Below are 144179 nucleotides of genomic sequence, written 5' to 3'. Positions count from 1 at the left end.
GATGGTCACTATGATGAGAAAATCATCGTCACAAAAAATCAGCTTAATATGAAACTTCTAAATCCATCAAAAGTGATTTACAAATTATTGAAAAAAATTGATAAAAAATCGACGATCCACATTCTAAATCACTTTTAATGGGGTTAGAAGTTTTAGATTGGACTGATTTTTTTTTCCAGATGATCTTCCCATCATAAGATCATCCTCACAAAAAATAAGTTTAATCCGAAACTTCTAGGCCAAATTTTGAAAATTTATTAATGTTACATTGTTTTTTCATATGTCCCTTAATCCGTTCCCTATACAAACACCTTTGATTTGTTAGACACACACCATGTGCATCAAAGATATATATCCATGTGAGAATTGTAATTCTTTGTGAAGTAATAATAAATTCAGATCAACTAAACCAATAACAAGAAAATTATCAAAATCACATGTATATTCGTGCACATGGCCGAAAAGGGTCTAAACTCACATCCATTGTTAACTTCTCTTGTCCCATAGGTGACTCTAATAGGTAGAGTTCTATTATAACATTCCCTATAACTCTACCAATAACCAAAGGATCCCTGATCTCCTTATGCATTGAGGACTAATGAAGGAAATCAAATTAATGAGTATTGTTGGGGTGGTTGAAGAAGATGAACCAGAAATTCACAATGAGTACGTATTTTCTCTTTCCCTATAAAGTTAAATGAGCCTTAATGCTTGTATTCCAATGGACTGGTTTATTAAGTGATCAATTGGGAGGAATTTCATTACTTTGGTTATTAAAATATATATACCTGCTCTATGATTCCTAAGATTCGAAATCAATTATGATTTGGAAGTATAATAATTCTTTTTGATATCTTTATGACATGGTGCAAGGCCATTCAACAAGTCACATTCTTATAAAAATGTTCAGGGAAAATTCATTGAATTTGTGAAAAAAATAAGTTGTGACATACAATTGTTCAATTGTTCAATCTTACAAGTTTAATTCACTAAGATAATTAAAGAAACATAATTCACAAGGGGTAAGGGCGCATACAACTGATATAGTTATTTACGACATAGATTTGAGAAACCATCGGCTTTCAGAAATGAGAAATTATATACTCTGCCAACAGAGGACCTCCGTATCTCAAAAAATTCTACTTTTCATTTTTCTTGATGAACCAAAACATAGACAACCTTATTTTTATCGAAAATTTTCTAATAATTATTATAATTATTCCAATAGAGAAAGAAAGAGAGAGAGAGACCTGTATTTTTGGAGATAGAGATCGGCCAAAGCTTCAGACAATGATTTGTCAAAAGTCACTGTTAAGATTTTTTGAAGCTGTCGACTGAACAAGAGAGAGATCGATGTCGATCGATCGAGAGACGGATCGAGAGAGTTCGAGTTCTTAGAACCTGTCAATCGAGTCTTTGAAACCTTTGTTTTGTTTTTACGATTTCCTGTTGAAGGGTTCCAATCGGCGAAGGGTTCGAAGGAAACGAAGAGAGTTGGATTTATGTCGATCGAGAGAGACAATGGATTGGGTTTTCAATCGAGAAGAGAGATGGGATTTCTGTCGAGAGAAAAATGAAGAAGAGAGGTTTTGTTTTGTTTTTAGGATTTCCTGTTTAAGGGTTCCAATCGGCGAAGGTTCGAAGGAAACGAAGAGAGTTGGATTTACTGTCGATTGAGAGGTTTCGATGGATTGGGTTTTCAATCGAGAGTAGAGAAGGTTTCGATGGGTTTGTATGTTTTTTAAACGAGAGAAAAACGAAGAAGAAGAAGAGACGGATTTTCTGTTCTGTCGAGTTTCAACAAAACAGAGAGGAGAGGAGATGTTTTGTTTAAAAAAAAGAGAGGTTTCGATGGATTGGATTTTCAATCGAGAGTAGAGAAGGTTTCGATGGGTTTGTATGGGTTTCAAACGAGATAAAAATGAAGAAGAAGAAGAGAGGGATTTTCGGTTCTGTCGAGTTTCAATGAAACAGAGATTTCACTTCTGTCGAGTTTAAACGAAGCAGATGGGACAAAGAGAAACGAGGGAAAAGTTGAGGGAGTGTGTTGAAAAATAACGAAACCCCATTTCCTTCGTTGAAGTGATGTCTTTCTCCATCTGAAGCGTCCGTTAAACTTCATCTAACGGCTCCAAAACATGGGTTTCTTAGACGTTTTCCAAAACGTCCGTCGAACCGCTCCCTATATATATATAGGGAAATGTTCAGCACCCTAAGTTTTACCACACACTTTAACAAACGTTTTTTGTCTTACATGGGTTAGAAGTTTTGGAATGGGCTGATTTTTGGTGAGGATGATCTCTATTATTAGAAGATCATCCTCCCCAAAAATCAGCTCATTCTGAAACTTCTAACCCATGTAAGACAAAACGCGTTTGTTAAAGTGTGTGGTAAAACTTAGGGTGCCGAACGGGACCCATATATATATATATATATATATGGGGGACTGTTCATGGGACATAAGTAAAAACAATGGTTTTGTAAAATATGGGTTAGAAGTTTCGGATTAAACTGATTTTTTGTGAGAATTATCTCTATGATGAGAAGATCATCCTCACAAAAAATCAGCCCAAACTAAACCTTCTAAATCCATCAAAAGTGATTTAGAATGTAGACCATCGATCTTTTACCAATAATTAGTTACCACTTTTGATGGATTTCGAAGTTTTAGATTATGTTGAGGATGATCTCTATATCCTTCTAACCCATATTTTGAAAAATGATTGTTTTTACATATGATTTTACGTATTTCCCATGAACCCTCCGATATATATATATATATACAAATTCATATCCGATAAGGATTTGAATGAATTTTATACAAATTCAAATACTAAGATCATTGATTTTAGCAAATTTGTACAACCACTGAAGAGAATGGGTAAGAGGACGAAATGAGATTCCCTATTGGAGGGCCTACTCGCTGTCCTCAAAAGATATGGCTAAAAGGATGTTAAGGTGATATTCTTGTGTATTATTCTCCTACTGAATATTCAGTGTGTCGATAACTTAATTTTCCAATGGAGGAAACTACCAAAACCATCCTACAAAGTACAAAATGAGGCCACTATCATTGGTCCAACACATGTTTGAAAAATATTTAGAAAAAATTACTTAAAGGACCCTACTAGGGGGATTTATTTCTAACTAATCCTTAAGTTTTGGGTGATAGTTTAATAAGACATTTATTAAACTTTCATTCTTAATGGTCCGTCATTATTGGTGAACTCACTACTTTTTTATTTATTGTCGAGTTCACAAGTTTTATTATCAAACCCACCATTATTTATTTTCGAGTTCATCACATTTTACTTATTGTCGAACTCATCACTTTTTTTGTTTATTGTCGAATTCACCACTTTTTATTGTCAAACTCACCATTTTTTATTTATTGTATAACTTGATAATAAATTAAAAAAATGGCGAACATGCCATTGGTCAAATCCAATCGTTTTCGATTTTTGAGTTTTTTCCGACTAAAATACATGGAAAGATAAATTAAAAAACTTGAGATAACAACTTGTTTAGATGATTTCAAACAAAAAGAATAATTCTTGATTGATTTTCATAAATAAAATAAAATAAAAACTAAGAAACTAAGTGAAAAAAAATTCTTAATTTTTTACATACATCTTCAAAATATTTGAAAAAAATCTTTGAAAATAACTTCTTTTTTTCCTTCTTAAATCCTTTCGAAGGAATGAAATCTCTGAAACTTGATTGAGATGCCGAATATCCAATTCTTTTAGATGAAAATGATGAGTTTGAATGGTTAAGGCATTCAATCATGAGAAATGTGGGAGACAAGGTTCATGGATAGTTATGAAAAAAAAAAGTTTACTAAATGGACTATTAAGAGACCACCCAAATCTGAAGGATTAGTTAGAAAACAAATTCCTCCACCAAGATCCTTTAGGTAATTTTCCCAAATATTTATCAAAAGAGTGTTTATTTTTTTATCTTTACCAAAATGGATACCTACTCTACCATCACATTTGTCATTTTACTCTTTCAAACCGTCTTGCCTAAGTACCAAAACAAGGCCAAAATTATTGGCCTAACTCATGTTTTTAAAATATTTATTAAAAGACAATTTATTTATTTTTGCTAAAATAGATATTTTGTTTTTTAAGGATAGAGGTGTCGGACCCTTAGGCTCGACTAAAAGGACAAGGCAACTGGCATCTTAGAGCATCATATCTCGTGCCAAATCCTCGGTATTTGTAATAACCCGAAAATCACACATACCAGGCAAGATGGGATAAATCCCTGTGGGTGGTTAATGAGGGGGGTTTGAACTCAAGTTATCAAAATAGATACCCATTTTACCATCACATTTGATATTTTACCTTGTCAACCCGTCTTAGAAATACTAAAACAAGGTCAAAGAAAAATAAAATTACTATTCAAATGGGTATCTAATGCACCTTAACGTGTGTCCTTAGTGCACATTTTAACAAAACCCTTGAAGGTAAAATGGTTCATCCACCCTCTTTTCAAGATATTTGTATATGCTTTAGATGTGTTTTTCTTTAATTTCCAAGTTGAATGAGAGGTATTGTAGGATTTCTCTTCCAAAGCCTTTTGTCGGTTGCCTCACTAATAGGTTTAAGGTGTTGACCCACCAATTACATGCTTCTCTTAAAGTTATAACCCGTGATGAGACCGTGCAAGTGGAAAAGAATTTGGAAGGACAATGAAGAAAGTACCATGTGTATTTATTTTTCTTAAAAGGACATGTGTCCCATGGGCTAAGCTGAATTGGATTTCAGGCTTTGCAATCTCTTTTATAAAAAATGGGCATTACTCAAAGCTTTTTATTTGTTGGGGCTTGCACCATTTGGAGTGTCTATAACACGAGCATGAATTTGTAAACATTCTTCATTCGCAGATAATGCATATACACTAATTACTATAGTGACAAGTGTAACTTCATTGAGCACGATTCGAAAGTCCATTCTCACAAAATACCTGAAAGCCTCATTTGTTGGACCATTTTGCTCATAACACGTAATTAAATTATTCCACGAAATTATGTTTCTTCCAATCAACCCATCAAGGACTCTACAAACACTGACACCATATAAACATTTGATGAATATGGGACCTTTGAAATCGAATCATGGATATGGTTACCCAATTTTAAATCCATTATCCCTGCACAAGCACTGAGAGCACTGGAGTATGAGTACTCAATTGATTAAGGAAACTAGATATTGTGATTGTGACTGCACTTGTTATATAATTAATCCATGTGAAACTGTTCTTATAGAGAATTTTAAATGAACAACTTCTAAGCATGAGGTGACCATGAACTCCAACAACCATCTTGAGGGGATTTGGATTTAAGGCATCATTGCTAAGTCATAAGAGTAGGGTTGAATGAGTCATGTTTATCCGTTATTAATTGAGAGTTTTTAGGTTCTGGTGAAGTCAATTGGGTTGTTAAGTAGAACAAGAGGAGTACGTGATGTCATGGAGTTGGTACTTTTTTATTGTAAACTTCTTTTGAATTAACTTAATGGAGTCTTGAGAGCCAGAGTCTAACAGTATTGGTCAACAAAGAGGTACTGTAAATCAAGCCACGCCTTCACGCCGATTGAGCTTGGCGCTGAGCTCATTGGAGGGTTTGAAGGGGGCCAACCTTGGGAATTTTTGGTGAAATGGAGTAATATGTAACTGCGAATTTTCTCTTCATAGTGGAATTGGTGTGATCCGTAGACGTATGTCAATCTTAAGAGAACCATGCAAAATCTTTATGTTCCTTTGTGTGATTGTTGTTATTTTCGTTTGTACTGATTTCTTATGGAAAGAGAGAGAAGAAGTTTGAAATAATTCATGATTTTCAAGTTGAATATAATAAAAAAAATATTAACCAAAATTAATGGTTGAAGCATGCACAAAACACTGTCCTAAACGAAATTTGCCACTGCTACGGTACCATAGTTTGTAGGTGTTCGAACTTGACGATGACCTCTAACTACTATTTTATAGAACTTCTATCGCCACACCAACTTTTGCTAACACCACCCCAAGATGTGTGCTAATTCTTTGGTAATTTACACATAATTGGAGTGGCATTAGCAAATGTTGGTGTGGCAAAGAATCTCTCTTCTTTTGCACCAACCTTGAAAACACACACACAACATAAGAAGAAAAGTGACAAAACATGACGTATACCAAATAAAGTTAATAACTTATTATTAATCAATCCAATACAAAATCACTAGAACATTACAAAATTCCATAAAAATATCTCCTAAGATATAAATGTAAAAGGAAACACCTAATGCTTTTATGCCCTCCTCAACTTCCTATGGTTTATCAGTATGTGAACCCTGTAATGGCAAAAGAAATAGAAACCAACCCAAATACTGGGATGAGATCAAAATCCAGATTATAAAATTTAATCCGCTGAATCTTCCCCAGCCGCTACAATTATCTCTCTCTCTTCGTTACCCGTATACCCAAATTCTAATAGCAGTGCTACAACTTATCAGCAATTCTTCCGAGAGTATCTGCAAGCTTGCTAAGAACAACAACTAAATTGTTGGTGTAATCCTTCCGTTGGTCCCTATCCAATTCACAATTGATGTTCTGAGCTTCAAGTTGGGCTGTAAGCATTCTACTATTCCTCTCGAGTACTTTAATCAAATGGTCCTGCAGAGTGGCGTCTACACCTACACCTTCACCTTCATCTGACAACAACCTCCTCCGCTTCTGTCCCTCCCGTGACGTGGATCCTTTCTCGGGATTTGAAGTTTGCTTCTTTTGGCTGGCCATGCCTGCAAAAGTAAAACCTATCAGAGCATGATAGACTCCCTTCCAAGTGTCTCAAACCATCCACATTAATGGAAATAAAGAGTTTTGAGCCTGTGTCACCATGATGGCCAATCGTATTTTTTAAGCACGATACACACCTTATCCGAATGAGGCATAAAAGAAAGATGCAAAACAACCAAGCAAGAAAAAAGTAAATAAAATATGAGAGCTGATATTGGCACCCGAACTTTTACTTATTACACCCCAAAGAAATATTTTTAGAAAGCTGCTATTGGTACCCCAACTTTTACTTATTACACGCCAATTAAAGATTAAAACACACTCTTCAAACGTTACAAAGGTTTGGCACAAGTAATAATCTCAACATTAGAAAACATTATAACACTTGTTCAAACAATTTCAGTAGTTGTTTACAATTATGATTAGGCTCATATGAAATCTTAAACCCAAAAAATAGAAATCTAGCCAAAACAAAAAAAAAACCAACAGAGCTTCTATTAGCACCTTAACTTTTACTTATTCTTAACAAGTCAACTATTTTCTTTGTTTTTAATTGGGGTATAATAAGTAAAAGCTGGGTTGCCAATATCAGCATTCTAAAATACTGCTTTGTAATAGAAGCAAGGACATCTTGTGTACTACTTGGTTTCAAGCATTTTTGTCTACCCGATCTAAATCTGGTTTGCAAGAGAAAATTGGCTCTAGTCTTGGCTGAGTCAAGTACAGGATGCAAAGTTTCATAACTTGTATGTATAGAAGACGGCCTTGATTTTCTTCTTTAACATGTAAATATTTAAAGTAAGGTAGGAGTCAATAGTTGATGTTTCTGTTCTACTCATTCTAATCCTAAATTGTCAGTATTTTATTTAAAATTCAATTAAACTAAAAAGAGAATGTTTCCCTCATGGAATGAGAACACAGTAAACTGAGACAAAATTTAAAATGATACCCCAGCAAATGGAGCGAAATCTTTGTTTTATACAAGAAATGACCTAATCTATGATCCAATAGTTAGATGGATCATGGATTAGGTTAAGAAAATCGACTGAATCAAATGTGAGCGATAATAAAACCTATAAATGTTGAGAAAAATCAAAAGTTCCAACACAAAATGTGATTCTTGCACAACCCTACATTACATGACTTGGTATAATTAAATTTTTTTAACTATTAAAATAGACAGAGAAGCTCTAAGTATTAAAGAAATAAAGAATCAATTATTATGATTCAGCTAGATATCTACAATCTACATTACCTTGATCTAAATACCCTTCGGAAATTGGTTGGTACTGCTTCTCTGCATCCAAAAGAAAAACCAAAAAAATCAATAACAAGATCCACAATAAATTCATATAATACTAACTAGTATTTCTAAACTACACCAATAATCCCCATAAACCAATCAAAGAGAACAAAAACTCCACAAACTCATAAAACTCGCACCCAACAATCATAATATGCAACCGACATGGCAAAAGAACCTTTATAAACCTTATGAAAAAACAAATACTAGATTCAGGGGTGGAGCCAGGATATTGATGATGTGGGGGCAAAAAGTGAAAATTTTCTTGTGGGCAGGGGCGGAACTAGTAAGGAGCTTGTGGCGGCTATTGCCCCCGTTAGAACTTTGAGACAGTCCTGTATTTTCAACTAAATACATGCCTCATTTGCCCCCACTCTCACTCCTCTCCCTCCTTATTTTCCCCCACCCCAGTCCTGTTACAGATTTTGAAGATGACATTGTCTCTTGATTGGGCCTTCTCTCATGGACTAATTGGAAAAGACCTAAATAGCATTTTCTTCAACTTCTAACGAAAAATCTTTGAATTTCTCCCCAAAACTATTCATATTCAAGCTTTTCAACAGTACCATTAATTATAGTTTGCCCCCACTACAATAAAATCCTGGCTCTGCCTCTGCTTGTGGGGGTAATAGCTCATAAATTCTCATAGACTTTGAAGATTCTTGTGGGGGCTAGTACCCCCATTGCCCCCAATGTAAATCCACTCGACTAAATTAAGTAGGTACAGTAGGAGACATGACCAGGGTACAAAATTGACACAAATAAACACTTGAAAATGATGCGTTTGACATGAATAAATTCCTATTTCAAGGTGTTGATGAACATAACAGAGACCTCATTAACCTCAAAATCCATTTCTTACAGGTACTAGTGTCAGAATCCCAAAAATGGGTATCATGTATGACAAGCACAAAAGAATAGGATTTATGTACTTGGCAGTATGCTTTAAATAATTTGAAATAAAATAACAATTATGGTATAATAATTATAAAATTGGGATTATATAATACAATATCTCACGAAACATCCCCATAACATTGGGATAAAGTGACTATAATATCTTAAGATACATATGGTATAGATGACAATTTCTTATCATGTTAGCTACAAAGAACATTTTAATTAAAAATGTTAGAACTCATAATCTAGAGTAATTGGTAACTGATAATCCAACAATTTTTTTTTTTTTCTTTTTTTCAAAATGTTTCACAAGATTCAATGGGTCATGGCCAAGAATTCAAAACTCAATTCTGCAAACCCAAATAAAAATTCAACCCAATTCAAAGACCTTCAAGATAATAATTTATTATTAAAAATTGAAAAAAAAAAAACCAAAATTTTCAAAAAACAAATAAAAGCCCAATTACCTGAAACTGGTAAAGGAGACGGCTCTGTCATTGTAGGACTCCCTCTCTCCACTCTCTCCTGCCCTGATTGCTCGAAATCAGAAAACAACCCATCGTCCGCTGCAGCGGACCGACCGCTATCGAACACTGCTTCCTCCTCCTCTCCCTCCTCTTCGTCTTCCATCTCCTCCTTCACTGAAATAACTCCACCTCTGTTATCCTTCGCGTCTGCAGTTACCGTCACCGTCATCCCCGCCGTTACCATCGCAATTGCTTCTCCTCTCTCCAAGATATCAAAGACTTCTCTATCAAAAAAACCAGGTAATTTCCTTTCTCTCCTCAAATCGTTCCTCATGACCCAGAACGACTCGGCCGATCCGCTTATACGCGATTCCCACTCTTTGATTTTCCTGAAATCCCCAGCAAGATTGCTCCATCGTTTCCGACACTGAACCGGTCCTCGGTTCACTCCGTGCCGTTTACAATAAGAAGACACCGAATTCCATTTGGGTTCAAGCTGGTTCGACCCAAAAGCCGAACCGACGATTCTACTCCTTCGAACCCGGTTCTCTGCAACTTTCTTCCCTTGTATAAGAACAAGTATCTCCTGTCTTGTCCAACGAGGGAGTCTTGGTGCTTTATTTCCATCATCGGCAACGTCAACAGAAGTTTGATCGTCGTTACAGGGAGTAACGGCGTCAGATTCTCCGTCGACGGCCATAAACGGAAGAGTGGGTTTTTGGAGGACGTAAGTTAACGCAGTAAAGTAACGGCGTTTAAGAGTGAGAGGTCCGTTTAGTTGGAAGGGTTGGTGCCCCCACAACAGAGAGAGAGAGAGAGAGAGACTAATCTCTAAATCTCTAATGGGTTTGTTTTTTAATGGCTAATTTGGATCTTATATTCTACGCTTTGCATTCAATTCTCACTATATAAAAGGTTAAAGGACATCACTTTCTTTCTTTGGATTGACAGGGCACTACCACCCTCCCTCAAATGGGTCATTAAATGGGTTGGATCCAGTTTGGGTCAGATTTTATCTAATATCTAACATGTTTTAATCATGTATCCAATAGTCCTAACACCCTAGATTTGGTTTGGACTTTTGATCGTATCGGATTTCAGATCAAACAAAAATCAATTTCCTATAAGGATTTATTTCATGATTTTATCGAACTTCACAATGATCCTCTCAATGTATCTAAGATTGTCAATGAATCGGATCACCTTAAACAATAACCATTTTGATCAAATAACTTAAGAGTATGTATCAAAGATTTGAATTTTGATAAAACACGATATGATAATTTATTGGATGGGTTTTGGGTTAATTATGTCCCAATCCACTAATAAATGAAAAAAATATGTAAATTATATTAAAATATATGACTCGACTCGAGAGAGAGAGAGAGAGAGAGAGAGAGAGTAGAACGAGGGATAGATTTGGCTCAGAGACACCAACTCTTGGTGACTATAATGGATTTAATCCAATCGAGACCCAGTCAAAATAAATCGATGAATCAAATCCGGGTCCTATTTAACTCTACCATTGATATCAACTCAACCCGAACCAATCCAAATTGGATTCATTGACTCCGTCAGGTCCATCACAGATTCACAACCTAGGGTATTAAGGTTGGAATATATTATATATGGTATTAATTAGATAGACAAAATCTAGTAGGGGCAAATTTGTAATTCTACAGGAATATGTAATACCTCTTTGTTGGAATGTGTCCTGATATGGTAAATTACATCCAGAACAGGGTGGCCCTTCATATAAAGATAGGAGTACTTAATTGCAGAATTTAATTAAGGGTAATTTCGACATTTATAGTAATTTATGCAGCCTCTTATGATGGCCTGCCTTACCTAATGTGGTCAATGACCTATAATTAATCACATTTTAGGGTGATTAGACATATCTCTACAGATTTTGGTGAATATTTAAGATAGAGAGATTTATTTAAAAAAACTCCCTTTAAATTCTGACAATTCTAAGGAAACCTTACTTTTATGAAATGAAATTTGTTACCCACCCAAAGCTAACCCCAACTTGCTTGGTGCAGATCAAAACTGATGTTTTGGAAATGATGATAGCTGTGACTGTATGCCCAACACTATTTTGTTTGTACAGTTGGCCTCTTATGACACGTGGATTCGATTGAGACCCACTTTTCTGGATTTGGAAAGATTCGTACACGAGGGGGTTACTATTTCAAGAAGCACAATTGAATAGAAAAACGAATTAAATGGAGTCGTGCTGGGGTGACACAGGATTTATTGTGATTATCACAAATCTGACGTGGACATGCATATATAACCGTAGATGGTTTTTACTCGTATCACGATGAAACACATCTATGATTATGTGCACATCCCACATCAGATTTGTGAGAATCGCAGTAAATACTTTTTTTTTTTGTTTGTCATTTCAGCATTTTCCAATTAAATGGCGTTTTAAAAATTATTTAATAATTATAACATTTATTTGAGGGAATTGTATAAATGGTTTTTAATGTTTTGATTTTGTAAAATATTATAATTGATTTTTCTCAAGTAAATGTGTTTGTAATTAGTAAGTCCCATTAAGGCACTCCAGCTTTTGCTAATGTCACCCTAATTTATATGGTAAATCACAAAAGAATTAGGGTGAATCTCCGTTTCCAACGCTCAATATGAAATTTTGAGTTCTGTATACTATTAATTTTAATTCCCAAAATATGCATTCATCATTTTTATAACCTAAAAACTCGTGAGAGTTTGTCACTTTTAATATCTAAGAATTCGTAGATATACCAACGAATTCATTGATTATAAAAGTGATGAATTCACTCGAAATGCATGTTTTGAGAATTAAAATGAACAATGTATTGAAAATAGGAATTTGGGCATAAGTCGCACACATGTTGGAAAAAATCCCAAAGAATTAACACATATCTTTGGGTGGTGTTAACAAAATTTGATGGTGCAATAGAAACTTGCATAATTTATCTACTATTTTAATATGTAGGAACGTATTTCATGTATTGACTATAGGGCTGTCAATGGATCAGATCATGTACGAAACCTAATATGTTTCGATAACTATGTGTTGGATTTGAGTTGATATGGGGATCCGATCTTAGGTCCTGATTTGATAACTCATCTAGGATCTAGGTTCTCATGGGTCAGGTTATGGTGACTTGGGGAAAAAAGCATGATCTCAATTATATAAACACGAAATCCAGCTGTTGGAATTTATCTCAAGATAAGTATCTTGGGATATGTATAATCTTGACCATTGGATTTTGTGTTAGACATGCCGCCCTATGTTTTGAAAATGATGACATACCTCAGTCTTCTATATAGATTAAGGGGGAAAGACTCGAACACCCTCATCTTCAACCTCTAGTCAAAAAATTAATTATGCAGCTTCAACCTCTTTGGATAAAAAATTTAACTCTCATCAACTATCTTAAGATTTTATTTACTTCAAGTTTTCAAATCTCAAGGTAAGATAAAATTTTTATTTTATTGAAAGGTAAAAATAATAATATAATAAAATTTTGGGTTGAAAAATTTAGGATTTTTTACAAAGAAAGAAGGGTAGAAAATGATGGATTAAACTAAGGTTAAATAAATTAAAGTCACCCTAGTGGTTGAAGAGCTTGAAGATGATTCATTTTGGGAAGAAAAAGCACATAAGATTTAAAAAAAAAATTGAAACTAATGAGATTTTGGGTAGAAAATCTAGGATTTTATGTAAATGGTTAGTTATACATAGAAAATGATGAATTGAAGATTAAGTTGAGTAGATATACCATGAAAGTTGGAGAACTTAAATCTGACTAGTTATAAGAAGGGACATGTCTAAACCACCCAAAAAAGATTGGATGCCAAATGGATGTAGAACATAAAATTTTATGAACTCTCAAAATGCAAAATTGAAAAAAAAAAAAAAAAAAATTCATTATTAGATTTAAATTTTAAAACCACGAATTTAGTGACTATCCATTTTCAAATTTCTAGCCGAAGTCCTAGACAAATTTTTTTTCTTATATGGACTAAAAATTTCATAATGGGTTGATTTTTTGTGAGGATAATCTTAATAGTAAAAATTAATAGTCAAAACTAACGATTTACGATTCTTCAACATATATATATATATATGGGTGGTGTATGGAGGCCCTAAAGAGAGTCAAACATATTTTCAATTTATGGGTTAGAGGTTTTGAAATGGGCTGATTTTTTTGTGAGAGTGATCTCCATGATGAGATCATCCTCACCAAAAATCAGCCCATTTCAATACTTTTAACCCCATCAAAAGTTATTTATAAAAATCGGACGGTCCACGATTCTTCAACTTGTAAACTATGTTTATAAGTTTCATAATAGGCTGAATTTTTGTGATTATGATCTCTATGGTCCCTACTTTGAAAAAAGTTTGGCTTTCTTTAGGGCCTCCGAACTCGTCCCAATATATATATTTTCTAGATTTTTTACTTTCAAATCCAATATTTAGAGGAATGAGGGTGTCATTTGTATTGACACCAAATGTGGACCTCGGTCTGGGCACTACATGGTCCTTCGGTCCATTCAACCTTTCTCATCGAAGTTAGATGTTTGTGCATAGATCCACCAAAGGCCCATTTCAACTGCACGATATTTGAGAAGTTTTATTGGCACATCAACTTTTAGTTACAACACACCAATGCTTATGAAATTAAATGGTTATCTACACATAGATTGCTGTGTTATAAGAAAGATTTCGCGTGTTAATAGAAGCTCTCTAATTTTAAGGGGAAGGATATCAAACTGTCTGTCGAAAGACAACCCAAAATTCAAACCTCTTTATTTGACATTTTAGGTCACCCATCACAGTCATTACGTAGTTTCAGTAATTTTTATTTTTAAAGAGTTTTGAAATTAACTAAAGGTCAAGGAGGTGCTTAGATTGGACTGATGTGTATTCTTTGAGTCTTCAATGTACCCAGATAGATTATTGGTTTAAGAGTCGTGCTGGAGTGACCTCAAGATTGACCTCATTTTGCACTTTTTTGACAAGGAGGTACACAGAACTATGAATGCTTCACTTGTATCTCGATGAAAAACATCTATGGCTTGCATACATCTCCAAGTAAGGAAAGTGCCAAATAAGATCACTTCAGAATTATTATTATTATTTTGGAAAATCCTAGATGGACTTTGTTTTTCATTGTGTTTCCTCAAGATGCAAGTGAAAAGCAATGGTTACGTCCACATCTCCTCATCGACAAAGTGTGAAATGCAATGAAAAACGAAATCCCTCCCAATATGACTATTAGTTTTGGAGTATTTTAGTAAGACCCCCTGCACTTTTGTTGACTGTTACCTAGGAGTGTCAATGGGTCAATTCTGGTTCGGTTCCTAAGGAACTTAGAATCATAATCATTGTATTAGTTCGGTTCCAGTTCTTGTTGGTTTTGGGTCCAGTTCCAAAATAAATAGAATCGAAATTTGAACTACAAAAAATCACGGGTACCCATCGATTCCGATTCTCAAGAATCGAATGAGAAAAAAAAAATATTTCTAATCATTATAAAAAAAAAATTTCCTTTCAAAAAATTAACATACTATCAACAAAATTGTTAACTTGTTTATAATTACTTAAGATACAAATTAATTATTTTTTCCATAAATAAAACTTTATGTTTTTTAAAAGTAAATTTTTTTTAGTAGAGTGACTCATTTTAAGTTTCAATTGATAATTTATATGAAAATTGAAGAATTTTGTATAACATGCATTTATTTTTGAAATAAAAATTTAAGAGTCGTGCAGGAGTGACCTCAAGATTGACCTCATTTTGCACTTTTTTGACAGGGAGGTACACAAAACTATGAATGCTTCACTTGTATCTCGATGAAAAACATCTATGGCTCGTATACACCTCCAAGTAAGGAAAGTGCCAAATGAGCTCACTTCAGCATTATTATTACTATTATTTTGAAAAATCCTAGATGGACTTTGTTTTTCATTGTGTTTCCTCAAGATGCGAGTGAAAAGCATCTATGATTATGTCCACATCTCCTCGTCAGCGAAGTGTGAAATGCAATGAAAAATGAAGACCCCCCCAATATGACTATTATTTTAAGGTATTTTAGTAAGACCCCTTAGACTTTCATTGACTGTTACTTAGGAGTGTCAATGGGTCAGTTCTAGTTCAGTTCCTAAGGAACTTAGAACCATAACCATTATATTAGTTCAATTCCAGTTCTTGTTGGTTTTGGGTCCTGTTCCAAAATAAATAGAATCGAAATTTGAGTTGCCAAAAATCACGGGTACCCATCCATTCCGATTCTCAAGAATCGAATGAGAAAAAAAAAATATTTCCAATCATTATAAAAAAAAATTTCCTTTCAAAAAATTAACATAATATCAACAAAATTGTTAACTTGTTTATAATTTGTTATACTTAAGATACAAATTAATTATTTTTTCCATAAATAAAATTTTATGTTTTTTAAAAGTAAATTTTTTTAGTAGAGTGACTCATTTTAAGTTTCAATTGATAATTTATATGAAAATTGAAGGATTTTGTATAACATGCATTTATTTTTAAAATAAAAATTTAAGAGTCGTGTAAGAGTGACCTCATTTTGCACTTTTTTGACGGGGAGGTACACAAAACTATGAATGCTTCACTTGTATCTCGATGAAAAACATCTATGGCTCGTATACACCTCCAAGTAAGGTAAGTGCCAAATGAGCTCACTTCAGCATTATTATTATTATTATTATTTTGAAAAATCCTAGATGGACTTTGTTTTTCATTGTGTTTCCTCAAGATGCGAGTGAAAAGCTTCTATGATTATGTCCACATCTCCTCGCCCCCCCCCCCCCAATATGACTATTATTTTAAGGTATTTTAATAAGACCCCTTAGACTTTCATTGACTATTACTTAGGAGTGTCAATGGGTCAGTTCTAGTTCAGTTCCTAAGGAACTTAGAACCATAACCATTATATTAGTTCGGTTCTTGTCGGTTCTGGGCCCGGTTCCAAAATAAATGGAATCGGAATTTGAACTGTCAAAAAATCACGGGTACCCATCGGTAGGGGTGCACATTGGATCGGGTAAATCCGAGAATCGAACCAATCCGAAGTTTTTGGATTGGATTGGTTCGGATTGAACACACTCACGGTTCGGGTATGGATCATAAATAAACAAATCCGGTTAATTTGGTTCGGTTCCGGATTAGAGATATATAGAACCGAACCAATCCGAAAACCTAACCAAGTATATATATATATTGAATTATTTAAAAATAAAATTTTGTTTTATTTCTCATTTTCTCTCTTCTTCTTCCTGTTAGAAGAACTGAAAATAGAAAACCTAGTCGTTTTTCTCATTCGTCTCCCTCACTCACCTCGCCTCGTCGCCTCGCCACCTCGGCAATTCATCGGAAAACGAAGAGGTATTCTTGTTTGGATGGAGTGACGTCATTGATCTTCGTTCTCCAATCGCAAAGGTACTAAATCCATCTCTCTCTCTCTCTCTCTCTCTCTCTCTCTCTCTCTCTTCTCTCTTTAAATCTTTTGATTTTCTAGGATTTCAAATCTCCTACAATTAAGGTTTTTCTTTCTTTCTTTCTTATTATCTTACTGATATTAGGGTTACAGTTGCATCTGAATTCTTGCTCTTCTTTTGTCCCTCAATTATAAAAATTAACAATTTTAACGAAAATCTTGCACAATTTTAGGTCTAGTAAAGTAATTAACGAAGATCTTCCTTCTCGAATTCTATTGTAGACTTTGAAAAGGATGGATCTTGAATATTCTTGTTTGTTCTTTTTTCATAATTTATATTCGATAGGATTAGCCGATTAGGTTCCCTCTTTTACGAATTTTTTTATTTTTTATAATCCTATTGTAATTTCTCATCTAGAAAATCATGTTGATTGATAGTTATTTGGCCCATTTTTAACATAAATATATCTAAATAATTTCCTTTTATTGTTAACATTTTTCATTGAATTTTATTTTTAGGAAAAAGATATTAGGTGAGAAGGTTGTGAGCATTGAAATTAAGAATTAACGAACTCATGATTTTTTTATGATTTTTATTACTATTAGATTAGTTCATTATTTTTTCATGATTTTTATTACTATTGAAAATAATAAGTATGAGAATCGAGAACCGATCCGAACCAAGATCGGATTGGATTGGTTCGGTTCCATAGGATAATTGGATTGGATCGGTTCCAAATTTGTAAAACCGATCATGTTTGGTTCGATTCCAATTTTACCAAAATCCGAACCATGTGCACCCCTACCCATCGGTACTAATTCTTAAGAATTGAATGAGAAAAAAAATATTTCTAATCATTATAAAAAAAAAAATTCTTTCAAAAAATAACATATTATCAACAAAATTGTTAACTTGTTTATAATTTGTTATACTTAAGATACAAATTAATTATTTTTTCCATAAATAAAATTTTATGTTTTTTAAAAGTAAATTTTTTTTAGTAGAGTGACTCATTTTAAGTTTTAATTGATAATTTATATGAAAATTGAAGAATTTTGTATAACATGCATTTATTTTTGAAATAAAAAATACCTTAAATTGTCTACAGTATGGAAAGAAATGACAAAATAAATCGGTTCCGGGTACCCACAGGTACCTATTGAATAGAACCTAACGATTTGGTTTCTATCGGTTCAATTCCATTCAGACCCGACTCTAATTGATTCCAATAAAAAGGGATTCAGAACCGAGGTATTCGGTTCTGGTTCGGTTAAATGGGTACCCATTGACACTTTTAATTCTGGATGACATCATCATATATTAATACCAAAAATACTCCTCTCCTTATTTTTTTTACGAAAAAATGTCATTTATTTCAGTTTCCCTTTGTAAACAATTTAAATTAGCTCAACCATTGGATCAAATTCTAAAGAAATCAATATCAAATTTTAAGTTCATCTTCTTTAAGAGGATGAAGACAAACGACGAGTTAGCCAATGCTTACGAAGAGTTAGGGTTTCATATCTTTTAGAAGCTCCATCACTAACAATTGTTTGAAGTGTTTTTGGTATTTCATCTCGATCGTAAAGCTCCACCATTAACGATCTCATTTTTTAGTGATCATGTTTTAGTCGTGGAATACAAGTAATGGGTGGAGGTGAGAATAATAAGGTGAGTTATTTCGGCATTTTAGAGCTTATTAGCTATCATTTTGCGAGAAACTAAAAGAAATAACATATTTGTTTTGCACGTGTGGGTGGGGGGGAGGGGGTTGCTAATTATAATTTCGTCTAACTTATGGCTTCATAAGTTATTAAGCTCTTATTTCAAACAATGGTCACTCTTAACTTTTTGTGATACTGGAGGTTCAATGTTTTGCATGTGGAGATTCAAGGCATTAGGTCAAAGAATGCCCATGGAATAAGCTACCTTGTACGGTTTTGGGTTGCACAAATATACAAAAACTTTTGAAATCCAAGCTACCACATAGCTTTGGGTCAAAAAAATTTTGAAATGTAAAAAATATGGTGATTTCCAATGACTTAATAATGTTGTGAAAGAACCTAATAGAGATGAGGGTTCAACATCTTCGAAGGTGAATGCGAGTAGTTTTTCTAATTGTACCTGTCGAGGAAAATTAAGAGTGGCCATTGATGTTGATTTAGATGATATTTGTTTTGAATTTGTAGACAAAGAAAATATGAAAAATGCAATGTAATGAATTTATATTTTGAATAAAATAGTGGATGTTTGTGAAATTCGACGCTCCCTTATTATCACATTGCAATATATTGGTTAAGTTCAACATAATATCAATGAATTTTTTTAAAAAAGCAATCTATTGGAGTACATGACTCAATCAAGTTACAATAAATAAAGTTACAAGCCATCTTGATGCTTCATGCTACTTTGGACTCCACTTGATGCTTCAATGCTTCAATGTTATACGAGTTTCAATGCTTCAATACTTCAATACTTGATGATTCGATGCTTCAATTCAAGATGTAAATTGGTTAACTGAGGGTGGTTTGACTGTTCAAAACTAGAAGATGCGCAGCTTGATGAATCAACCCATGCTTCCAATCTGTTAGCAAATAGATGCAATTTTAAAATAATCTGTTAAGCAACATCAGTAGTCCATGAAATTCATCAACAATGGAACACAGGATATACAATCTATTAGCTTACTTATCCACATCTGTTAAGCAATGAAAGGTAGTTATCTGTTAACAAAGAGATGCAATTCATAACAATAGTGGACTGAACAGTCCATGAAACCCATCATCAATGGAACACATAATATAGAACCCGTTAGTTTACCCACGTCTGTTTAGATATAAAAAGTAACAATATGTTAACAAAGAGATATAATTCATAACAATAGTGGACTGAACATTCCGTGAAGTCCATCATCAATTGAAAACATAATATAGAACCTATTAGCTTACTTACCCTCATCTGTTAAACAATATCAACAATCAATGGAACACATAATATAAACCTATTAGCTTACTTACCCACATTTATTAAGCAATACCAACAATCCATGATATCCATACTGCATTAGCTTACCCACATATATTAAGGATCCTTACCTGCATTAACCACATCTATTAAGCAACATCAGCAGTCCATGATGTTCTGGAATAAAAGTGCAACATCAACATTAATACACAAACATATAGAATCCATACACAAACATCTAACCTATATTAGCCGTATGATACTTCAAACATGATTAATTAACTACCCAAAACATAAAGTCCACAACCATTACTAAAGTAATCACTAAACAAAAACATAAAACTAGTAGTCCCCCAAAAAAATAAAAAAATAAGGACACCATTCAAATCATAGTTCTATTACCACAAACAAAAACTCCAGCCCCATAGTTCTACCACCCACATGATACCATAGTCCAACATGCTTTCATACACCACTTACATGATCCACCCACACACACTACCCACCATAGTCCACAACCATGCTCCACTATGCTTTCATACACCACCCACATGATCCACCCACACACACCACCCACATACACCACGCACCATGCTTCCATACACCACCCACATACATTACCCACCATGATTTCATACCATCCACAATGCTACAATTACTTACGACCAACATTATTTGGATCAAGACCCTTACATGTCTAAGTGTTGTGCCCAAATAATCCGTATTTACTAGACTTGTATTGGAGGCTTTGGGATGCCTGATCTTCATCTTCTTCACGTTTCCTATTCACTTGAAGACATCCTGCATGCCTCTTAAGAGGTGGTGGTTGCACTATTATCGTTCCCTACCAAAGTTTATAGTAAAGAATTAGTATGCCTTTTAATTTAATTCAACTATTTATGAAAATAGAACTATATCCTTTACTATTCAGATCGATCAGAAATAGGATGGATGAAATCAACGTATGTAACTTGATATTATTGTACCGTGTAGTACTTGCTACAAAACCTGTGACATGTTTTAAAATAAATTAAAATGTGATAATATTAAAGTGCATAAAATAACATTTTAACAAAGTAGGGTAAATTCTTATTGCACCCATGGTAGCCTTTCATTTTTAATGATACGCATTGTATGCACATATGACAATTCACAAATTTGCCATTCTAGACAAGAGTAAGTATTCACTTCTAAGTTAATATACCAACTTCGACCAGGGCCACTATCCACACAAAATATATGAGGTTCAGGAACCCCACACTATGTAATTATGAATAAACTTTTCATAAGCTTGCAATATTGTATGTGAACACGGAAGCAATCCATTGAATCCAAAATCAAGATCATTCAACTTCGTCCTACGCTTGTGTATAAGATTCATCAACATGAATGGTATCTCTCTATTAGCAATGTCATTGGAAGATCTCAAATTTGTAGAATCCAATTGTTGACTGATTCTGATGCATTATTATGGCTCTATTCACACTTGGAGATAGTGTCAGAATATGCCCTACACCAGTATTCTGCCTTGGTACTATCTATCTAGTCAAATGCAAACTCTGGTGTGTCATTTAAGGCATATCTATACTTTCCATAATATGTTACTTTCCAAGCCTTAGCAACCTCATATCCTAAATTATTCAATCTTTGCCTTCAACACTTTTTAAAGTTCTTGTATATATGATGCATACAAAATCTACATTTTTGTCCTCTAAAACCTTTTTCAATTGTATTGATTAATCCCTTTTGTCGATCAGAAATGATTGTAATGAGTTGGTCTTGATACAATACAGGGGCCAAGGTCTCAAGGAAATTTGTCCAACTTTTCTCATTTTCAGACTTTGTGATGTACATACCTATGAGAAAAAAATCATTATTCCATCAAGTGAAGTTCCAAATAGTAGTATGTCCCCATATTTTCCCTTCAAAAAATATTCATCAATAAAAATGTTGGGCTAATAATATAACCTGAAACCTTGCAAAGAAGCCCGAAATGTCAAACACAGAGACTTAAATCTTCTATCATTAATGTTAACTTCATACCTGGCTAAGCTACTATGGTTACTAAACAATACATGAGAACATAACTTTAGAATAAGTTTATAGGACTCATCATAATTTTCATAAATCAACTCCAAAGCAAATGATTTAGCCTTCCATGTTGTTCAATAATTGATCTGAATCCCAAAATTTTGCATCACCTTTGCCATGATGTCTTTTGTCTTATATGACTTTAAATGAGCTTGAAGGGTTCGATGTATGTTTTGAGCAATCCACTTAACTCTTGCATTCTTATGGTATTGAGTTATATTACTCTCACAAGTGTGGATGTGACACATTGTACGAACCTTAAACGTGTGTCCATCAATCAATCAAGACGCATGACATTTCCAATCACATACCGATGATTGTAGGCAGACTCCCATGACTCTATATAACACTCATTCTTCAACTTATACTAAAAATGACTTTGAATCAGGAACACTCTTAGATGATCACTATAGGTTTATGCATCCATAAATTCCATATTCAACTCAAGACCTTCTAAAGCACCTCGATAATTGAATGAAAACCAATATCCTCATCAACAATGTAATCTATAGAATCCACAACATCATCATCACCATCGAAAAATATCTCAACAGAATTATCACTCTCTTCAATTATAGAAAACTCATAATCTTCATCCACCCTTCCCTTTCATCTTCAAGGTCTTTTCTCTTGCAGGTGAAGGTGGAATTAATGTTATCTATTGTCTTTGCATCTTCCTCTATGTAATCATGACTAAGATCAACAGATGGTCTTCGAAATATGCTTCCTCGAGTCTCAAGTGATGCATGTATAGAAAAACTATGACCACGTATCCTACGAGAAGAAGATAAAGCTGGTAGAGTAGGAAACTCATTAAGATCATACGTTGAAGATGTAGTCGAGATACATGGTTGCCAAAGGGGTGCAAGCTTCAAGTGATACATAAATATCCCCCAACTTCTATTGAAAATAGTCTCATATCTTCATTAAATCCTTATCACCTTCAATGTTGCATAATACACATCTTTTATTCATACACTAGATGTAGATAATACAACCATTAGGAAAGTTCCATATATCTTGGACATCTTTAAGTTGATCAATGTAGCAACATCTATATATATCGAGTTTGAAAAATATATCTCTCTTCTACCAATATAATCATTATTATTATACTTCTTAAAATATTTTCTTAAGGAAATCTATCCTGATAATGCACGATAATATCAATAATAGTGTACGACATGACTATTTTAAACAATAGTAGCATTTATAAAATAATTTCAGACAATTAAGCCAAATATAAAAGAAATAAATAATCAATTGAAAACAATTATAAACAATTAACAACAAACAAACCCAATTGAGATGCATTATAGCTTCACAAACAAAATCCAAATTAATTGAAAGGATTTTTATAGACACCCCACTTTATATTTGCTCAATCCGTCACCCGATTCTGTGGATTCATAATGATTAGTGTAAAATATTCGAAAAAGTTGGAAGCTTGTGAAAGGCCCTCTTGATTTCTTCCAATCCTTTCCACAAATTCTTGTGATTTCATTATTCTCTTACTTGACATACATGATATAAAAATTACACACGTTTAGGATTGCTACACTCTATACTTGATTTAGCAAGTATGATCTCTTATGTTAGTCACACATTTTGATAATCTAGAGACCTCACAACGTTAAAAAAATATATGACCTCGAGACTTAGAAAAATCACATTGAAATTGAAAGAAGTCGCTCGTCAAAATACAAAAAAATTGATAAAATAATGAAAATACCCTTTGTGGATCTCATACCTCCAAAATGTCTCGAAAGTACTAATATTATACTCAGAATGTTATTTCAAGTCTAATAAGACTAAAATCGATGAAAATATATAAGTTTATAAAGAATTACAAAAACAATCAAAATACCCCTTGATATTCGACTTTTACTTAGAAACGTCGATTCCTAGGAAACGTGATTAAAAAACTTTCGACAATATTCGCGTACATCGAGAAAATTTAAAAACTCCCACGCTTAGAAAAATTGGAAATTTTCACATTAAAATGTTGAATTTTAACATAAAATAACGAGACTTATCATATGAAATGACGATTTTCATTACATAGAATGACATTAATCAATCGTAATGAGACAATAAAGTTGGAATTTTAATTTTAATCAAGAAATCGAATATTAGACCATTACCGATAAAATTTTAAAATTTACTTAGTACACCCCAATTTGAAAGGTCAAATTAATCGAAGGTGAGGTGTCAATAGTAATTGCTAAGACTCATTATTCACAAACCAAGAAATTTCAAAATCGAATAATCTTGATATTGATCAACTCATAATCAACAGATCAATCATCAATTTAAACCTTTGACTGATCAAAAAATTAAAGCTTCTACCAATTAATTAAAAAATTAACAAATCAATCTCATTAATTCCATGTAACCATGAAATTTTAACTAATTGATCTCCAATTAATCAAGACAATCAAACCAATAAAAAATAATGAATAATCAAAAGTACAATCAATCGATCGCGAATTTTAATTAAATCATTGATCTTGACCAATCATAATCAAATTCTAAAAATTCAATAATCCAATCAATTGTAAAATTGATCAACCGCAAAGAACATCCGTTAAACCGATCATCAATTAAACTGCCAACCGATCCATTGGTTAAGTCTTGAACAATAATGTAACAAACCAAATTCAACTTTCAACGAAAGTTTAAACATAATCCACCAATTGACCAATCACATTGTGAAGAAAACAACAATTTTAAAATAAAAAATAATTAAACGGAGCAACGAAGTGCTAAGCATACGAGATGCATGCGATGGCCCCTTCCCCTCTTTCTATACACAATCCACGTGACCAAAGAAAAAGGAAGAGAAAATGAAGGAGTCCTTTAAGATTCGACCAAAAAAAAAATTAAAAAGAAAATAAAAAGAAAAAAGGAAATAAAAAACCTATAAAAAAGGTTCTCCTCAACTTTCATTGGGGTCGAGAGATCTCTCTTTTCATTCTCTCCTTGGACAATACAATAGCAAAGGAGAAGAAGAAAGGAAGAAAAGAAAAAGAAGAAGAGAGAGAAGGAAGTACTTGGTTCCTTTTTCTCCAGCACAACTGCGTCATCTTCCCAAATTGAAATCAACAATTCATCTCCTCCCTTCTCAACATCTTCTTTTTAGTTAAGTTACACCCACAAACTTCACTAGTTCAGTTGAACCTTACCATCTTCATTAACACCCCTACAATACCTTCAAACGAACTAGACTTAACTTTCGTTTATCTCTTTTTCAGACCTTAAGAATAAGCCCATCTTAGCTTCTATTCTTCACATTTTTTAGACCTTCATAACAGTCACATCCATAACCCTCCATCATCATTAACAGTCCAAAACCTTACCTTTGGCTATTCCTTTTGACAACACTTTCGCCATCATCGAAGATTTATTAAAATAAAAATAACAACCTCATCAAAACGTCATTAAAATAGTCTCAAAATTGAGTCGAAGTAACCCCACTTCTATTCGTGTGTTTGTAAACAGTCCGACGTATTTTAATCAAACTCAAATAACTTTCTCTAGAAAAATAGAATTCACGAGATTTTTTTTGAGTTAAAAACTAGACACGAAAGATTTTTCAACGATATATCACAAGGTTTTCAACTCTTCTTAAATTGATACATATTTATCCATGAAGTTGGGGCAAAATTCAAGATGAAATATGAGACAGTCTAACACCTTTCAGTCAAACGTGTATATCTTCTACAAAATTTCGATTCACAAACCACCTTTTGCATTAGAAGTTAGACACATAGAGCTTTTCAATAACATATTGCACACCCATTAAGTCCTTCCCAATCATTATATATTTTTCTATGAAGTTGAAGCAAAATCTAAGATTTGACCTCGATTTTCATCCTCATTCAAACCTGACTCATTTGGTAAATTTTTTGAAGGAATAAAGACAATCAAACTTTCAAGGTAAGTTTTATTTATTTATTTTTAAATAAATTTTTTTTTTTTAAAAATTCAATTGAGTCAACTCAATGCACTATAAATTTAAAATAAAAATAAAAATAGAAAGATGTTTTTTAATACAAGTTAATTTTTTGTCAAAAATCAAAGATGTTAAGTCAATTTGCAGAATTTGATGATTTTTCATAAAATTCTCAGATCGAGCATTTTTTCGAACTACGTGTAGTCTGATCCCGAGAATCTTGGGTATGTAAGTAATTTGAAAAACTATATCAAGCCCAACCACAACAAAAATAAATGTTTTTCTTTTTTTCTTTCTATTCTTTTTCTAAATTTTTTGAGTTGACTCCGTGTTCTTTTTTTTTTTTCAATTTAATTCTTTTTTAAATTGACCATTGACTTTGATCGTAGTGTTTAAGTGGATTTTAAGTTTGACCTTAGTTTGATTTTAGTCTTCCCCAATTGACTTTAGGTTTAGCTTTAGTTTGATTGTAGCCTCCTATTAGCTTTATTTTTAAAGTTTGGTCGTAGTTTGATATTAGTCTCCCCCTGTTGAGATAGTCTTGGACCACAGTAGAAACCAATCATCTTAATCAGGCGGGCTCGGTACCTAGCACCTTTCGATGCTCGTTATCGATTGTCTCTATCATAGACCAATCCGAATTTCATTCAGGATTATTTTTGTAGTTCCTAGACCTATACTAGGTGGCGACTCCTTTTTTCCTAAAAATCCCACAATTTCACACTTTTATTATAAAAAGTATCGAAGAGCTTTTAGTGACAACTCCATTGGGGACTTTAGGGTCAAACTTGACCCAATCCAAGACTATCCTTACGTTGACCCTCACTTGAGTAGCATTGGTTGACTCTAGAAGACTTTTAGTCTATGCTAGATATTATCATTTCTTTTATGGGTGTGTGATTATAGATGATTAATGTTCATGTGAATACTTGTGTGATTAGACTATGTGTGTGGATACTAAAGATGATATGATTTATCATTCTCAAAAAAATACCTCATGTACCCCCCCCCACTATATTTGCACGTACTATTAGTACATTTACTTTATGATGCATTACACGTTTACATGTCCAACATAGTTGACGTGGGACTAATACGTACCCAATCTCCTCATGGGATGCAACGTCCTTTGTGAAAATTACAATTCCAGTAGTACCTATACAATCTATAAAATTGGGGCATCAGTACTGTTTAATCAGGTTGAAAGGTATATCGATGCACCTACGCTAAAATGACTTGAGCCTTTGTCTTATTGTAAGTCACAAAATTCACACATGTCTTGAATGCCAATATAATACTAGTACGTGGTCGATCTCCTTGTGGGACATTAAACCATTTGCAAAAGGTACAACTCTAGCCTCGTATTTATATGGTATATTAAATCAAATCACTATGAGCCATTTGATTGGATACACCCGAGAGGTATATAAGTATACTTGGACTAGAGTGGGCAGAGAAATTGCATTGCACGTAGTAAACCTAAAGTCTTAAAACTTTTCTATAGGTCACGATCCGAATCAACTATGGGTATTCTCGGGTTACTCTAGTCAATCCAATGAGCATGGAAGTGGTGGACTAGTCCACAACGCTCAATTGAGCCCGCAATGCCAGTCTAATCCGATAAATTTAATTGGTGAAATATACTGATCAATATAAACCAATTAAACCAGTTGACCTAATTGATAAATGGATGCAATCATTCAACACATAATCGATTGGACCAATTGGTATTGGGCTCAAAGATTCAAATCAGTTCACATCAAAATGATTCGATCCTTTGGTTTAATCAGTCCATTTGACTAAGGGTTCAACCCAATCAAGGTCAGATTCGCAACCAACCTTCATCACCCTTGTGGTCACTATAAACTTATAGTGCATTTGGACTCAATGGTTGCCACCAAACTTAGGATAAATTATATCAAATTTTAATCATTTGGTTAAAAGTCAGTCTTTCAGCATCAATAGTTAATCTATTTTCATTTCGATTAGGTAATAATTGTTCTTAGACATACTAAACCACCGTTTGTGCCACTTCGATCAATGGTTGTCAAGTTTGAGTAACCAACCCATTTCACAAGAAAGAATAACTACCATGGATGAACCAACATTACATCAAATTTTATAATCCTATCAAGCACAAATCATTGCTTTTATTCAAAAACAAATTGAAGTTTTAAAAATTGAAGAAAAGAAAAATAAAGCTATAGAACCTTAGGGTGTGTTTGACCTCACTAAATTTCAAGTAGAGGATAATACCCATCGATCTTATCTTAACCCATCAAATAACTCAAGTCGAAACTACTTTGAAGAATATGATGGACTCGGATGATCTCATCCTTGGGTTAGGTATAATGATGTTATCTCCCATAATTTGTCTACTAGTTTAATTCACAATGCCAAACATGGATAAGTTTGACAAGACTAGATGCCCTAGGTCTCATTTAAAATTTTATATCGGAATCATATAATCTTAAAGACTAAGCAAGGAGTAGATGACTCAACCTTTTTAGAGAACTCTCATAGGGCCTGCCCTGTGTTGACTTATGTCATTAGACTCATCTCGTATAAGAATATGGCATGAATTGATGAAAAAATTTATTGGTCGATATCCGTTTAACACGAACATCGGACTCACAAGAAGGGGTTTGAAAACAACCAAGCAGAAGCCTGGGGAAACCTTCATTAAATTCATCATGAAGAGTTAAAACTGCTGATCAATACTTCTTTTGTAGATTGTAAAAATGTAAGATTGAACAAATAAAGAAAATAAAACTTGGGTAAGTAGGATTCGTTCCACAAGGACAATCGTGATTTAAATATTCATTCGAATTGAAAATCAAAATAGAATTTGAAAACAGATTCTGCAAAATAGAATAGAAAATTGAAACTAAAAATAAACTGAAATTTAAACAAGAAATTAAAGATTAAAAACTATGTAAAAGAACTTAGAGAGTTCAAATCAACCCTTGTAAGTCATCTTTATTGCTAAATAATTCCAATTTTAACTTGATCCACGTAATAAATCATTGCTCTTGGATCGAAAGATAAATCGATTAAAAATTGATTGTAACTAAAGAATATCCACGTGAATCCTGAACTTAGAAGAGATTACCCGACTTATATCTCAATTCATCATAAAGCATGATTATTCTTGAACTTATCTAAGAAATAATTATCAAAGTTTGAATAAGAGGTATAAGTTGGATAACCTCATCATAAAAGGCTTCACTAGATCACAGTTTAAAACAAAGATAATAGAATTAGAATAACAATGTTAAGATGAATTGGCTCCGGTATCAATTCGATATCATTGATCTCTCTAAGGAGAGTCTAGCCGATCATCATAAGGAGTAAGTTACAACAATAGTAAACAAGTAAAATGTGGTTGAGAAGAAGATGAAGAAAACTATGTTGCACTTTTGATTCATCTTTGATGATCTTACAGTAGAACTACAAATATAACTAAAGAAGAGAAATTGAAAGAAATTTTCTTGATGCTCTCATTACAATCAAGAATTCTCTCTTTAAAAATCAAAAGAATTACAGAAAGAAGAAGAGACCGAGAGGGACCCCTTCCTTTGGGACAACCCCTCAATTTATAACTTTCTTAATCGGGTTGTAAAGTCGAGTTTTAACTTGATTTGTTTCGAGAAGAGCCTTTAGTTACAATGGTAAAAGCATCCAAAATTTGTAACTCTAATCTTGAGGCATAATTCCTCGAGATTATCAAGGTGCACTAGGGTGATACCGCAATATGATGATGTGGTAACTATTGTTGTTCAGTATTAGTTGGTTGCTCCATTTTTGCTCGCATATTGTAACAAAGATTGTTACATATATTGTTAGCTTCCAAATGTGTTCTTTTCACCTGCAAATAATAAGGAATTTCTATTAGCTTCATTAATTCGGTAGTTTAATATAATTTATATTATTTTAAGAGAACTAACACTTATACTTTGATAATCTTTGTGGAATTACGGTCCCAAAACTAGTTTATTGGGACCTTATCACACCCCCAAACCTAGATTTTACTAATCCTGAGCAAAAATTAATATTTAAGAGGTTCCTGACTGCATTTAGCATATATAGTAAGTCCTTAAACCCTTAGATTACCCCTAGTAGACGAGTTTAACTCATGATGGTTTGTAATGAATATACCCACAAAATGTAAAGTATTTTTAAGACATCAACTTCAAAATCATTGTATATAATGCTATCACACCAATTTTTAAAATCTTGTCAAAAGTCCATTTGAGTAAAAGTTCTTTTTATTCCTTACTTTTAGAAATATCTTAAGTGTGTGCATAAATCTTTTTTGATTGTAAAATAAATTTTATGGAACAAGATTTCATTTCTTAACTACTGAGATGGTTGGGTCTACCTAAATTTTAACTCGAAACTGAGCCTCCTGTCTAGGATTGTGAGAAGTATGGATGCTGACTTTAATACCTCTAAGGAGCTTTATCTGTGATATTCCAGTGTACTCAAGTTTTTATCATTGACGACTTTCACCCTACTGCACTATTTGATCTCATTGGACTTTTTTTCATTTTTGTAGTTCTAACCATCTTTGACATATTTCTTACATTTTTTTTTTCTTTTTTCACTTTTCACATTTCACCATTTTCTAATGTTCCTTTTCAGAAAGCAGGTAGCCCTTTTCTAGATACCTAGTCTAATCATATGGTTGATATCCAAGTCGTGTTATCTATAGTTCTATTTTTCTTCTAACCAGTCAATCAAAAAACAAGGAGGTCAAAGTTCAATAATTTTAAGCTTTCCCTATCATTCTAGACAGCGAAGAAGACAATTCTTGTTCCAAAATAAAATTTTCACTTACAATTAGAGGTGACGTGAATAAGCAAATAACACAGATCGAGTACTTTAAAGAGTGCGATCATTCAAAAGAAAGCAAGCGTAGGGAATAGAGAACGCAAGGCTAGAAAATGGCAAAGCCACCATAATCGATTCGTCAAGCTAACCGAGCTAAAAAGGAACGAATAAGGATAAATCAATCGTTCGATAGAAAGCGAGTGTAGTCACTTTTTAATAGAAACTTGTTACAAAGATTCTCTTTGTAATTGAATTCAGTTTTATGTGAATCAAATTGAGATCTAATGAATGGGAAAAACAAAACAATTTAGAAAATTCCAAAAAAATAAGGAATAACTATTAATGCTCAAAAACCATAAAAAGAAGAAAAAAGAAAATGAAAGAAAACAAAAAACCTTTCAAAACAAAGATAAGTTAGCATGCTAAACAGGAAGATAGAAATTGAAAATAGCAAAACATGTATGAAAAAGAGAGAAAAAAAAGAAAATGGAAAGAAATCCAAAGGAAATAAGAACAAAAACGACATAAAAAGAGTGCTAAATTGAAAGTAAACAAGAAAAACTCAAAAATTACAAGGGGATCAATAAAAGCATTATTTTGTTTTCCCTCATTTAGATCCAGGGTTAGGAGTCCATTGGAGGTGTGGCGCATTATTTTCCTTCTCTTCGAAATTATCTAGGCAACAAATCAAAGGACATTTGAGAGGGAGACAATGGTTGAGTTTTTTACCCCTTGTTCTCATCATAAGGATAATGAACCAAGGATCCAATCTCACAAGTAATGATGTAGTTCTTGAGTTTTGTTTTGTAACATTTTAAAGAAAAACTCCTATTCTAAATTCTAATGGATTTAACTCCATTAACTTGTTGGAAATAAAATTAAAGAAATAAAATAAATAAAAACTTAACAAAGAAATGTAAGGATTAGAAGGAAAAAAAGAGGTTCCAATAATTCCTTAAGCTTTGAGAAGTAAATTTGACAATTTTCCCTTTTAAAGTCTTCTCTTCTTTTTCTTTTTTCTAATCCTCTCCTATTTATAAGCTCTTACCAGGGGGGGGGGGTCTAAATGTATGAAATTATAAAAAAAAAGCACGAAAAAAAACATTCAGATCGCTCTGTTGATCAGAGTGATCATTCTGTTGTTCAAAATAATCACTCTATCCTTAGAGTGATCAAAACATACTTTTGACTTTGTTGCTTCTTTAATGTCTTCCAACTTCTTCAACTATCTCTACTGCTTGCTAGGACATCCATTAGTGGCAAAAAATGTGTCTTATTTTAGACACCAATAGTAGTAGGCCAAATGAATTGTACAACAATAGGAGATAATAATTCGATGTTAATGGTAAAAATACCTATCTTTGACCATCAAATTCTCATGTGCGTAATCAACTACATGAGAAATTGTTGCCCTCTCCTCATCAACTCATACTCAGGGCTCAAATTCCACCCCCATCAAGTCCTTCATCTCATCCTTCGTCACCTCAAAGGAATAATCTTCCCTCCAATCTTAATCCTATTCAAAGCAACAAAATCAAATGGATGAATCCCTAGCTCAACCTCTAATAGATGTAAAGTATGTGTATAATAAAAGTATCTCCATTATCATTTCGATCAGTTCATGATCTGCTCTAAGATGTGGAGACCAAAAATTGCTTGAAGCTTGCTAAGTGAAACATGCCCCATAGGTCCTCGGACATCCGTCGGATCACCTTCCAAAAGGAAGCCAACTCCCTCTGAAATGATTGGTCGGGAAGGTGACATCGATATTGGTTAGGATTTCGTTGAAATGTTATCCCTCCCCTTCAACAAGACTGTACCCCAGATCCTCTCCTTCAACTCATTAGGGATAACCAATCAAGGATCTCTAGTACAACCAGAATCTTTCTCATCTCTTTCCTCTACCACAAATTAGCAAGCAACAATCCCTTCATTTCTCTCCTCCTCGGTTACAATGACATCAACAAAAACGTCTATAAGGATCTCTTCATAAAATTCCTCTTTAGGACTTCTAATTCTCTTCTACTTAATGGCTCTAACAATTTTTCTTGCTCTTACTACCTCACCAGTAACACCCTTGTCAACAGGCCGACTCTATCTTCTCCAAAGAGCCATGCAACAACTATGACTAAAAGCTCTGGCCACTGTTGCTCCTCACCTTACTAATCTCTAGTAACTAAGCCACTAGCCTCGACTTCTCATAAAGCAACCTTGATCATTCTCACAATATGCCAACATCTAGAAGACTAGGCTCATGAAAACTCACCGTCCTCTTGAACAACTTCCTTCCCCGGGATCTAAAGAAGGTTATGAGAAAAAGAGGACAAATTTTAGGTAATACCTAAACCCTAAATCAATTCAAAACTTGATCATAAATTCACCCTATTTAACTTAGACTTAGCCCTTAGGATTACACATGTTGACCAAACCATCCATGCTTAAACCCTAACCCAATCAAAACTACTAAAAGCACAGAGCGAAGTCACCTTACCTATATGACTAAGTACCCTTACTCAATTAATGGTTTTGCAAACAAAACCTAAAACCTTTGACTCTCACATCACATACAGACATCTGAGCAACAACATAACTCAAGCCCACATCTTCTTAATCAACCCAGTCTATTAAAGAGAACCTTGAATCGATACCTCAAGACACGAAAGACTAATGTTGACCACCAAGACAAACTTGAACCACCCAACCTCAACCCGTCATATTTTTATTTAACCCACAACTTAACTCGACACAACCAAGTCTCAAAATCGACAACAAAGTCCTCAATATCTAAGGTACGCTTTTTCACCTTCATCCATAAAATTTTGAGGAAAAATCAGGGGCAAGAGGTTGAAGATGAAGAGATGAAGAGAAACTTGAAATGATTAAATAACTTAAAAAGAAACTTACCATAGAGGTTGAAGACACTGAGAAAAAAGAAAATCAAAGATTTTGCCATGATTTTGGAGATGAGAGTATTTTTGTCATTTACATTGGCATCTCATGCAAGACAAAGTTATGTATAGAGGCAATTAAGCTTTTCTTGGAATGGTTTGTAATTATATGAGAGTGGTAATGTAACAACTCTTAATTTACAAAGGGAACTGTTATAGGCACCCCACAAGGACGCCCATTTTACAAAGGTACCCAACATTTTTAAACCTGAATTTTGGTATCCCACGTGATTTGACTCCCCATCATTCTCATGTCTTCTTCTTCATCTTCTTCAACGCCACCACCAGTGCAGCATGCAACCACCATTCTTGACCTCTCTCCTTCTTCTTCTTCTACCACCACCCTTTGCCTCTCTCTTTTTTTCTTCCTCGTCCTCTTTTTTTTCCGAAAATCCTTTTCACTCCCACCCACTACACATGTTTCTTTTCTTCTTTTTCTTCTTCTCCAGCTACCACCACCATCACTCCCCATCAAACCTTCCCCTCACCCCTCCTCTTCCTCTTAATTTTCTTCTTCTTCTTGTCCTTTATTTTTACTTTCTAGGTGGGAGGCGACTACGATCATTGGAGAAGGGATGAGGAAAGGAGAGAAGAGTTGGCACGCTCTAATTTAATAAAAACTTAACTGAAAAATGTAGTTTTTTTAAAAAATACGTAAGCATCCTTATCAATTTGCTGGTTGCTTATAAACGTAGCATTTTCTCAATTTGCATGTACGATCATATTTTTAATGTTATTTTATTGAAGTGACCCACAAAACGTACTAATGGATATAATATTTAACTTGAGTCGTGTTATGTGACACAAATGGGGACACAAACGTGTTAAAATGATGTGGTTTCACGCACATTACCATAGATTCTGTTTCGTGAGATACGAATAAAAAGCATCTATGATTATGTGCATGCCACATCGTCATTTTTTTTTTTTTTTCACCTTCATGTCATTCCAGCATTTTTCCTATTTAACTTTGAAAGATGGCTACGTTTGGTAAATCTTCTGGAAAGTACTTCTAAAACAATTAAGTTCAAAAAAGTGAAAATTTATAAAAACACACGTTTGCTTAAAATATTTAAAAAGTATTAAAAAGAAGTCAAATTAGAGTGACTTCTCCTTTTTTTTTTTTTTTTCCTTAAGCAGGAAATAACTTCCCCACCTAATTACCATGTAAGCGATCATGGGTTCAAAACCCATGCTCTCTCCAAACTATACTTTCTTTTAGGTTTTGGAAGGAGTCGCTCTATTCTAACTAACTTAATAAGACTTTTTACCATACTAAGAGTTGTGAATTCACATGTTGGCATACAAAAGACATGATCCAATGCCCCAAGTTTGTAAAGGAGGGAATCTAAGAATTTTGCTAAAAAGATTTTTTTTTTTTTTTTTTTTGCATGATTGAATTTAATGTTAAGTCTTGGAAATTCAATAGCCATCCATTTTTAAACAACAACTTGAATCAAGCTAAAAGAAATAAATATTTTGCTTGAATCTTTGATTTTACGTTAAATCTAAAAAGTTGTTGCACGGATTGCGAAGGGATTTTTAGTTCCTAACTTTCACAAGTTAGAGCTTCAACCCCACTTTAACCCTTATTTTATGCCACAACAACAAATATTTTAACAAAATGGCAAAAGTGCCCTTACTGATAACAAGATTAATTATTACTTTTACTTTTTATCTACCTTGGCATGTCAACCTTGACTTTTTCTACTCACCTTCAACGTAGCTTAAGTTAAGCATATTTTTACCAAAACCCCACTACAGTCATCGAAAATATTTCAGTTTTCATTGCCGGAGCCAAAATTAATTGTCTAACATAGTCTTCCTCATCTTTTGGTGGTCTAGATCTTTACGAAATCAAATAATCCTAGTGATTTCGATTAAAAATAAAGTATAAAATGTAAATTTAGATTATTTTAACACCACTTTTGTAAAAGAAATTAATATAGATCATTACAATAGTTTAATTTGTTTTGTATCCATTTCTATACCGCATACCAACAATATTAATTTAGATTATTTTAACATCATTTTTAGTGTTCATGTGCATGCTTTTAAAAGTTTGGTTCTTTAACAATTATGGTTTTTTAGGTCTCTACAACAAAATTGTATAGACTTGAAAGAAAATTCATTTTTCAGCAAAAGTTCTTAAACTTGGAAACAATTAGCAACCCGGATCAACATTAAGGATGGCATTACCTTTTTTCATCCTTTGCCAATTCTCCTTTAATTTATATATTTATAATCTGAAAAATTACTTTTATAACAGGTATTATTACCAAAGGAATTTATTTAAGTAAAAAGCACTTGTCCTGCAATATTTCTCTTGTATTCTTGAAAAAGGGATACTCTAAAAAAGGGATTCCCCAAATCTGCATCTTATTTTTGGATAACTTTGTGGTGTGAGGAGGATTTTGGATGAGTTCAATTCAATTTTTGGGCTCCCAAGTTAACAATGCAAAAAGCCCATGTGTTTTTTAGTGCTTCTTGTTCCTATAAAAACAGAATTCTAGATGCATTGCTACTTAAGATGGTGATGTTCTGCTTTTCTCTTCTAAACTTTCTGCTTCTTTATGTCAACCTCTTATTGAATAGGTTATCAAGAAGGTGGAAGGGTGGAAAGCAAATTTATCATCTTTTGTCTAGCTTCCAAGTGTTTTTTTTTTTTTTATCTTCTTGCATTGCACTTCCTCAGTAATTTCCTTTGAACTGGAAAATTTCAACCCATTAGTTGGACTACTTATAAAGAAGGCGGGCTTTGGATTCAAAGAATTAGGGATTGGAATTTGATTGGCCTAATGAAGTTGCTCTAGAAAGCTGTGAAAAACGATTCCATTTGGAGCAATTGGATGAGAGCTAGATGTGTGGCCTTGTAAATGTTCTTCTGACACTTCTTCAGCACGAAGAGGGATAATTTTTGCTAGAGCACCAAAAGCCAAGTATATTACATTCACTGTAGGTAATAATGGGGAACCAATAAATTTTTGGACGGACCCTTTGATTGATAATGGTTAGTTGATTGATCAGTTTGAAAGGAGAATCATTCACGTTATGGGTAGCCATTTAAAAGCCAATATTGCTCAGTTTAGTCGCAGTTGGTTGTGGAATCTTCATGACTTTCATGATGATAGAGCTCATGCTATTTGCTCTAAATAGTTGATGAAGGACAAGTGCCTCATAGGCCAGGTGAAGCAGATAAAGTCATTTGGACTCTACCTCTAACAGGATCGTCTGCATGGGTGTTGTCAATTAGACGCGTGGGCAGAAACATCAATTGATCAAAAGATTATTTGGGGGAAAAGATGTATCCCTAGACAGTCTTTTTTCTCTTGTGGATGGCAATCCAAAGAAGGCTTTTAACTTCGGAAAATCTGAGGAAGAGATACTTTTTTAGTCTGCCAGTGTATTCTTTGTTGTAGCATATATAGGAAGAGACTAAAGACCATGTGTTTTTTCAATGCCCCTTATCTTTGGGAATTTGGAAAGAAACCCTTGCTAGAAGTAATATAAATTCAGCAATTTCAGAAGCTGAGTATATTATATGTTGTTCTTTAGTCGGGATTTCTAACGATTTGCCTAGTGTAACTTTTTTGCTCAGCAATCTACCATTTTTGGAGAGAAAGAAATAGGGAATCCTGAAGCAGGTTAAGCAAAGGAATTTTCAATGGGGTTCCACGTTCTAATATGCCAATGCTAACAAAGTCATGTAAGGGTTGGTTGAACTGTTAGGGCTATAGAGGTCAATGGAAGAGTGTCTCTTTTAAAACAATTTGATGGGTCTTTAAATCATAATGCCCAAGGGTATGGCTTTATTGGTAGGGCCTCTAGAGGGGAATAGTTGTTATCTGGTAGTGGCTCTTCCTCCTTTTATTTCTGATATTGCTTCAATCGATCTTCAAGCCATTATTGATTGTTAAAAAATGGCAGAAAACAAAGGGCGATTAAGAGGATAATTGTCACATCAGACTCATTATATGTGATTAATTGTATCAACAAGAAGGCTGAACCATCTTGTAGGCATTTGAGCTTTGATTCGGTCTATAGAGGAGCTAAAGAGGAAGCAAAAATATTGTATTAAATTGTCATATTTTCATCAAAATATCTACTGAAAATTTTCAATTTACACAATTATATAAATTTACTCAGAAGATTAAAACAAAATCATTAATAATCAAAAGCATTGTCACCACAAAAAAGAATAGAATGGTGGTAAGACATGTACTGAAGAAGCCTATACATATCTTTTGATACACAATATCTATGCATCAACCAAGTGCAATCTTTTTTTCTTTCTAATTTATATTTTTCAATTAGTACTTATGCTGAGTAAGAAAATAAAAGAAAATCATGCCTTCACACTTGCAACTATAGAATAAAGAAGTTAATTGCTCCTATATAAATCTGAATCCGAATCTTGGATACCTGTATTAGGATCTAAACAATGGCTTTGATCATTCTTTTCTTACAACAAATGATTTTCTTTAGTAAGAGTTTTGAGTTGATACATGCTTTAACTTTCTTCAGTTATTAATTCTTGTCCTAATTTTTTCCACAATGACACAGTTTTCAGAAAAAACAGCTATTTATGGAAATATTTTCATTTCCAAGCTGGCTGAAATATAAACCAGAAACGAAATTTAAAACCTAGGTGGAAATGAATCACCTAATACAAACGCTTCCGACAATCTGCTGCACCGCAATAGCATGGCATCATTTTAATCTTGCCATCTGGACCCATTACACTATCAAGTGCATAGCCATAGTCGTATGTAAGCTCCTGTGCATAACATAGGACAACAGTTATTACTCGAAAATCACATCCAACCAAAACTAACCCATATTAGGGTAAAATGAATATTGGCCATCGTTGCACTTAAAATCCAAGGAAAGAGATTGACAACATCAGAGGATCATTAAGGATCAAAGCATTTCGTTGCACAAGAAAGCAACATAAGATGTTAAAAACTCAATACAAATGTCCACAACTTAGATGGCAACCCTCGGGACTGAAAAATAGTGTCATCTAGATCTGCCATGGAAGCTCATCGCCCAATGTGAGTTGAATCACTTAGGTGTGTTCAGTGTAGGGCAGATCCAAGGACGGCATCTTTCATGTAATCTAAAGATGCACTTTCGATCAGCTCAGACTAAATTTGAGATTATATTCAAAGCAAAATGATAAACCTATGCAGTCAAAACAAGGAATTAAAACAGCCAAAAGTTTCTCCTAAGCAACACATTGAACGATCGAATTAATAAGTTACATGTCGGATTTGATTCGACATTTTGTTTTACAACTTAGAACATGCATTTAATTCTTACATGTGTTGTTTCAAACTTACAATTTGAATATTGTTTCACCAGGAACTGATTGCTATCATTTAACATTGATTGCATACCAATTCGAACCAATGTAGTCTGCCTAATTAGTCGATTGAGAATCTGACAGATGTACTTGAATCTTTTTTAGATATACGATAGTTATGTCACTGCTTTTATTATGATCGTGGTGTTGTGGGTCCCCAAATTGAGTTTGGCTGTAATGGCAATGAAATGATACAGAGAATACAAAAGGCTTTGTTATTTTATTCAAGGCACAAATTAATAATCCATGGTTGATTACACTTCCAATGAATGTGTTCTTTGTTCAAACCCAAATTATGTCCCACTGTTATGGGAAAATGATATGGTGCTACCCAGCACTACTGATAGCGAGGAAAAAGCATAAGATAATCACCAAAAGTGCTCTTTAGATTTGGTCAGCTTATCGGTATGCTCTTCTTGTTTTAGATCTTTTTCAATTGTGATTGTCTTCTATTATTAGTTTGCATAAAAAAACCAAACTGTATATAACACACTCTGTTATATTTCTAAATAAGTACTTGATGAAATAATGGGATAATCACTAGGGGTGCAACCGATAGCTTTGAATTGGTTCGGTTCAGTTTAGAAAAAGTTGAGGTTCAGTTCTGGGTTAAGAAAATGGAGAACCGATCAATTCTGTTTGGTTCTCAGTTCAAGGCTTGTATAGAACCAAACGACCTCCAAACCAAACCACTGTATAATAAAGAAATATATATTATTTTTTTATGAATTATTTTAGGAGTTAAGACATAGATTAATGAATTTTGTATGGACAAATTAATAACATTTCTCTATAGATACATTAATGACTATCCATTAATCTAGTTAGGACATAAATTTCATGGTTATTATGTACTTATTTTTCATTTAAAATATGTTGATTCCAAGCATGTTGGCAACCCGTAGAACTCAACTGAAGCAAACCGACCTTAGTTCGGTTTGGATTGGTTTGGTTCTATAGGTAGTTCAGTTCAGTTTGGTTCTGTTTCTTATTTAGTGGAACCGACCTATGTCGATTCAGTTCAAATTTGACCCCAATCCGAACCAAGCCGAGCCAAGTTGCACTCCTAATAATCACACCAAGAAAATATGTTCATCTTCCATTACATAACATTCACCAATTGCTTAATAAAAGAAAAAAAAAATCAGGAGAACCAAAGTTACAGCTAAAAATTCAGAAACATCTGGAGAAATCAATTAGGCTTAAAAGATAAAAAGAAGGAAAGAGGACCAGAGGATAACCTGCAGTGGAGGTATGTTGTCAGCAGCAAATAGCATGATTCGAGCCAGTTTGAAGTCATGGTGGGAACTCAAAACGCACTGAACAAAAAGATTAGGCTCACAACTATGATTGATGAATCTTGCAACATTACCAACTGTGCCTGCATCTATACAGAACTCGGGCACATTTTCCGATTTCTTGTCATCAGTTTTATCCAAATGAGTACTCAGAGGTATCAATACATCTCCTGGTCGTCTCTGTCAGACATGAGTCATATTACATTGGAATTCCGTATGAAACATAGGCATTACTGATATATAAAATGCTCAGGAATGAATAAACTGAGGTTATGAATGTATGTGATGCAAGACTGAAAACTTACCTAATATAATGAATATGAGATCAAGTAAAAAAACCATGATTAAAACTATAACAAAATAAAGCTCAGTCAACCACAAGTTGATTAGAACTTCTAAAAGGTAATTAAAGACCATTCAAGGCCAAATTCAAATCCTCAAATGACTAATGCTAAGCCTTAGGTTTTGAAAGAAGTTCCCAGTGGAAGACAGTGCTTCCACTAGCTTAGGGTCCAAATCCAAGACAATCAGATTCTTCTTGATCCCAGGATTTTAAGAGAATGGATAGGCTCTCAGGGGGATATCTAGAAGAGATAAAAGCGATATTAACCTTTGGGCACGCATTTTTTTTTTCTAATCCAATAGGGTGTTCCCACCCTCTTACAAGTGGGATTAATCCCTGCAGATACACCGTCACCACAAACAGGCATATCGGGTAAAGTTGCAGCTGTGGAGACTCAATCTCACGACCCTAGGGAACACACCCAGGACATTGAACCATTGCTCCACCTCTCAGTCAGCTAAGGCATGCCTTAACAGTGCCAAACAATTTTCAATTAGATAAATAAAAAAGGGAATGAAAAAGAATAAAAATCACTCCTAAGGAGGATATAAGGTTAGTAGTGATCAGCTAAGGAATATGGAGGGTTGAAATAGGGTTCAGCTTGGTTGAACACAGACAGGGTATGGTGCTACTTTTGGCGAGCTTACTCTCTGAGAACAAAAAATATCAGTAAATTACTGTGAAATATTTTAGAAAAACTATACCAAATTCAATAAATACTAAGAATAATAAAATAATGCATGACCTCAAAAAATACACATGAACAAGTGATAAAGATGTTCAGACAAGATTATACAACCACCTTTAATGGCAAACTCCGGTCAAGAACAAATAAAAATGTAACTAAAAACATCTAAATATAGAGCTCACCAAGTAGTAAAAAAAGATATAGCAGTTTAAGGTCTAACAAATATACAAAAAATCCAACAAAAAATGCCACACAATAAACCAAGGAGTTAACTATCTGATGCAATCAGATCTCAATATTTAGACTAATTTGAGTGAAAACTTCAAGAGCAGTTGAGAAATAAAGTTGGAAGAAAAACTCTCTTGAATCAATTTCAGTCAACTAAAAATGATTGACAACTACATTCGATGGCCCATATGGCGTAACAGAAAAATAACAGCCCAAGTGAAATACCTACATTACCCTTTCATGAAAACTTAAAGTAACAAAAGAAAACCAAAGAGAAACTACCAATACTAACTAACTTCAACAACTAACTCACTGACTCCAACAAACAACTAAATATTTCACATTGTTACTAACCAAAGCAACAAACAAACAAACTAGCTTGGACTAGATCTCTATCCACAAAAATTAAATTAAATAAGTAAAAAATATAAAAACAAGCTAAAATAAATTCTTTAGTGGCAGTAACATTACCTCCCTTCCATCAAGCCCCTTCATAGTCTGCAAGCAATCAATCTCAAAAATGAAGTTATTCTCCAAAACATTGTCTAACTCACTGGTCCTCATAAGTTTTCCAGTGTATTCGCATACAGGCGCCCCAGAGGGAATGAAATCCCAAGACCTTACAGCCCATCCTTTATTAGGTGTACGAAAGACCTGTTAAAAGACATTGATAATGTAATGAAGCATATGCAACAGTACAGAAACTATCATTTACAAACAAGGCATGGTGTAGCAAATAGGACATAGTTATGCAACCTCAAGCCGATACTTCAATCCACGCTGAGATGTTCGGTTGACACAAGAAGGTCCACACCCACAGTTTGGCCCGCATTCAAAAACAACAGCTTTAGCTTCAATCAATCTGAAAAAAGAAATGTATGTAAGAGAATTTACGAAAAGTTGTAGCTACAGCTCATAGCAAGCACCAAATAGAAAGTTGTAGCTATTAAAAATAGAGTAAATGATCAATAAGGCACACAAATCAACTTTCCAAATTTCATTATCCAGGCTGACACCAAGTAATGAACTAGAAAGCTGTTTAACGTTTTAGAAGAAGAAAGAAAGACAAGAGGGAAAATAGAGGTATAGGGATAGTGAGTAATGATTCACGCATATCATCTATTTCTTGCACATTAAAACATGTACAAATGCCCTTACAATAAGAACTAGAGATACGAGGACATTCACGATATATGAGAGTTGAATAGTAAAAGAAATAGATGAGTGGTGTAAGAATAAGAGGGTGGGAATGAGGAATTAATAGGAGACGATAGATTAAGAAAAAATTAATGCTCTAGTGGTAAAAAAAAAAAAAAGAATACCATGGATTGCTAATAGGAAAAAAATAGATTTAAGGAACCAAGCAGATCCATTGGTGATAGATATCGAACTAGCAACTATTGGAAAAAGTCCAACCACCAAACTGGGATACGAAATAATGGAGAACTTAGAAAACGAAAACAAAACAAAACAAAACAAAAAAAAACTACCATAACTATCATACATACTCCTAACGAATTAGAATTAGCAACATGCTAACATAAAAGTACGATTTCCCCTTCGACTGACAAAATATGTGGATTGATTAAGAATATTTCTTTGTTGAACAGTACCATCAGGCTCCACAAACCACAACTTCTTCAACAGCAGCAGGGCAATCATGAGTTGTATCCAAGTATTATAATTAAGAAATGAGGAAGATGTAGCAGCAACAAAGAGTGTAACATGGATTACTGAAAGCTAATATGACAATCATGGTTCAGAAGCATTAAGAGGAAAAGTTTATGTGCGCAACCAGAACAAATAATTTTAGCTACACGAGCCCTCAAAATAAACTCATAGAATTTGATGAGACAGATGAGTATCAAATTGAGAATCAGTGGCAATAGTACTAACAGTATGAAGTATGAACAGTAGGACGAGCCAGAGAATCTAAATTCAGAGCTACTCAAACACGGGTCAAAGTCTACCAAAGACGTCATAAATTAAGAATTAAAAAAGAGAGAAACTTGATATTTGATTAATTAGCCCTAATTAGGCTTTAAAGGTTACATAAACTAAAATAGATGAAAAGACCAAAAAGGACACTACTACTTATTTTAACACTCCCCCTCAAGTTGGTGCGTGGATATCAACGACGCCCAACTTGGACAAGATACCTTCAAAGGTGATTTTACTAACACCTTTAGTAAGCACATCAGCAAGTTGTTGAGAGGTAGGAACAAAGGGAGTACAAATTTGTCCAGAAACAATCTTTTCTCTAATGAAATGACGATCAACTTCGATATGCTTAGTTCTGTCATGCTGAACCGGATTTGCCGCTATATTAATAACTGATTTATTATCACAATATAGTAAAAAAGGGACTGGTACAGGAAGACACAGGTCATCTAATAAGATCTTGAGCCACAACAACTCACACACTCCAAGTGCCATAGCCCTGTATTCTGACTCAGCACTCGACCGAGAAACCACATCCTGCTTCTTACTGCGCCAAGTTACCAAGTTACCACCTACTTTGGTACAGTACCCAGAAGTAGAACGTCTATCAGTCATTGAACCAGCATAATCTGCATCTGTCCATGCCTCAACACGAAAATGACCATGATTACTGAATAAAATACCTCGACCAGGACATCTCTTAAGATATCTAAGGATACGATAGACTGCAGTAAGATGAGATGTCCGAGGCGAGTGCATAAACTGACTTACAACGCTAACAGCATACGCAATGTCTGGGCGAGTCATAGACAAATAGATCAATTTGCCCACAAGTCGTTGATACTGCCCAATATCCGACACACACTCCCCCTCAGAATCAGCCAACCTGTGATTCTGCTCAATAGGAGTATCAACGGGACGAGAACCAAGCTGCCCCGAGGCACTGAGTAAATCAAGGACATATTTTCGCTGAGAGATAAATATACCGGACTGAGACCGCGCAACCTCAATACCCAGAAAATAACGAAGATACCCAAGGTCCTTAATCTCAAATTGACGGCTTAAGTAAGTTTTTACCTCAGAAATGCCATGATCATCATCTCCAGTAATAACAATATCATCAACATAAACAATCAGAGCGACAGTTTTACCCTGAGAGTGACGTAAGAAAAGGGTGTGATCAGCAGAACTCTGATGGAAACCAAATTGATGCATTGCCTTAGTAAAGCGTTCAGACCATGCACGGGGAGACTGCTTCAATCCATAAAGAGAACGACGAAGACGACAAACATGTGTAGGAGAAGCAGAGGTAAGAAATCCAGGAGGTTGGACCATATAAACCTCTTCCTGAAGATCACCATTGAGAAACGCATTCTTGACATCTAACTGATAGAGAGGCCAGCCTCGTATAGCGGCAATAGAAAGAAGAACGCGAATGGTGGTCATTTTGGCAACCGGAGCAAAGGTCTCTTGATAATCAATCCCATAAGTTTGAGCATAACCTTTGGCCACCAAACGGGCCTTATACCGAGCAATAGTACCATCCGGATTATGCTTAAGGGTGAAAACCCAGCGACATCCTACAGCCTTCCTTCCAGGCGGGAGAGGAACAAGTTCCCAAGTCTGAGTCTTTTCAAGAGCATTCAACTCATCAATCATAGCAAATCGCCACTCAGGATGGGCAATAGCATCTGCAACAGTTGTAGGAAGAGAAACAGCGGAAACAGAAGCAAGAAAACTCCGATAGGAGGGTGAGAGTGCAGAATCAGATATAAAATGAGAAATAGGATAAGTACAAGTACGCTTACCCTTACGAGTGGCAATAGGACGATCATCACCGGAAAGAGAAGGAAGCGGATCTGAAGGCAAGGAGGCGAGCTGGTCTGACATAGAAGTGATGGTAGTATCACGTGGACGCCGAGAGTAAACCTGCAGAGGAGGGGCTGACAAAAGGACAAGAGGTGAAGATGGAGGAACTGGTAAAGGAAGAGGAAAGGAACCAGGGAGGGGATCATCCGGGGAGTCTAAGGGAAACCACTCAGAGTGAGTGCTAACGGACCCATTATAATATGAGGTATGCTCAAAGAAGGAAACATCGCGAGAAATGAAACGCCGTCGAGAGGGAGGATGGTAATACCGGTAGCCTTTCTGGGTAGAGGAATAACCCAAAAAAATACATTTTACAGCCTTAGGGTCAAGTTTAGTACGAGATTGGTCAAGAATTTGAACAAAACATACGCACCCAAACACACGCGGAGAAAGAGGAAACAGGGGACGATCTTGACAAAGCTGAGAAAGGGGCGTAGCAAACTGAAGAACCCGAGAGGGGGTTCGATTAATAAGATAAACAGCAGTAAGAACTGCATCGGCCCAATAAGACTGTGGCACGTTCATACCCATAGAGATGGCACGAGCTAACTCTAGAATATGACGATTTTTTCTCTCTGAACGACCATTCTGTTGAGGGGTCTTAACATTGGACATTTGATGCTCAATGCCAGAATCTAAGCAAAGTTTTAAGACTTCACTATAGGTGTACTCAGTACCATGATCAAAACGAAAGGTCTTGATGGTACGACCAAACTGGGTACGAACCATAGCAAGAAACTGTTTAAAAATCCCAAAAACCTCACTCTTGTGTTTCATAAGATAGACCCAAGTGGTACGACTATGGTCATCAATGAATAAGACAAAATAACGAAAACCTAGAGTGGATGGGACTGGGGAAGGACCCCACACATCAGAATGAATTAGGTCAAATATAGCAGGTGCAGTAGTATTCATACTAACAGGATAAGAAGAACGCACATGTTTAGCTAATTGACAAGTTTCACAAGAAAAATCAAGTAAATGGGTATTATTAAATAAAGTAGGGAACATGTGTTTCAAATATCCAAACGAAATGTGGCCTAAGCGTAAGTGCCAACGCATTACAAGAGCCTTATTAGATTGACTACTACTACTAATCTGGGAAACAGAATGAGTGCTAGGTAACTCGGGTACGTCCAACAAATATAGTCCATTCACTTCACGTCCAGTGCCAATCGTCCTGCTCGACCCCAGATCCTGAAAGACACAATGAGAGGGATAAAAAATTACACTGCAATTCAAATTTTTTGTAATGCTACTAACAGATATAAGGTTAGTAGTGAGTTGAGGAACATGCAGTGTATTAGTCAAGGATAAAGAAGATGTAATAGGAACATGACCTTGACCAGCTATAGAAGACAATGAACCATCAGCAAGGCGAACCTTGCGATGACCAGAACAAATACTATAAGTATTAAATAGAGAGGACGTACCGGTCATGTTATCGGAGGCACCAGAATCAATGATCCATGGTGAGGAAATGGTGGAAACACTGTGTGCGGATGCAAAGTTACCTGAGTGAGCGAATGTAGAGACCGGCTGAGATGAGGTCTCCATCTGATTGAAGAATTTCCTGAACTTGTCAAGCTCAGCCTGGGAAAGAGATACCAAGTCTGATGAGGATGTACTAGCTGAGGGAGGTGCTGAATCAGTAGTCGACTGAGAAACTGCATGAGCTGAAGGTCGTTGAGACTGTTGACGTTGCTGATTTGGACGACCATGAAGTGCATAACATCGAGCCTTCACATGACCCAACTTACCACAATGATCACACTTATGTCGCTGACGGGTAGGCATAGACCCACTAGAGGATTGCGGTGAAGATAAACGAGTAAGCATAGCAGAGTGATCTCCCGCAGAATGAGGTAAGACAGCAGCGCGACGACTCTCATCAGCCAAGACATACGAATATGCGGTCTGTAGGGATGGAAATGGGTCCATACCCAATAAATGAACTCTCGCATACTCAAACTCATCCCGGAGACCAGCTAGAAACTGAAAAAACCCGATTCTTATCTAGAATCGACGAATATAATGTCTCATCAAGAGGGTCCTTCCAGGCATAGGACGAGGAATAGAAAGTCAACTCTTCCCACCGAGCACGTAGCTGTGATATATAGGTGGTAACTGAAGAGTCTCCTTGTGAAAGACGAGAAATCTCACGCTCCAAGTTGAAAATTCTGATGTTGTTCTGACGTTGCGAGTAAATGCTCTTTGCGGAATCCCATATCTGTTTTGCTGTCGAGGAAAACATAAAACCAGCCGCAATGTGTGGTTGCATAGAAGTGACTAGCCAAGAACGGACCATAGAATCATTAGCAAACCAATGTGAGTAAGAACTATCTGTCTGTGCAGGTTGTTTGTCCGCTCCTGTAAGGTAGCCAATCTTCCCTTTTCCACCAATGAACATTTCAACTGACCGTGCCCAAAGAAGATAATTCGGACCATCTAATTTAACTGTAGTAATTTGTATACCGGGAAAGTCGGTCAGATGAGAAGGAGGACCACTCGATCCATTACTATTACCAGTGATCGAGGAAGAAGATATCTCAGAGGCCATCAAAGAATCCGAGTACTGTGGTTGGATGAGAGTTCAAGTAAGATAATGACGCGACTCCCTAGAATAAAGTGATCGCAGCACCCTAAAGGTGACAATACACGATCGAAAAATAAGTGGAAGCTGATTAAACACTACTGTAGGTTATCCGAATAGTCATTCTCGCAAGTGTAGAAACTAAAGGAGTAATATTGCTGTTAGAACAGCCCCAAAATAACACTGTGTTGTACTCACAGACCTCCGTAGGTCTTTAAAAACAGCTGCTGCTGCCCTTATAAAACTCTTACTGTGATCGAAAACATAAATAACAGCCACCTGCTCTGGTCTCAAGGCTCATAACAGAGGTTATAGTTTCGTACCCAACAAAACACACACTTACTGGTAAAAAACAGTAGCCTGCTGTGATCGCAGGGTTTAACACACACTTACCAGCGTCGTACAAGAGTCGCCTGCTCAAAGGGTATCACCTACTGTGATCACAAGACCTGAACGAAGCTATCTTGGGTGTCGCAAGACTCACAAACATCTACTGTGGGTGTCGTAAGATCTGAACGAAACTGTGTTGGGTGTCGCAAGACTCACAGACATCTACTGTGAGTGTCGTAAGGCCTAAACGAGGTTGTTTTGTGTGTCGCAAGACTCATATACATCTACTGCTGTGAGTACAGCATCACTGCTGTGAAAAAATCCAAATCGCAGGCTGTAAACAGTCTTAACTCCCTATCGCATGATGCGATTAGGGTGTGTATACACAGAGGACCCCCGTAGGGGTGATAAGAATTGAAAAACGAGAGAGAGAGTGCTGATTATAGGGATGAGTTTGTTGTCGGAGTTTGTCGCAGAAGTGGAAGAAGTGGAAGATCGATGGAGGCTCTGATACCAAATTAAAAAAGAGAGAAACTTGATATTTGATTAATTAGCCCTAATTAGGCTTTAAAGGTTACATAATCTAAAATAGATGAAAAGACCAAAAAGGACACTACTACTTATTTTAACAGTCTCTCCATACGACCTGCAATAACATCGACTCTGTCTACGATTTATGAGTCAATTGACACATAAGTGCATTACTATGAATAAGACCAAAAGTTGATGCAAGAGCTTCCTAAAGCTCATTAACAGTATCCTAAAATAATATAGCCATCAACTCCCCATTTTTCAACATAAGAAAACCCAAAACAGAGTGAACAGGGGAATCAAAGAATGTAGTAGGAGTAAAATTATTAGAATCCATACGAAAGAATATGTGGGGTAATTTGGTTCACATTCTAGAATCTGATTCTTTCTCATGATCGGATTCTAGAAGTCAAGTCACTTGGTTAGGATTATCCACCTGATTTTTTACATAATAAAAAACCAAAAACATTGAGAATTTGAGTTTTAAGAAAACTTTTGAAAATGAGTTTTTTCATAATCATTTTCAAAAAAAAAATTACAAAAAACTGAGTTTTAATGTTTGAAAATGGTTTATGCTTTCGAGAGATGATTTTATTTATAAAATGAAGAATTTCAGTTTGACCAAATGAGAAAATGATTAATCCCTGCAGTTTAAACTGAGAACGTGCTTATCCATTGAGTGTGTGTATGTAGAGTGAACACCTAGGAGATGTGAGATAAATTTTGACCTATGGTCATGCAAGTCACGAACAAGCGAAAATGATTTATTTTATGAAAATACTTCCGTGGTGTCATGTAAGACACTAAATAAGAATAAAATGAATGGGTGTAGCAAAATGAATGGATGTAAATTGTGATGTCTGATCTCCCATGTAGCATGGGATGGATAAGAGCAACACATCACTTCTGAAATCCAGGAGATTCCAAGTATCTTTAATAGAGAACAAGATTTATTGATAGTTATATAAATTATAGAGATGTACTGAGGATCACATGCACGCTTGATTGGCATAGTTGAAGTTGGCTTAGCTAGTGATCGTTAATAGCTTGTAGTAGTCAGGAAAAATTACCAACTTAAATGGCCCTTTTCGTTAGGCCTTGGTTAATGGCAACTTTACCGAGAAACCAATCACCCAAATATGCCAGAGGCTAACGATATTAACAAATAGTAATGGTGGGCTTCCGCACCTGTGAAATATTAGATCAATCACATCTTGAATGTGATTTTCACATCAGTTGTGATCCTCAAACCTCTACCTACCAAAGTACTTTATCATTGTGGGTTAGGTTATGAATCAATGACGCAGCCAAATCCTGACCAAAAAGACTCACCGACTTGCAAGGATTGTTCGTATTAATAAGCTCTCAACGAAATAATCAAAATGTGATGGAGGCATGTGCAGCACCGAAAAGAAAGAAGCTCAGCAGATAGCATCACATCAACACATTTTCCATAATGAAGATGTTTATATCGCCATAAGTCAGTCATCCCATTATTACTACTATATGTCAAAGATTCACAATATGTCATTTAATACAACAGCTCATGTGTCCTTTCCAAATAATAAAAAAAAGGTTTTGCATAAGACAATTGACACTGACGTGCATGATTCATTTTTTCTTGCGGACCCACCAATAAATTGTCTTAGTTGATCCAAGCTCCACTAGTATGGCCCATCAGATTAATGATACATGTATAGGACAATGGGTGGGATGCAGGAATGAGTACAAACATTACATATGTCAAACTTGAAGGGAACGTCAAATTTGGATCATTTGGGGGGGAAAAAAATAAAATAGACTGATTTGGGTACAAAGGGATCCTACAGAAGCACATAGAGACCGTTGACCACAATTGGCACCTGATATTAGAGCATAAAAATGCACCCCATGATGCTTTTTGGGATGACAATAAAATGCCCCCACGAAATAACCCACCAATTGAGCATGGACATGGCACGTTAGTGGATCACCCGGGCTAACCCCCTCCAATCTGATCACCTAAACATACGTCCATACCAAACGATACCTCAATCCCAGGCCCCAACAATGATCCAAGGCCCAAAATGGTACATTTATTTATCTGCATGCCAGACTTTGAGAACGATTTGATCACCTGATCTTCCTGCCCTGAGAGAGGGTCGGAGAGGTTTGTTGACAGATCAAAGTCATGTGAGTGGAGGGCAACATGGGTGAAATGATAAACGAAAGAGAGCCGGACTGGAACTTCTTATAACTTCAATATAGAGAACAAGTACAAACTAAGACTACTAGAAAGAATAGAAATTCTCTTATGGGATTTATTGAATTTCTGTAATGATTAATGACCCATTGAATGGACTGAAAGTAGGCTGGACTACAGGCTTAAAAAACCGGATTCCATATGGATTATGAACCTAAAACTTGTGTCGACTAGGCCAAAAGAATTTTTTTGGGCCCACTTGTAAACTAATCAACTAAACGAGACCTGAATTTCAGTCACAATCTTCCATTTACAACTGCAACATTGAGAATGCAGGAAATCACACTACAGCCATCTATTTGTATAATGGAATGAATAGGGTAGTCATGGTACAAACCAAGCTTGAGAACGTACGAGCATAAATAGTAAGAGGAATTTTATCATGAACAACCATTTTTCCCAGGCAAAAACCCCTTTCGGCATGCCATTGGCCTAAGGTGACCATGGCTCGGTCCATGCCGTCAATAACTGCTATGATTCTTAAGCTAATACCAACATTTTGCCAATATTACACCTAAGTTCCAACATACATGCATACATACCAAAAAAAAAAAAAAATACGGATTTAAAAAAAGGAAAGGAAAAGAACTTATTGATACATAGCAAATTACCAAGAGGAATGTAAGTTGGCAGTGATTTGCAGTCCTTAATACTAACATTTTCTAGAAATTCTCTTATAAAATTGATTAGAAGTTCAAGTCAATCCATACCTGCCACCATCTCTACGAACATATGGAAAGTCAGATCCATTAAGTTTTGCACAAGCACAAGTCCGGGAATCGATACAATTTCCTTTGCAATTGCACCCACCAGTAGTCATTGGGAGGCTCACACTTTCTGAGACTTGGATAGAAGGGCAATATGAATAACCTATATTTTTACAGGGATATTTAGGTCAGTGAAAATGAAAGGAAGAAAGTTAGTGCACAACCTTAGAAAAATTATTTGCACTTCATTCATGAGAAGAAAATACTAGAGCTTGAAAGGGAAACAAGAGGGGATAGAAAGGCAGATCAAATGTGACCTTTGATTACTACACACAAACGAGTGTCGCACAACAAACTCTAATTTAATGCAATCAGATCTGAAAATTTAGACTAATTTGTGTGAAAACTTCAAGAGAAGTTGAGAAGTTAAGTTGAAAGAGAAAACTCTCTCTCTCTTGAATCTATTTCATTCAAGTAAAACTGATTTACAACTACATTGGATAGCCTAGTTATAGGCAAAACAGAAACATAACAGCCCAAGTGAAATGACTGCATTACCCTTGCATGAACACTTAAAGCAACAAAAGAAAACTGAAGAGAAATTAGCAATACTAACTCCAACACCTAACTATTTCAGCTTGTTACTAACATAAATAACGAACAACTAACTCACTCCAACAACACACAAAACTAAGTGTAGAAGATAGCAAACTTACACCTGCATCATAAAGACCAATGGTACCTACACACGCGAACATCCAGTCTCCTTACTCCTAATTTTGATATAGCCGCAACACAGAAAAACAGTCCAGCACAACCACTTGTTTTGGAAGAGTTATGTCTTAATGAAGAGTTGATCAATGAAGCTGAAACTTCAGAACTTAAAAGTCCATAAATGGACGAACTAAACCCTCAAAGGGCTTCGGAAAAGAACAAAAAGAAGTTCAGTCAAAGACTGAGATGGGAAGCTATGTTAAAAAGGTTTTGTTTTTTGATGATTAAAAAATCTGATTCATCCTAGGGATGCTCCAGTGCGATGTGGTTAATAGTAGAAGTGATTTATTGGCTTTGAAGAGGGCGATAGGTCACAGCTTCACCATGCAACCAAAAATTTCTCCATTTTTAAATGTTCTAGAAAAACTAGAAACTTCTAGAAACAGCCGGAAAACTCTAGAAACGCATGGAATACTCTGGAAGAATCTAGAAGTTTCTAGTAGTGTTCCATGTTATACATAGTAGATAGTTCTAAAGTATATTTAGATATTTCTTTGGAGAGTACTAGATTTAGGAAGTGTAGATATTTTAGAAAGGTTCAAGAATTTGGGAATTATGTTAAGTTTTCTAGATAATTCTTGCAACCTCTTTCTAACTCTATAAATAGGGAAGTAATCCTCATTTGTAATTAAGCTTCCAAGTTATACACAAGTGTATGAAGAATTCTCATGAGAGAGAGAGAGAGAGTGTGTGTGTGTGTGTATGTGTGCGCCCAAGAGAGTTGGGGTAACTCCTAGAACATGTGAGAAAGGCCGACTTGAGCTAGATCGTGGCGATTAGCTTGAGTGCCGCATGGGCGCTAGATAACAAGGGGCTAGGTCCATGAAAGTTGGTATCAAAGTGAAGCTTCACTCCAAGGGGGCTTGATAAAGTACGGTTCGTGGTGAACCAAATTGAGTAAGTTCAAGTGTGGTTAGTGTGATTCCATGTCGTCAAAGGTCGACAGCGCACTACTAATGGCTGAACTAAAGGGGGGAGATGTAATCCTCAAAGGAAGGCACGGCAAATCTCATGATGGGAGGCAAGACACATCAAGCGAGCCAAGAAGGGATGGTACCTAGGAGGCTCGATTGGAGGTCATGGATGCATACCATGTGTTCCATTCCATGAAAGAACGAAGCACATCAAGAGAGACTGTCATTTTATTAGAGATGCAGCTGTTAAATGGTGCAATTTGATCACCTTATGTAAAGACAAAAAAATCAATTGGCATGTGTACACAAAATCACTTAGTGGTGGTCGTATGAATCTTATTATGTTTCAAGCTACAGTTGGCTGATATTTATTCTTCAACTTGAGGGGAAGAGTTGTGCTGTAACATGGGGGTATTACAGTCATTGACCAGCACCTACCTATTAATAATAATAGTGGGCCCAGGAAAGGCAAATATAATTTTCTGCACCCCCCAGGCTTAGACCCATAGCTCAGTTGGTCTGACACATTGCAAAACAACTTTGAGGTCGTGGGTTCAAGTCCAGCTTACCCATCCAAAATAAAAATAAAAAATTTCTGCACCCCTAATCTTTTATCTCCCAATCTCTTTTCTTCTCTCATACTTTCTTCTCTGAATGTTTCTTACAATAACATTATGAAAATAAAAAAGACCAGATTAGAGGCATATTTGAGTCTTAATGTCAACATCCATATAGCTGGTGTTAGTAGGCAAAGAGCGAGAGGGGCAACTACCAGAGTTCAGAGTAGGGCCAATAAGTATTCATTCCAAATTTCTGAACATTTCTATACTGGTTTTGAAAACTTTCAATTCTGGATCAGGATGTGATCAATCCTATAGTATATATACCTGCCCCTCCCTCCCTCGTTAATGCTGTTTTGGGATGTAAAACCTTTGCTTAACCAAGAGAATTGACTCTAGGGAATGTTTTGTTAAAACACTCCATTGGGTGTGTACCTACACAATTAATGTGCGTGGTTGCAGAAATAGCTGCTTGGTTGTGTTTTACGTTAGACAATTTCGAAGCCATTTTATTCAAGTATATGTCCAAAAATATTCTCAAAACAAAATAAGAATAAGTAACTAGAATTAAGGTAGTCGATCAGAAAGTTGAACTTGCCCATTGGTGGAACTGGTGGATCATCAAATAAATTGGTCGCTGGAATAGGAATATTTTCTAGACCTCCACTAATGTCCTTGCATACCAACCTTTGGCAACAGGAAAAAGGAAACAAGGCAATTAAGAAATTAGATTAAATTAATTCATTGCATCCAATTGAGAAGATATTGATTTGCTTGTCTATTCATTTCATACCCCGGTAATTCTGAAAAAGATTTAGATGCATGCGCTCGAATAAAATGAACCTATAATAAGAAGACAGCAAAAGAAAATGAGATATCACCACCATAATAAAGATAATTCATTACCTTAATAAATAAATGATTGCAAAAGACAACCAAAATCAACAAGGAGTGAAACAAGATTTCAGAGTAAGTTACAAAAATGGATGCAAATAAAAAATTAAAAAATAGGAAATAGGAAATCCATTAAAAGAAAAAGAAAATAAAATGGCACAAACAACTACCTACCAAAGGTAACCATACCAAAGCACAAATAATATAGGTCCATCAAAAAGTTAACATAACACAAGCATACAATAGAAATTTACAATTTAATATCCTCCGACTAGGGATTAGATTGTATGGTATAAAACTAGAAAACAATTTCACAATCCAAATGACAAGGATTTGATGATGATGGTATTAAATTAGGGAGAATTAATCGAAAGAGATTATTAGATTTAACACAGTTTTGGTCAATGACGCAATAAATATCCATTAACTCATCAATGAACATATTTAATTGGTCTTCATACAGATGATAAGATGAAGTTAAAGAGCCAAGGAATACTTAAAGAAAGAGAAATAAAAAAATAAGAACGAGCAAACATATAGTAGATTACAAAACTCATAAAGACACGTCTACACCTAAGTTTCTGGCATTTTATCTCTTCTCTTCATAACCAAAAAATCACAATTACACCAATTGACTCCAACCCAAGTTGCACAATCTATTGTATATCATAACCAAATAACAAAAGAAAAAAACAAGCATACTACCCCTACTAAACACAAATAAAATAATTATGATGTATTGATAAGCATAGCTATCAAATCCTCTTGATGGCCACACAACGAGTGTTTCAATCATCTCCACAACAAGACATTTGTCAGGAAGGAATAAACAAAGGATAAAATCAACTTCTGGTGTTCCTCAAATTGGAATCTAATTAGACACATAGAATCAAAAAAATCTAAGCATGTGGGAGGCAAATCCAATAATGATGCAACACCATGGCGCTCAACCATTTTGAAACCCTAATGCCGATTTTCAACTTGATGCCTCTATTTACTATCCGTGTACCATGTGTGAGCACAAGCAACATAATAAGGACGTGTTTTGCCATTTCATTAAATTAGGGACGTATAAAGTTCTATTTTCCAATGACAAGAAAATGTATCATTCTTTAATAGTTATATTAGAATGATGCATATTGTATACAAATCCAGTATTTGAATGTTATATGTGAGGAAAAAATATTTACAAGACTAATATTGTGGTTGTATTTAAATTAAAAAAAACATTCAACAAAATTAAAAAAGGAATACACTAGCAGAAGATCGAAACAAAGGATATTTTGTACCCCAAAAAAGATTTGGTCACCTCTCCAGTTTTGTTCATCCTACTTGTTTTGGTGGATTTGTGTAGTCTCCCTCTCTCTCTCTCTCTCACACACACACACACACATACATTCAACAGATTTTACCTCATTCTATCTTTATTTCATAGTTGCCAACACAACTTTTAAATCCTATCTTACAAGACTCATTTTCCATATTTTGGAGATTATGTAAGGAAAGAAACAACCGAATTTTTGGGGAAAGGAGCGCTCCTACAAAGAGGTCTTTATCAACACCCAAAAGCTTATTTACTAAGGTGTAAATCGTAAGATAACTTTAAGGGAGTTTTTCAGGGATTTTAATTTCAAGTGACGCCCTCTATGTAAAGAATATTATAAGACAATAAGTTGCATTTGTGTTGGTTATTTTTCAAGAAACTATGGACTTTTTTTTGTGGGGAAGTCTTACCCTTTCCAAAACATTATTATTTTATTAGTACCATCGGCCTTATTCCTTACAGTGCCACATGACTTTTAGGGTGTCTATTTCGAGAGATTTCTTTCTCGGTAGGACCTTCAATGTAAAGAGATATTATAAAACAATAAAATGCATTTTTTTTTTTTTAATTTAGATCTCCTTGCCACTGTTTTTTAAGAATTTGGTCCACCCACCCACCCACCCACACACACACAAAGTACAAGTTGAGGCTTACCCCTTGACAAAAATTATTGTTACTAACTGGCGAAGAAACAACAAAAAAATGTATGCAAAATGTCCAAAATACCATTCCAAGCCTAAAATTGCTCGAATACCATGAGATATTTAGATTTTAGAGGAAGAAAAGAAAATTATTAAAATGGATTTCTTTGAGGGAATTCTTCAATGATCGGACGATGTAGATTCACCCAATTTTAACTTCTTTTTTTCGTTTTACAAAAGTAATTACAATGGTATTTTATTAATTTAAGTCTTGAAAAAGCATTTGAAATTTTAAATAAAATTCCAAATTCTTTATTATCTCCCTGCCAATCAGCAACGATGATGACTTTAGGTCAACGGGGGTGAGCTTCATAGGCTTGCTAATGGATAATCGAAGTTCAGAATATGATTAGAATAGGTATTCGAAATTTTGGATAGAATCCGAAATTTAAATTTGGATATTATTGTAATATTAAAATATATTTTGGCTGAGGGTTTGGATGTTGATACAGTATAATTACGTTTATTATACATAATAAAGGTAAAGAAAGAATGTTCTGAAAAAAATTCTGATTTATTTTTTCTGTAATTATATCTTGACCTAGGGCTTGCACGTCACCTTCGTCTCAGGCATACAACATCTCTGATGACCTTCCACGTAACTCTCTCTCTCTCTCTCTCTCTCTCTCTCTCTCTCTCTCATCTGGAACCATAAAACCCTGGATTTTCTCATAGAAACCTGTCATATTCAGGTTCCTAATCCTTTTCCTTTGACATGTTCAACGTATAACATTTTCAACATCACCTTGACACATTGGAAGAAAATCACTAAAACCCTATTTTAACCTATTCAACCTCCTTCATTTTCACCGTCAACTCTCGTAAAAAAACACATCTCAGACCTTTTAACTTACTCAAGTTTCACTATTTTCAACCTCGATCGTGACCCTTGAACAAAAGTCCTTTTCAGCCCATTGGGAAAAAAAAATACTAATATCCATATTTTGAGTTTTGAAGGTTGAAGATGATTGATTCTGATTATAAAAAAAAAAAATCAGGTTGACGATGAGGGCATTTAGATGCGATAATGGTTCAAGAGAGATCTTGAAATTTTTGGGTAAGATTACATAAAGATTAATTTAGGGTATGTTTGATTGCACATGGAAATAAGGTGGAAAATCAATTTCCATGGAAAATGACATTTTTCATGTGTTTGATTGCATTTTACAATTGAAAGTCATTTTCCACCCACATTCAAAAGTCCACCAAAAGCTGGATTTCACTTTCCCACCCATATGGGTGGGAAAGTGAAATCTAGCTTTTAAAGGACTTTTAAATGTAGGTGGGAAACTGAAATTCATCTCTATTTTTCATCCCCAAATTAAATCCACAAAAAACTTATCTCTTCTTCTTCTCCACCACTACCACCATTGCCACCATCACACTCAACCCCACCATTGCCACCGTTGTCTCCGTCGACCACCTTCTTTTTCTCTCTCTCTTCTTTTCCTCTTCTTCCCTCAACTCCGCAACCACCGCCACCACATACTCCCCTCTTCTTCCTAATCTTCTTCTTCCTACCTCACCACCGTCTCCACCACCACAACCACATCCTCTCCTCTTCCTCCTCATCTGTTCTTCTTCCTCCTCTTCTTCTCTTTTTTTTCCCTCTTATTTTTCCAAAATAACATCAAACAATGGATTCATATTTTCCATCTTAGTAATTTTTCATTACCATTTTTCCATTGATTTTGATTTTTCATGCAATTAGTATTGAATCCAATTTTTCTATCAAGCAAATAAATTTTAAATTTGGGAGTTGTTTCAAAATAACCCTCAGATTTTGGATTCAAATTTAGATATAGAATTTTTTTTTTCAAACCCGGATGTGCCTATATTAGCATGTACACGGGCACAAAGGAGGTTGTTAATTTCACCAATCTCATAGGAGAATAAACCTAAAATTCCCCTTCTTATTACTTGACAAAAAAACATTCCCTTGTTTTACAATTAATAAATTTTACATCTATAAAAGTATGTGCATATACATAGATACAGAAAGGAACACTAACAACTAAATAAAGTAGCATACGAAGGACAACATTTGTCATGTTTTAGTAACCATTTTTTATAAATATTCCAAAGGGTGACACTACCATGTGCTAGGTTACATCCTGAAAAGTGAATGCATGGTAAAAAAGAACAAGAAAGCACCACATCATTGCAATACGACTGACAGCAAAAATATTTGACATCCTTGAAATTAATAAGTCTCAGAGAAACGTATGAAACCTGATTGGTGGTCAATGTGGGTTGTCCTTCAAGACGCCTCAGCTTAAATTTAAAAACTGTAAATCCAGAAGCACCTTTCTCAGCCCAATGATCAACAACCTGAGAATATGTGAATGCAAATAGCAATTTGTATCATAATTAATAAGAATTGCACATGGAACAAAGATTCATTGATAATAGAAGGTAAATCAAAGAAAAACTAATAGCATATAACAAAACATTTTCCGCCCAGAATCCCACTCAAAAGAAATGAAAGAATAATAAAAGGAGTTGTTGCAACGAGATTTCAAAAACATCAGAAGTATAATCTCATATGACATTACGAAACTATACAACCAAACACTCAAATTCTCTGGGATGTTTTAAGTTGAATAATCTAAAAAAAGAGCACAATAACAAACGCAAATGTTTCAAGTACCAGAGAACACTCAATTAGTGTATAACAAGCTTTTCAAGCACATAAATAAAACCACACATTAAAAGGAGTCAATATCAGTCTTTACACAAAAGAACTATTAAAAAAACTACAAATGTTGGAATATGGATGACTTTGATGAACCATTGGAAAAAGGAAGTTTTTTGGTGTAGTGATCACCTAAAGACTATACTGCATTACCACCCAAAAAGAAATCTGGGGAAGTGTACTAAGTTAAACAGTTCAACCTTGATATTGTTGGCAAAAAAAAAAAAAAAAAAACTTATTTCCCAAGTGAAGCCAATATAGTGGAATCAATGGCAAACACAAGTAACAACAATAATGCAAAAGCCATAAAGCAGGGTTCCCTTGGAGTTGTCACATATAGGTCTGTCAGGTAAATCTCATATATAGGTATTAAATCTTTCTCTCTCTCTCTCTCTCTCTCTCTCTCTCTCTCTCTCTCTCTCTCTCTCTCTCTCTCTTAATTAGCAAAGGAGTTTAAGATAAATCAAAGAAGGGTCTTTTCATCTCGCAACGGAAATAAGTTAGGGATCTCCTTCTGGAGACATAAATGATGGGTTGCAAGCCTTGTGATACTCCCATTAAGACAAAACAGGGCTTCGTGAGTCTCATGGGAGCCCTACAAAGGTGTGAAGAGATATCAGAGACTTGTGGCTCGGCTCATCTAACTCACACTACCCTGTCCAGATATTTCTTATGCAGTTAGTGTGATAAGCCATTTTATGCAGGCACTGAATGCAACTCATTTAGATGTTGCTTATAGAATCCTAAGATACTTAAAAGCAGATGTTGATTGGGCAGGTTTGTGTTAGATCGTCGTTCCACCACTGTGTATTGCGCATTTGTGAGAGGTAATCTTATTTTTTGGAGAAGTAAGAAACAGACAATGGTTGCAAGATCCCCTACAAAAGTTGAGTTTAGGTCTCTAGCTCATGGGGTGTGCGAGCTTCCATGGCTTCAAATCCTCTTAACCGAATTGAACCTTCAAACTCATGGGCCGATGAGTTTGTCTTGTGACAATAAGACAGCCATTAGTATTGATCATATCCCAGTTCAACATGATAGAACCAAACACATTGAGGTAGATAGAAACTTATGTTATTAATATATATATATATAGGTGGCGTTTAGAGGCCCTAAAGAGAACCAAACATTTTTTCAATATAAGGGTTAGAAATCATCCTCACAAAAAATCAGCCCGTTTTGAAACTTCTAACCCCATCAAAAGTGGTTTACAAAAAACGGATGGTCCACGATTCGAAATGAACTGATTTTTCATGAGGATGATCCCTTCACCATAGAGATCAACTTCACAAAAAATCAGCCAATTCTGAAACTTGCAACCCCTATTTTGAAAAATGTTTCACACAATGTTTGGCTCTCTTTAGGGCCTCCAAACGCTTCCCTATATATACATATACGAGTGAGAGAGAATAATAAAATCACTCTTTTCATCTCTTTCTTCCTTTCTCCACTAAAACCTTGACCCTAAAATACCTAAATCTATTGATAACAGCACACTTCAACACTTAAATCAGACTATTGAGTTAAGAGATTAATAGTAAATCCTGGGATATCAAGGATAGATGACAAAGTTAGTTATGGGGATACATGAACATAGCTTTCCTCGGAGACAAAGGAAAAAAGCCCCATTAGTATCCAAACCTTATCAGGACCAGAACATATACCATAACTAGAGGGCATAACAATCAATTGATCACACGCCCCAGAGATACAGAAAACGTTTCATCATCTATCATAGCCCAGTCACACCATAACTGGAGGACATACCAATCAAAACGAATGTGGGGATGACGATCCTGACTATGCCTTGGAAATAAGGATAAATAACATTCTTGAAGCTAGGAATGGGCCTAGAAAAAAAATTCTGGACTGCTTGGTATTTTAGGAGTATTTTAGCATTCCTAAGTTTGGGTGTTCTCAAGGATTATTTCCGTAGGTGTATTTAGGGTTGCCTATGGGAGCGGACTCTAAAAATAAATAAGTGTGGGAGCCTATAGTGGAGAATGTAGGAAAGAGAATGAATTCATGGAAAGCTAGGTATCTTTCAAAAGGGGGTAAATTAACTTTAATAAAAAGTACTTTATACACAATACCGGTATACAAATTATCCTTAATTCTTACTTTCTAAGAGTGTGGAGGTTCGATTGGAGAGGTTGATTTGGGATTTTTTGTGGAATGACTTGGATGGAAAAAAGAAAGTTTTACTTGGTGAGATGGAAGACGATATGTTCGTCGAAAAAGAAGGGGGGTTTAGGGATATAAGGTTCGAAAATAACAAATGTGGCATTACTAGGTAAATGGCTTTAGAGATTTGAAGAGGAAAGGTTGAGCTTGTGGAGGAAGGTTATTATAGGAAAAAAAAGGAGAAATTGCATGTGTGGGATAGTAAGGAAGTGAAACCTCCTTCAGGGTGTAGTTTATGGAGGGGTATTATGAGTGTGTATCCAAAATTCAAAGAATTGGTGGCCTTTAGATGGGGAAATAGAGAGAAAATTCGTTTATGGGATGATAGTTGTTGTGGAAACTCACCTGTCTAGACTCAATTGCCAATGCTTTATACGTTGTCTTTAAAAAAGGAAAAAAGCGATTGCCAAATATCTAAGCAATTCTACTAACGAACGTCTTTGGGATTTGAGTTTTAGAAAGAATTTTAATGATTGGCAAATTCAAGAGTTATCATAGTTGATCGGAGCATGATAAAAGGGTTTGGAATTGTACGAAGGATAGAACGTTTTCGGTACGTACATTTCGCAAGTCAATTTCACACCAAGGAGTTCATTTCTTCAGGTCCCATTTGAGGTCACAAATGGTTGGCGTCTTCAAGTAAAATTATATCTTTTTTATAATCTTATGATTAGGGGATTTGAGGATCCAAATGTTTGTTTCATGTGTTTAAAAAATAAGGAATCGATTTTCATATTGTTATTGTTTAGAAGAGAAAGAGAGATTTAGAGGAGAAATCTTGAGAGAGAGTCAATAGAAAAACATATTATTTGAGCTTCCTCTCTTATATTTATATAAGAGAATTTGGACTACATTAAGTGGGACATGTGGAACTAAAAAAGACCACTTTGCCCCCAAACATCCTATACATACCAATACCATTCCCCTTCAAGTTGGAAAGTCCACTTGGAACAAAAAATTAAAGGAAATAAACTAAAGAAACTACAAAAAAAAATAAACTACTAAATAAAAGAAACTAAAGAAAAAAAAAATAACAGTCCCCCTCAAGCTGAAGCATAAATATCAAGTAAATCTAGCTTGGAACAAATAAGACTGAGGAGACTACTGTTAAATGCCTTAGTGAACATATCTACCAACTGATCTTCAGACTTCACGAACGGTGTACTAATTTCCCCACATAAAATCTTGTCTCTGATAAAGTGACAATTTGTCTGAATATGCTTTGTTCGCTCATGAAACACTGGATTGGAAGCAATATGAATTGCAACTTGATTAGCACAACATAATCGAATAGGATATCTTCACACCCAATTCTCCGAGAAAATTCTTAACCCATGTCAGTTCACATGTCATAGAGTCATTCCTCCCAAGAAAATGCAATACCCAGATTCTGAACCTACCCAATCAAGATCACAATACCCCTCTAAATCCGAATGATCTTTGGACTTATACCACAAACTATATCCTGGAAATCGTTTAAAAAATCAAAAAATCCAAACAACAACTACCCAGTGTAGAACCCTTGGTATTTCCATGAACTGACTCACTAAACTTACTGCAAAAGAAATATATGGACGAGTGATAATCAAATGATTGAGTTTACCAACTAGTCTTCTCTATTTTCCTGGATCATCAAACAACTTTCGACTGTTTACTATCAACTTTGAATTAGGGTCCATCAGAGAGTCCATACGTTTACTTCCCAACATACCTGTCTCATCAAGCAAATCAAGAACATACTAATACCTTTCTTGGATCTCGCAACTTCTATCCCTAAGAAATAAGACAACTTACCAAGATCTTTTGTCTGAAATTGTATTTGAAGAAAGGCTTTCAACTCCTCTATTCCATTAGTGCCATTACCTGTGATGACTATATCAACGTAAACTACCATAATGAAAGTCCTTGAAAAACTGAAGCAAACAAACACAAAGTGATCTGACTGACATTGTTTCAACCCAAATTGAACTACTACCTCACTGAATCTCCCAAACCAAACTCGAGAAGACACTTTTAGGCTATAAATGGCATTTTTCAACTTACACACCATGTCAGACTCCCCCTGAAAAATAAAACTAGGAGGTTGCTTCATGCGCATGTCCTCCTCCAAATCACCATTCAAAAATGCATTATTAACATCTAATTGAGATAAGAGCCATTGAAAGTGGGCAGCAAGGGAGATGGCAAACGAACAGAAGTCATTTTTGCCACAGGAGAAAAAGTTTCTGAGTAGTCCACACCAAAAATCTAAGTATAGCCTATGGCCACAAGGCTGGCCTTCAACTGCTTAACAAACCCATCAAGCAAATACTTCACCACATACACCCAATGACAACCAACAGTGCGCATACCAGCAGGTAAGGTCACAAACTCCCAAGTACTATCGTGATGAAGAGCATCCATCTCAACCTCCAAAGCCTGTCTCCAACCTGAATTAGACAAAACATCATGTGCACTACTAGGAATAAACATTAAAGAAAGAGCATAAACGAAACCATGATACGAAGCACACAAATGACATAAAGAAACAAACTTAGAAATGGGGTGCTTAGTACAATGATAGTGCCTTTCCTTTGTGCAATAGAAAGATCAAAATCAGAAGTACTAGATACTTGATCTACAGACTGTGGAGACAATGGTAAGATGCCTACATCTGGAGGAGGATGGGGATCTGAAATTGTCAGTTGCTTTCTGCAAATATAAATGAGTGGAAATGGAACAGTGGGAGATAAATAAGCCACAGGAAGAGGAAGAGCAAACAAAACATCATCATACGGTACTAGATCAGTAAAATATGATACAGAATTGAAAAATGTAACATCTGCATTGACATAAACACAACAGGCTGACGGATCATAACGATAACTTTTCTGGGTACGAGAGTAACCTAGAAACACACTTAACCGAACGTAGATCAAAGTTATCAAAACCAGGAGACGACTGATGAACAAACGAAACACAACCAAAGGTCCGTGGATGTAAGAAAAATAAAGGACTCAAAAGAAATATAACAGAATGAGGAAACTGACCATCAAGAACAGATATAGGCATACAATTAAACAAATAACATGTTGTAATAATCGCATCCCCCCAGTAAGGTTTGGTAACTTGCATTTGAAACATCGGAGAATGTGCAACTTAAAAAAGGTATTGATTTTTACGTTCAGTAACACTATTTTGTTGAGGAATACGTGTACAAGAAGTTTAATGAATAATACAGAAAGATGAAAGATAGTCATTCAAAGATCCAGAATTATATTCTTTAACATTATCACTATGAAACAACTTGATTTACACCAAACTGAGTTTGAATTTCAATATGAAACAATTTAACAATAGAAATAACTCAAAAACCCTAGAAGTGGTACCATCAGCAAGAGTGACAAACTAAGATGCAGAAGAAAAATGTTGAAAGGATGAAAACACACCTGACGACCCAATCATGTGATCTGATGCCCTGAGTCAATGACTCAAGGGAATGAAGATGAAGCAAAACAAAAAAAAATACCTAAGTGAGCAAAAGTCACAGTGTTGGAGGACAAGAAACCAGGCTGAGGAGAATAAAATAACTTGGAATACTCATTACAAGAGATAGTATCCATATCTACATGGGAAGATACCTGATGAGGAGAATCAACAAAATCGTCACCATTAATGTCACTAGAAATAACCTGGTTGGCCCAATTTGTGGGCTGACCATGTAAATCCCAACAAAAATCCATTGAGTGACCATCAAGTGCACAATGGGTACACTTCCTAGGTGCCCCACGACCCTCACTAGAATCACGACTCCCTCCACAGCCTCCACCACGATTACCAAGATACCCACGACCACCACCACGGCCAATACTACAACCATGATAATAATCTGTACTTCCAAAACAATCAATGTTGATCAGTTAAATTCAGCCACCAATGATGTAACATCAGAACCACCAACAAAAACTCTCTGAAGGCGAGTAAAAACTTTAATAAGTGAAAGCAACTCTTTGCTAGTTAAAATCTGAGATTTAACAGAATTATACTCAGATTTCAAACCGGAAAGAAAACGAACAACATCCATCTCTTCCCACTGTCGACGTAATACAGCCAAATCAATAATAAGGGGTTGATATATACTGAGCTCATTCCGTATATTTTGAAAGTGAGTAATATACTGGTAAACTTTGGTCACCTTGCTAAACAAAAAAGAATTCTTCAGCCAATTGATAAATCCGAGAAATATTATTCGTTCCAGAATACATCTTGCCAACCTGAATCCAAATCTACTTGGCAGAAGATAGGAACATTAAGTTGACACCAATTGTGGAATCCATACAATCCACAACCACGTCATAATCTGAGCATTTTCTTGAACCCACTCAGAGTAGTGAAAATTGTCAGTCTTAGGAGGATCATTGTTCAGATACTTCAACTTTCCCTTGGCAGTAAAGAACACCTCAATAGATTTCGATCAAGGAATAAAATTATCTCTATTTAATTTGATCAAGGTCATCTAAATATTATAGAACTCAGGAAGAGATAGAACATTGGACTTCATCTCCATCAGAAATCACTCTACAGTAAATAGATCGCCCCAAATAAACTAGATCTGAAATACCAATCAGATCTGTTTTTTTATATATAGTAGATCTAATTCACAAACAAGATCATAATAACAAGATCTAATCGAATATGGTCTATGTAATTACAGATCAAATCACAAATAACTAAAGTCCCCCTTTTTTTTCGGAAAGTAGATTTGAATCTCCTAGGAAAAAACACACCACCAAACCACAACTTGCACCACCAAACTACAAAACACCAACTTCAAACATATTCATATACTGTGAGTATTCACCAACTAGAAGATTAAAACCCTATGTTGTAATCAGAAGCCTAAGATTTTAATACCAAGTAGATCGAAGAAGATGAAAATGAAATAGGACGAGAAGAGTAAGTTCTCAAACTTCAAGATCTAAACCTTGCTCTGATACAATGTTATTGTTTAGAAGAGAAAGAGAGATTTAGAGAAACCCTTAGAAAGACTCAATAGAAAAACATATTCTATGAACCTCCTCTCTTATATTTATATAAGAGAATTAGGACTACACTAAATGGGACGTGTGGAACTGGAAACGACCAATTTTCCCCCACACGTCCTATACATACCAATAACACATGTTGCGTCATTGTCCCATGGTGACGGGGTTTTAAGATATTATCATGGAAGTGCTTGGACTCATGTTTTTTTGGAGCAAAAAGGAGGTGAATTTTAAAAAGGGGTTCTTTGATGATTTCATATTCAGGTGGGATGCTATGTGTGATAACTAGTGCTATGTTTTTCATTTTTTTTTTGTTAGTTACTAATATTTCTAATTGTATGCTTTTGATGTAACTTGGCCAGTAACCTCAACTAAACCTTTTAATACAATTGACCTACTTATCAAAAAAAAAAATCACAAAGGATTCGAGAATGAAATAAGAATGGCATTTTTTCGATTAAGTCATTTTTCGACCTTCTAAAGGAAAGACCCAAATCTACTATCTCAACCTCTAATATCTAGTCCCCTAAGGTCCCTTCTAAAGACTTTATCATTATTTGCGTCACTGCTTTAAATAAATTCCTTACAATTGATCACCTCAAATCGAAAGGACCGACTTTCGGGTGTGTTTGGATGCGGAAGTTAATCGAAGTTGGAGTTGGTTGGAGTTAATATCGGTGGAGTTAGTTATAACTCTTCAAATAAACTCTAATGTTTGGTTTATCTAAGAATTCAAACTAGGAGTGGTAAAAAAGACTTCAACCCATGTATTTTGCTAATATCGACCATGACTCAACCGAGTCAATTTGGTTTAATGTATTTTTGTACAACTAACTAACTTTAATTATTAAATATTTATTATATTAAATAAATGTGATTTTGTGATTAAAAATTTTCTTATCACTTTATTTCATTATAAATTATAATTATTTAAATATAAAATTCATTTAATAAGTAATGAAAATGAGATAAACGATAAATATACAAAATGACTGAGGGAGTCAATTCGATTTTTGGGATGAAACGGTATGTTAAGATTTACAGTAAGTTTAACCTTAAAAACTTAGTAAGATTTTCAATCTTTCTAAAAGTTGTTGAGATCACCTCATAGCATCCAAAAACATGATTTGATGCCACATGCATGTAAAGGACGAAATTCTATAAATTTTGAAGAAAACAAACTTATAAAAAGTTATTTTCCACCGTTAAATTTTAATTTTAAATTTAGGAGTTCAGTAGCCATCCTTTTTCAAAGCAATATATCATTCAGATCAAGGCGGATATAGGAATGGATCCGTATCTCATCCGGAAGCGACTCGTCTTAAGCGACATCAACCCATATTTTCTTCAGATCTACTCCAAGGGTCCAAACCCGCTAAATTCGGATCACTCGAATTTCAAATAAAATCCAACCCATTTTATTACCTATTCCAATCGCCTTATTTTTATAAAAAATTATTATTATTTAAATAGGAATCTAGATCAAAAATAATGTAAAGTAAGTTGAATGATTATATTAGTGCTCTCAATGGGTCGGGCTTCAGCCCCAATCTAGTCTAGCCCGCTATGGACCGAGTTTGGGTTTAGTTATTAAGTCCATTTAACTATCGGGCTTGGCCAATCTAAGCTCGTTCAATAATAGGGTCAGGTTTGGGTTTTGAATGTGGGCCCGATGGGTGGCCCGATTTGGACCACAACATAATAGTCTTATTATAAATTAATAATGATCCTATTACCTTTGTAGTATCTTTGAAAAGGGGTTTTGCCTAGCCCATAAATGGCCCGAATGTTGGTTGAAGTATACCGGGATTAAAGTCAGGTTTTATTTATTAGGCCCGACCCCATATTTAGGTGTAGGGTTAGTACTTTATTTTTTAGCCTAAAAAAGTTCGGCCCATTTAAAGTCTGGTCCTTTGACAACCCTAATTTATATACTAGATGACTCAAGTAAGTCAACTTGATTTTTGGGATTAAAGATTTTTGCCAAGAGTTGTAAATCCCACCCCGCATAGGTGGAAGATGAGGACCTTGGAGTTATAACTCCATGGAATTGATGAACCAAACAACCAATTAGAATTTTAAGGTGGGAGTTTTAACTCCAACTCCCATTTCCAAACACGCCCTTTGTGAAATCTACATGATGAATAAATCCTTCCCCTCAAAAAGTCATCCTTTTTTTACACATCTAGATGTAGGACCAAAGTAACCCTACAGGATATCCTAAAGACATGCATGAGTGATAAGAGAAGTGTTTCTATTAATTGTATGAAAGACATGTGGATCCACATACACATGTCTATACATGTTATGGGTAGTGGTGTCTCTCACTTTTATATGTGTCTCTCACCTACACATGTCTTTCATTCAATTAATAGAACTCTAACAAGAAGAATGAAACTGCAATCATGCAAAACATAAACAAATCTATAGAAGATAATGAAATAATCACATCAAAAAGTTCATATAATGATTTGGTCTACCCATCTTACAAACATAAAATTAAAAAGGGTGTGAACAATTTCATACAAAAGGGCACTAAATTTGAAAGACAGCAGCAATCAATATGAGAATAAAATTGTTCAACAAGCTTCAATATTTTTTGACTTGAGGATTTGTTCAAGTTTCCAAAATTCACTTTTTAAACTTTTAACAATTTTCTGGATGATTGATTTGTGGAACAGAGATTTTTGCATGAAAGAGTGGTAAATATTACAGCAACAAATGACGAAGGTGACATTTGCATAATTTTTTTGGAACAAAAGAATCTGGGCCTCTTACAGCACCTGAAAACTCCTCTGGGAACATCCAGTCCCCCCCTTATATACACCTATATGAATTCAATTCCTCTAAAAACACAATAAATATAATAAAAGAACAAGTTGTAGGTACCCACTTTATACAAGCCATCATAAGTGTAAACCCTCCCGCAATAACTACTTGAGGATCCATGACCACGAATCACTCTCACAGGTACAGATTGCTCTGAGCTATGCTGCAATCAGACAAGAAGAATTACTAAAAGCAACAGAAAATGATTAAAGGTGTAGTCGTATACAAGCAATGTTCATTTAATATCAACGCCAATAATAAAATTTACTCATTCATGATCAATATTCTATGCAAAAGTGAGTATTTTGTTGCACAGTGCCATATAGATCACATAAATATGGGCAAAAAATGTGTTTATAACCAACACATTCATGACCAGTGAAGTCCCATTTATAGGAGAAGCTAGTTCAGAGATCCTGGTGCACAAAATGTCATCCTCACAATCTCAACTCTAGAAGAGAATCTAAGAATCTATAGAATCTGTTTGACATGTTGGATGAGTAACATACAAGTATCTACTTACTGGTTAACCAGCTTCCACATAAAACAAAAGGAAACAAAATAAAATGAAGGAAAATAGAATGAAAATATTTGAAAATCTTCGATGGAGACCGACGACAACACTACTAAGAAGTGTTTAGGTCAAGTATAGAGCTATAAAAGAGTGAGCAAAGGCCAAAATAAAGTGGGTTGAGGTAGCAATCAAGATATGAAGACACACATCATCAAAAAGATTTTATCAGTGACATTGGATTCAAGTTGACAACTCCAAGTAGCTGGGTTAAACTGTAAATGATGATGACGAGTGTTTCTTGAACTTACATCAATATATCATGAATTGATAATTCACTATAGATCATCACTATCAGCTTGCTTATATGCAACCCCATCGATCTAGATCCTTCTATTGATGGAAATCATAAAAGCAATAACTTTCATGAGTGAACAAACAAGTACAACAAAGAATCGACCTTATATTTACCTTCATATATCTATATAAAAAGGCAGGATCGTCGCCCCACACCCTCGGGTCTCAATCTTTACTCCCCTACAACGAATGGTCGGAATTTCATCTCATTATGCATCTATAGGACAACTTTCAACTTATTGCCATTCTTTATCACCCTTCCCAAGAATACCCCCACCAAATTTATTGCCTTCCCTCTTCAACCCTCATTTCCAAGGAAACACCTTCAACTTTTTATATTGTCATTCCTCATCCTCCCCATTTTCCAATAATAAGCTTCAACTTATTGTCTTTCCACTTCTCCCAATTTTTCCAATATACCTCCAACCTTAATGCCTTTCCTCTTCTCCCCCATTTTCAAATAATACCCTCCAACTTTATTATTTTTCCTCTTCTACCCCCTTAACTTCAAAGAGGAAATCCATGCCGATAAACACAGGCAAACTTCCGTGTATGTGTATATGTGTGTGTGAATATGTTAAGATTTGTAGCCATAAGAATTTAACACATGTCTCCACATGGACATTGGGCCCAAGAGAGGATTTGATGCCTATTTTTAGTTGGTATCTAGGGCTTAAAATGGGTCGGGTTCAATATAGATATGCGTATGTCTATATCCATATCTAATTTGTGTATCCGAATCCGACTCGGATCGTAATAGCTAAAACCACATCCGAACAATTTTACTTTCAATAAATCCATATCAAGATCCGATCGGTGGACCGAATTCATTGCTTCGAGTCGGTCAAGATGGATAATGTCAAACCATTCAAAATTATAGTAAATAAAATTACAAAAATGTGGCCAAATGATGACTTGAACTCGAAACGTCTCCATTTTGAATAGAGCCCTGGATCGTTACACCCAACTGTTGTTGGTTGATATTAGATAACTTGAAATATATAACAATAAAACTTGCAAAGTAATATATCATTTGGATCTCGACGGTTATTTGTATCAAGTTACGACTCAGGTCAAGGCACATCAACCCATATCCGAACCGTATATAAATTTGGATATTCTTGAAGGAACCAAATCCGCTAAATTCAGATTCAAATCACTCTGATTTCGAATAAAATCTGTCCCATTTTAAGCCTTATTAGTATCTATGATAACCCCAAACTACACTCGTATAAATAAGTTGGCACACTTTCGAATATTTTATTTAGTTATCAAGAATTTTCTTGAATCACATGTCGAGACCCATCTATCAAGGCGATTGAAGAAAGAGTTTGTAATTTAGTTATGTCATTTTAATTTAGTGGTTACATAGTAATTAGTTTCAAAATAAATGATTATCTAATCATAATTTTGCTTTTAAAAAATTCTTCAAGATATGTTCAAAATAAAACTAAAAATAAAAGATAAGATCTGATCAGATATTGCCAATGGATAGTAATAGATAAATTAAGCTAGATAGACTATTAGATCACCGAGGCACTACCTCGAGATTCTCATAACTACTTGAAAGATCGACCCTTAATTGGAGCATCATCGATGAGATCGAACCACACCATTGCGTGGATCTAATCGAATGTATGAGAATTGACTATTAGATCGTCAAAATTTGACTCAAAATGAGGTGGGAATAACAATCCAAAATTTCGCCCATTGGGGTTAACTTTGTATGTTACTACATGTAGCATACAATAAAAAAAATTGTCCTTAATCACCTCAACCTAATTGCTCACATCAGTAACATCATTTTTGCACATTATTGCATATGGTCTTGCATGTAGGACTTAGTTGCCAGGTGTATACCTCACCTACAAAGCATCCAATTACACTCACCTGAAATTTGACCCTCCAATTGCTATCCACCTCATCATAGTTGCCACTTCAGATTTTCACTCAAAGACACCATGTCACTATCTAAGAGACAAGTGTCTAATTAACTCTAATGCACTACCCTTAGTAGACCTTAAATTGACTATAATTACTTTTAAACTCAAACTAACCCCTACCACCCATTAACTAGGGAGAAGGTTTAGTCGATCCTTATTAACCAACCTAACCCTAGGTAATTTACCCTCACCTATAGTTAAAATTAAGCTCAATCCAAGTCATCCTACACAAATATTTCTGACAACTTGACCACTATATTTAGTCCATGTGACTTTATGTTGCCAACTCAACACATATTTCACCTCAGTAAATAAAATCCAAGTTCTTACACTCCCATCCATTCTCCTTCATCACATGCATCTCTAGAAACCTCTCATCACCTAAATTACCTCCCCAAATCTCCTTAGCCCAACTCCATTGGATATGTATTCAACTAAAACTACTCCCCAACTCCACTAAAAAATGCTCAAAGGTTCTTGAAGAAAAATTCATCAACCTTTTTAAGAAAAGGCTACTCTTTATACCCACTAAATTGGAATCTTGAAAAGAAATCCCCTTCAATGGTCATCAAGGTGAGTAGTTCCACACAACTACATACTCTTTTCTTGGTTCAACCTTCTCTTAATTAATCCTTAGTCTTATAATTTCTACACAACATTGTTCATTAGGTTCTCCTAACACTAAGAAATTCTAACTTCAACTCATTATATTAATCTCCCCTGAAACACATTTGAAGACATCCACTCAAGCCTTAGGTAAGTTTAAAGAAAGATATAGTCAAACATACTCTACTATAAATCATAGTCATTTATATTTAATAGAGTTTGGTATATATTTCAGCCCAAAAAGAACTCAAGGTAGCGAAATCGGAGCACAGAACAGAGGCCGAAGAATGGGGCTTTTGCTAGTTATGTTTCTAATTCAAGAAGATATGTACCTTCTCATCCTAGATAGGCCACCCGGCATATTTTCTAATACTTGCATTGCTGATTTTTAAAACTAATTCACTTTCAAAATCTACTTCATTCAATTTCTTTAATATAGGATGGAATGATAGGCGTCCCATAATTCATTTACCATACTTTTGAATAATTTTCCTGGCTTAATTATGCATGATCTAATTGATATAGATCATGAGTGAAGAATGTTTTAGTCTTAATCTATATACTTTGAATTATGGACTGTTTTTACTATGTTATTAGGCACTAGGATCATAACCAGTCTACGAAAGAACATCGATATAAAACAAACTAAACACTTTTGATAATTGCCAAGAAATATTTCTGTTTTTATAACAAAGAAATATCTCATTTTTACCATGAAATGTTGATGCTTTACCTTATGAAAATACATCTTTTTTACCATTACATATGTATGTTTTATAACCTAGAAATCTCTCAAAATTTTCAATTTAACATCATACAAATGCCTCATTTTTATCAAAAAAGTTTCTGTTTTGCAACACTGTTTTATTACATAGAACCATCTCATCTCATCCATGATAAGTTTTTTGTTTTATAACTAAAAAGCCACTTATATTTACTATGAGATATTATGATTAGTAACAAATATATACAATTTTCTTATGAAATAATTCTGTCTTACAAAAAAAGAAACCTCTTCTATTTTCAAAGTTATTTATGATATAAATAATGCATTTACTAAGTATGTATGGATGACTTTTGTGATGGATATCCGGTGGTGTAGTTTAGGAGTGATATGGTAGGTGATCAATCTTGGATATGGACAATACCGTGTCTATGGTTATAGATAGGTTATTCAATGTCTACTTCGAGATGAAACACAATTTTGGAATTCATGAAAGATTTTTGGGTATCTATGGAACGAGTTGTAATGTTTACGTGTTTTTCGTTTTCTTTTAATTGAGCAACCTTAAACCAATTACTATACCAAATACCAATAATTTAACTTTTATTATTTTCGTATAATTGGTGAGTCGGAAAGGGCCATTAAACTACCTTCCTGGTAATCCCTTTGCTCTTCCGAAAACGAGGAATTACCCAAGACGTTGGGGGGTTTAACGAGCTCCTTAGTGGTATGGGTGCCTTGGAGACAGTCACTTCCAATGAAATCTGAGAAGTATCAGTTATATCTTTTTTCGATAAACCTTGATTTTGGTTGTAAAGAGATTGACATTAAGAGCTAGAGAGATTTGAGATTGCATGCACCCCAAATAGGCATTAGACGCGAGGTTCACACCTGGCTTAGACATGAATCCATCCTAAACTATAGTCGTCGAAGGGTTGACTACCATTAGGTTTAGTTGGGTCGTTGACCCTATTGTAAAACGGCAACCTGGGCTGAGAAAAATAGCATATTGCAAACTACCCCATGTTATCCATGGGAGTAAACGATTACCACTCCAAACAGGAAAATCAGAACAAGTGACGACATTCGGCCCGCGTTAGAAAACCAACGATGTTAGGATCCCTCATCGATGAATTAATGGGACCCCGATAACGTTCTACGCCGATCCAAGGTAGAAATTTGCACGACTGGAAAGGTCGATTTTGATCGAGACATCAGTTGCAACATTGGACACCAATATAGATACACCTCACCTCATGTATTATTATGTATGTTGCATGCACATTTATCATGTCATTATATAACTATATGTGAACTATAATCAATTGGTTAACATTACAATGCTTTAGATATGCAGCTATCATGAGATACTTGTTTTCTTTAATTAGTAGATTGCACATGGTAAATAGTCGCATTTGAGCATAATTACATATTTCTTGATTTATGCATCATTGTCTTATAAAGAAAATTCATGTCACCCACAGTATTTAAAAGAAACAAAACTTAGAAACTAGGTTGTTTTCTCACCCCTTGGTGACTAGCTTAGGGTTAGTCGTTACGTATTCGACGACTTCGTTGCTCATACCCTTTTCTTTTCCACTTTTCCAGGTTTCCCTATCAAGAACACCTTCTTGGTAGAGGAATACGTTGAGGAGAAGCTATAGTGGGATCTAAAGCCATATACAAGCCAGACACAGATATAGAGGTTGTGCCTTGAGGAGCCATATGTCTGTCGTTGTTACAATCTATTTTTCCTGACTATAGGTCTTTTGTTAGCTGTTGAGATGTATTTTGGCTTTGTATATTATCCTCCGCGACGTGTACTTGGTTTCTTATTTCTGTTATACTCTACTTATGACCATTTTGTTATTGGTATATGATATGTTATGACACTGAACATCTATATAAGTTAGTATAACCTACGTCTTAGATAAAATTCTTGTGTTATGACTTGTTAGCTTGTAGAATAGTAAATTATTTTTATTGCAAAGTAATTGAAATTTACATGGGTAGAAAGGCCTTTGATTTACCTCGACTCTCAATCCATACTTTGGGAATCACAGAAGGCCTCCGGTGTGGGATCTAGACCGATAGGCTTTAACTTGTTGAGTGTATGTTTTCCTCCACTCTTGGGTGTATCATATCCAAGTTAAACTCTGTAACACTCTTATATTTAAAGTTCTCCCCTTCTCCAACAGATTGGTCTTTTGGAGTAGTTGGTTGGTTAACATGGTATCAGAGCATTAAGTTTGTATAGGTCGCGGGTTCAATTCTTTCCACCCTTATGGGGAGGGAGAGCGTTGAGTGTATGTTTTCCACCACTCTTGGGTGTGTCCTAGCCAAGTTAAGCCCTGTGACCCTCTTATATTCATAGTTCTCCCCTTCTCCGATAGATCGATCTTTTGGAGTAGTTGGTTGGTTAATATAGCTGTTGGCGCATCTCTCTCCCACATATTCATGAGGTTTATGCTCAAGTTTTTAGTTTTGGGGCAGGGTTGAGCATCCTCCAGCCATGTTGCTAAGTCGACGTATGGTCAGTTTCGGGGCTTGACAATATCCCATTGTCTAAAATCATGGCCTTGCTATCAAAAAGGTCCTCAACCAGGGATGAAACTGAGACTACCCTATAACATTGAAACATGAAATGAAAGTGTTCACATTATCTTCTTGCACTCAGCACATAAAGAAATTTTCGTGATGAAACGTTTTTATTTAAAAGATGGTCCACAATGAGAATTTTATCCATACCAAACACCGAAGTTAAACATGTTTTAAGTAAATAAAACAAGACCATGTGATTTGTTTACTCCTTAATGCCTTCTCAGAATAATCACCAGCTGGAACCTCCTTATTCAACAAATGGCTTGATCAATCCATTTTAATACACTCACTATCCTACGTCAGAGTCTACTCAGAGATCTAATTACCTGGTAGCAATTGTTTGGAGATTAAAATTCCATTCAAATGTCATTTTTTTTTCCACATAATGGTTTGCTAGATGAATCCCAATTGTAAAAAACTTTGTCAACTGTAGGAGAATTACTACAGCACCATCATAACAATTAGTGAATCCATTAATCATCTTCACCACCCCTCTCCCCCTCTCCACATTCTTTCTGACCAGAAGTGTCTAGGGATTCTTTCTCATGAATTTGATATAAACTAGATTATTCCAAGGTTATTTTTAGGCCTGTCTGCAGGTGGTAACAACGTTTTTTTTTTCTTCCACAATGGAAATATTTACAGGTTTCTTCCCTTTTGAATGTATGGGTCCACTAAAAGAAGAGAAATTGGACAACCTTCGAACAAAAAGGGAAGGATATTCCAAGGATCATTTGGGACTTTACGGAAGCTGTTAGCTAGTTCCTTTCCTAGATAGGTCCTCTAAACCTCATGATTCAGTTGTTTCCCGATCTTCACATTTTTCTACAAACCTAATACTAGCAAAAATAATGAGCAAGGTTTACAGTAACGAAAATAAAAGGGGTGTGGTGGCGGTAATTTCTATTCATCATACATTAAGTATAGAGACCATTTATATCATTGAGAACACTTATTCTTTTTACAATTCATGAAAACTTGTGTGTCAATCCTAAGTTCTACTATTGAATATTCTATTCTGAAAAACTAAAGGGTCCCGCATTATATAAGGAAAGTACATACATGATGTGATAGACTGGGACTAAAAATCATTATAGCTTCATTAGTGAAACACTGGTCATGAATCTTAGACATTCGCAGCTTTTTATTTTCTTTTTTAAAAAAAAAATTTCTGATAAGTATAACATATTTCCAGTAAGAAAAGGAGCGAAAGGGAGGTCAAGATGACCAACCAAAATACAAGAAAAGACGAAAGTTACAGCCCTGAAATACTACAAACCCCATCCCACCGAACTAGAAAATCCTCAAAAAAATAAAAACTCCTTTAAATTCTTTTTTGAATTAATTCCAATAAACAAAGATTCAGCTACATGATTAACCAGACAAAATAAACAATGTGATAGTTTTGAGTATACCATGATCAAAGGAACATGTAACATGAACATCTTATGACAACGGTGCATTGAAACCAAATAAAAACAATTACTGAACTTCTAAAGCACGCACCTTGAGAGCCAAATTACCACGAAGCATCTCTTGGTCACTCACTTGACGTTTATCACCAAGTAAATTATTTCCACCTTGACCAGTATACACAACATCGTCTGACTCATCATGATCATCTTCATACATGCCTGATAACACAACTGACACCGCAATAGGGAAATAATAACCCTTGTACTCCTCCTGAAAATATAAAGAATAATAAAGGTTTTACTACCTTTTAGTAATCTCTACTTAGAATTAATATCTTCTAGAAGCCAGAAATAGTAACAGTATCACAACTATGTAAGATCAAAAGAATAGTCTAGTTGAGCTGCAAAATATAATTGACAGGTAGCCCAAGGATCAGATAATATATTCGTGAATTCTTACAGATACAAAAAGTACTAGGGATATTGTTTTAAGACTCGAACTCAAGTCCAAAATCATCTGACAGCAAGAAAGAGTGAACTTGGAGAATCCTGTACATGAAGCAATGCAATACAAGAGCAAGAGAACATCTGACGGTCAGACCAGAGTCCAAGTAAAGGATGAGATAGTCCAAAGTTCCAAATAGAGGCCGTGTTAAAGAAAGAAAAAAAACAAGTCAAATGCTTGAGTCAAGACTGATTGGGCAGACTCAAAATAAGTCGGATGAGTTCTTTGACCCAGCTCATGCTGCATGCAAGGCAAATCGGAGATACTTTTATTTCAAAAAAAAATTCCAAACTCTACATTTTCATGTCATAAATACATATTTTTTAAGGTACAATAGTGTGTCCACACCCACTTTGGAAGTTGGACTAATCCCAGCGGTTACGTCCAGTCACCACAAACGAGAATATCTGGATAAGTCATGGATGAGGAGACTCAATCTCACAATACAGGGGAGCAAACCCAGGCTGTTGAACCATTGCTCCACTACTAGGGTGGTATAACCAATACAAATATTTCTCCCCCACATCAGTTAGGTATGGACCACTTCAGATCTTAATATTGGAAAATGACCAGGGTTGCCCAATTCATTGGTAATGTACCAAACCAAGAGCCGGTTCGAACCAAACCAGTTCACAGTATACTTCGCTCTCGGTTAGTCAAATGCTGCGAATTAAACAAAAACTGCATTTTGCCTTTTTCTACACCTCCCTCCACATGTTGATAATATTTGGAATATCCCCCTAAAATTTCAAATTGATACCATGTCCTTTTGACATTGGTCTTTATTAATAGACTTGTGAAAAATGACTAAATACCCTCATCCCCAACATATAAACAAAAAAAGTTTGATTTTTTTCTTCCCAAAATCTGTCCTCTTAGTTTCTTTTTTACCCTATTCATCACTAAAATTTTCAAATGCCCTCATCTCTGTCTATCCCTACAAACCGGCTTCATTCTTGAGTGAAGAACTGCAAACCCGAACTCGAACTGAGCAAACCCACAAATCAGGTAACATAGGAAACAACAAAGCAGCTTCCAGGTCAAATAAATTAAACTTTCCCTTTCCACCTTGGGCACAAACGCAATAGAACCCGCATGCTAAGCCACATTAAAAAACCGAGCAAATATGATCTTCGACATTATCCAAATATAATGGATTTTGACACCAACAAACATTTTTTAAATAACTCACCTAAGGGCCTTTCATAACAAATGTTTATCAAGTACATGTCTTAAACAAATTTATAAATAAATAACAATAAAAATAAAAACTAGCCATCATAAATTGGTATAAAAACCTCCAAAATTCAAGTAGTAGATTCACAATAGACCTATTACATTAAGTCCTCTGAGACCAACAAATCATGTTTCTTGCGAAAGCACATTTTTATGTCCTCTTCCAAAACCTTCCAACGGAAATGATTTCTCCAACCCAGAAAACAAATGAAGAAAAAGATAAATGAAGAAGAATAAAAATAAAAAATAAAAACCAAGTAAATAGTCAAATCTAGAGATACATTACCATCTTCTTATAGATTGATCCCATGTAATCAATTCCATTCAACCAGTGACTATGAAAACCTACAACAACCATTTCAGCCCGCGAATAGAACCGGTGACCAACATCAACACCTGCGATCACAAGAATCAAGATTCAAGAGTCAACATCCTTCAAATTTCCCCTATGTGGAATATGTTCTAGCCAAACAATGTCACTCAAATAATATATGCAACACAGCGAGTAGAAGGTTAGATTAAGGAAACCCTGAAAAACTAATGTTTTGTTTGATAATATATTTTACAAAATGTAAGAAAACCCATTGTTGCAATGTAATAATGATGCATTACACTATGGGATATCCCATGATATAGTTTCAATACAGAATGTTTCAACAAGAAGAGGAAGAACTCGTAAAGTATAAACATCAATTAACATTTGCTAGGAGTGTAACAGCAAGACCGTTGAGGGAAAAGTGGTAGGAAACCAATATATTTTCATAGAAATTAAAGCTTCTTTTTTTATGAGGCCTACGTTCTTCAGGGAATGTAGAGGGTTAATCTTTGAAGATTTTTGTTTATAGATGAAATCTCTTATTAATAGATGAAGGGTTCCAAGGTCAACGTTGCATTATCTGCTAGTTGCACTTGTTTTTCCTTCGAAAGTAGGTCTTCTTGACCTCCTAGATACCCTTCTTATTCATTTTTCCTCAATAAATTCCTTGCATTATTTTTAATAAATAAATAAATAACAAAGAAACTCACACCTGAATCTGTGAAACGACGAATCCAACATGAGTGCAGCCCATGTACCTTACCCATTTGGAAAATCCATGGAATATGTTTACTGAGGGCAACAAAAATAAATGTAAGGGTGTATACAGGTCAAAGTATTCAAATGTTTTTCCAAGTTGATGAGCTTCTAGAAAAGGAATTCACTAGGGCAAGTATGAGTGTGCATGAACTCCTCACACCTAAGATAGATGGTTCATGGCCAATGCATGTAGATTGCTGGGCAATTGATAAAATTACCCAAAAATTTTGATTTCCTATACTGATACTTGACGATATGCTGGAAACGATGGCAGGTGCCACAGTATTTTCAAAGATTTATATTAAGAGTGGCTAAATCAGATCTGCATTCATTCGAGCGACGAGTGGAAGACTGCCTTTAAGACTAAGGACGGTCCATATGAATGGTTAGCAGTGCCCTTCGGGATAACAAATGCCCTGAGTGCCTTTATGAGGGTTATCACACAGGTATTTAGTACTTTCATAGACAAGTTCCTGGTGGTGTACATTGACAACATTTTGATATATAGCACGACCCAAGAACAATAACTTGACCATGTAAGTCAGGTTTGCAATGTACTTGGGAAAGAAATGCTATTTGCAAACCTTAAAAAGTGTCCATTCATGTCTGAACAAGTAATCTTTTCAGGTCTCATAAAGTCGCAAAATGGATGATGAATTTCTAAAGAACTTTCTGACATTCTCCTGTGATCGGTGTAGCATGAGGCCAAATGGTCAGATTCCAAGATAAAGATAAATAACTCTATCAACTTCCTACTTAAGGTAAGCAAATTTTCCATTACTTCTCTCACCAAAATCTTTCCCTCCCATCTTCTACAGTGGATTTTTTAATCTATGCATCAATCCAACCCGTAAACCTTGTTGCCCAAGATTTTTTCTGCTGTAAATTGCCCTTGGTGTCCCATATTGCTGCAGAAATTTATTTCTGCTGCCTAATATTGCAACAGAATTCAATTTATTATTTAACCACAACCCTACAGCCCCGATAATGCTCAAATCCCCGACCAAACTACCTTTTCACGACCTTTGAGGGCAAAAATATTAATTTTGCTGCGACAATACTGCATCCAGTATTTTCCAGAACCCAAGATCCTATAAACTTTCCTAAAGACCCATATACAAAATAAATTTTGTTTTTTAAAGAAACCTCTTTGGGCATAATTATTCTTTGAAATCCTTGAAAGGATAATGGAATCCAAATTGGGCATGAACTGAAACTCTAGGCTAGTGAAATTACAAAATATCCTTTAATCACTCACTGCAGATTTTGGGGATTAGCCTTGTAGGACTGTAATTAGCCTGGCACCCTTTCTTAATCTTTTACTAGATTTTCTCTTAAATTAAGGTGAAATTAGCTTATTTTATTATTTTCCTTATTCTTGGTGATTTAGCCTGATCTCAAAGTCATTGTTTTAGGCTAGTTGCATCGTCTTGCATAAAAGGCTCTATGGCAAAGGTAACTTATAGGCTATTTCGATTTTCCATGGAAATCAAATGCCAACACAAATGGCTCAACACTATTGCATGCGTCTATGTACAGAGACAGACAAACAAGGAGAGAGAGAGAGAGAGAGAGAGAGAGAGCATATGATGCTATTTTGAAGCTATTTCGGTCATTCCTGTTAATTTCTACAAAAGCAAAATCTTCTCGGTTGGTGATATTCCAATGTACGGGGTTTTGACAACTTTTTTTGGTTTTTAGGGTTGGTTTGCTCCCCATTATGTAATTAGGCTTGCATTTCGAGGCCCTAATAATAGCAAAAACTTATGGGATCTTGTCATTGAAACAATTGGAAAGAAACTATGATCTTGAAAATCAAAATTTCTATCCAAGGGAGGCAAAGTGACTCTAATAAAGAGCTCACTGGCGAGTATTCCCAAGTAATTCCTTTCTTTGTTCTCCTTACTATGTTGTGTGGAAATGAAGATAGATAAAATATGCAAAGATTTCTTTTGGAACAATAGGGATGGATCAAGAAAGTTTCACTAGGCAAGCTAGAGGGCCATGGGTTACAAAGTTTTGGTGGGATGAATTCGACTCTTTTGGGAAAATGGTTGTGGAGGTCTAGAGAGCAAGAAAATGGGTTGTGGCGGAGAGTTATTAGAGTAACAAGTATAGGGAGGAAGTTCATGGGTGGGAAAGTAAAGAAGAGAAAGGCCCTTAAGCTTGTGGGGTTTGGAATGGTATTCTCAAAGGTTTGCTTTTATTTAGGAACAACAAGGTAACGAGTAACTGGATTCATTTTTTGAAAGATTGTTGGTGTGGTGATGTTCCGCTTTACCCTTCTCTTTATGCCCTAACTCAAAATAAAGGCAAGTCAATATCTCATATCAAATCGGGAAATCAACATCTCATAACAAATCAGGAAAATATGACTTAGTTGCTTGGGATGGTTCAATGACTCGGAGATCAAGGAGCTGTGGAGGTTATTGAGATACTTAGAAGAGTCAAACTCACATCCTAATTCTAAAGATAAGAGGTCTTGAGCGGATTCGAAGGATTGGTCTTTTTTTCGATGCGGTCATTGTATAAGCTTAGAAAAAAAAAACTAATATAAAGGTTTTTCTAGCCACAAATATTTGGGGTCCGAAAGTTCCAACCAAGATCTCTATTTTCAATTGGCTTGCAACTTTGGAACGTCTTCCAACTTTAAATCAACTCGTCAGGAGAGGTTGGGCAATGCCGAACAAAGTGAATGGGGAGTGCTCAAGCCATGACTTTCTACATTGTCCTTTTGCTAAGAATATTTGGGACCATTTCTAATATTTGTTTGATATGTTTAGGTGTTTTCCTTGTTCAATTCGAACCTTGTACGAAGTTTGACCACAGTGGAGTTTCTCTTTTAGTAAGGCAAAGAGGATTCTGTAAATCATTACTCCGCTTACCATTTGTTGGGTTATATAATGTTGGGAGTTGAGGATGATTTGATAGCTTTGGAAACAAATTAATGCTACATTAGAAATGATTAAATTCATTTGCAAAATGGAAAGCATATAATGTTGAGAGTTGAGACATATTTACCTTAATGTAGTCACCATTCTCTGTTTCTCGTCCTGAGATTTATTTTTAGTGGAATAGATGTTTATTCATACTTAGCATAACAATGGCTTGATCTTATAATTTGGAAATTTGTAAATTTTCTCAATGATGACAGTGCAAGATGCTACAAAATTTGCGCTACAAGAAGAAATGTCTAAAGATCTGAAAGTATTTTTGTTGGGAAAGGAGGTAGCAAGGACAAAGAATTAAAACAATTTATCAAACAGCTTTCTTTTTATTTCTCAAGGAATATATTTTATGAAATTTGTTGATTATTAGTCATAACTGTGATGGGATTGTTTTTTCAGTTAACAATGTATGGTTAGTTAGTTTAGAACTATCGAGAAACATAGTTTTGTGTGAGCTTGATTTGATGGTTAAAGTTACTTGATGCAAAAGGATATTTTAGAAGAGTATTTATGAATATAGAATTAATTTATATTTATTTCTAATAAACCTATTACGAGAAATCGACTCTTAAAGTTGTTCATTTCTTGACTTTTAATTTAGGTGTTGATCTCATTAGGAAGTGAAAGTGAACATAAAATTAGACTAGTTGAATAAAGATTCAGGACATCGAGGTCTGAAACTAAGATTTGCTCTAAAAATAATTTTATTTCAAAGTAAATTCGTTATTTCAAAATCTATGTTCAATATATGTATTTTACAAAAACAAATACATGCATGTTAGATTAGAATTTTCAAATATTGTTGTTTTATTTATGTTGTAGTGGATTTTGTTGATGCACCAAAACAATCATGCAAATTGTTTTAATTGTAAAAGTGTTTCTTGTAAAATTAGTTTTGAATAAAAACCAATAATATTCCTAATTATTAAACGAATTGGAATAATAAAGCATGATTTTGAGTTAATCGAGAATAGATTATGATTAATCAAAAACAGATTTGATAAATCATTTAGTTTAGAAATAGAAATATTGTTGTTATAAAAAAAAATGATTTTTTAAAGAATTTTAGAATGAAAAATTGTAACAAGTTTTTTGTATGATTTTAATTAACTGAGCAAGAGAATTATTTTATGAAAAATTAGATATTTGTTGTTCAAGTATTTCATTGTGATTTCAAAAAAATGGTTATATCTGCCTTTTAAAGGGAAACAAAAGGTTTGGATCAATGGGAAAAAAATGACATTCAAAAGAAATTGTAGTTCCTTTATATTAAAGGTCACACTGGAGATGTGATAACTTGTGATGTTATTGAGAATGTGATTCTCAGTTGAGTGTGTATGTGAAAAGAATTATATAACATTAATTCTCAAGTCTCATTAATGAGAGCTTGATATATATATATATATGTAGAAAAATTGAATTTATTGAGAATTCTTGGATGATCATTACAAATGCCCCAATAGTGGTATTTATAGACCAACTATCCTATTACAAGAATAATTTAGAACTTCAAGAATATTCTAGAATAATAACCAACTATCCTATTGTAGAACATTACAAGAATATTCTAGAAAGTTAAGAGTAATCAAGAATAATCAAGAAGAATATCCTATTTTCTTGATTCTATGAGATCAGATTTCCGGATTCTTCTACACTCCCCCTCAAGTTGGTGCATAGATGTCAATCATGCCCAACTTGCTTATCAGATGTTCAAAGTTAGGTCTAGCAAGCCCCTTAGTCAAGATGTCGGCTGTTTGCTGACTAGAAGGCACAAACGGCAAGCAAACAGTTCCAACTTCAATTTTTTCCTTAATGAAATGTCGATCAATCTCAATGTGCTTCGTCCTATCATGCTGGACAGGATTGTAAGCAATACTTATTGCAGCCTTATTGTCGCAGTACAGCTTCAGAGGAAGTTCCACAGTCATCTTGAGTTCTTCGAGGATTCTGTATATCCACAATACCTCACAGATCCCTTGAGCCATTGCTCTAAACTCAGCCTCTGCGCTACTTCTGGCAACAACATTTTGCTTCTTGCTTCGCCAGGTAACCAAGTTTCCCCACAAAAAGGTGCAATACCCTGAAGTAGATCTCCTGTCATTCACTGAACCTGCCCAATCTGCATCAGTAAATACCTCAACACTCCTTTGATTTGTCTTTTTGAAAAATAGACCTTTTCTAGGAGTAGACTTTAAATATCTCAAAATTCGGTAGACCGCCTCGAGGTGTTCTTCATAAGGTGCGTACACAAATTGACTAACAACACTGACAGAGAAGGCAATATCCGGTCGAGTATGAGATAAATAGATTAGTTTTCCAACCAATCTCTGGTATCTACCAGTATCAACAGGAACACTTCCCTCTTCCCAAAGCTTTACATTGGGATCCATGGGAGTCTCAGCCGGTCTGCAACCACTTAACCCGGTTTCCTTCAAAAAATCAAGAATATACTTTCGTTGAGAGACAACGATTCCTTTCCTTGAACGAGCAACTTCCATGCCAAGGAAATATCTTAGTGCTCCCAAATCCTTGATTTCGAATTCTAAAGCAAGGCTCTTCTTCAATCTCTCTATTTTGATCACATCATCACCTGTGAGAATAATATCATCAACATAAACTATTAGCACACAACCTTTCCTTCATGAGAAAACTTGAAAAAAAAGGTATGATCAGCTTGTCCTTGAAAATCCTTGTTGTTTTGACAGACTGTGTGAACTTCTCAAACCAAGCCCTTAGAGACTGTTTGAGACCATACAAGGACTTCTTTAGTTTGCATATTTTTTAGCCAAACTTCTCCTCAAAGCCCGGTGGATTATCTATGTACACTTCTTCCTCCAAGTCACCATTGAGGAAGGCATTCTTCATATCTAGTTGTTGCAAGGGCCAGTCAAGATTAGCAGCAATAGATAAAAGTACTCTCACCGTATTTAATTTTGCAACAGGAGAAAAAATCTCAGAATAATCAATGCCATATGTCTGGGTGAATCCCTTTGCCACCAACCTAACCTTGTATCTTTTCACTGAACCATCAGAGTTGTACTTCACAGTGAAGACCCATTTACAACCCACAGTAGTCTTCCCAGCTGGCAATGCCTCAACACTCCAAGTATTGTTCTTCTCAAGAGCTTTCATCTCTTCAAGTACTGCTTCCTTCCACTTTGGAACCTTTAGAGCCTCTTGTACACTATTAGGAATTTCTACACTGGACAATTGAGAGGTAAAAGCAGCAAGAGATGATGATAATTTCGAGTATGATACAAATTTAGACAGTGGATGACTAGTATAAGATCTAACCCCTTTACGAAGAGCTATAGGAATGTCTAAATCAGAAGGCTTAGACTGACTGTTGGAAAGAGAAAGAGAATTACCTGTAACAGACTCAGATTGTTGATTCGTCCTTGGTTCAGAATCATGGCTGTGCTGTAGAGTCAATTCGTCTTTCCTTTTCTTATGATTCTTCTTCAAGTAAACAATCCCTTTCCAAGTTCGGTCACCATCCTTGAATCTATTATCATGTTGTGACATTATAGTAGGTTGTTCCTTATTTTCGGTTTCCAAAATTTGTTGTTCAGAATTCTGATTTTTAAATTGTTTTTCAAATGTAGGTCTAGACTCAGGGGAACATCACTCATAATAGGAGGATTTTCACGAATGACTCTTGGCCATTTACTGTAGGTGCAGAGATACTAGACTCAGATTCTTGCAAGAGAAACACATCATCTGAGAGAAAAACATTGCCCGAGTTAAATGAATCTTCCTTAAAAATCTCCCCTTGAAGATGAATATCCTTAAAATATGGTTGTTTTTCAAAAAATGTAACATCCATTATGACAAAACATTTTTTCGATATCGGGTCAAAACATTTATAGCCTTTCTGAGTTGGGGAGTAACCAATGAAGACACATTTTATAGCTCTGGGCTCAAGTTTTCTAATTTTTCGATGTTCATGAACAAAAACCGTACAACCAAATATTTTTAGAGGTAAATCAGCAGAAAGTCTAGTAGTTGGAAAACAATTTGTGAAAACTTGGAAAGGAGTTCGAAATTTTAAAACTTTGGAGGGCATTTTGTTTATTAAGTACGCAGCAGTTAAAACAGCCTCTCCCCATAGATACTTGGGAACTTTAGTTGTAAAAAGTAATGCACGAGCCACCTCCAACAGATGTTTATTTTTTCTTTCTGCAACACCAATCTGTTGGGGTGTATCGATGCAAGAACTGTGATGAATTATTCCTTTTTCAAGAAAAAAATTTCCCAAGGTCGTGTTAAAAACTCTTTTCCCATTATCACTCCTGAAAACTTGTATGTTAGTTTGAAATTGAGTCTGCACCATATTGTAAAAATTTTTAAAAACGCGTTCGGCCTCTGATTTGTCTTTCAATAAATACACCCAGCAGAGTCGAGTATGATCATCCGTAAATGTGATGAACCATCTCTTGCTAGAAGGTGTACTTATTTTATTAGGACCCCAAACATCACTGTGAATAATAGTGAAAGGTTTTGATGGTTTATATGGTTGTGAAGGAAAAGATGTACGGTGGTGTTTTGCAAATTCACATATTTCACAATGAAACATAGATGGATCTTTATTGCCAAACAACTTAGGAAATAAATGTTTTAAATATTTGAAACTTGGATGACCTAATCTTAAATGCCATAACATAATATTATTATTGGAAACAGAAATAGATTCAAAGCAGAACTTATTTGTTGAGATTGTCGCCTCGATTCAGATCCATCATCAAGGAAGTAGAGTCCTCCACTCTGTTTAGCACTGCCAATCATCCTCCCCGAGGTCAAATCCTGGAATACACAATGAGTTGGGAAAAAATTAGTTTGACAATTTTGATCACAGGCTAGCTTGCTGACAGACAAAAGATTACAGGAAAGTTTGGGAATGTGAAGAACATCGTGAAGAGTGAGTGATGGAGATACTATAATAGAACCTTTTCCTGCAATGGCTGAAAGAGAGCCATCTGCAATCTTAATTTTCTGATTACCTGCACAAGGATTATATGAAGAAAAAAGATTTGACAACCTGTCATATGATCGGTTGCACCTGAATCGATGATCCAGGTGCGATCAGGGTTGACACCAATGAGAGCTGTTTTCAGGTAATTACCTTTTTGAGCCAAAGAACAAGTAGGATTTTTCTGAGACTCGAGAATCTTGTACAGTTGGTCTATCTGCTCCTTGGTGAAAGGAAACGAATTTGAAGAAGACTGCTGCTCTTGATCCGAGACACTAGCCTGAAGTGCACGCCCCGCTCCACCAGACTTCTTCTTCCAGTTTTGAGGCTTGCCATGAATTTTCCAACAGGTTTCCCGTGTGTGCCACGGACGTTTGCAGTGATCGCACCACGGACGTTCAGAACGCTTACCATCCTTCTTCACCTCCTCCTGAAAATCTCGAGTTACAAGGGCAGAACTTTCTACTTCCGAGTTAATAGTACTAGGAACCGATTTGTTGTTAAGCATCACACTCTGCCGTGCTTCTTCTCTCCGAACATCTGAGAAGGCCTCACGAATTGTTGGCAGAGGAGTTTTCCCTAAAATTCGGCCCCGCACCTCGTCTAATTCTTTGTTAAGTCCTGCTAAGAACATAAATACACGATCATTCTCCTGTCGTTTCATGAACCGGACACTATCATTCGCACACTCCCAGACATCATCATAACAGAGGTCCTAACTCCTGCCACAATGTCATCAACTCGTTGTAGTAGGAGGTTACATCTCGGTCACCCTATTTCACGTGCCAAAGTTTGGATTTTAAACCAAAAATCTGCGAAGAATTTTCTAGATCGGAATACGTATCCCTGACTGCTTCCCAAACATCTTTGGCCGTCGGCAGGAACATGAAGGGCTTGCCAATTGCGGGTTCCATTCAGTTCACTAACCACGCAATAATCAAAGAATTTTCTGATTTCCAGGTCTTGAGAGTCGAATCTACATCGGCAGGTTTTGTCACTTCTCCTGTCAGATATCCAAGCTTCCCCTTGCCTTCCAAAATCAAACGAACGATTTGCAACCATTCCGTGTAGTTTTTTCATTTAGACGGTGGATATTTAATTGGAACGAATTCGTGGACCCTTCTGAACCACTAAATGAGATGGAGGAGTTCAGGTTCGGACTTGTGGTGCTTTCCCCTGACACCACTGAGTCCTTACTAGTCACACCGGTTAAAGCCGTCTTCCACGGATTTTGACCCGCCATAGGTAATCCCTAGATCAAAACCTAGTGCTCTGATACCATGTAGAAAAATTGAATTTATTGAGAATTCTTGGATGATCATTACAAATGCCCCAATAGTGGTATTTATAGACCAACTATCCTATTACAAGAATAATCTAGAACTTCAAAATATTCTAGAATAATAAACCAACTATCCTATTGTAGAACATTACAAGAATATTCTAGAAAGTTAAGAGTAATCAAGAATAATCAAGAAGAATATCCTATTTTCTTGATTCTATGAGATCAGATTTCCGGATTCTTCTACAATATATATACAAAACCAAAAAAGTAAATAGACATAAATGCCCTTACATAGAATTAAATTAAGCTAACTAAAAAGACTACATTATTTCCAATACTCTCCCTCAAGCTGGAGCAAATATATCAATTAAACCCAACTTGACAAGATGAGAGTTAGAGACAGACGGACCAACGGATTTTGTAAGCATATCAGCAAGTTGTTCTAAAGAAAATATAAAAATTGTATGTAGAGCACCAGAGCGAACTTTCTCCCTAAGAAAGTGAACATCAACCTCTATATGCTTGGTACTCTCACGAAGGATTGAATCAGAACCAAGCATGATGAAAGACTTGTTATCACAAAACAAAATAGAAGGGTCAGGGACAGGAAAACCTAACTCCATCAGAAAAAATCTAATCCAAATAAGCTCGCATGCCAAGGGTTATAACACGATACTCAGCTTCAGCAGAAAAGCGTGAAACCACACCTTGTTCCGTACTTTTCCATGAGATTAGACTACCACCATGGAAAGTATAGAACCCAGAGGTAGATCTGTTATAGATAAGAAAACCAACATAATCTGCATCAATGAAGCAAGACAGATGTAGTTGAGCAGTGGAGGAGTATAAAAGTCCAAAACCAAGGCGGGACTTCAAGTACCAAAGAATACGATAAACTACATCAAGATGAGAAATGTATGAGGCATGCATAAACTGACAAACCACACTTACTGCAAAAGTCAAATCCGGTCTTGTGTTAGATAAATCGGGCAGCCTACAAATCTCTAATAAGAAGAATCAGGTAAGAAATTACCAGATTCAGCATGAAGACGATGATTCTGATTCATAGGAGAAGAGGCAGGACGACAAACAAACATACTAGTGTCCTAAAGGAAATCCAATGTATATTTGCGCTGAGATAGCGAAATACCATGACTAGAGCAAACCATTTCTATCCCTAAGAAATATTTGAGGGAAGCCTCAAACGCATGACCCAATAACATTTTTACCATGTCAATCCACTGTGCATCGTTCCCAATTGCTATAATATCATCCACACATACTAATACAATAGTGCAATGGCCATCCACTTCTCGACAAACAAAACAAGTATGATCTGAATTGCATCTATAAAACTCCATAGATAAAATAACCTCCGAAAAACGTTAAAACCAAACTCGCTAAGACTGCTTTAGACTATACAGAGATTTGAGAAGGCAACATACTTTCTCAAAATACTCCCCTTGAAGATGAAACCCAAGAGGAGGGTCCATATAGATAACCTCGGTCAGATCCCCATTCATAAAGGCATTCTTCACATCAAGCTGGTGGAGAGGCCAAGAATGACAAGCAACTAAAGAGAGACGGACTGTAAAGAGTTTAACTACAGGAGCAAATGTAGCACCAAAATCATTTCATAGAGTCTACATAAATGCTTTAGCGACTAGGCGGGTCTTGTATTGATCAACGGTGCCATCCACGAAATACTTGACAGTGAAAACCCATTTACAACAAACAATCCGTTCCCAGAAGGTAAATTGACAAGTTCCCAAGTGTGATTCTTCTACAAAGAATCCATCTCAACAGTCATGGCTCCAGTCCACTTGGGATCTCACAAAGCCTTTAATACATACCGGGGTACCCATATAAAATCAATAGCAACAAAGTAGGCTTGACAAGAAGAAGAGAATCCTTGATAGGAAACAAATTCGGCAATAGGGTGATCAGTAACACATCCTCGCTTATATTTGCAAAGTGTTATAGGTAAATGAGAATCATGAATAGAAGGAATAAGTGTGAGAGTAGAAGAAGGTATACCTAAATCCAAGGAAAAGTTTGGCAAGTCCATTAAGAGACAAGGACGACGAGAATAGACCTTAAGAGGTGGCAAAGGGAAAGATAGATCCCACAAAAGACAAGAGTCCTGCAAAGAAGATGAAAGAAGAGAGAAGACTAGAGAGGGTAGCATTATAAAAGAAGGATCCTGCAAAGATGATGTAGTACGAAAAAAATGAACATTTTCAAAAAATGTAACATCTAAAGAATGAATGACATGATGCAAAAGAGGGTCTTAACAACGATACTTTTTAAACATAGATGAGTAACCCAAGAAAACACACCAAATGGCTTTCTCATCTAATTTTGTGTGATAGGGAGTCATATCCTGAATAAAACAAGTACATCCAAAGTCTCCTGATGTAATGAGAAAGAGAGTGATGTCAAGTCGAAAGACATGAAGAGGCACTTGTCCCCCTAAGGTGTGATTCAAAATGCAATTAAAGGAGAAAAGCCACAGTGAGGACTATCATATTCTATTATAACTTGGGAACATACATATCTCGAAAAAAAAACAACAGATAATGTTCATGAGGTGATGATTCTTGCGTTCTGCCACCCCATTTTGTTCAGGAGTGTAGGGACAAGTCAACTGATTAAGTATATCATGCTTAAGGAGGTGGGATCGAATCTCATCAGAAATGTATTCCCCTTCGTTATCAGACCTAAGAGTTCAATTGTGTTGTATTAAGTCTAGATAATTTTAAGAAAATTAATAAAAATGTGGAACACCTTAGAACGAGAACGCATCAAATAAACACTAAGTACAACGAAAATAGTCATCAATAAATGTAACATAATACATATGACCATTAAAATCAGTAACAGGAGAAGGTCCCCACACATCATATTGGACTAAATCAAATATTTTATTTAAGCGATGCATGCAAGGAATATAAAAGGTACGTATGTGTTTAGAAATCTCACACACAGAGCACTGAAACTTAAGTCCACTACAAGAGGTTTTTAAAGTATAAAATATAGAGCATAAATGCTGGAAATTAACATGCCCTAAGCAAGCATGTCATAAATCTAAGGTTTGAAAAGAAAAAATGACTCCCAGATAGTGGAAGCACGGATGCCGAAACCACAATAGGTTGAGATCCTAACAAGTCTCATCTCTCTCATACCCCTTACCAAAAATCCTCCTTGAAGTCAGGTCTTGAAAATACAATGAGTAGGCAAAAAGGTTACGGAGCAATTTAGAACTTTGGTAATGCTATTTACAGACAAATGGTTAAGAGCTAGATTAAGAACATGAAGCATAGAATCAAGTGAAAAACCAAAAGATAATGCGATGGTACCTTTGTTGAGGATAGGAGTAAGGGACCCATCAGCATGGAGAACCTCTTTATGCGTAACAAGGAAAATAGAAGAAGTAAAATAGTTAGACTCAATGATTATATGATCAAAGGCACCATAATCAATTACCCAAGTCAAATTTGTAGAGCCAGACTAAGTAACAAGGAATGCAGGAGATGTGCCTCGGGACGTAGTAACTGATATCACAGTCATGGATGAGGGAGTATGAGCATGGATCTGATCCCGTACAATAGCAACAATCCGAGTCTGAAGTTGTTGTAAATCAATAATGCCAATGGAAATAAAAGTGTCAATAGGAAAATTTGATGATGACTCCACAGCTGCAACGCGAGGAACAGACTTTCCCAAAGAGAGAACGGCAGATGATCGCAACAGATGGGGAAAGATATTGAACTTATAAGAACAGATGGGGAAAGATATAAAAACAACGAGCCTTTTCATGCTCAATCTTTCCACAATGACTACAAGTAAGACCACTACATTCACCACGGCCACGGCCTCCAAGACCTTTATTCCCAAATCCCTAAGTACAAAAGTCAAAAAAACCCGAATTGACGGCTAGAACCATCTGATCTGTAACTAGAGAAGAATTAATATCAGGAGCCTGAGTTTAAGAGGGAACGACACGGCAAAGACGCTCATCACTATCAGGACGTAAACCAATGAGAAACTAATATGTCTGATTTCGGGCAATCTTTGTCACCACATACTTGACTACTTCTGCAGACAACTCAGTCATAGACTCAGTAAGAGAGCTCCTCCCAACAAAACTGGAGGAATCCAAAATAATCAACGACGCTCTGAATTTCTTGGGTAGCCTAGGCAATCTTTCGATATAGCTCATAAATCCTCAAGTCATTCCGAGCATGTGCATATGTTTGAGTGAGAACCGCCCACAAAAAGGAAACAATCTCATGATACATGGTGTATATGCATTGCTCCATGGAGTTGAAAAGCCATCCAAAAATGGTGCAATTATCAATCTCTCATTGCTCAATTTTGGGATCAGTAAGAGGTGATTTATTAATGGTGCCTAAAAGTCATTTAGATTTCCCTCCACTTCCCAAATAAAATCAAACAGATTGCGACCATGACTAAAAATTGTGATCATTTAATAAGGCATTGGTGATTCATTGTGCTGAGAAATTTGCTCCAAGAGTGGTATTGGAGTCCTTGGTCTCTTGATGCAATGTCATTCCTTAGTACGAATAGAAAAGTAAGACACTTTGGTTTGAAGGGAGATTTCTTATACTCTCAATCAAAGAAGGAAGAACCAACACTTTTTTTTCTGTCGTAAATCAAATCAACAACAAAAAAGGTCAGCCTAACTGCTACCGCAAGTCTTAACACTATCACCTTAGGTGCTGTCGACAGGTGTAAGAAAGCAGAGAATGACAGCAACACAAATCTGATTGCTAATGGAAGACCCCAAATCTGATTGCTACTGTCGTAACAAATAAAGTCAAAAAATAGTCACATAGCCATCTGTCGCACAGATCCCAAACAGCAGCTCTATTGCAACAAATAAAACCAAAAATAATCACAGTAAATAAAGCCAAAACAGTCGCACATCCACTCTATCGCACAGATCCTAAACAGCAGCACTAGCACAACAAATAAGCCCAAAAACAGTCATGGGAAATAAAGCCAAAACAGTCACACATCCACTCTGTCGCACAGATCCCAAATAGCAACACTACTGCAACAAATAAAGTCAAAAACAGTCACAACAAATAAAGCCAAAGCAGTCACGCATCCACTCTGTCGCACAGATCCCAAACAGCAGCGCTATTGCAGCATAACAGTAGCACTGCTATGATCTCAATACAACCACATAGTCTATAATCACAATAACAACCCGATTGTGTAGGTCATTGGGTCTCAACAATCAAAAAGAATGATGGGAGAAGAAGAGAAAAAGATAGGGTGGCTCAGATACCAAAAAGAATTATATAACATTAACTCTCAAGTCTCATTAATGAGAGATTGCTAGATATATATATATATACAAAACCTAAAAAATAAATACATAAATTCCCTTACATAGAATTAAACTAAGCTAATTAAAGAGACTACATTATTTTCAATAATATGGAGTGAGTACCCAGTGGTGAGATGTTTCAGTGTATGTCGTGTAAGTCACGAAAGAGAGATGTAAGACGAAAGAGAAATATGTGAGATTGTTTCGATCCAAGAATCATGTAAGACACGAGGAAAAGAGTGGAAATGCTTCGGCTCATCGTCGTGTAAGACACGTAAAGAAAATAAATGAAATGAAAAGCCAAAAAAAGGTGTACTATGTTGAGTGATAAATTGGGTATTCAACTATCATACTTAGTTATTATTTTTCGTTTAATAATTTTGAAAAAGAGAAAAGTTTTACGTTTTCAAAAAGAGAAAATTCCATGACTTGTAAGAAAAATGGAAATTTCATGCTTTAAAAAAAAAAAAATTTATATATTATATTAGTAATTGATCTATTAAAGAGATTGTGAAACCTAGAGAGACTAATGAGTTGTCACTTCCAGAGGGAAACATTATTTTAGGATAACAATCACAAGGTCTGATTTCTTATGTAATATGAGATGCATAAGAACTTATCATCACAATAGGAATCTGAAATTTTCCTTTTTTATCTTTAATGTGAAACCAAATATAAAGATTGTTATACAAATGATAGTCTTACTGAGGATCACATCCACACCAGATTGACATAGATGAAGGTGACTAGTCAATGACCATTAACAATTTAGAGTAGTCAAGAAAGAATGACCAATAATGTCTTTCTTAAGGCCTTCATTAATGACCAACCTAAGCCAAAAAATCAATTACCCAAGTACGATAAAGGTTGGCCATAGAATCAAAAACTAATAGTAGGGTTCCATACCAGTAAAGTATTGGATCAATCGTATCTTGACTGAGATGTTCACATCAATCGTGACCCTGAGCTCTCTATTTTTTTATCAAAAAAGATAATTTTATTAAAAGAAGAATGAAAAAGGGGGTTCCTGAAAACCAACCCAAACAACAAGGACAAACAAAGAAAAGCAATGGAAAAGAAGAGAAGAGAACAAAAAATACCAAACCAATTATTCCAACACCAAGTAAAAGAAAAGAAGAAAACTTTCTATTGTAGTACTCTGGCATTGTTAGGGATGGCAATGGGTCGGGTTCGTGTCGCGTTGAGGTAAGGGTATTATGAAAATTTACCAAACCCAATCAATTTAATAATCGTGTCAAAAACTTAAACCTAAACCCAACCCATTTATAAATAGGTATACCCGACCCAACCCATATACAACCTATTTAATAAAATTATAATCTTTATTGGAAAAAATAAGTTCCACTTCCACCACAAAAATTAAAATATCATTATTAAAAATAAAGTCACACAACCGTAAACTAAGTTCAATAGTGAAAAATAACTTCTTTTTTTTTAATGTTTTTCAAAGGTCATAGAATTTTGTCCTTTACAAACCATGTGGCATCAAACCGCATTTTTAGATGCCATAAGGTGAAGTGGTCAGAAAACTTTCTCTGACTTATTAAGGAAAGTGTTTGCACTATTATTTGTATTACTACTATTATCGACTAAGCAAAACGTATTTCATTATCACATGAGACATAATAGCCTTACTTAATAAGAATTAAACACTACATACCACTAGATTTTAATGAAAAAAATGGAGTAAAAAATTATAAATATACATAAATAACTTATCAAGAAAAAATTTATCTTTCCAAAACTAAAGCTTAACTATTTATTAATTTAAAATTTTCTTAAAACACCCTTTATATTTTATAGAATTTGATTTTTTTTTTAAATGTATTATGAAAAAGTTGTAGGAAATTCTAGAAAAAAAAAATGAGAAATTTAAAATATTTTTAAATAATTATTGATATATTTAAAATTACACGTTAATGACAGAATAACTAAACAGGTCTAAATGGGTTAGTCGGGTTGACGCCCAAAACCCAAATCCAACCTATGTAATAATCATGTTAGATGGTTTGACACTATTATAACCCAAACCCACTAACCTCGTGTCGTTTTCGAGTCGTGTTCGTGGGTCATGTTGAGATTGACACCCCTAGTCATTGTATGTTATATTATGGATTGATGTTGTGTGTTTCATATTTCAAGTTTATGGCAATGTTTTAATCCACGATTATTGAAATCGTTTAACGGAATAATGTTTTTATAAACATGCATTGTTTGCAAATGAATTTGTGTGATTAATATGCATATTAGGACTATGATTTAGAAATTTATATTTCATGTTGGGTAATTCAACTATTACTCACCTTACCAATCATCTCAGTTTTAGGGAGTTCCAATGATCAATGATTAGCTTTATGATTGTTGTAGTTTCAGAATCAGTGGATTTGCGTGTTGTGAGCATTAGTAGATAGAGTAGTGGTTCATGTTGAGAAAGCAAGTTAGTATATTCTTGGCAGTATGTGCCAATATTTCTTTCTGTTATATATAAATAAAAGGAGTTATCAAACAGGATTGTTACTTTTGTTTATGAATTTTATTTAGTTATATTTCCGCTCCAGTATATGGTATCATTGTCAGATATCGTGATATTTTATGTGCTTATAACTGTATGGGAAATATCTCACACCTCGAGATTCTAACACTTAATCGCAGGATGTGTGTTAGGATTTTGGGGCGTGACAGTATATATGTTTGACTCACATTCAGATGTATAAATTGATAGACAATTCTCTCCTTTGCTTCTAGCATTAAGATGTATGTTTTATTAATAAAGGAAGTAAATTAAATAAGTATTACAAAGGATTCGAGTGTTATTTTTTATTTGAAGTTGTGGCTTGTATTCTCACTGGAGTTTTCTAGAGAAGGAGTAATTTCGGTTGGTCTGTTCTTGGTGATCAAGTTCTTATGTTCTTTTTTCCTTTTTCGTTTTTCGGATTGGATAGCTCATCCTCCCTTTCACATAATCTTTCTTTCTCCAATAAAATTTTGTTTGCCAACTAAAATTATAAAATAAAATAAAACAAAAACAAAAACAAAAGGAGAGAACAAAAATACACCAAAATAAATAGCATGAACAAACCAGGAAGGTGACCAAATCTTTTCCGGGGGTATAAAATATCTTTTGTTTCAATCATCTGCCAAAGAAATGAAAGGAAAATAGTTGGTAAAAAATGGTATATAGTAGTGAAAAAACTATAAGTAATTCATTATCTAGTAACATGCCACAGTAAATCATGCTTACATGCTTAGAGACCCCACCCCTTGCATTAAACCAGAAAGAGAGTTACATCCAAAATAGCAGAGAATTCTCTCAAGATTGAAGCACAAGCTATAAAAACAATATTTAAAAAAAAAAATCTTGCACCTTTCTAGGCTAAAAATCTGTAGCTATATTTATTCTCTCCAAAAAAAAATTAGACATTATGAAGGGAAAATGTTCTCTAGATCAAATGAATTAGGCGACGAACAGCCATCTCATGTTTCCAAGAAACCTCTATTACACCATTAATGCAGTTCACAGCATAGTTTAGATTAAAACTGATGATCACATGACTTCTTTCGTGAGCCCCTACTTAAGGGATTTTATAATTTCCATAAGCTCAATCACTATTATATCCTTCAATGCATATTCAACATACACCTTGCCATGGATGTTTCTTCCCATGACTCCAATCCCACCTCCACCAGAAGTAAGCGAATCATCAGTATTAATTTTAACTTCATCAGTTGGAGGAACCCAAAAAACGGAGTTAAAATGTTGGATGGCACGACTGCCTTACTATGATGGACATGTACATAAAGTATGTATCTTATGCATTGGGGCATGTGCCATTGTAAATATGTACGTGTCAAGAGTTCTTGTACATATGTTTTACTATGAGTCCATGTAAATAGGCCATGTTGTTGGGCTTTGGATGGATAATGGGTGGCCTCAATAAAGCCCAGTATGTCTCGCCTGAAGACTTGATGTTTGCTTCTACTAATGGACAAAAGACTACGCATACACATTGAAAGAGAGGTGTGTTGATTTGATGCCCAAGCCCAAACTTTGGCATTGAGAATCAGGAAAGAATGTAAATCGGAATGCCAGTTAACATGCTTTTAATCAGCATTACTTTCCCACCTTTAGATAGGTATTTAGCCTTCCCCGTACTCAATCTTTTTTCTAGCATCTCGACTACCTCTCCCCAAATGCTCTTGCTACAGTAAGGAGCCCCTAAAGGAAAGCCCAAGTAAGAAGAAGACAGAACATCACTGGTGTAACCAAGAGTCACTGCCAAGACATTGAGGTCCGGAACATCACCATGCCCAAACAATTTGTTTTTTGCAGACTGATATGCAATCCCGATTGAGCCTCAAAACAGCACAACAAAATCTCAAAACTCTCACATGTTCTTTTGAGTGATCTAAAAAAACCAATGTGTCACCCGCAAATTGGAGATGTGAGTCAACAGCCACACTGAAGATCGTCTGGGACAATAATAACCTTTCGCAAATGCCCACCACTTCCCCTTGGCATAAATATCAAAACCACCTTGGAAAGAAACCGCACCTATTCCACAGAGCAAACTTTCATCACCTATGCCAAGAATGCACATTCACCTCAAACCTGAATCAACCCAACTCAATCACCTACTTGCTAATTGCACAAACCATTGGCCGTTTAGAACCACCAGCTACACACACCACTAAATCATTTTGATGCACCCAACACACAGCCAATGGAGATGTGTAGCTATCTTGAATCTAATACCTAGTCAACCACAGAGAGATACCTCAACTAGTCTTCTCCAACTATAGGAACATCCTCAAAATCATCAACTTTAAAACATAAACCAATATTAGCAAAAGAGACATCTACTATGTTTACCGCATTTCCAACCACCTGTCAAAGTCTTGAAAATATTGTATATCATTGCATTCCCCACCAAACAATATAACTCACCACACTTCTCCCCCCTCCTTAGGACCATGCTATAACGTGTGATTTTCATAACTCCAACTCAAGCTGAATATCTAACACACAAGGATAGTGTTGTAAACAGTTGCACCTAGGCCCTGCTTTGGCCACCTAGACCATTCAAGCACCCAATAGCATTGTATGTTGACATTCTCATTCAATTTGGATCTACTCCTATTTTCAAAACCCCTACCAAAAGGCCTTCCTCATTGATTCTCTCCATGAATAATAAGTCACTAACTATTACTTTCAAGATCAGGCCTCTTCGTAAGATCATTTGATAGGAGCGTTGCTTTGAGCTCTTCCAGTTACATAGTATCTTCCCTACAGAAACGTTCTCACCAGATTGCCCTAGGAATCCAATAGTCAGGTAAGAAGCATAAACGACTTATCTTCTTGCTCCAACTTAACATCATTTTTTTCTAGTTGACCCAGGATCTGATTGTATGTGTTCCACAAGCTTCGCACCCTCTGTCACCTTCAAGACATGATTATCTTTTCAAAAAATAACTTGTTGGTCAAACTCTTACCATGTAGAGATTTGCTAAGTTCTGCCGAGGTTCTAGTGTCGATTTTTCCTTAAAAGCGTTAAACAAAATGATATATGCAAGATAGAATCAAGTTGTATTGACCATTTTTCCCTCAATGTCTATTCAATCTGCCTTTGTCATCTTATCTGGTTTAGAGGACTTCCCTTTCAATGCCCTATTCATGCCCTGTTGAACCAAAATAACATTCAACCTTCTTTGCCAAAGATTAAAACCATCATTCTTATTCAAATTTCCCAACTACGAACTTTGTATGAAAACTCTACACCGCCATCATATCAACACCCAAAACAAAGAAAAAACGATCTCCAAAACACAATCAATTTGCATTACTTATCCATACAAATATGATTGCTCTGATACCAATTATTATGCATTGTATACACTATTACAATGAAAAAGGTAAAGAATGTAAAGAAAAATAAACCATTGAACACCAAAATTTACGTCGTTCGCCAGTGATTCTTACGTCCACGTATAGATCCTATCTTCCTAAAAAAATCAAAGAAGAACAATACAGGAAAACTCAAGGTTTTAATCCCAAACCCAAGCCCTAAATTCATAGCATAGCCCTCTCCCTATCTCTCTCAAAACCTATAAGCAAAAAAACCCAAATCTCAATAATAATAATAAAAAGTCCCAGTGTTGTTATTTATAGGATTACAAAACAATATTTATCTTAAACATTATATTAAAACCCAACCCAAAGGTTGCGATAAAAGGTACAAATGAAACAGCATTCTACTCCGTAAAGATGGCTGTTGGTCTTACTAATTTTTATTTTTGTTTGACCTCCACACATTGCTCACATAATATTCCGATTTTTTTCGTCCACTTTATCCAACCAACACTAGTTATATGGTCACATAAGTAACAAAATCGTTTTCTCTGAGATATTTTGTGCTATTCAATCTTAATTGGTGGCTTTTCCCTATGGGTATCCTCACTAACATTGCATTGCATTGCATATAGTGTCTTCAATGTAAATATAAACCCCTTCATTTCTAAGGTAACCCTCCACAATTGCATTTTCAATATACTCCCCCTACAGATAAAGTGTAGAGCAGATATAAAGATAGAACGGCAAACAGATAGAAATGATGAATGATGATCAAGAAAGTTGTTAAAGAAGCAACATTGGTTAGGCAAATCTCCATGTGCATACAAAACACACAAAAGTAATGACTAATGACAAAATAGATAAGAATGATTATTGATCACAAATGTTGAACATAAAGAAGAGTTAATGCATTTTTGGTGTAAATAATTCTGGCAAAAAAATTGATCTTCAAAGTCAAGTAGAACCAACAAATGAATTTAGAAATCAACATTAATAGACTTTGTGAAGACTTACCCTGGTTATGGCCTTGAGATCAGGCCTCTTGGAAGACCGCTTGCCATCCTCAACAGATGCATCCCCTTTCTGTACATTTTTGTAACGTTAATATTATTTTTTTATTTTTTTAAAAGAAAAAGGCATATGTCTAGAACCCAAGTCAATACTGTTGTCCTTCTCCATGAAGACTTACCCTGGTTATGGCCTTGAGATCAGGCTTCTTGGAAGACCGCTTCCCATCCTCAACAGATGCATTCCCTTTCTGTACATTGTTGTAACATTAATATTATTTTATTTTATTTTAAAACGTCTAGAACCCAACTCAATTCTGTTGTCCTTTGATTATAAAATTTGATATGGAAGAAATGACTAGTAAGATCAACATATTCCCTTTCTGTACATTTTTGTAACATTAATATTATTTTTTTTTAAAACGTCTAGAACCCAACTCAATTCTGTTGTCCTTTGATTATAAAATTTGATATGGAAGAAATGACTAGTAAGATCAACGTGTATTCCCTTTGCTATAATCATCATATACCTTGATGTATGGTCCCATTCATGTTATAGTTTACTATTTAAGTTGCTTTCCACAATCAATTCTATTATATTTGAGAATTTGCAAACTTGGGCTTTCCAAGATAGAGCAAGGATCCTTTGGCACCTATTGCCTTTTGTTGCGTGATGGGACCTTTTGAGATAAACGAATGATCGTGTACTTCAAGGGAATGAGCATTTGGTACGAGAGATTATATGAGTATTTTGGCTTTCATTTTCTAGAGGAGCAAGTTGTTCAAGGATTTTAAGGGAGTTATCTTTGAAGATATTTTATTCAAATGTGATGTAGAATCTAGTAATTGATCTATCGCGGATTTTGTTTGTAATTTTTATGGTGAATATATATTTATATACAGCATATATGTATAGAATTGAGTAAATTCAATATATATAGCCATCATATACCTATAGAAAAGTGAATACATAGATACTTAACAACGGTTGTCGTCAAGGTTTAAAATCTCGTTTCAATACGGTGTTTCAGTGCTTTCAAAAATCAAAACGAAACCGAAACATTCACGAAACAGTCTGAAGCATTTGATTAATATGTACATGAGTCTTTCACATTAGACCCACATGGTCAAGGGGCATGTCATCTCTTAGAAAATACAAGGGCGTCTCAAATATTTAGCAAAACATGAGGCTATTTCTTAAAAGACCTAGTTCCATAAAAGACCAAGGTCAAGGGCATGTAACAGAAAAATCACCAAAAATGTTCATTGTTTCTATTTCCACCTTGTTTCATCTCAGAACATCAAAAAACTGAAACGTTTAGGCCGTAACATTCCGAAACAAAATGAAATTTTAAACCATTGTTGTCATACACATATCAGAAAATTCAATATAAACAGCAAACGTTGAATTTATGACGTAGCTTGAATGTGTCTATAGTCGTAATAGAAAATTTATTCATAAAAACAACCGTCGAATTTTTTAAAACAATTCTAATACATGAGAATTTATTCATAAAACAACTTAGTAGAAAAGAAAAACAGACACTCAGAAAAACAACTTATGCTATGACACTATTTAAGCATTGTGGGCATTTTTTTTTATCAGTAAAAGATAAATTTAATACAAAAGAAAAAGAGAGGCTCAGATATCCATCCAGAACAAAGATCTGAAACAACGAAGAGCAAAAAGAAAGCAAGAAAACAAAAAAACAACCACTCAAGCAACACACAGAATCCCATCTAAACAAATCCTTGAAATTAGCCCCTCTAAACTTCTCAAACACTTTGTTCCAATAGAAGATTAGCCCCAAGGTTTCCAAAATAACAACTTTCACCCTGAGCTTCTTCCCCTCGAAAACTCTCCCGCTCTCTCCAAATATCCCAACAAATGACAAAAGGAACTAAGGACCACAATATTCTTTTCTTGATAGACCTTTCACTAAGGTGCCAACTCTGAAAAAGAGCTAAAATGGACAGCAGGAAGCAACAAAAAATATTAAACAGAAAAAAAATGAGACCAAACCAATCTGAAAAAGGGCTAAAGCATTGTGGGAATTGAATAAAACATTTAACTAACAGGAATATTCAATCCCATAATATGTTAATTTCAATAAATCAAATACACGTATAACCAATCTTTTTATTATTCCATACTTATCATTCAGTTAAAATTGAAAAAATAAATGGAAAGAAAGGAAACCATATGGCAACAAATGCATGCATATATGATACATAATAACCATATGCACAATACATACATAATCTATTTTTATTAACTCAATTGGCACTTTAAAATAAATATTACATGTTTTAAAAATAAAAATAGGACCTATTACGAACATCCGTTAGGAAACAAAAACAGGTATGTGAGGAAATATAATGAAGTTAGAGGAGGTAAAGAGGAAAGGTAATAAATTGGGCCCCACAAAAATTGTAGTTGGATGGGATGTTTATCCTAGCTGGATGGAAGTTTGTCCCCCACAAAAGTGGGCCCTACAGTTGTGTTTTATTCTATAGATTATACCTTAAAAGGGAACATAAAATCTGCTTAATGATATGCGACCACTACAATCTTTTTACCAACCACAATGAGGTTGTCACATAAATGTTGATGATGGTATCAAGGGCATAATATTATACTAGTATAAAAAGGAACATGATATCTACATTAACGATGTGCATCTACTACAATCGTTTTACCAACAACAATGAGGTTCTCAAATAATTTTTTCTTTTATAGATAACATAGGGTTAGTGGTTAGCAAATGAATGAGTTCAAGGGGGTTTGAACTTAGGACGTGGGAACAATACTCCACAAGTCTTACCACTTAGCTAAGTTGGCACTTCAGTTGTCACATAAATGTTAATAATGGTATTAAGAGTATTACAATAGTAATTCCATTATAATGGTTCTTTTAAACCATAAAAAGAAGAATCTTGCAAATGTGGATTCTTTGTAATGTATGCATATACCACTTAAAAGAAAAGGCCTTGGGGTCCTGGCCTCTACGAAATATAGAAAAATTATGTTTTGTTGTTTATGTACTGAATTGAGAATAATCATGAATATTTAATGTGCAGCTGTGACAAATTATAATGGACGCTATCAATCTTACTTGTCTCTTAATCAGCATGGTTGTTTGTCAAAGCATGACGTCATTTGATTGTTCTCATGCTTGTTTTGACATTATGGTAAAATTACAGTGCAAGTCTCCACAATATTTCTATTATTTCCCTGGATTTTATGATTTTTTTCACACCAATCGAAATACTTCCACTCGTAGCTTAAGGAAATATACTACATAATTAAAATATAAAATCATGGTACAAAATCCAAAAAAATATGGTCCATGAAGAAGATTGATAAATCCGACAGATAACTCACAAAACCAGTATAAAACCCATAATGACACATAAGCTTAACTACCAAAGACATAAAAAAATATGCACATACCCAAATTATGACTTCCTCCAAAATAAAAATAAAAAAATCACACATCAAAACACATATGTAAGCTCTACCGACAAGAAAATTATGGAACTAGTGCTCACCACAGACTTTGAACCTTTGCGAGTTTTACAAACAGTAACTTCTACTTTCTTGCACCTTTGTTCCTCTTCCTACGTGCATTGATAGAAACAATTAAATTTAACAGACTAAGGAAATAATATGTTAAACAATAAATTTAGCATGTACTTAACCTGAGTCTTGTAAGGATGAAATGATACGTAAATGTAAAAAGATTACACAGAAGTTAACATAAATTCAGCACATATTTGGAGGTAAAAGGATACAAGTAACACAAATATGAATGAAATCAAAAAGGAGGTGATGAGTTACCCCATTGACTTGGTTAGAGAATCAAGTCACCGAACTTAAAAATAAAAAAACATACACATGACCATTTTTGTCACTATTTTAAACAGCATTGAGGTCATCAGCATCACCATAAACATCATTATTAGCGATACTCGCACGTATCCTGTTACTATTATAGTGTGTGCGCGCGCGCGCGTGTGTGTGTGTGTGTGTGTGTGTGTGTGTGTTATTTAGTGATGATCTTATAGTAAATCATTTGTAGCAGCAGCATCGTCAATAGTTATTCAATCAACTGAGGTATGAAATAAATATAAAATTCAGTATATAATTATTAATATTGCATACAACCTATTTTATGAACTTATTACTAAATGATGAGTGTTTCCAAATCCACATTACAAATTAATAGTGATATTCATAATATGAAATCAGCTGTTTTTTTAACTATTTCCTAAATATTTGGCGAGTATCTTCCCCTTTTTTAACATAAAAGGAAATTGCAGAATAAATAAATACGATTGCAATAAAGAAAATCAAAGTGCTATAAAATTACTGGTATTGCATACAACCTATTTTATAAAGTTATTACTAATTGATGGGTGTTTCCATAACTACATCATAAATTAATAAAGATATTCATATAGTCAAATCTGCCTTTCTTTACTTTTCCTAGACATTTGGCAATAAAAATGCAGAATAAACAAATTTGATTGAAATCAAGAAAAACCCAACAATTTACACAAATAAAAGTAACAATAAAACATCTCAAATGCCCTAAAATCCCTACTTACCATGCATTTATGGAAATTCAGCAATAAACACTAAAAATCACTTCTACCAGAAGTGAAACTTACTTGAACAAAGTGAAGGTAATGTTTATTAAACAACCGTATTGTCTCTTTCACCTTCGCATGATCACTCTTCCCTACAACATCAGCCAAATTGCTGCTACCGATAATCTCTTTCACTTCTCCAACCACTTCTTCTGTGCTTTCACCGACAAAATTATCTCCAGATGCGGCACCCACTTCATTAGGCCATAAAATCGACGGAGGAATAACCTCTCTGTCACCCACATTGATCATTTTACCTTTAAGTTTGATATCTATTTGGCTCTTCTTTTCGATTTTGTCGTCCTTCGTATCAAGAGATCCTTTAAGAGGACTTCCATAATAAGGTCTTTTCTTACCCGAGAGTCTCGCACTAACCCTCCTCTCTGCAGAAGCTTCATGTGTTACGGTTTCCGCCATAGTTACAACATCGGAGTAAACCTCCATTTCTTTATCGACCAGAGAAATTTCAGAAACCATTGAATCGTGACTGGATTTAGCCATCTCAGGATCAAATCCGTTGTTCTTGAGGTCTTCGAGAGAGAAATCAGACGGATCTACGATTGGAAGCGACTGTATTTCCATGGTTAAGCTCGAACAAGAGAGAATCAACAAATGTGCCGATCGAGCTCGAGCTTCGATTTTGTTGAAGATCGCCTGAAACAACAAAGAGAGGTTTGTGGGTTTGAGGGGTTGGAAATTAGGGTTTGAAAGCGTTACCAAAACAAGTAAGAAAGAAAAATAGTGTAGTGAAGCAACGTTTAAAGACACACACGACTGTTTCTCTTCTTGAATGAGCGGGAAAAAAATGTTTTGGACAGCTTGTGGGCCTGGACAAACACGTGGCTTGCACGTGTAAAAACGTTTTCAAATCTTTATTGAATAATGATTTCGAACTAGAAAGTCCTCACTCCGTCACTACTCGGCTGACGTGTTACGGACATGAAACCATAAATATATTTCCTCGGGATACACAAAGACAAGTCCCTATAAAAGATTGCATTTCAGTATCTCAAGGAAATAATCTAGTTTTGACCTAGTGAAGACTTTCTAGTTATAATATCACCACTCATCTTTATTTGATTTCCCGAATCCCAACTTCTTGATCAATTGTCTCGCACGAGTTAACCATTCTCGGACAACGTAACTCACATAACTTGGTTTAGGACTCTATATTCATATATATTTATATGAAATTTAAGTTTAAGATAAGATAGACTATAATATGTATAGTCATAAAATTATATTTTATTTAGATAATAAATATTTAAATTCTAATAATATATTATTTAAATTAAAATATAAAAAAATCCAATTGACTCGTTCAAGTGTTATTGACTTGGATGAGATCTTCAAAATATTGTTTGAGCCCTTTTGTTTATCTTGGGAGATGGTGTGAAGTCCTTCGTGGAAATTTGTCTTGTTGTTGAACAATAACGATACGAGTCAAGTAAGTCATCTCGGTCTCAACAAGATTTGAAATCATAGTTGATGCTTATATTTTTAAAATGGTGAAATATCCCTTGATTTTGGTCTTTACTTATAAACTATTGAAAAATTATTTTAAAACCCTTGATTTTCCTTTCCTATCATCTTTAACATCTTGGAGATGATGACAATTATGATAATAATAAAGACAATGATGATGATAGTAATGATGAAGAAGAGACCAAGAGAGATATAAGTAATTTTCTAGTAATAAACTACAATAGAAGATGAAGGCAATGGAGGCTTGTCGTTAATTTTAAAATATTAGTAAACTATAATGAGATAATGATGATTATGATATTGTGAACACAATGATGATGGTGGTAATTGTGAAAGATAAAAAACTATGTGATGAAGATACTCATCGCCTAAGCATCTGAACTAACTTGCATCATCCGATCAAACAATTTCGAGTCTAAGAAATGTCATCTCGGTTGATTCGGTCGTTAACCCAACCCAAGGACGAATGAGCTGGTAGATGGGAGATGTTGTTAAAACCCATTGACTATGTGGATAAGCCCAAATCCTTACAAATCAAGAATTTGACCATATCAAAGTCAACTAAGAATCCTAGATGGGAAATGATTTTAATTAAAAAAATGATGAATAAAGAATCTTGTTTATATACATTCCTAGTAAATATTCACTCTCTAAAATGGATAAAGAAATCAGATCTATGAAATCATGGAATTTTTCTATATAAATATGGGATCAAAGATAGTAAAAGTATGTTTTTTTACACTCCCCCCCTCCCCTTCCCTTCCCTTCCCCTCCCCTCCCTTATTGTTGCTCTATCAATTTTACTACTTACTTGACATAGATGTCAGAAAGGTTGTATTGTAGACCCATCGGGGAGTAACAGAAATGAAAATCTCAAGAACTCACATAGATCATGAGGTGGATCAAGTTTTTTACATCTAAAGTAATGATGAAGGTCATGTTCTAGTAGCATGCAAGATAAGGCTAATGTGGCGCCCCGCCAAACGCTAACACAAATCCCAATGCCAAATCCCAAGGTACTAGATGGCACCTCGAAATTTCGGCATGGTCTCCTCTGTTTATGTTAACGTTTCACGGAACTCAAACCTGATAAACCAATTTATAATACAACCTGTATATAAAGCTGTAAATACAGGAAATGAACAGCGGAAGACTAAATTACATCTAACATGTAAGTAGATCAGAGTGCGGAAGATTTATCAATATACAGGCTTACCAAAATACTCTCACTCTAACATAGTCCTAAACTCTCAATCCAAAAACTACACACATCCTGGATGAAATTGACAACGCTAAGGGATGTGGCCCTAGTGCTCACCAGGCAATAAACTCTGATCGTCGATCTGATCGACCAGATACTCCTCAATTACTGCCTCTACGCCTGCCTCGACAGCTGCAAGTGCTGAAACTAAAAAAAATAGGAAGGTAAGGGTGAGTAACGAAAGTTACCCAGCAAGTCCACAGCCAATTCCTACTAATAACCCTTCCTAAGCATGATCGAATAAAGCATACTGAACATTTTAATACATGCAAGGTTTTACAAGATAAAATACGATCAACTGGTACATATAGCCAGGGATGAGCAACTAAACAGTTTAAAAATTACACATAACATCAATTATCCATACTCACAATACATTTTTCATTTTATGCAAATAATGTTGACAACATTAAAATAATAGACATGCTTCTCAGTTTGTAATTCGAAATATAACAACAGATACATAATACAAGTGGTGGAGTATTGGAATTAAAGAGTTGGGATTCACGACTGGATAGCTCCCAGTCAGGACATGATATTCCCCAATAACATTGTAGTTCCTGATTTTGTGGCTGGTCGTGTCTACCACGCTTGCGGAACCATTTATCCGGCTCAGGCTGGCCGTTTGACGTGACCGTAAGCAATGGGTCTCTTTTCGATGTGTCAGAACGTTCGACTACTACTAGATTGTTAGTGATCACTGACTAATCATCTTCATCTATGCCTATCAGGCGTGCATGTGATTCCCAAATGACACTCCACTCGTATACGACCACCTTTACAAAACACGTTCACTGGTAAAGATAAGAAAGGAATGGACCCGGATTCCAGTTGTGACTCCACTCTCATACGCGTCCCATACCACGTATGAGTTTGGTGGTCCCTACCGTACATCCCAGGATAGTGTACCCCTCCGGATGATGTGACACACTATCCCTTCAGGCATTCACAAACCCTTTAACAGCTCACAAAATAGCTACGTACATATATGATTTTTCATTTAAAACAAAAGAGAGAAATTAACAGAACAGGGTTAAGAACGGATATCCAGTTCCTACCATGCAACTGTGGCCACCCGGCCTAAAATAAATAACAGTACTCAGCGCAAGCGCTAACATAATCGGAAATAAACATGCAACCCTTTCATTAATAACCTGGATATCCTTTCACCAACCTACATACAACATACAATGTAAAATGCAGACATCACCCCTCGGGCGTGATTCTGACATTTTACCGTTCATTCCCTTTTCCCATTCTCTCAACATTCTCATTTTTCATCCTTTCAAATCAACCATTCATTTTCAATCTTTCAAAGTCATTCTTTTGGTCTTTCCATTGAAAACTACCGAAGTTTATTCAAAAAACAAGGTCCCAGCGATGCTCGGGACCAAGGCTGTTAAAAATAGATAAAGCTGGTGAAAATTTGGCTAAGTGTCGGAAACTCAAATTTTCAAAGTTTTCGAAATTGAAAACGGGTTTTTCGAAATGAAAGTCTCGATCATGAGATTCGACACCATATAGTTTTTGTAATCTAATTCAAAGAAACGCGAAAGTTATTTCATTTTGAAAACTTGCCGAAAACGTCAAAAATTACGTTTTGTTCTTGAAACCAAAATTCGGATTTTGATCCTTTGAGATTTGGATCTTAAAACCATTCCCATTGTTCCGAAATGGGGGGTAAAACCTTAATTTCATTAAAGAACTTAAAGTAAATGGAACAAGATATTTGGTTTGAGGATAAGGTGTGAGGAGGTGAAGCCAAGAGTCAGAACACTGTTCTGAAGAGAACTGTGTCTGTCGGTGGCTGTCGGCGGCAGGAACAAGATTCTGTCGGTGGAACCGACAGATTGGTCTTCGGCAGATGTCGGTGGGACCGACGGTCCTGCCGACAGCATAAAATTTCATCGCGTTATTTGGTTTCGTCGGTGGCAGAAACCTCATTCTGTCGGTGGGACCGACAGAATGCCTTCGGTAGGTGCCGGTGGCGCCGACCCTTCCCACCTACAGCCTGAACCTCACTCGCGATTTTTGGGTTTTTCAATCCCTTTTTCGATTTCTTCTTCCATTCTTCAAACCATTCGACCCACCCACGATTTTGTTATCAAAATTCGATAAAGCATAACCAAAACACCTACTTCTACCATGAATTTGAAATCAAACATCAATTTCTACGATTTAAATGCAAACAATAAGTTTTGTTTCAAAACCCTAAATGCACATTTGAGAAATCTAAAGCTACCAATAAGGATTGGAAGTCCCTTACTTGGTTGTGGACGTCGAACGTGATAAACTCACACAATGATCAAGGTTGGTGGCTCGAGAGTCGAGGTTGGGCTGACTTGGATGCGAAACGAGCGAGGGTTTGCAAGGTATCCGACAATGACGTTTCCTTTCTCCTCTAAAATGAAGTATAGACCTAGCTCCTAACTTGATGAAGCCCTCGGACGGAAGATGTGGAGGTTTACTCGAGCTACCAGGCTGATTTTGATGGAGGATGGGGAAAACAAACAAGAATGAACAACCAAAGGTGGTGAAGTTGTAGCTCTCGACGTGGCCGACAACTTTGTCTTCTTCGTCGAGGTTCAACTCGGCTTCGTTCGGGCTAGAACTTGAAGGGAATGGGTCGAAACCCTTGGGTTGAAAGTGGCTGTCGTTTGGGTTTCTTAGAGAATGAGAGAAAAATGAAATAAAAGAAAATCAGATTTTTCTTTTATAACACAGCTAAGGGCATACTTGTAATTTCCCCCTTATTTCTAGTTTCGATCGTAACTTAACTATTCGGACTCGGAAAACGACAAACGAATATACCATTTCGAATAATTTTTCGATTTGGATCTAATGGTGTCATCAAATCTTTTTTATTCTCGCTCTAACGAAATTCCACTGTTTTGGGTCCCACTTAACACGAAATTCGAGGATTCTATAACTTCTCTATCCGAATTCGAATTCGGACTTGCTTACAGGCTAATGTATATATTTCGATCCTTTTGAATCTAATGGCGAAGTTGATTTTCCTCGAAATTAATCATAACAAGATCCGAGTATTTTACTCTAAGTTTCTCCTTCGATATTTTCTTCCAAATCTCACCATTTAATTTCCTCGAGATATGAGTTGAAAATCCGGGGTGTTACAGCTAAGGCCGTGGATGTAGTCATTTGAAAATATAAATAAATTATTATGATGATGATGAAAATTATGAATAGCATGATGATGATGATAACGATGACAGAGATGTTGAAAATGAGCATTTAGGTTGGTGTTATGTCTTTAAAAGGATGCCTCTAGGGTTCGATGAATATTTGATATACTACTATGTTTTAAAAATATGAAATGCCCATGAATCTCATTTAATATTCATTTAATTTATTTTTTTTCTAGATTCATTTATTTTATTTTGTCTAGCCCTTATATAATCCATTTCTTTAATAAAAGCTCGCATTTAATGGGCTTAGGACTAATTCTCAACACGTGCAACAATTGAATTCTTATTTAATTATTTTATTTTATTCTAGTTCTTCCTCTTTGAATTCTATGGCATTTCAAAATTACAGTTATCCTCTTTTTCTTGAGAAATTGTTAAGGTCGTCATAGCTACCGTATTGGAAACTAGGGTTTCAAAGCATTGCAAAATAAGTTAAAAAGAAAATGAGTGGTATGAGTCAACGTTTGAAGACCCGACCGTTTCTCTCCTTGAATCAGGCGGGAAAAACATGTGTGGGCCTATATGCACACGTGTCTTGCATGTGTAGGCATGGTTTTAAATATCAATTTGACGACTCGTCTCATTCATGGAGGAGATCAAGTTGTCTCAGACGAGTCAACTCATCTTGGATGAGTCGCTTATTTCATACTATATAAATCATTTAACTTGGTTTACAATTATTTATTCATATATATTTGTTGTAAATAATTATAATTTTATTATGTACAACAAGAAGGAGGCATGTGCAAGTTTCAAAATGGCTTAATTGTATTTTAAAATATTTATTTAAAGGATTTTTCAATATTAAATAATGAAAAATATAATTTTGTAATTTTCAAAACAAACCACTATGATTCTAGGATGGTGGGCTACAATTTTATTGGTTTTGGACCAAAATGATTCTGACTATATTAAGTTTAAATATAATGGCGAGGGCATTTGTGGGATCTAGAATTTGGGGTCGAACCTTTACTATTCCATCATTTCTCATTATAATAGTAAAAATAAAGTAGATTAGAAGATATCTAGTAATAAAGTTATGTTTTACTTAGATTATAAGTATTTTAATTGTATAAACAAAAATATATTTTAATCAAACTATACAAAATCTCAATTAACTAATTTGAATTTTATTGATTCAAACGAGATTTTCAAAATATAGTTTGAGTCTTCTCATTTATCTCGTGAGACGATGTGAAGCCTGAGACGTTGTGTAAATATATCTCGTTGTTAAATGATAACGAGATGACCTGGACGAGTCCTCCCATATTCAAATGAGATTCAAAACCATAATTTATGCTTATGTTTTTCAAATGGTCACTATGTTCTTCAAATGGTGACATAGGTCAATTATTTTGACACACTACAAAACGACTTTGAGGTAGGATCAAATAGCTTAGTTAGTAAAGTCTTTGGTTGATGATATAAGAGAACTAGATTCGGATCCCCGAGCATTACGTTATTTGTCATGCCCCAAATTTCAAACCCAAACAACGGTGGTCTAGTGCAAGGATACAAACCCGAGTGTGATTAAAATGAAATCTACTTTAGATTTATAGTGAATAACTAGATGACAGTTAAACAAAATAAATAAATAATAATCTTTAACAACTAACTAGTTTCGATATTTCTATGATTTTCAAAACTCATAGTTTAGTCTAGAAATTTTGTATCGACAGTCATATTGCTAATTCGAAAAATCTAATGTTTAAAAATAAGTTTATAACTCATGTAGACACTAAATATTCATAAATAAATAAATAAATAATTCAATTTTTCTGACCACCATTACTCGAAGAAATCATAAATTTTTAATTTGAGTGATTTTTTAAAAATCTTATTACAAATTCAAATCAAGTAATCTCTGAGTTTATATTCAAGCTTAGAAATTAAGATTTATAAGAAAAATAATTTAATAACTTAATTTATTATATATTTAATTTAAAATATTTTAAATACAAGTTTTAATTAAAATTTTGTGTGCACTGTATTTTTTGGCACGTTTAAAGTGTGAAATCATATAAATTTGAATCTCGTCAAATTTTTCAACGAAGCCAAAATGACGTGAAAATAGACAAAAAATTTCACAGTTCTTAAATTTTACACTTATCTAAAATATGACTAAAAATATGTGTGATCTTGATCGAAAGTCTAACATTACGGTGTTTCAGCATATAAAAGAATAAGAAAAATTTTACTTTGATAAATTATTTAAAATATTAAACGAATGAAATAAATTTTTAAAAAATTATATAAATGTCTTAGATATATCAAAAACATATATAAAAAATTTATTTATAGAAATGATAAAAATTATAGATTTATTTATGGGTCGGATGAATCCAATAAAATTTTAATTCAATTATGAGATCAAATCATTTGTAATAAATAGCATCAATGTATTCAGGTTCAACTTTAGTTCAAAATAAAATAAATAACATATTAAAATAATTAAAAACTAAAAGATAATAAATGTTTAGATTTTATTTTTCACTTCCGTTACACTAATTTCCCGAGGAAAATATATCATAAAAAATGTTAATCACGAGGATGAATTTCATAGATCAAATACATTTAATATAAATTAATTACTCTAAGTATTTATTTGTAAAATAATAAATGATGCACTATATATATGTGAATAATTAAATTATACACACTTAAATCTACAATTACCTGGATCAATCAACCATTAAATATAGTCTAATTAATTACTTGGCTTGACCAACCATTAGGTTGTTTCGATACACAAGCTATTTCATATGAGATTTTATTGTTTTTTTCTTTTTTATCATTACCACTTGGTCTCATCATCATATGCAATGGTTGTTCATGGTAGAATTTATCACACTTTTATACAAGTATTATCATTCAAAAATTAAATATGAATATATATCAATATTCAGTCATAAATATTTTTTGGAATCACGTGTAGAACAATTCATCTATAAAATACGAAAATTATCTATTAATTTTATAAATAATTTTTTAAGGATAAATTTCCAGCATTTAAAGACATAAAAATAGTTAGTTAATATTTTATATGAATTTATAAAAAATTGAATAAAACTCATCTTACCTAAAGTCGAAATACTCCTCAAAAAGTTGTCTTTATGGTAAGAAAGTGGGGTCTATCTCTTTGTTCCATTCGTTGAATGATTTTTCTTCTATAAAGTCCGAATCGATTAAGTCTTGAATTTTTTCTTAGATGAAATATTTAATAAAAGAAGTTGATGGTGACTAGTGATGAATGACGATTTAAAAGAGAGTACAATAAAATTAAGATTTTTAATAAGTATTTATAAATTTGAATTAGAGTTAGAAAATTTAGAGGATATCAATTAAAATTGTAAAAATTATATGTAATACCCTGAGTTTTAACTCATATCTCGAGAAAAATCAAATAATAAAATTCTGAAATGGGACTTAGGGTAAAATTTTTGAATTTTGTTATATTCATTATCAATGAAATTTGGCTTCGTCATTTGATTCAAAATGACTGAGAAACATACTTTAGCCTGTAGGCATACTCACATTCGAGTTCGAACGAAAAAATTACAAAATCTTTAATTTTCGCGTTAGATGTGACTTAAAAAGGTGAATTTTCGTTAGGGAGAGAATTAGAAAATTCGATCGGACCATTAGATCTACAACGGAAATTTATCAATAATAGAATAGTCATTTGTCGATTTTTGAGCCCGAGAAGTCGAGATTCCGCCAACAATAGAAACAAGTTAGGAAAATATCCATTTTTCCCTCAAGTCCTTATAAATAAAAGAGCTTAAAATTTTTTTATTTCATTTTCTCTCCAACGAAATTAAATCCAGTTGACGTTAACCCAAAGGTTTCGACCCTTTTCTCATCAAGATCCATCGCGAAGGAGTCATCGTTGTCCTCGACGAAGAAGAAGTTGCTGATGTTGACGAGCTCTACAACCTTACGATCTTTGAAATTCATTTCTCTTTCTTTTTCTCCATTTTTCATAAAAAACCAATAAGTGCATTTTGACACATTCCACTTGAGGTTTCATTTACTTAGAGGCGGATTCGTTATCCATCATAAAAAGGTAAGAGGACATCGTCATCAAGAGTTTCGAAAATTACCGATTATTTCGTAATCAAATCCATCCAACTCTGATTTTCACGCTAATTCACTTTGACTTTCGTTCTAGTTCTTTACTTTTGGCAACTACGATCTTTGGTAGGGGATTCTCAATTCTTATTAGTAATCGTAGATTATAAAAATTGCATTTAGGATTTTTAATAAAAATTATATTTTGAAACGTATAATTCTTTGCATTTATCTTCAAATTCATGCGAGACCTATGTGATAATGTGTTTTAATTGCATGTTATAGCAAATTATATGTGAGTGGGATAATGGATCGAAGAACTGAGGAAAATTTTGAAAACTTGGATGAAATTCCAAATTTCAAAAATTTGGATGAAAATTTAAATTTCGAGTAGACTTCCAATTCTGTCGGCAGGACTGGCGGTGCCACTGCCAATTGTTGCCTTCTGCCATAGCCAACTGTCGACAGCCCTGATTTTGATAATTTGACTTTCACGTATTGTCGAGACCCCATTTTGATTAAAATTGTTATAATTTTCAATCAACTTGTCAAAAATAAATTTTAAAGTTTGAAAATAATTTAGTACTAAAGGAATTTGCGTTGTTTAAAAAATTTTGAAAAAAATTGCATTAGAAGAACCGAGAAGTGAAAACATCGGAAAAAAGGGGATGAAATGATAAAATATTATAATCACGCCCAAGGTGTGATGTTTGCATTTTATATTGTTGTGTTATGTGTGTGTTGATAAACAAATATCCATGAATAATTTATTTTCGGGTACATGTTTATTACTTTTTGTTGGCGCAAGGCGTTGGTTTAATTTCTCCACTGTTATTTAATTTAGGCCAAGTGGCCACAATTACATGGTAGGAAATTAGATAGGGTCACATTCTGTAGACAAACAAACTCACTCACATCTGCACAAATTGCCAGAACCGTTGGATGGGTTTACAGTTGACGGCGCAGATCACATCCAAAACGCAATAAGTCACATGCGTAGAATTTCACTTAAAACTCTTATAAATTACAAATACCTCCCCGCAATCTCTTATGATTTATAACCCAAACTAAAATATAGAAAATCAGAAATCTGATTTCCTCTTGTTTTATCTTCTTTAACCGAACCCTAACCCTCTCCATCTCCATTTCGTTCTCCATTGATGTCTTCTCCTATCTTAGACGATGAAGGCAAGGCTAAGGTACTCCCCCCTTATTCGCTCTCCTTTCTCTTTCTATTTTTCAGTGAATCTATGTCCAAACCTTTGAGTCTGAGGCAGAAATATCACTATCGCTTGCTAGTTGCAGAGTACTCGAAATCTCACAAATCCACCATTAAAGAGATCTTCCTTGTCTCGAAGCTATCCAGATTCTCAGTTGGATTCTTGTTCTCTTTCCCTAAACGAGGGTGGTAAATCTCCTTTCCTTAGTCTTCAATTTATGCCCTTTGTGTTGATTTTTCTGTTTTAAGGTTGTTTCCCCAGATTCTATTTCTCCTGATTTAATTCATTTGCAGCTCAAAATTCCTTTTTTTTTTTTTCTAATATCTTTTGTTCTTAAATTTTGATCTTCATGTAGAACATAAGGTTTTGAACTTTTGATGTTTCTCCAAGATGATAAATGTGACTTTCATTTTGGATTTCTTTTATATATGATTCTCTCAGTCTCAGCTTGGTTAATGTTCTAATATAATATATTTTTAAAAAATCAAGGGAACATTTTCATGGCAACTAGAAGAATACAGAAGGAGCTTCAAGATTTACAAAGAAATCCACCAACATCTTGCAGTGCTGGTCCTGTTGGAGAGGATCTCTCCCATTGGCAAGCAACCATCATGGGTCCTGCTAAGAGCCCTTATTCTGGAGGAGTGTTCTTTGTCATGAACCATTTTTCTCCTGATTATTCCTTCAAACCACCCAAAATCAACTTCCAGACCAAGGTAATCAGGAGGTTTTTTTTTTTAAATTCTTTTCATCTTTGTCAAAGTTTGAAATTTGGTTGATGTTCAAGAACTTATAGTTCCATTGGTCATTGTCTCAACTGATGCTTTTAAGAACTAATCAGCAAGTTTGCAATTGGGTTCAATTTTTTTTAATAAAAAAATTATATATAACATTTTCTCATATAAGTTTGCACTTTAGACATTTTGTTTAGTCAAGCCTAGGCTTCTTAAAATGCCTCCAATTTGAGATGGATTGAGTCCTACATGATCCACAGTGCACATCATGAGTCCTTTTTATTTTATCTTGATGCACATGGCAATGTTAGATAGCTATCACATTTACATATGCTCTTGTTAGATGCCTCCTGCAACCATGCCACTTTAGATGAACAAAATATGGGAAATTTGCTTAGAAGGGTAATTTTTTTTTTTAAGTTACTAGTTTATGAATAGTGGGATAAAATAGAGTAAGTCTAGTCTTACTAACTTAGTAAGATTTGAAAGGGTCATAGACATTTGTAATTTTAGTAATTTGTATTTTCTGTATGGACCAAAGGAATCTTGTGATGTCATCAGTATTACACCTATCTGGGCTTCGGACCAGGAATGTATTATAAGGGGTCACTAAACAAGCAGGGTTAGTAAAATATTGAATATGCAATATTTGAAATTATTGGGCATGCACTCGTTTATGTATATTTGAAATTATTCCTCATTTCTAGGATAAGAAATTCAAAATAATCATAATTTCTCTTAATCCAATGGGGACTTCTGTAACACCCCGAATTTTTAATTCGTATCTCGAGGAAAATAAATAGTGGAATTTTAAGAAAATCTTGAAAGTGGGATTTAGAGGTAAAACTTTAGGATGTTTTTGATCATTTTTAATGGAATCTGACCTCACCATTAGATTCAAAATGATCGAAAAACATAGTTTAGCCTGTAAGCACGCTCAAATGCGAGTCCGAATATAAAAATTGCAAAATCCTCGATTACCGGGTCGGACCAGGCTAAAACAGTGATTTTTTGTTAGAGGAATAATTTTTAAAATTCGATCATACCATTGGGTTCATAACGAAAAATTATTCAACATGGACTATTTATTTGTCATTTTTGGAGATCAGGAAGTTGAATTATCGCCAAAAACGAAAATGACATCAAGTTTAGGGGTCACCTCAGGCCAAAAATGTAAATTTTTTATGGAGACATAATTTGTAAAAATTGATTATACCATTAGATCCGGAATGAAAAATTAGGCGAAATAGAGTATTCATTTGTCAGTTTTGGAGTCCGGATGATAAAGTTATCGACGATCGAAACAATTGACAAAATACCGAATTCGTCCCACATGTTATTTAAATAATATTTTTAATTTTTTTTTATATAACTCATCTTCCCCAACGCGTCCATACGGCCGAGACATATAAAACGATTTTTTTTTTCTTTTCTCTTCGACCTTCCACCTCAGATCTCTCACAAACGGCTCACCGTCGACAATCGACGCAGAAGGGAGAAATGTCCGCAGCTACGTTCTCTACAAAACCCACCCAACCTTTCTTCATTTCACTTTCTATTTCATCCGATATCGTCAAAAATCAGCCGTATTTGGATATGGAAATTTCGAAACTTTGACCTCGAATTTCGTCCGTTTCGGGGTCAAATCGCTTTCCGACGCAGAAGGGAGAAACGTCCGCAGCCTCATTCTCTACATAACCCAACCAAGTTCCTTCCGTTTTCTCGTGTTTTTCACCCCGTATAGTCAAAAATCAGCCGTATTTTTATACGGAGATTTTCGTAACTTCGACCTCGATTTTCATCGATTTCGGGGTCAAACTGTCTTTCGCCGTATAAGAGAGAAAAGACGAGCACATCGAGATCTTCGAAACCACCGGGTCGGTTTCGAAAATCAACCGCTTCGAAGTTCGGTCCGTCTCGAATTCCGCGCCAATCTCCTCGATTTCCACGCACACGCTTCGATCCTTTCGCCTAGACATTGTAAGGAACTCTCAATTTCTATTAGTAATCGTAGATTGTGAAAATTGCATTTAGGATTTTATTGGAAAAATTTGGATGTATTTCCAAAATGTAGAATTCTTTTGTTATTTCAAAAATTCACGCCAGAAATTGCATGATTGATATGTTTAATTATATTTTTAACAAATTATACGTGGGTAAGTATTTTATTGGGTTATTCTGTAAGTTGGGTCCGGTGCACTGCTCGGAACCCGTTTTAATATAAGTTTTGTATTTTTTTAAGGTTTTTGATAAAAATAAATTCGTTAGTTGGAAAATGTGATTTAATATTCAATGAACTCATATTGAGTTGATAATATGAGAAAATGGATGTTTTATTGAAGAGATTGAAAATTGTAAAAGAAAAAAAAAAGGGAAAAAGGGTATGAAACGGTAAAATGTCAGAGTCACACCCGAGGGGTGATGTCTGTATTTTACGTTGTTGTGTTGTGTGTAGGTTGGTGAACAGATATCCAGTGATAATATTATTGGTTGCATGTTTATTTCCTTTCTGTTAGCGCGAGGCGCTCCGTTATGTTATTTATTTTAGGCCGGGTGGCCACACTTGCATGATAGGAAACTGGATATCTATTCTCAACCTTGTATTGTAAATTTCTCTTTTGTTTTCAAATGAAAATAATATATAATATAATATATGTACCTATTTTGTGAGCTGTTAAAGAAATTGTGAATGCCTAAAGGGATAGTGCGTCATATCATCCGGAGTGGTGTACTATCCTGGGATGTACGGTAGGGACCACCAAGCTCATACGTGGTATGGGACGCGTATGAGAGTGGAGTCACAACTGGAATCCGGGTTTATTCCTCTCTATCTTTACCAATGAACTTGTAATGTAAAGGTGGTCGTATACGAATGGTTTGTATATTTGGGAATCACATGTACGCCTGATAGGCATAGACGAAGATGATTAGTCAGTGATCACTAACAATCTATAGTAGTCGAACGTTCTGACACATCGAAAAGAGACCCATTGCTTACGGTCACGTCAAACGGCCAGCCTGAGCCGGATAAATGGTCAACCAAGCGTGGTAAACAGCGACCAGCCACAAAATCAGGAACTAAAAGCCAGAAAGGAATTGTAACATCATGTCCCGACTGGGAGCGATCCAGTCGTGAATCCCAACTCTCTAATTCCAATACTCCACCATTGTGTATTATGTATCTGTTGCTTATTTTGATATATAAAATGAAATGCATGTTTATTATTTCCATTTGATCAATTAGATTTGTATAAAAAGATAATGTTATAGTGAGTACTGCTGATCGATGTAATGTGAGTTTTAAAATGTTTAGTTGCTCATCCCTGGCTATATATACCAGTTAATTGTAGGTTTCTTCTGTAAAACTTTGTTTATTTTAAAATGATTCAGTATGTTTATTTGTTCATGTTAGGAGAGGTTATTGGCAGAAATTGTTACTTCCTTACTGGGTAACCATTGTTACTCACCCTTTCCTTCTCCATTTTTTTAGTTTCAGATCTGAAGCTTGGCGAAACAAGTGTAGAACAAGAGCGAGGATCATCTGGTTGGTCAGATAGACAACCAGAGTCCGTCACCTGGTAAGTATTAGGGCTATACCCCCTAGTGGTGTCAGTTTCTCCAGGTAGTCTTATGGATTCTGTCTTAAGTGTTAGGAATTATGTTAGAGTGAGGAATTTTGTATAATCCTGTATATAATTTTTCTTCTTCCGCACTCTGATCTATCGAACATTATTAGACGTATATAGGCTTCCGCTAGTATTATATTTTGTTTGTTATATGCAGGATTGTATGTCGTTTATCAGGTGCAGGTTGAATCGCCTTGGAATGCTAACATAAACAGAGGAGACCATGCCGAAATTTCGAGGTGCCACCTCGTACCTTGAAATCTGACATGGGGATTTGTGTTAGCGTCCGGCGGGGCGCCACAACTTCAACCTCAATTTACATTATGATCTTCCATCATAAACTAGATACTATTGTCCCAACCAAAATGGGTGAGCATTTTTATATAAAATTCAGCTAGTGAATGGATGCATTATTTATCTGTTCATTGATTGTGAACAAATTCTGTAGCTAAGCTTTTTTAAGCTCATGAATTTAAGTTTTATAAATTAAATTATGTATGTCACATGATTTGAAAAATCCATGGAGCATAGCTGCAATTGGATATATGGGACATCTGGTCTCCCATGTTATGAAGAAATCAATAGAAAGCTTGGGCTTCGACGTATGTGTTAAAATGTTAATCTGTGGCCCCTTACGATAATTAATTTTTATCAAATTTTCTCTTGTTTATGTTCATAACCCAAGTCCAAAAGATATTAGTGGCTACAAATTGGAGAGTTATTCCATTGTGCCCCAAACATTCCTAATTATGAAAGTATCCTTGCTAAGAAGAGATGGGTGGCTGTTTAGGTAAGAGATGGGTTGTTTTATAGCTGGAATTGGCAAGTAGAACTCTTTTGTGTTTACTTGTTTTTAGTACAAATTTGAAAATAAAAAAAGGAATTCGATGAGTTTTTCTTTTCTGTTTTTATATTTTTTTTCAACGGAATATGACGGTTGGCTTCTTTTAGTGTAGTGTAATATGTAACATCAGATCATCTTGGGTAGGAATCAAGCGTGGAGGGCAGGGTGGAAGGAATGGATCAACATGGAGAAACATTGCCTAGTTAGGGATATCGTGAACATAATTGCTCACGAGCAAAAGGAGAGGGTGGAGCGACATGAGGTTTTGGGAAAGTGGAAGTCGAGGTTTACAATGGCTGAGTTCAAGCCTTTCCCACTGAGTTCCCACATGAATTCTGTCATAAAAAGGCTATTGAGTTATTACTTAGAACACTGAATGCTGAAGGAAAAGGATGGGGCAATATTGTTGGGCTGGAAGAACATGAGCTTGATTTCGACTTCTACTTGGCATTGAGAAGAATGAGCAGATGACATGTTGTGGTTTTGATAATAGGTTGACCAGCTATGTTTCTTAGTTATGCCATTTTGGTAGGTTCTATGTATATATATATATATATATATGTGCTTAACGATGCGGGCTTCTCTAAACATATTTCTTGAATTTCAAGGATTGATTGTTGTTTCGCTGCGATCATGTATCGTGGATCTTGAACACCTGCATCCCTTGTGTAGATTCTACGTTGGCTCACAATAATTTGAACTTAAACTTTGAATATTGATGGGAATTTGCCTTATAAATTTTGAGTTACTGATAAAATCTTTTTTTTTATCGGTATTGATAAAATCTTATTTATACTTTTTTTTTTCTACTATATTTATTTTATGGATGATTGATTATGGCAACTTAAACTTGCAAGATTAGCAGTGATTTAAAACTTAAAAAGTGTTGGGGATGATTTTCTAGTCCAAAATATCGCTTATAGTTTCCCATTGGAGTTGGAAGCCAATTTGGAGATGAACCATACACAATATAAGTGCACTGAGCAAATGATAAGAATGTGTATATTACTAGAATGCTACAGATATTCTTGTTGTATCAAATTTCTTGGTTTGTTAAACATTTGGTATAACGGTATGACTGCCTTTTTGTAATGTTCCACTCTTCAATAGTGAAATCATTGTTGTTCTCAAGTATCTGTACAAAGAAATACAAATCACAAGACAAGTCATGAGCTGCTTTCACCATCATTGTGGCCCTCAAATTTCGTTTCAAAATTAGCAAGGTACTCGTCCATACACCCCTTGTAGTCTATCAACTTGTTAATGCTGAGCTAAATATGAATTAAGTAACAACGGTTAATGAGTTTCTAATTTTCATTTAAAACCAACACAAATGTTTCAATCACAGCTGGTTGCAATTTGTTATTCAGTTCATTAGTAGATTTATCGGTGGGTTGCCTCCTCCCACGACCACGCCCACAAGTGCGAGAATGCCCTCGGTCACGCTGGAAACCTCCCATGATGAATTAGTTGTACTCTGCAAGATGAAAGCTCCTAAGGCCCAATGTCCATGAACATATCCATGAACTGATTCTGCAATTGAACTACTATCAACTATCGATTTGCCACCACAAGTACAAAATTGATTCTGCAATTCAACAAAAACATCTTCCGATTAGACATTTGGATATACACATATATGCCAATCACCCATATCTACATTTCATTATTACATAAATAAAAGACAATTATCACTAAACCAGTTTTTTGTTGACTAGCTAAAATGAAGAAAATCTCTCAGCCCCAATATACATCAAGCATATGGAACACATGCCGTATGCTGGGACACACCACATGTCAGGTCTCCCAATTGGGAGATCACCAACGCTTACAGGATTATTCCTCATGAATCAAGTACTATTGAAAGAACAAGTTTTTTGTATTTGTTTTTGAAACACTTGAAATTACAAGATGTAGTACTTTGAAGAGGTTTTTATGATAAAATAAGATGCACAAAACCACTTATAAAATTATAAGCTGGTAAAAATAAAAATTCTAGATTAGAAATCATTAAAATAAGAAATTAGTCAAAATACGATATTGTATTTCTCTGATAAGAAAATGTAAGTAAGACCTACTGAAAAGTAGATGGTCATATGTGTTCTTCAATTTCCTGTCAAACCTACATAAGAAATTCATGAACAAGTAACAAGTGTGATTGTGAGTAGTTGAAAAAAAAACACATTGGCCACTAAGGACTAAATTTCAATCTTAAGAACAACTTTTTGCATAAATCATTTGCAATCACTGTAGAACATTTTAAAGACTTATCAGAATCATTAAAAATAGCACATGATAGTGTTCTCTTCCATAATTGCTAATCATATTTAGCATGGGAGACCAGATGTCCCATATATCTAATTGCAGCTATGCTGCATGGATTTTTCAAATCATGTGACATACATAATTTAATTCATAAAACTTAAATTAATGAGCTTAAGAAAGCTTAGCTACAGAATTTGTTATAATGCAAGATCAATAGAAAATATAGGGGTGTCTTAAAGTGAATTTGTAACTTGAGAAACTAATATGTTCATAAATGAATTATGAGTTACATTACTCAACAGATTTCTTTCTAGTCAACATTTGAGAATTATTTGGAAATTGGTGTGCTAGTAATAGCATGTTCATAGACTCATACCACTTTAATCTCGTTTGTATGGAGTTTTACAACAACTACTTCCCTGCATCTACCCCTCACCCATACTCGAGTCTCACTCCTGCTATGTAACTAAGATCTCAAAAGTAAATTAAAATGATGGTCTATGGGTTTATAAGTTCTGAATAAACTTACTCAGGACCACAATGTGTAATTTACATTTAAATGGCCAAAGCAAAGAAAAGAAAAATCCTTCTATTGAATTAGCAAAAATTGAAGTTATTTCTTCTTCTTTCAACCCATTACTCCTCCTGATTTGGAGCTGATGCAGGAGGTTACTATTTCTTATTTCTCACAGCAAGTGTGACAATCAACTCTGCAACTAGAGTGTCAATTGTTTCCCTGCACTAATACATGAATAGTAGCACAATCAAAACTAGAAAAAGAAATCCGCCAAAAATATTTATTAATAGCTCAACTTGCAAAGGTTAAGATCATGAAAAGACAACGTCAATGGGAAGACCTCGATGTGCAACACATAAGATAGTTTTAATAATTCAATCAATTTGATTTTTGGTGGGAAATGATAAAACCCCTCAAATTGTTCAAAATCTAGTTAAGTCTTGGGCTGAGTCACCTCAAAATCTAATGGAATTACTGAAAGTAGTCTTACCAATTGTAAACATGGCTAAAAATTTAAAAACCAAACTTTTAGGGTTGTGACTTACATTTAAGCGTGAAGAATGGACATGGAACCACTCAAATATGAGAGTGATAGGAGAGATCGAGTGGTTGCTGCTATGAATCAGTTGAACTGGTGGCTGCATTTCTTCTTGTTCAAGTAAGAAAGAAGATGTGAGCTTGTTCATTTGATTTTTTGGGAGCTTGAAAACGAGATCTAAGGGGGATCTTCAAACTAGTGAGGTGAGATGGTTGTGAGAAGGTTGAAAAATTGAGAGGGGAGAGAGATCGAAATCAACTTTTTAGGGTTTTTCCTTCTTTTTCTTTGTTCATCAAAGACAAAGAGAAATAACTGTGTGTTCTAAAAATTCTATTTTGAGTTTTAAGAGGTTTAGGGAGGTGTAAATAAATAGACTAAATGTAAAGGAGGGTGGATTAAAAAATGTATAGTTTTTTCACTTAAAAGAAAAATTGATTTGAACTGTTTGATCGAACACGATCTAACAAACGAGCTCATTTGTGCAGATGTGAGTAAGTTTATGTGTATACGGATCCTAACCCATATATAGATGGGAAATGTTCAACACCCTACACTTTAGCAAACATGTTGTGTCCTACATGGGTTAAAAGTTTTAGAATGGGCTGATTTTTGGTGAGGATGATCTCTACGATTAGAAGATCCTCCTCACCAAAAATTAGCCCATTCCAAAATTTCTAGCCCCATGTTTACAAGTTGAAAAATTGTGGACCGTTCATTTTTTGTAAACCATTTTTTATGGGGTTAGAAGTTTTGGAATGGGCTGATTTTTGGTGAGGATGATCTCCTCACCATAGAGATCATCCTCACCAAAAATCAGCATATTCCAAAACTTCTAACCCATGTAGGACAAAACACGTTTGGTAAAGCGTAGGGTGGTGAACAGGACCCTATATATATATATATACATGTAACTATTTTGTGAAATGTTAATAAATTTTTGAATGCTTGAATGGATAGCCCGTTTTATCATCCGGGGTGACGTGTTATCCTAAAATATACGGTAGGGACAACCAAGCTCATACGTGGTATGGGACGCGTATAAGAGTGGAGTCGCAACTGGAATATGAGTTTATTTATTTTTATATTTACCAGTGAACTTGTATTGTAAAGGTGGCCGTACACGAATAAATATGTATAATGGGAATCACATGCACGCATGACAAGTATAGACAAATATGATTAGTCAGTAACAACTAATATTATATAATAGTCAAATGTCTTGACATGTCGAAAAGATACCCATTGCTTACAATCACGTCAAACGGCCAGTCTGAGCCGTATAAATGATCCTACAAGTATGGTAATGCATCAACTAACCACAAAATCAAGAACTAATTTTTTATATTGTAACATTATGTTCTAACTACGAACGATCTAGTCGTAAAATCCAAATTCTCTAATTCTACTACTCTACTATTGTATATTATGTATATGTTAGTTTATCGCGGTAACATAGTCAACGGGGGCGACGCGGTCAACGAAGAAAGTCAAGCCTCAAAATTCGTACTAAAGTTTTGCGGTTGAAAGACATTCGTATTGAAGTAGGACTTTAGTATTTTTGTAATCTTAGAATACTTTCGAAATCCTAATTTGATTTCTCTATAAATAGAAGACTAGACCAAAAGGCATCAGATATCTTTTGGGGAATCTCCAATCTCTTCCGAAAGTCAACTTCTATTTTTCTTTTAGTTTAGGTTTTTATATTTTTTCTTTTTTAATTTGATGAAAGTTGTAAGGAGGTTCTGTCGGTTTCAAGTCAAGTAATAAAGATAATTTCTTTCTCTCATCTGTATTTTTTTCATCTCTATTTATTCTTTTTATATTTTCTTTATCTTGCACTTTATTGTTCTTGTGATGATTGTTCGCTAAATCTCGGTTATATCGATTGAAGAGCCGGAGCAAGATTTGTCAGTGTTTTAATTGTTCTCAAAATTGCTTCATAGCTTTATTGTAATAATGTTAGATTTGTATTATTAGGCTAACCAGTGAATGTTTCTCAAATTTCTTTCTTTGATAAGTTTAAAAAGAATCATACTTTACAAAGAACTGTCAATGTTTATCTAGTAATCTCGGCCTGAGTTATTGAGATAACGTAGGTTTTTATTATTATGTTGAATATTAAATGTTTCTCATAGTTTTGATGGTTTCTTTCTTTGATAAGTTTAAGAAGAACCATGCTCTACAGAGAACAGTTAATGTTTATCTAATAATCTCTGCTTAAATTATTATATACTTTTGACCTTATTTATATTTTAACTGCTTGATTTTTTTATCCACAAACATTAACTTTGTTTAATGGATCGAGATAAAAAAAGAACCAGAATTCACTGATAAAGCTTGTGAAGGTGGATCCAATTGATTTATACTTCTCTATCATAAGTTTTTAGTTTTTATTTCAGTAGTTTATTTTAGATAAATTCTCTTCAAAAATTATTTTTAATCGTTTCCGTAAACTTGAATTTGATTGGAAGTAAAAATACTTTGGATTAACGGTGTCTCTGTGGTTCAACCCTTGCTTGCCAAGATTTTTTTTTGTTCTTTATTTTATCATCGTCTATTGTATTAAACAACTGCTTACTCATTCATGCAAGGAAATGTTATTAGTGGGAATTGTTTGTTTACTTATGTAAATACCCTATTTTTGCATATGCTTAATTCGACAATTCATCACCTAGTTGTTGTAGATTCTTAATGATGAGCGCAAAGAACTCGAAGGCTTTTGAGTACTGTCCCATATTTATCCTATTTCTAGTATATCCATCTTCCTGACTCGTTACGACTCGACATAGAAATTTACGTACGCTTAGAATCGCTACACCTTACACCCGATTTAACAAACACATATGCTTAGGTTCGTTATACATCTTGATACCATAAGGACATCGCGACGCTAGGAAAATGTGACTTCGAGACTCAGAAATAATCATGTTGAGACTAAGGAAGCCTCACGCCAAAATTTGTGAAATCTGCAAAAAAATAAAAAAAATACCTCTCATGAATATCGGATCCCCGAAAAATCTCAAAAGTACCTTATTGCATTCATAATATGATTTCGAGTCTAACGGGACCAAAACCAGCAAAAACAAAGAAATTTATGAGAAATTACAATAATGATTGAAATACCCTCTAATGGTTAACTTTGACCTATAGACCTTGGTTTTTAAGAAAAACATGCTAGAAAATTATCAATGGGATTATGCGCATCAAAAATCTAAAAAATTGAAAAATTCTCGACTAAGTTAAAATTTTCAATCAAGATTAAAAATTAAATTAAATTGGACTAATTAAAATTCAAAATCAAATTAAAATACAATCGACCAATATAATCCAAATTAAATTAAAATTCAATCGATCAATCGAACAAAAAATTCAATTGACCAAATCAAATAAAAAATTAAATTAAAATTTAATTGATTTATCAAATTAAAATTAAAATCCAAGCATTCAAGGGAATTAAATCCAAATCGATCAATCTAGTTAAAATTAAAATCCAATCAAATATTAAATTAACCAATTGAATCAAAATTAAAGTTAACCTATCAAATTAAAATTGAAAATCAAATTAATCCCTAGAGGACTACCAAAGCACAAGTAGTATGGGATCACCATCCATATAATTCTACAAGAAACGTTCTACTCTTTGCGAAAGAGAAAACAACTTGAAAAAATATTTGAGTAACTTCTTAGATATGCAATGTCCCCTTGGAGGAAAAAACTGGTAAAGAGAGAATCTAGGACCTCCCATTTTCTTAGAAATATGAGATTTTAAGAAAAGATAGGAAGACCTCTCAATATCCAACGTCCCATCTTTTAGAAACAAAAGCAAAAAAGGGAAACAAAGAAATATAAATGAGAGAAGTCTTTCCACGTTTCGGAGTAAAACTGCACGACATTTTTTTTTCTGTACCGTCTACATCTTCTCTCCCATGTTCCATCTACACTCTCTCCCTCTCCCCACATTTTAAATGACAAACTAGTTCTCTTTTTGACAAACTCTCCAACTCTCCAACTCTCAGACATCTGTATCTCTCTCTCTCTCTCTCTCACGTATTTTCTCTCAGTTTTTCCTCTAAACTCTCTTCCTTCTCTCTCAAATGTCTCCTCCCTGACGATTTCACTATTCATTCTAATCGCCATTAATATCCCACTTATTTTCTAATTTTCTTTTCTAGATAGCAGAGGCAAGAAGAAGTAAAAGAAAAAGAGAAAAATAAGATGAAGAAAGGAACAACAACAACACCAATCTCTGTCATTCTTTTGAATGCCCAAAATAGCTCCCCAGCCATATATTTTTTTTCTTTTTTTGAACACCCAACAACAACCCCCCAACCATCTATTTTCTTTTTTTTTTTCAACACCTAGCAATCGCCTCCTACCATCTTTTTTCCCTCTTCTTTTGAACACCAACAATAGCTCAAACCAATAGCCTTGTCACATTCTCCACCTTCTTCTTCTCCATTATACTCAATCCCACAACACTCCCATACCCATTAACGTTCCAGCTGTATCTTTACTCTCTTCTATCAACAACCTACCAGCAACACCTTCGTCAACGTTTCTTCTTTATCAAAGTCTCCAACAACAATACAACAATTTCTTTCTACTTTATTTTGTTACCTCTCTCAAACTATCGTCGAATCGAGCCTAAAGGTACACACAACAACCAACATTCAGTCATAAAAATAAGTCAAATTTTATTTTATGTTCATCGTCTTATTATTTTTTCTTTCCTCAATCATCATGTAGTTTATGACAAAAGGATATTTTTTTCTTTTATTTTTTATACTAATAGGATTTGAAAGTCCCTTTTTTATTTTATTTTTATTCTCTTTTATTTTATTTAAGATCATCATGTTTACATAGAGTTTTTAAGGTTGCTTGAAATTTTAATCTAAATCATTATAGTTACTTTTGTATTTGAAAATAAAATCTACTCAATTCGATGAATTTAGGTATATGTCACGTTTAATGATTTACATCGTGTGATGAGATGTTTGTTAAATCAATAAATATGCACAATGACTCTTTTGAAAATTTAGAAATTGGCATATATCTCTCTTTTTAATTTACAAATTTCGTATATGTACATAATTTATCGATTTAGAAATTTCATAATCATAATTTGATAATTTTAAAATTTATAAATTGCATATGTTTTGAAGCTTTAAATTCATATTTATATTTTTCTATTTTGAGAAATTTCATAATTTTGTATTTTGAAAAATCCATGTTCATAAATTTTTGTTTTGGAAAGTACATGATCAAAAGTTTCTATTTTTAAAAAAATCATATTTGGAACTTTCTAATATGAAAATTTTATAATTTTCTATTTTGGGAAAACACATATTCATAAGTTTCTAATTTATAAATTTAACATTTTATTAATTGCCCAATTTAAAATTTTCATGTTCACGGAAATTAGCGATTTTCTAATCCAGAAATTTTGTATTTTTTAAATTTTCTATTTTGAAAAATTATGTTTTGCTAATTTCTAATTTGGGAGATCATCCTATACTTGTAATTTTCTAGTTTGGATTTTTTTTTCTAATTTTGGAATTCATCAAATATTTATTAATTTCTAATTTAGAATTTTTAAATTGCTAATTTAGAAAGTTCACAAGTTGTCAATTTAGTAGTTTTCACATTCATGATTTTTAAATTTAGAAAATCTTCACAAATTCCCATTGTTCTTGATTTTGAAAATATTTGCATTTTTTTAATTTTAATTAACTTTAAATCATGGCATATATTAAGGCTTTTCACAAATTTTCCCTTTTTTTACGAAATTCAAGGAATAATTTAAATAATTGAAGAATTTTAGTCGTAAGATTTGTTTTGCAAACCCAACATAAATTAATGATGATTGGACTCTTGTTTGGTTGTTGTCTTTGTATGTTGACCATATGATAGTTTTAGGTCGTAGTAGAGACTGATCATTTTGATCGGGTAGGTTCGGTGTTTAACACCTTTCGAAACTTGTAATTTGATCCCTTACCCATATTTCTTATCCATGGACCGATTCAAATTTATTTAGAGTTATTTTTGGTTTATAGACTTAAACTAGGTGGCGACTCCCATTTCTAAAAAAATCCTCAATTTACCAATTGGACTCCTTTAAACCATTTAGTGAAAAAGAATCAAGACGATTTCAGTAACAACTCTATTGGGGATTTTAGGGTTAAACTTGACCCAATCCAAGACTATCCCTAGGATAACTTTTCATTCGAGTCCCATTTGACTCAAAGAGACTCTTAGATTAAACTAAATTTTATCATTTCTTTCATTGGTATGCGATTGGATGTGATTGATTGATTATTTATTTTAATTGGTTAGATGATTGGATGTATGTAATTTGTATAATTGGATTATTATCAAAAATTGCCTCAGGCGCGTCCTACCCTATATGTACACACCTTTAGCACGTTCAATTTATGATGCGTTACACGCTTGCATGTCCCTTATAACCAACGTGGTACTAGTATGTGGCCCGATCTCCTCGTGGGATGCGACATCATTCATGAAAATCACAACTCTAGTCACGTATTTTTATCGTATATAAAATAGGGGCATTAGTATCGTTTGATCAGGTAACCCTGAAAGGTATAACTATGCACCCACGTTGGAGCAACCTAAGCCTTTGTCTTATTGTAAGTCGCATAGTTGCATGTCCCAATTACCAAAGTAATACTAGTACGTGGTTGGTCTACTTGTAGGACGCTAAACTATTTATGAAAGCTATAACCCTAGCCTCATACTTATATGATATATCAAACCAATTCACCACGTACCGTCTTATTGAGTATGCTCGAGAGGTATATAGGTGCACTTGGGAAAGGGTGGTCAGATAAATTACATTGTATGTAATAAACCTAGAGTCTAGGAATCTTCTTATAGGTTACGACCTGAACTTGTCGTAGATGTTCCCGGGTTACTCTATTCAATCCAACAAAAAGGTAAGTGGGTGGACTGATTCACACCGCTCAAATTGAACCTGTAATATCTATCCAACCCAATGAAATCAACTTAATTGATAAATTATGCCAATCCATTTGGTTGAACCTAGTCTATATCGAACCAACTGATTGATCTAATTGAAAATGGATCTTATCAAACCACACCAAACTAGTTAGACCGATCGATTATTAGGTAAACCACTCAGTTACTCCCAATGCATCGGAATAGTTCATTGCTAATCAATTGACCCATTTTGAACAAACATTTTGATTAACTTTCACAAAATCAAATGGACCAATTGATTACAAGCAAAGAAGTAGCTAGTTTAACCCATTAGGTCAGATCGGTCTGAATAAAATTAACAACTTGATTGAGCGTGTGGATTCATTTATGGAGCTAAGCAAATCGAAGGATTCCCATTATCTCATTTTGATCGGTCTGATTAAATGAATTAAACCGATCACCTTATTTTGTCCATTTGAATGGGTCATTCTATTAATTTCTCATTTTGCTAAATTCGATGATGATAAATGATACATCCGGATTTAATAACGAATGAAATATTTTATTTGGTCAAAATTGCTCTATGACATTCTACGCCATCCATTTTCTTGTCCAGTCTATCTAATACATCTTTAACCAAGTTATTCTCTCAAGTCATATATCTGGTCATCTAGCATAATTTGTGTTGTTTGGTCGAACCATTTTGTTCTTATTGATCGTGATCTTCAAGTTATTTTTCCCAAGATTATAAGTCTTAAACACAGTTAATCCACATCAAATCATGCAAGGTTTTGTCAACTAGATGAACTGTGCTCACTAATGCCTTCAGGTTGAGACTTGCCAAAAAAACGAAGGTAGAGATGGAGGTGATTCAACGATTAAAATTGATCCCTCGAAGAAATATAAACTACTAAACAAGCCCAAGCATGATGGAATGTCTTGCCTAAGAACTCACCTATGCATATACGTTAGGGACATACATCTTCGAGGTTTAAGGGGTAAACAAATGAAACAATTATTTTGCACCACTCTTGAAGGATCCGCTCTTAAATGGCTTATGTTGCTCATACAATCTCAGTTTCACACCTGGGAATAAATCATAGAAGAGTTTATGAAACAATTTAATCTGAAGGTCGCTAACTCAAATTCAATGCAATCAATAGTTAATGTCGTTAAACAAACCAAGCCTAGAAGAAAGTTTGATGATCTCGGGATGACCATGAGTATCGCCCTGATGACAAAGAAATGATTGATCTTACCGTTGCAGCCTAAATCCGTACCTTATGGTCTTTTAAAAAAAAGTGAATAGTTTTGCGAATTTCACTAGGTTATAGGTCATTATACTGACAAATGTATATCTTTCCGCCACGTTATTTGGGACCTTATCGACAAAGGGAAGATAACCTTTAAGTGGAATGTTAAGTCTTCTAGGTAAAACACAATCTAATTATCCTAGTCTTTTATCTTATTTTTCATTTCTAATTCATCTAGTTAGTCTTCAAGTTGTGTTAGGTTTCAAAGAGTAGTTCTTTTTATAAGAGTTCTTGTTCTGGTTTAAAAATAGAAGTCTTCCATTCCAATGAAATAAAAGATTTTTAATTATCATGTACACAACAAATCTTCAAATTTTGAAAATTAATTTGAATAAATATTGAATCTAAGAATAATTCTTGAGAAGTGCGAATCAAAACTGTCTAATCCCTAGAAGAATATGAGAAAATAATGAACTTACTCAAGGAGTTCATGGATGTTTTCGCATGATCCTACGAGGATATGTCAAATGTAAAGTACCAATATTTTTCAACGATGAATATTTTTGTTCAATGATCGTTTACTTTCAGAAAAGAATTTCACCAATGGGCACAACATGTATCCTTAGAATTAATGGTTACTCTGACAGTTCAAATACACATCGTACCTCGATGGGGTCATGAACAAAAGACAGGAAATTTAGAATGTAAATTGCACATAGACTAATTGAATGTCACCAATGACTTCAGATACTCAAAATTAATCCATCAAATTGGATCAAGCATTTCAAGACATGAAATTTATTATCTTAGATTCAAGGCGCAATGTGTAGAACTTATCATTCCAAACGTCAAGGAAAAAATATTACATTATGAATAACAAAAATGAGGACATCAAGACAAATAAGGGGTAAAGATTTTCCCTTTAAAAAAATACCCTCTCTAAGAGCCAGAATTGAATATCAACATTATAAGTGTGAAAGTGCCTTCGATCCGTGGGTTACGGATCCACTTTTTGGGTGTTTGGGAGTCGCTACCTAATTTTTAGGTCTAGGAACCTAATCATGACCCTAAACAGATAAATAACACTAATCTACGAAAAAGAAACTACGGATTCGGGGATCTTGTTACGAGATCGGAAGGTGTTAGGCACCAATCTCGGTCGGCAAATGTCGATCTCTACTTTTCTCAAAAATTACATTGCTAAAAAATGACCTAAATAATAAAATAAATAAATAAAAAGTTTACATGGGGTGATTGTCACGGTCGAATCCTTCAGTACTGGCAGAGTGTGTTCCTCGTATGATCATTTTTGTTTTTGTCTCCGTTACTAGATCCACTTCTGATATTTGAGATAATGTATTCTCCTAATAGATCTGAGTATTTGTTGGATGTTTTGAGTATTTTAAAGATTTTTTAATATTTTTTGAGGATTTCTGGGTGTTTTTTGAGTAAAAAATGGGGTTTGGATGTTAGGTAGGGACTTGAGGTTTTAGACTTAAGATTTTGGGAAAGCTGGGGGGTTTTGGACTCTTTTTCCTAGAATTTCTCTTGACTTGCGAGATTGAGTTGTGGAGGCTCATATTTATAGATTTTTTTAGGAGTTTTTTAGTTTGACTAAGTCTCTTTAAGATAAGGTTAATTAGGATTTAATTAGGGTTTTGAATTAGGATTTCCATTCTTACGTACACTGAAAGAATATTTTTTAGTTTTTGTGGAGAAGCCCCCTAATTATATTTTAATTCTTTGGGACCCCGAATGGAAGGGCCTTCTAATAAATATCAGGTGCACCCACTTGAATAAGTGGGCCACCACTTAAAATTTGACCCGTGGGCTTAGTTAATTACTTTTATTTATTTAAAATTTTAAATTCAATTTATTAAGGTTTTACTTTATGTTCATTAATATTTTAATTATTAATTTTGAAATTTTAAATTTTTTAGGTTGGAAAATTATCGTTTTGCCCTAAAAGAGGACTTTTGGGTTGAGAGGTCATTTTTTTATGTTTTGAAATCACTTTTTCGTAAGGAATTTAATGGGAGTAGGGGTGTATATTGGATTGGGTAAATCCGATATCCGAACCAATCCGAAACTTTTGGATTGGATTGGTTCGGATTAAACACACCTATGATTCGGGTACGGATCGAAGAAAAAAAAATTTGATTAATTTGGTTCGGTTCTAGATTAGGATATAATAGAACCGAACCAATCCGAAAATCGAACCAATTATATATATATATATATATATATATATATATATAATTAGTTAAAAAATAAAAATTTTGATTTTTTATTTCATTCTTCTTCTTGTTCGAAGAATTCTGAAAACAGAACCCTAGCTGCTGTCGTTCTCAATCTCAGTCGTTTCTCTCACTTACCTTACCTCACCGCCTCGTCAACTCATCGGAAAATGAAGATTGAACTCTCTCTCTCTTTGATTCTAAAAGCTTCAATACATCTTTGGGCTATCGATCTCTCAGGCGCCTTCAATTAATGGTAAACAAATTTAAATTCTTCTCGAATAGATCTTGAATATATTTCTTATTTGTTTAGGAGACTAACATAAAATGGCCTAAATGCCATTATTTTAAACCTCAAACCAAAACCGCTTCATTTTTCTTGGAGAATTTTTTTCATTTTAAACTTATTGAACTCATCCTTCATCTCATCTTCTATAAAATCTACTATTTTCTACTTATTGAACCTCATCTGCATCAAATTTCTTAAATGAAATATAGAAAATTTTTAATTTTTTTATTATCCCAAAGTCCAAGCTTAAAAAAAGTCCTACTTGTTTTTAAGGTTTGAAGATTGGAGGAGATAGAATGTTTGGATTGAGGAAGAAGGTATCTATATTCAATAAGTATGAGAACTGAGAACCGATCCGAACCAATCTAAACCAAGATTGGATTGGATTGGTTCGATTTCAAATTTGTAGAACCGATCATGTTTGGTTCGATTCCAATTTTGTCAAAATCCGAACCATGTGCACCCATAAATGGAGTATCGATTTGTGTCATTTATGGGTTTTTAGTGGTATTTTTGTAATTTTGGTGAATTTGGTAAAAATTGGTCAAACTGTTACACCCCGGATTTTCAACTCATATCTCGAGGAAATTAAATGGTGAGATTCGGAGGGAAATATCGAATGAGAGACTTAGAGTAAAATACTCGAATATTGCTATGATTAATTTTGAGGAAAATCGACTTCGCCATTAGATTCAAAAGGATCGAAATATATACATTAGCCTGTAAGCAAGTCCGAATTCGAATTCGGATAGAGAAGTTATAGAATCCTCGAATTTCGTGTTAAGTGGGACCCAAAATAGTGGAATTTCGTTAGAGCGAGAATAAAAAAGATTTGATGACACCATTAGATCCGAATCGAAAAATTATTCGAAATGGTATATTCGTTTGTCGTTTTCCGAGTCCGAATAGTTAAGTTACGATCGAAACTAGAAATAAGGGGGAAATTACAAGTATGCCCTTAGCTGTGTTATAAAAGAAAAATCTGATTTTCTTTTATTTCATTTTTCTCTCATTCTCTAAGAAACCCAAACGACAGCCACTTTCAACCCAAGGGTTTCGACCCATTCCCTTCAAGTTCTAGCCCGAACGAAGCCGAGTTGAACCTCGACGAAGAAGACAAAGTTGTCGGCCACGTCGAGAGCTACAACTTCACCATCTTTACTTACTCATTCTTGTTCGTTTTCTCCATCCTCCATCAAAATCAGCCGGGTAGCTCGAGTAAACCTCCACATCTTCCGTCCGAGGGCTTCATCAAGTTAGGAGCTAGGTCTATACTTCATTTTAGAGGAGAAAGGAAACGTCATTGTCGGATACCTTGCAAACCCTCGCTCGTTTCGCATCCAAGTCAGCCCAACCTCGACTCTTGAGCCATCCAACCTTGAGTTGTAGTGCTAGCTTGTACCCTTGGCGTCCACAACCAAGTAAGGGACTTCCAATTCTTATTGGTAGCTTTAGATTTCCGAAATGTGCATTTAGGGTTTTAAAACAAAACTTATTGTTTGCATTTAAATCGTAGAAAGTTGTTGTTCGATTTTAAATTCATGGTAGAAGTAGGTGTTTTGCTTATGTTTGATCGAATCTTGATAACAAAATCGTGGGTGGGTAGAATGCTTCGAAGAATGAAAAAGGAAATCGAAAAAGGGATCGAAAAACCCAAAAATCGCGAGTGAGGTTCAGGCTGTAGGCGGGTAGGATCGGTGCCACCGGCACCTACCCAAGGCATTCTGTCGGTCCCACCGACAGAATGAGGTTTCTGCCACCGACGAAACCAAATAACGCGATGAAATTGTATGCTGTCGGCAGGACCGTCGGTCCCACCGACATCTGCCGAAGACCAATCTGTCGGTTCCACCGACAGAATCTTGTTCCTGCCGCCGACAGCCACCGACAGACACAGTTCTCTTCAGAACAGTGTTCTGACTCTTGGCTTCACCTCCTCACACCTTATACACTATTTCTCACCCTTTATTTTCATTAAAAACATTTAAGTAAATGTCCTCTTTAATTTTTACTTTCCATTTACTTTAATTTCTTTAATGAAATTAAGGTTTTACCCCCCATTTCGGAACAATGGGAATGGTTTCAAGATCCAAATCTCAAAGGATCAAAATCTGAATTTTGGTTTTAAGAACAAAACGTATTTTTCGACGTTTTCGACAAGTTTTCAAAGTGTAATAACTTTCGCGTAACTTTGAATTAGATTTCAAAAATTATATGGTGTCGAATCTCATGATCGAGACTTTCATTTCGAAAAACCCGTTTTCAATTTCGAGAACTTTGAAAATTTGAGTTTCTGACACTTAGTCAAATTTTCACCAGCTTTCATTATTTTTAACAGCTTTTGCCCCGTGCATCATCGGGACCTTGTTTGTGAATAAACTTTGAAGGTTTTCAATGGAAAGACCAAAAGAATGACTTTGAAAGATTGAAAATGAATGGTTGATTTGAAAGGATGAAAAATGAGAATGTTGAGAGAATGGGAAAAGGGAATGAACGGTAAAATGTCAGAATCACACCCGAGGGGTGATGTCTGCATTTTACATTGTATGTTGTATGTAGGTTGGTGAAAGGATATCCAGGTTATTAATGAAAGGGTTGCATGTTTATTTCCGATTATGTTAGCGCTTGCGCTGAGTACTGTTATTTATTTTAGGCCGCGTGGCCACGGTTGCATGGTAGGAACTGGATATTCGTTCTCAACCCTGTTCTGTTAATTTCTCTTTTGTTTTAAATGAAAAATCATATATGTACGTAGCTATTTTGTGAGCTGTTAAAGGGTTTGTGAATGCTTGAAGGGATAGTGTGTCACATCATCCGGAGGGGTACACTATCCTGGGATGTACGGTAGGGACCACCAAACTCATACGTGGTATGGGACGCGTATGAGAGTGGAGTCACAACTGGAATCCGGGTCCATTCCTTTCTTATCTTTACCAGTGAACGTGTATTGTAAAGGTGGTCGTATACGAGTGGAGTGTCATTTGGGAATCACATGCACGCCTGATAGGCATAGATGAAGATGATTAGTCAGTGATCACTAACAATCTAGTAGTAGTCGAACGTTCTGACACATCGAAAAGAGACCCATTGCTTACGGTCACGTCAAACGGCCAGCCTGAGCCGGATAAATGGTTCCGCAAGCGTGGTAGACACGACCAGCCACAAAATCAGGAACTACGATGTTATTGGGGAATATCATGTCCCGACTGGGAGCGATCCAGTCGTGAATCCCAACTCTTTAATTCCAATACTCCACCATTTGTATTATGTACCTGTTGTTATATTTCGAATTATAAATGAGAAGCATGTCTATTATTTCAATGTTGGTAATATTATTTGCATAAAATGAAAAATGTATGATGAGTATGGATGATTGATGCTATCTGTAATTTTTAAAACTGTTTAGTTGCTCATCCCTGGCTATATGTACCAGTTGATCGTATTTTATCTTGTAAAACCTTGCATGTATTAAAATGTTCAGTATGCTTTATTCGATCATGCTTAGGAAGGGTTATTAGTAGGAATTGGCTGTGGACTTGCTGGGTAACTTTCGTTACTCACCCTTTCCTTCCTATTTTTTTTAGTTTCAGCACTTGCAGCTGTCGAGGCAGGCGTAGAGGCAGAAATTGAGGAGTATCTGGTCGATCAGATCGACGATCAGATTTTATTGCCTGGTGAGCACTAGGGCCACATCCCTTAGTGTTGTCAGTTTCATCTAGGATGTATATAGTTTTTGGATTTGAGAGTTTAGGCCTCTGTTAGAGTGAGAGTGTTTTGGTAAGCCTGTATATTGATAAATCATCCGCACTCTGATCTACTTACATGTTAGATGTAATTTAGTCTTCCGCTGTTCATTTCCTGTATTTACAGCTTTATATACAGGTTTTATTATAAATTGGTTTATCAGGTTTGAGTTCCGTGAAACGTTAACATAAACAGAGGAGACCATGCCGAAATTTCGAGGTACCACCTAGTACCTTGGGATTTGGCCTTGGGATTTGTGTTAGCATTTGGCGGGGCGTCACACAAACGATTTATTTAGTTTTAATTTATTGTTTTATGTGTTCGAAAGGGGTTTCCTAAGCGTAATGTAGGCGCTAGGGATGTTTTGATGTTAGGGGTATTTCGATAATTTGATAATTTTTTGGTGATTTTTCTCGTAAAACTTCTTTTTTTCTGTCAATGATAATTTCTATGTTTTTGAGTCATATTTTCCTAGCATAACGTGTTTCTAAAATTTTATTTGGTTAATATAACTCATATGAATTTTTGAAACACATCTAATAAAAAATAAAAAATTTGGGAATATTCATCCATCATTGGGAACTGTCACAATCGGATTGACAAGTTGATTAATCAGGCGAATACGAAAATGGGATGTCTATAAAGTGATAGCCAGCTCAAGTGTTCAATGTTGAAAAAGAAATCACTCGCCCAAAAATGTAGAGTTTCACCAAAGAAAGTTTGAGCCCAATTGGGGGTACATTAGTCATTATAAGAGAAACCTTACAAGGCAAAGCGATTAATCGACCATGACCAGATTATGCGATGCCTTATTTACGGAGGCCTTTCTTTGATCGATGCATTTTTCCAATCTTACCCTTTTCAAAAAATTTCCTTTGTTAGCCCCTTGTATCCTATATGGAAAGATAACTATTTTTTTCTTAAACTACACCAACTAACCTAGGGGAGGGTAGTTTGAACTACGTTCAGACCTGATCCTGAAACTAAATTGGGCTACATAAGCAACCTGAGAAGTTGCTTTAGGCCTAGTCTCAAAAAAAAGTATTCTCCAAAAACAATATAAAAATCTACACTCGCGAAAATGAACAAAAAAATGAATAAAAAAAGGGAAGTGTTTTTCAAAGAAAAATCTTTCATCCAAAGTGTAGAAGAAAAAAAATAAGAATGCCAAATTAGGACTATTTTGAAAAGAAATAAAAAAATTACTTAGAAATGAAAAGCATGTCAGACTAGGGGCATTTTATGGGATTTTGAACCTTGTATCCTTTCTTTTTAAACCCATCCTAATCTCACTTAAAAAGTCCTCTTAGGTATCACGTAAAATAGTTAATGGAAGTTCGTGCTATTGCTAAGAAGAATTTCTCAAAAAAGAAAAGTAAAAGCTTGTTAGCTTGAAAACCTGAAAGGACGAGTTAGGCAAAAGTCAAGGTGAGAAAAAAAATTGAAGCTCGTTACGTTCTGAAAGGATGGTCTAAGCAAAAGGAAGAGTATAAAAAAAAAAATCATAGTTTGCTAGATTGAAAATCCAAAAGGACGATCTAGGTAAAAGTTAAGATACCATTAAAGAAGAATTCAGAGGAGAATCTAAGAAACTTCTTTAAATGTTCATGTCGCAATAGAAGGTTCAGATGAAGGACAATATTAGGGTCCAAATTGATAAAAACTCAGAAAACATCAAAGTCATTTCTAATTTTTTAAAGAAGGATCATTTGAATAAATGATCCAAATGGGAGAAAAACAGATAAATTTCAAACCTTGAGAGATAAATCCTAATTTTCAATATTCATAAAATTTTGAGTTATTAAAAAAATGTTCATCTATTGCACATATGATGCTCTTAAGAGTCTCAGAATTTCAAAGGATAATTTCATTTCAGTCAAGCGTTTTTGTTTATTTCTTTGTCATCCCAAAATAAATGCATTTTTAAGAAAAAACATTTCATTTCAATCATAGAAGTCCTTGTTATGTAACTAATGTTCTAGGTGTTCAAGTTGTCTAGTGAGCAATCTTGATCTAATAAAAATTAACCATCTCAATAAGTCTCAATATTTTGAAATTAGGTTTATTGAAAGCAGAGAAACCTTGATATTCTTTAATTTAAAGAAGAAAGAAAATGGTCTAAGGTCGATTTGGAACATGTGCTAAAATTGAATGAGATGTCAAATATATTTTGAACAAAAATTTCTAATACTTTTGAAGTTTCTTTTCAAGTGTTTATTCAAGTTCATGTTCGGGGATAAAAGTATTTTCAAACTTATTGGTAACTCAGACTTTTTCCTGGAACATGCAAAATATGATTCTCAGTCTCACATAGGTTTTCTCAGCCTTCAAGTTTTTTATTTATTTATTTATCATTTTACTTAATATTTTCCCATACTCTTTCTGAGGATTTTCTTAAAAGAAAAAAAAATGGATCTTGTAGAATGAGATTTTACTCCAATTTTTCTCAATATATGCTCAGTTATGCTCAGACCTTATGCTTAATTATGCTCAGATTATGTTCAAACCTTATGCTCAGATTATGCCTAGACCTTATGCTCAGTTTATACTAAGATTTTATTGAGTTTCACTCAATTTTAATTCATAATTTTCTTAGGTTTTTGCTCAGATTTTATGTAGATTTTACGCAATTTTTTATCCTCCCAACATGAATGTATAAAATGGAGGTGCACCTTTTCAAAATCATCATTACACTGTTACACACACGTGCACTCTCATTGTTTTTGCATTTGTCAAGGAGAATCTTTCAAAATTGAAGAATTTGACATTTTTTAGTCCAAAGAGAGGTTACCTTCAAGGATTTGGACGCCTCAACAAATTGCTAAATCAAGCAGTAAAATAAGCTGTCACTGGCTTTGGCATTTGGATGTCACACTATCTACCATAATAGACTGGCCATCTAGTTTGCTCCTACCTTCTATTAAAGAGGGGCATCTGTATATACCCTATTTTTGCATATGCCTAATTTGACAATTAAGCACCCGGTTGTTATAGATTCCTAATGATGATCGTAAAGAACTCGGAGGCTTGAGAATTCTATTCCTGATTTCTCCTATTTCTAGTTCATCTATCTCATTAACTTGTTACGAGTCGACATAGAAATTTACGATTGCTTAGGATTGCTAT

At 34.8% G+C, this 144179-nt stretch overlaps 2 protein-coding genes across 3 annotated transcripts; both read right to left on the bottom strand.

Moving 5' to 3' along the window:
• Positions 1-6177: 6177 nt before the first annotated feature.
• Positions 6178-10319, bottom strand: LOC147398346 (trihelix transcription factor ASR3-like). The gene is made up of 3 exons (XM_086447506.1): positions 9454-10319; positions 8039-8080; positions 6178-6785 (listed from the first exon to the last, which is right to left on the bottom strand). Exons 1-3 carry the CDS (start codon positions 10151-10153, stop codon positions 6487-6489), a joined length of 1041 nt encoding a protein of 346 aa, XP_086303632.1. The 5' UTR covers positions 10154-10319; the 3' UTR covers positions 6178-6486.
• A 27758-nt stretch (positions 10320-38077) lies between these two features.
• On the bottom strand, positions 38078-107569 carry SUVH4 (histone-lysine N-methyltransferase, H3 lysine-9 specific SUVH4-like protein). Of its 2 annotated transcripts, XM_086447504.1 has the most exons (16): positions 106828-107569; positions 105706-105774; positions 102336-102404; positions 102161-102229; positions 98378-98432; positions 79928-80037; positions 77992-78171; positions 69808-69906; positions 59244-59342; positions 54886-54935; positions 54691-54779; positions 51848-52007; positions 42388-42493; positions 42103-42285; positions 40316-40552; positions 38078-38486 (listed from the first exon to the last, which is right to left on the bottom strand). In XM_086447504.1, exons 1-16 carry the CDS (start codon positions 107386-107388, stop codon positions 38373-38375), a joined length of 2250 nt encoding a protein of 749 aa, XP_086303630.1. In that variant the 5' UTR covers positions 107389-107569; the 3' UTR covers positions 38078-38372. The 2 variants fall into 2 exon arrangements, with proteins under 2 accessions (XP_086303630.1, XP_086303631.1); XM_086447505.1 differs by lacking the exons at positions 98378-98432; positions 102161-102229; positions 102336-102404; positions 105706-105774; positions 106828-107569 and adding an exon at positions 80670-81088.
• Positions 107570-144179: the final 36610 nt, after the last annotated feature.

The sequence above is a fragment of the Akebia trifoliata genome, chromosome 7 (assembly GCF_017979445.1).
Source record: "Akebia trifoliata isolate Shusen 1 chromosome 7, ASM1797944v1, whole genome shotgun sequence".
Taxonomy (NCBI): domain Eukaryota; kingdom Viridiplantae; phylum Streptophyta; class Magnoliopsida; order Ranunculales; family Lardizabalaceae; genus Akebia; species Akebia trifoliata.
The sequence above is the reverse complement of the archived record's forward strand: the minus strand, read 5'-3'. Positions and strand labels throughout refer to the sequence as shown.

Excerpts from the sequence above, each read along its gene's own strand:
- LOC147398346 (XM_086447506.1), bottom strand. The coding sequence starts at position 10,153 with ATGGCCGTCGACGGAGAATCTGACGCCGTTACTCCCTGTAACGACGAT. Across the intron at positions 8,081-9,453 it reads GTCTCCTTTACCAGTTTCAG|AGAAGCAGTACCAACCAATT; the intron begins GTAATTGGGCTT and ends TTTTGGATGCAG. Across the intron at positions 6,786-8,038 it reads CGAAGGGTATTTAGATCAAG|GCATGGCCAGCCAAAAGAAG; the intron begins GTAATGTAGATT and ends TTACTTTTGCAG.
- SUVH4 (XM_086447504.1), bottom strand. The coding sequence starts at position 107,388 with ATGGAAATACAGTCGCTTCCAATCGTAGATCCGTCTGATTTCTCTCTC. Across the intron at positions 105,775-106,827 it reads ATTACCTTCACTTTGTTCAA|GAAGAGGAACAAAGGTGCAA; the intron begins GTAAGTTTCACT and ends CAATGCACGTAG. Across the intron at positions 98,433-102,160 it reads ATCTCAAGGCCATAACCAGG|ATGATTGAAACAAAAGATAT; the intron begins GTAAGTCTTCAC and ends TTTCTTTGGCAG.